The 144,179-nt window shown below is 41.2% G+C and overlaps 4 protein-coding genes across 7 annotated transcripts in view; 2 read left to right on the top strand and 2 right to left on the bottom strand.

Moving 5' to 3' along the window:
• The window catches only part of plxna3 (plexin A3), a 143,415-nt gene extending 143,171 nt beyond the window's left edge, over nucleotides 1-244 (top strand). For all 3 annotated transcript variants that reach the window (XM_085393779.1, XM_085393780.1, XM_085393781.1), the window contains exon 38: nucleotides 1-244. This exon is cut by the window's left edge and continues 6,351 nt beyond it. The gene's annotated coding sequence lies outside the window, so the exon portion shown is untranslated.
• Nucleotides 245-40,918: 40,674 nt separating this feature from the next.
• Nucleotides 40,919-69,841, top strand: bcap31 (B cell receptor associated protein 31). Its single transcript, XM_085393275.1, has 8 exons — nucleotides 40,919-41,062; nucleotides 44,501-44,600; nucleotides 46,792-46,892; nucleotides 47,795-47,939; nucleotides 57,863-57,998; nucleotides 68,141-68,267; nucleotides 68,397-68,497; nucleotides 68,960-69,841. Exons 2-8 carry the CDS (start codon nucleotides 44,509-44,511, stop codon nucleotides 68,984-68,986), a joined length of 729 nt encoding a protein of 242 aa, XP_085249401.1. The 5' UTR covers nucleotides 40,919-41,062; nucleotides 44,501-44,508; the 3' UTR covers nucleotides 68,987-69,841.
• An 11,767-nt stretch (nucleotides 69,842-81,608) lies between these two features.
• On the bottom strand, nucleotides 81,609-121,624 carry slc6a8 (solute carrier family 6 member 8). Its single transcript, XM_085394171.1, has 13 exons — nucleotides 119,997-121,624; nucleotides 105,384-105,515; nucleotides 102,101-102,371; nucleotides 101,244-101,376; nucleotides 92,161-92,295; nucleotides 91,577-91,680; nucleotides 91,250-91,374; nucleotides 87,603-87,715; nucleotides 87,134-87,271; nucleotides 86,815-86,917; nucleotides 86,384-86,484; nucleotides 85,850-86,020; nucleotides 81,609-84,573 (listed from the first exon to the last, which is right to left on the bottom strand). Exons 1-13 carry the CDS (start codon nucleotides 120,352-120,354, stop codon nucleotides 84,439-84,441), a joined length of 2,019 nt encoding a protein of 672 aa, XP_085250297.1. The 5' UTR covers nucleotides 120,355-121,624; the 3' UTR covers nucleotides 81,609-84,438.
• Nucleotides 121,625-129,779: 8,155 nt separating this feature from the next.
• slc35a2 (solute carrier family 35 member 2) lies at nucleotides 129,780-142,292 on the bottom strand. 2 transcript variants are annotated; one of them, XM_085393458.1, is made up of 6 exons: nucleotides 141,887-142,292; nucleotides 139,987-140,169; nucleotides 139,159-139,310; nucleotides 138,594-138,716; nucleotides 137,676-138,259; nucleotides 129,780-131,588 (listed from the first exon to the last, which is right to left on the bottom strand). In XM_085393458.1, exons 1-6 carry the CDS (start codon nucleotides 141,948-141,950, stop codon nucleotides 131,561-131,563), a joined length of 1,134 nt encoding a protein of 377 aa, XP_085249584.1. In that variant the 5' UTR covers nucleotides 141,951-142,292; the 3' UTR covers nucleotides 129,780-131,560. The 2 variants fall into 2 exon arrangements, with proteins under 2 accessions (XP_085249584.1, XP_085249583.1); XM_085393457.1 differs by lacking the exon at nucleotides 129,780-131,588 and adding an exon at nucleotides 135,656-137,090 and having other exon boundaries at nucleotides 141,887-142,287.
• Between the last annotated feature and the right edge of the window lie 1,887 nt (nucleotides 142,293-144,179).

The following is a 144,179-nucleotide window of genomic DNA, read 5'->3' as shown; positions in this document are numbered from 1 at the left end:
TTGATCAGAATCGCCCATCAGACTCACTTCACTCACATGGCGAACCGTCTGACGAGTTGTTGAATCGTTCGACTCCTTACCAGACGATGTTCTTAAGGAGTTTTAAAAGCAAAGAAGGGGTTGGGGAAAGACATCAGCAGGGAAATGGAGCTCTCCCACTGAAGATCAATTGACAAAAATACATTTAGTATAATGGTGTTGTTCTTATTTTTGACAGAAAATAAACAAGTTGATTTAATGTTTATCATTTTGTATTTTTTCTTAGGAATCTCTTATTTGAAACTAGTTGCTCCATTCATCGTATTCTTACTGTACACTAATCCCCCATTGGTTAAAAAATGGATTTTTCTATTTTTCTGTTATATTTCCATCCATTGTGTTATTTCGAAGAATTGGATTTGAAATCAGTGCTAGAAACTACAAAAATGTCCCCTTCAAACCTAATGAAGAGTTTATCGTCCATCTGTAATGGAATCAATACCCAATGAAGAGTTCGACATATTTATCAGATTCTTTGGAAACAATCAGGTGACCACGGAGAACAAATCCACTTTCATATTATGTATTGTTTATCATTTAGATGAATCTGACCATAATTCTTAACTTTCTGGGAAATTTCTTAACCAACAATTTATCATTAATGGTATCTTAAGATGCAAGTCACATTGTAAAGCTTTCATTGAATTCCTGTGGGAAAAAAATCCATTTTATACTAATGGTAGATTAAACTCAATGGTATAACTGCCATTAATAATCTGCGGGAGGTTCAGTAATCAGCAGCAGAAGTAGGTCAGAGAGTTTCCCTACAGAAAACTTGCACTGACCTCCCATTGGAAATCAATGGGAGCTGGCTGACCCCACCTCATTAGGCCCCTCCCACCCCTGCAGACTCCAGACAGACAGTTGGGTGACTGACAGACGAGTTGAGCCAACAGCGGATCCCAGCGGGCTTCATTGTACCATAGCAACAGCGAATCACTGGACTCCCCTCTGAGCTCAAACGGGGGGGTCAGATGTCTTTATTGTACCATAATATGATTATTATTACTACAGTTATAATTATTATTAATATTCTGAGCGGAGGCTTCTTGGTTGCTGTGCCATCAGGATCCACAGCATTCAAATAAATTTTATCTATAAGCACTTTCAGAATATAGTCCTGGATTTTAAACACACAGTCCAAAAGTCCTGGTCTGGGTCCCTGAACCACCAGTCGAGAAGCGCCGCTCACACTGGATCTTGTGTCTTAGTTCAGGATCTGATTGTTCATTCAGGCGGTGTTTGGGGTGCTGCGAGCGTTGGATCATGAGGCTTCACCAAGCAAACTTTGATAAATCCCTGTCATTATTTATTAGGAAGCTGACGGTGAATCTAGTTTATGAATCACGGCCGGATGCCACATATTATTATGACTAAAATTTGGTAGAGCTGCAATTTTTGAAGTTCAATAGCAGCTGTCTCATGATAATTATAAAAAGATATAATCAAAAATGCAAGATGTTTATTGTACAGGGCATGGCTGTCAGCATGACTGTAGATGTCATGTATAGCTCTTTTTTAGATATATAATAAATATATAACCTAAAAAAACAGGTGACCATGCGCGACAGTCCAAAAATCACATTATTTCATTAGTAATTACACATAAATGTAAGATTTAAACATTTTACTTTTACAAAATAAAAACATTCCCTTTTAAAAACCATCTGCCACAAACAAATTAATACTTTTTGTCCTCCACCATTATACTCATTTTTTTCAGTTTTGGCTGGAAATAACCTGTCACAAAAACCAATGATAGGCTTCTTTCAGTATTTATGTGTTATGTTTTTAGATTTTCACAAACTGTCACAACTTTCAAGCAATCCTGAACTTTTCTGCTAATTTCTTACATGTTTACAACATTCAGATTAACTGCTAATTGAGGCACCTAAAACTTTACTGTACAACTAAACGCCGTGTCAGTCGTGTGCTGAGGGAAACGTATTTGTCCAATGAAATTGCGATTGCAATATCTTCTCACTTAGTTTGCTGTTTTTTATAGCTTGAAGTTCCTGTTTTGGTCCATTGTGTGGTTAGGTTTAGAATAGGATCATGGTTTGGGTTTAATCCTGTCACGATGTTAAGCGCATTAAAAATGTCTCCATTTCTAAATTACCCAAATAACTGCCCAGTCAGTAACTGTAGAGCTCATGAAACCCAGTGAGGGCTTCTGCTTGGAGGTGGCTTAAAGCAAAATCCAAGTTGTAGTGCGAGAAATCTAAAAAATGTAGTAAGAAGGATAGTTTGATGTCGTCTTTGTTGTGAAAATTAAAAGAACAAACAAAAGGATTTATCATGTTGCCTTATCAGCATTTATCACCTGTTCATATTATTTCCAGCCTCAACAAACCTTCTGGTCAATCATTCCAGACCAGTTTCCTTTAGAAATGTTTTCCCATCAAACACAAAGAAAATGGTATTGAAAGTATCCACACACAGTCTCGGTTGTAGCTTGACTGAAGTGAGGAGATGAATTATTTCAAATGCAGGGATAAAATCCTGCAATGCAATTTTCAGAATAAATGAATAAAAACAGAAAAATAGAAGATATGAAACCAAATGTAACAAAACACACAAAATACTATAATATAAACATATCTCTTCAGCAGGTCTTTACATTTTCTCATAACCAGCTGACCTTCTTTTCATATGCAACACAAAGAATGTGTGAAACTACGAAACCCACCATCGAAGCCTCCTGATCTGCCGCCAGCAGCTCTGCAGCGCTGCCGTTCATCTCTCTGCCTGGAAAAACAGTTTTTGTTCTGTTTGAAAACTAAAAACGCAGAAATACATGTCGCCTTGATGCAGCGCTTTCCAGGATGTATTCAGGGCCCATTTTTTGAGACCATTTGCCATTGCCTTGTTTTTATTTGTCATTTTTGCTGAATTAAAATGTAATGATGACGATGATGATGAATCTTCATGTAATAGCCTGTGTCAGTTTTTATATCATTGCCATTGCCTTCTGCTGAGTTTGTATATTTGTGTGATTTCACTAAAGTGTAATGGAAAAGTTGAACTGAAGTTTGGTGTTTCTTCTGGTTCTGCTCGGGGGGACGGAGTGTATATAGTGTGGAAACATCAAAAACAACGTCCAAATCCATAAAGTAGTGACAGAAACGGCGTTCAGTTTCTGTGAAGGTACAGTCACATTTGTGTCGGTGCCAGTTCCTCACACATCAGACAATTTTCTGCTCATTTGTGAGATGACTCCAGGGTCACTCTCCCGCTGTGTCGGCGTCAACCCATCAAATACTGGCAAGGGTACAGGCTAATTAATGGAGAACAATGATCCAGGCTTTGCGGTGCTTATCAGCAGCAAGAAAAGAGTCGTTATCGCAGGTTTTCATTATCAGGAAACACTCTTGATTAAAATCCGCCCGAGGCCGAGAGAGGGAATGAGAGAGATGGAGGGACGGAAAGAGAGCTGACAGCTTTGTCCAGTGATTTCATGAGATTTGAAAAGGTCAGCTTTGAGAAACAAACAGAATCAAGGAGAAGAAATTACAGCTTGGTTATTGATTATTGTTGTTTGTTGAAGAGCAAAAAGAGATTTATCTTTACGAGAGCCCTCGTTGATCAAACATATTCCCCAGCAGTAGTGAAGAGAGAGCTGAGCCAGAAAGCAAGCTTTTAATTTCATTTAGTTGTGCCCAGGAGCTCCGGGAAGTGACCGACAAAGCTCGCAGATACAAGTACCCAAAATTAGTTTCCTCCATAGGGTGGCTTGGGTCAAACAGATAGGCTGAGGAGCTCAGACATCCAGGGGGAATTCGGAGTGCGGTTGCTGCTCCTTTGTGTCGAAAGAAGCCAGATGAGGTGGTTCAGGCATCTAATCAGGATGCCTCCTGAGCACTTCCCCTTGGAGGTTTTCCCAACTCAGAGGAAACCCTTTGGTAGATGCAGGAGTCCCTGCCAAGAATATATATCTTATCTCTGAGGGAGCACCTCAGAAGAAATTAAAGTTGCAGAAACACTTAGTAGTATATACAAAAGCTTAGTTGATTGACTGATATAATTTGACTTGTGGCATCTGGATTCCAACAGGAGGAACTGGAAAACAATGCTGGAGAAAAGGATGCCCTGCTTTGCCAGAACCAACTTTGGGTAAGCTTTGGATGGATGTTCCTAACTGGATTCTTTCCTGCACCATAAAACAGAGTCTAAACTCTCATTTCCTTGGTATATAAAAGTATTTGTTATAAGAGGACAAAGGTATTTAAACATTAAGTAGTCTCCATTTAAGAAGTGACGTGAACAAGCAAATCAGGGAGTCAGAATGTACCTGAAAAATCTTAAAAAGCCCTGAATTCTGTTTGTTAAGGGACTTTGAAGTTATCACAGAAGTTCCTTGAGAAAGCACTGAGGGCCATTAACTTTTGATGCTTCGTCTCATGAACGTGGCCCGAGGACTTTATCTCTCAGGGTTGCTGCCCCTCACGTTCTCATGAATACCCATTCCCTCTCCAGGAATGAGAAAATGTTTAACTTCTGACTGTGACAAAGTGGAGAAGCAGTTGTAATTCTCTCCATTTGTCCCATATGTGTTTACCTTTTTTTTGCACATTGTACACATTCTGTTTCTATGTATTTGCTATGATTTGCTATTTGTCAAGTAACATTGCTTCACTCACTATCCCGGGTTTGTTTGTGTAAGCGTTTTGTTGCCGGCAAATCAAACATTCTGCAAATTAAGACAAATACTAAGTTATGTTTCTTTATACTTTATTATGTTACAGATTAAGTCATTTGTTCATACTTACTCTGTTTGTCTTTTCAGTCATCATGAGTGTGGGGAAACGCCCGCTTGGCATTTCCTCATTTTAAAGTCCTGATCATGTCACACATGACATCATCAGGTCAAACCATGTGGAGGGGTTTCTTTTTCCAGAGAGATGCTTCCTTTTGTTTGTGTTAATGTTTAAAGGGATTTGTTGAATGTTTTTCCTTTTGTTAATACTGCCATTTAGTTGTGTAAATGTGCATATTAGAAGTGTGTAGAGGTTTTGTGTTTTTAGATAACCTGAGTAGAGTTTTAGATCCCTCAGTTGAGTGAGTGGTACTGGCTGGGCAATTGGAGGGAAATTGATGGCCCTATTTAAAGCCAGTCTCTACCAGATGCAGGAGAGAGGAGAGGTGAGCTGTGTCACCAGAGCCATGTTATGTTGAGTTTTGTTAAATGAATTGATTTGGGGAAAGTTTTGTTAAGTTATACATTAAATTAAGTTCACTGCAAATAAATTGCTCACCTTGGAAACCCAAAATGTCTGCATAGTCTGCTTCCCTACCACCTTCCTTGACGTTCGAGTGTGACTACTTCACACTGACACAAAAGTACATTTGGACTCAGTCTAAGAGGATAAAATAACCACTCATTTAAAGATCCAACTCTGTTATGATTTCATGAATTTGTTCAACAAAATACAACTGGGGGTTGGAGGGCTGTGATAGCAAGTACATTTTACACTTTGTTAGGAACTGAATTGGTAACGCTTATGTTTTCGTGGCCAGCTATTATATTCCTTTAAAGTCTCCATTATGTCCAGGGTCAGATTTGCTGGAGGCAATAAGGGGATTTCCCTGTGGTCTACATAGCTTTGCCTCTGCCTCTGGTTATTTTTATCCCTTAATTTTGCCCCCTACAGTATCCCTTTCACCAAGTGACTTTTAGTGCTGAAACCTTAAACAGACTGCAGTGTAAACTATGAAGAAAAGCAACATCAATTATGGTCTTTTGACCAAAAGCCTGCTGTCTATCTCTGTAAATGGACCGAGGGTGGCCTTCTTTGCTGTCTGCAGATTTGTAGAGAGAAGTAACACACTTCAACTGATCGCCGAAAGCAATGGTAGGAACGCAGAAAAAAAGGCAGTCATAAAAGTAAACGGTCCTTTTATTTTGACAAGTAAAGATGAAAAACTATTCACAGATCTGGACTATCACTAATGTCCTACACAATTTCTTTCCTCATCTATTTGGGTGAAAGCATGTTGTGCTGCTGCATCTTGAACTTACTTTAGATTAAATATTGAAGATGGCTCGCATGACCAAATGACACTAAGTGAAAGATGGATTCAATTCTGCAATGATGAAATAGCTTTTATCCTTTTGCATTATGCATGACTGCATCCCCTGTGTACATGCAAAGGAAACATCAGACTGAGAATATATATTTAATGTTATATATAGATATATAGATATAGACAGAGAGAGATAAAGTTCTGTAAATGCAGTGTTAAGTTCCAGACTTAATGTATTTGAAATTACTCTATAAACTTTGCATAGATATGGATTATTTTCATGAATGAAAGACATTTCATCCCATACCGGGTTTTAATTTTCAGAAATGTATCCTGATTATTTCAAGTCTGGACAAACTGTGCATGCAGTGATTCCAGTTCAACACTTTATTCATATTTATTTTATTTATTCTTGGAGTTCATTTTAGGTCCTGCTGATACATGCACTTCTAATTTTGGAAACGTAACTTTTTCTGTGTTTTGACCTTTATAGACGTTGTACACGGTGAGGGTTAGGGTCATAATCCCATCTGTTAATCCCTGATAATCTCATTTGCTTTTCCACTGTCATGTGGACAGGTTTTTTTTTATATGAAAACAGGAAATACTTGCTTTAAAAGAAATACTCTGTACTTGTTGACAGATAAATAAAACTCACTACTTTTGTCCCCATAAATCTACACTCAGTAACAAGATTATTATTATTATTTCTAATATTTGTTTTAGTTGCTTTTTTTAAGGGTTTTTTTGTAGTGGGTGGACAAGCAGAAGGCCATACAATTGTGCTACTGCCAAAATCTTAGGCCATGACAGTATATGGGGTCAAAAAAGTCTTAAATCTCTTAACCCTCTCAAGGCAGGCGTTGCCGATTTGCAACAGTTAAAAACTAACAACCTGATTACCCCACATACATATTTTATGAGGTTTTTTTTTTACTCAGAAGTACCACTGCAGGACTTGGTTGTGCATTAGCAACAAAAACTTTAATTTGAGCCTGAGAGGATTAAATTTAACTTTGTAAACCTGCTTCCCATAGATCGCGATGATCTATGGGAATATAACAGTAAATACTAAATACTGAATATTATTGTGCATCATGTAGGATCGACATGTGCTTTGAGGTAGGACCCAAAAAGGGTGTAGTTTGAGGGTGTGATCACCCGTGTGTACACCTGTGAGCATGGACGCGCTTGTATTTAAAAGGTTCCTTCATGTAATGATCTGCTAGAGGGTGTGGGGGGGCCACAGCCCCGTCCTCCTGGGCATGAAGCAGGTATGGAGGAGATCAAAACTCCAGACATCCAGAGGCCCCCAGAACACAAGAGACCAAGGAAGACCAACAGAGGGGCAGCCGCTCCACTATCCCAGGAAGAGCTGAGGAGAGTCCCAGATGAGGGCTCACTCAGCAGCCGCGGAGCAGAAGCCAGGGGGGTTGCAGTGCCCGTGAGCTCCGCCGGCAGCCAGCTGTGCCAGAGTGACCGAGCCCCAGGCCGAGAGGCCGAGGGCACCCCACCTCCGAAGGGGCCCGAGCGAGCCCCAGGCTCCAGGCCCCGATAAGCAGTCACCAAGGAGTGAGCCGGTGTGTACCTGGACGCCCATCCCCGGACACAAAGAACCACCAACGCACCGATGTCTGAGGGAGTTCGCCACTGGCAAGGGAAGTGGTGGTAGGGGGAGATAGGCCTCCATACCTTGGAGGGCCTGAGATGTCCCCAGAGAGGTGGCGTCTGATACCCGACCTGACATATAGACACAGACATACAGGCACACACAGATACAAACATCCATTCCCACCCTCATGCTCTCATATGCAATTATTCAACATTCAACCAACGTGGAGACAGACATAAATAGACGCTGTACACACGATCACACTCCTCAAGTGTACTCTAAGCCCCAGGTCTAGGTACCCTTGCTCCTGGAGGGGGAAACTGCACCCAGACCCAGGTAGTGTTACCCTCTTCCCTGGGGTGGAGTGAAGCAGACTGCCCCGACTCCGCAGCAGCAGGGAGGCCCCACATTCCAGACCCCAATTGGACAGCCAACTCCTCCTCCCAGCCTCTCTGCCCCACCAGGCAACAGAGAACGGGGGGGTGTGAAGACTCCAAACCTCCCTCCACCCGCTCATTGTAGTGTTGATGCATGTGTGTTCTAAGGTGCATTTAAAACCCAGGAGGGCATGGAGCTACCTGCCAGAGAGCAGCAGGTAAGCACATAGCCCCTCCTTTGACCCTGATTTTTACAATTAAGTCTTTTTGTAAACTGCAAACTTACATCAATCACTTGCCTCTGCCAGTGACTGTGAGACTGATCGCTCCAGTGTTTTCATACCAGGTAGGCGGGGCCAAATGTCAGCCTCTGTCAGGACTTCAGGCTTGTTATCATGACAAGCTGCAGTGGAGAAACAAATGAGCTTCAATAAAGCTTTGATTTGATTAAAGCTCAGTGTGTGTGTGTGTGTTTGTAAAGCCCTGAGTCAGATTGTGCTGCCAGTTAAGCAGCTGCTCAGTCAGCATCTACAGGTGTCTCACACTCACACACACACACACACACACACACACACACACACACACACACACACACACACACACACACACACACACACACACACACACACACACACGTTGGTGCATATGTCTTTGTGAGAACCCTTGTTGACATAATGCATTCTTGGGTCCCCTGGTATTCCAAAATAAAAGTGTCTTTACATTAAAAACTGTTGTCTGACAATATCCATGCATGTCAACTTTTTCCTAACCACATCTTAAACACACACACACACAAAACAACTCACGTTCAAGTCTGTTAACTTTGAAAACTGTCCTTACTTTTTCTTTTTTTAAACAAATGTTCCCCTTTTTAAAAATGTCCTCTCGTTTACAGACGTCTCCTGTAACCACATATGTCCCCACAATGTCGTAAACTCCCATTGGTCCTCAGAAAGATAGTTGCACAAGCACATACACACCCACAGGGAGCCACTCTCCCAAATTAACCGTTAATCATAAATGGTAAAAAAACGTGCTGAGTCATGAGTTTCCCCTCTTCTTCTGCTGCTCCAAGCCTTGCACACACACACACACACACACACACACACACACACACACACACACACACACACACACACACACACACACACAGAGCATTGGTGGTCTAAGTAATCATTTCTTCCGTCAGTGTGTTTTCTTTTTCTGCTGATGTTTGTGGGAGTCCGCAGACGTTTAGATCAAAAAGTTGTATTGTGCAGCTTTTTTCCCTGATATATCGTGTGATTAAATTGTTGTATTTATTTTTTATTTCTTCCCGTCTGTGTAACATTCCAATATTCGTTTCTTTCCACAGAAGGACCACACGGATTGTGCTTGTTGTATGCAGTGCTGGGTAAGATGTCTGATCCACTACTGCGGATGTTCATGTTTAACGTGAAGCAGCTCAAAGTTTATTTCAAACAGGCTAAAATCACCAAGCTTACATTCATAATGCACAATCCACAAACCATTTAACAGTAAGAAAGTGGACTCATTCTGCCAAATGTTTGAAAGGAAGTTCTTCCATTTAAAGTGAAGCGCTTACTCGGACATTACAGTACCATCTGATCATTGGTGTTCACCTAACTAAAGACGAACATAGCTATCATCACATTACATATTGGTTTGTGAAATCCTTTTTTGAAGCCTTAAGATGCATGTTTTCGCCATCGCCATCAATGTGTTTTGAAAATGGGCACAATAAGAAAGGGGCGGGTCTGAGTGTGAAACTGCACCCACACTCAGCGTTGATATTCCTCCTTTCTGATACTTAGAATGACCAAACTGTTTATAGACTGGGAGGTGAAGGTGCTCCAGGTGGGATTGAGAGACATCATTCATAATTGTGTTGAAAATTTTCTTAAATTATTAGCTGCAAAAAACTGAAAAACCTAATGAAATAACAGCATGGTTTTTAAAATGTTTTTTGGGGTTTTTTTTTATCTGATGCATGTGTAATCTCAATCTCGTGTAATTGCTTATTACTAGGGTAGCACGGTGGTGTGGTGATTAGCTGTTGCCTCAAAGCCAGAAGGTCCTGTGTTTGATTTCACCACTTGGTGATGATAGCTGTGATAGGCTGTAGCCCCCCGCTCCCCCGACAAGGATAAACAGAAGAGAATGGGTGGCTAGATGGCCAAAATTACTCAAATAAGTCAAAAACAGACATAAAATTACTTCCAAAAGATTTTTTTAAAGTGCCTGAAAAGAAAGGGAACTAAACTGGAGCAGTGAATGTCACGTACTGGAAGGAGAGATGTTTCTTAGAACTAATTTACCAGCTGACTATTCGACAAAACAGAAAACAATCACATATAAGTTAAGTATTAGCCAAAAACTATGTTGTGTGTATTTTTAATTCAGTTGAATTCCAATTAATTTTTATATTGCACCAAATCCCAACAACAGTTGCCTCAAAGCACTTTAATTTTTAAGGTAAAGACCCTACAATAATATAGAGAAAACCCCAACAATCAAACAACCCCCTATTAGCAAGCACTTGGCGACAGTGGGAAGGAAAAACGCCCTTTTAACAGAAAGAACCCCCTGGCAGAATGAGGCTCAGGGACCAGCAGACATCTGCCATGACCGTTTGGGGTGAAGAGAGGAAGACAAAACACACATATCTGCATCTACGTATCTCGTCAAACAGTTGCACACATTCCTAATTGGAAGCAAAACTGTTAACAGTGTCAGGCTCAACAAGAAATAATCACCTTGAGGTGACAGTTGTTATGATTTAGTGCTATATAAATAACAGATAATTAAATGAAATTGAATTGGAGCTTATGACCATACCATCTCCACGCCTGATCTCGCCTGGTTATTACTTGAATGGAGACCATCTGGGAATACCAGGTGCTGTATACAGCACAGTGGAGCAGTGGCTAGCTTCGTTGGTTAGCTGGGTTCATATCCACCATTTGTCTGGGAACTTTCTGTGTTTTCCCCTGTGCCTGCTTCGGTTCACTCCAGGTACTCTGGCTTCCTCCCACTGTACAATTATAAAATCTTCGTAAGTGTGAATGTTAGCATAAATTATTGTCTCTCTGTGTTAGACCTGTGCCAGGCTGGCGACCTGCCCAGGGTGTACCCCGCCTTTCGCCTTATTGTAGATGGTTTAGGCTCCAGTCCCCAAAACAGACTGGCAGCTGCCACTAGTTGGAACCCTGCCTGGTGGCTGGTGACACCTTAGGGCAGCGGTCCCCAACCCCCGGGCCACGGACTGGTACTGGTCCGTGAGTCGTTTGGTACCGGGCCTCGAGAGTTGAGGCTTGGGTGTGAAGTTTATGGTTTTCAGGGGTTTTATCGTTAACTCTTTTCCGGTGTTGTAGTTTTGTGTCTTATTTTGAAAGAAATGTTTACACGTTACCATAGCAACCAGAGAGCATTAAGGAGCAGAGAGGAGGATGTTACTCTCAATGTTGTTCGCGCATTTCAGGAGGATGCTGCTAATAAAGTTAGACAATTAAACAGTGATTTTGCATTTATTATTATATTTACGTGTCATTTTATTTTGTTATACTTATCTGCAACACCTTAAAGGCCGGTCCGTGAAAATATTGTCTGACATTAAACCGGTCCATGGTGCAAAAGAGGTTGGGGACCGCTGCCTTAGGAGGCTTGGGAATCGAGAAGCGACCAAGGCGACAGGACCCCTTTGAAAGACGGACAGTACACTAGTAGCAACAAGGCAGGGCAGGAGACCAGCAACTGAGTTGGTCTTACATAATCTCCACCCAAGTCTTCATATGAACTCAGTTTAGCATTAGCTGCAGTAGTACCACCAGCTAGCAAAGCCAGCAGGCTATATTATTCTTTACAGTGTGTCATGTGCAGCAGACATTGTTGGGACTAATGTGTCATTAAGTAATGCGTTACAGTAACTACGTTATTATTGTGGTAACGAGCACGGTAAGTAGTTATTATGCCAAAATCAGGAACGCGTTAGTCGTTACTGGGATTTAGATAGGCTCGTTATTCGTTGCTTCGTGTGGTGGCTATCGCTGAGCTTCTACAGATTCAGTAACATTAGCAAGTGGTGGAGGCCAGCAGGTGGATGAGGGAAAGGGGAGGCAGGAGGAGGAGAGACCCGAAGCGGCCGCCGGTCCGAGTGTCAGGTGAACTGAACTTCAGGTAAGAAGTTATGACCTGCAGTCTCGTTTCGTAATATTTTCGTTTCGTATTGAGGTGAAAAGGAACACAGTTTGTGACTTCAGCTAGAATGAAAAAGACACAAAGCTGGATTTATTCTGCGTCTTTACGCTGCAGCTGCCTCTTCTCCTCTCATTGTCTCCCCTCCCTCTCCTGTTTCTACTTCAATCATGAAACTGATCAATGATCAGCTGATCGGCTTTTCTCTCTTGTTTGTTTATCGCCCACTTTGGGCCAGAAAGAGGAAACCAGTGGATGTCGCGCTAAACAGCAGCAGCACATTTAAGCTTGATCAGCTGTTGTTAGAATTTATTTAATATTAATTTCTAGTATCAGCTGATGTTTGCTGGAGCCACAGCTGTAAAGCTGCTGGTCATGATGTTGGTTTGGATATGTGGTGAGAGGGAAACATGAAGATGAAACCAGGAGATGTCCTTACTGAATCATCAGAGCTGTGATGGAGAAACAGGTTTACCTTTTAGGTGACATGAATGAGTTGAAGGGAAGTTATGAACTGTTTCTGAGAGACAAATAAAACCAGGATCCTTTTCTAAGTAGCTGACAGCTGGTAACTGTGCAGGGGCGGGTCTAGCAAAGTGTTGCCAGGGGGGCAGGTAGGACATTAACAGGGAAAGGGGGGCACAAAGAAATACTTTTCTTTCTTATTCTCATTTAAAATGTCTCACTTTTAATAAATAATTATCTGAATCTTACAACAAACGATAGATAGATTGATACATATATACCATCAGAACAGTGTACATCACTGTCACAACAGTGTTTGTTTTCATTCAAAGGCTTTATGATTTTTCCTATAATGGTGGCCGGTCAGTCAAAATGCCCGGGATGATTTTTTGTCCCAGTCCAGCCCTGTATGCAGCTCATCTGCAGTCTGGTGTTACCTACATCTTCCTATTCAGAAGGCAGAATTTCAGAGTTCTGGGTACAATGAAAGCACCACGACTGCAGTTTTTGTGTTGGATGTAAAAGCGCACATGACGCTGTGACGTAGGCTAGAATCATGGCGGCGGTCAACGACGGTCCAGGCGTGGGATTTCTCTCGTGGAAATATGCAAATTATCTTTTCCTTTCTATTGGTAGGTGGCACAGTGCACTGTGGCAAGTAAGCAAGAAGACTGGCAGTCTGGCTGAGTATCCAGTTACAGAGCAACACATTAACAAGAGAATTCTGAGTAAAACCAAAGTTACTTTGCCTAGTAACTAGTTACTTTGAAAGTAATGAGTAACTTGAAGTAACTGAGTTACTTTTGATAGAAGTAACTAGTAATGTAACTAAGTTACTATTTTAAAGTAACTTACCCAACACTGGCAGCAGACACACTCCAGGGCACCCATGAAATATCTCAAGACAAAGTAATTGTTGTGGGAAGATCTTGAATGAATGAATGAATATTTCTATGATTGGATAACTCTAATAAATGCGAGAGTTTTCATAAACCTGATAATTTCCCATCCAGGCTGTATTGTCTGCATCTTTGTCAGAACCTAACGAGCGTCATTGGTTCGTCTGTCTCTCACAGTTGAGGGAAATTCCTGGTTCATGTGCTCTGTTTGATCTCACAGATCATGTTAAAGTTAACAATCACAGTGGCTCATTAACTCTTAACGACTGAAGTCACAGCGCCGTCCTCTGCTGAGAATCTTCATAACATAATTGTTTCATCATGAGTGTGTCTGATGTCAGCAGGTCAGATCTGTTTCTGTTAATTACACTGAAGATTTTCTCCCCCAGCAGCTTTAATTAGGTCCAACATTTAGAAACGGATTTAACGGTATCAGCAGGAATTGTTGCTTGTGGCTCGATTCTTATTTTCCAACCTGATGATGAACTTTATGAGCTGAGCTGAAACTCTTCGGGCTGTTTTTTCTCCTCCTGTTTGCACCTCCTCCTCCTCCTCCTCTACTTTCTTCTTCCAGCAGCAAGCAGGTCAACTTTTCATAAGCATGCAAAAGTAACTGTATGTAAGGTCAAAACTGACTTAAGAAGCTGTATAATATATGAGTGTAACTAGTTTGTGTTTGAAAAAGGGCTCAAAGAAGATTTTAGCAATTGAAATCACTAAAATTGTGCATATTTCAGTAAGTTTATGTAGAAGTGAGAACCCTTTTCAACCTGATCTGACTGCCTGACATCCGCTTTATCTGTTTGTTGTGATTACTCTCCAAAAACGGCCAAAACACTAATCACAATTGTCTCTGTCACACTCCACAGATTTTCATTAGCTCTATTTCTGGATAGCTCACTGCTAAGCCGAGCTTTTTAGGGGTTTTTCTTAACGGTTTCCTGAACATCAATATTTAGATGAATCGCTGTTGGCCTGAAGATGGTCCAGGGGGAGATTACGCTCTGTTGATCTGGTTGGCAAAATAATTCAAAGGACACAGCATTACCAGCCTCATATTTTGAAAGGGCAGTGCGTTCGTATCCAAATACATATAATACTGCTTTGTCTGCTGCAGCTCTTCATTGCACGTGAGGTGTGCTTCAGTGTCGGCGTTCTGAGACTCAGGCCACCAGTATATTGACCACTGACAGGTTCAATGGTTGTCCATGAAGTGCAGGGAGAGATGGCAGCATACGTCTCAGGGTTAACAGTCAAGAGACCCTGAGTAGTGTTCGCAGCCTGTTGGCATGTTTTGTGTCACTTTAGCAAAGACAATTTAACCGTCACCGTAAAACTTAAAAAAAAAATATGCAGGATCAAGTCCTAAAATTAGAATTTTTGAGCTTGAATTCAGCAGGGTTTAGTTTTTTAAATGGGGCTTTGGTTTGATGCCTGGAACAAGACATGTGGTTAAAACAAGCTTTAATGTAACAATATGAAAAATGCAGTTAAATGCCAAATATTTTTTTTTTTATGTGTCCCAGAAAACTTGTTTCCTGGAAGACTATAGTCTTTCTCATCACAGCACACAGTGGGTTATTGATAGTGACACCGGAGTACTGTGAAGTACTTTTATTTGTTCATAGCCTAAAGTTTTAGCATTTTATTGTCACCCAGTTGTGTTCATGTTTTTTTTTTTTCAAAAACTGGCATTAGTTTGTAGATTGTGTAAAAATGACAAAAGAAAGAAAACAGCCTTTTTAAAATGATGTAAACTAAGCTCTCCTCTTATGTTTGAGGGCTGCGTATTCTCTCAAGCATTTAAGCCCTTGTGTGATGATTCAGATCCAGTTAATATTCATGCAGCGTGGAGAGAGGGACCTTTGCTGGTTATTCTCTGAAGGACTTTTACAAGCTTTTCCTTATAAAAGTAAACATAATCTGCTGACCTTTGTACAAGTCTGATACAGACTAACATTAGGGTCATGTGTCGTGTTTACAGCTTTATTTGACGTGCTGCGGGGCATCCTCGACACAATGGTGCAACAGTATTACCTCAGCTGATTCTCATTTGGCCAACTCACAACTTAAATACAAGAATCACACGGTCATCACCAAATCAATACATTGATTTCTCACATCTAAGATGTTTGTTTCCCACACTCATGCGCACATGGTATCTCTAATGGCCGATCCAGGTCACAGGAGTCATTCAGGCCTTTCACTGGAGCAGGGTCCCTTCACTACCAGACATCAATATAATCAATGACTCAAAGCATAAAAACATTGAACAGCTGCTGCAAACTGACAGCGAACAGAGATTAAAGTCAGGTCACGTCAATATGGATTTATTTAGGCTAATCTCAGAAATTCCAAGTATGTACACCGAGGGGGTTAAACCTTTTGACCACATCTTGTTGGAATAAACATTCACTTTATTGCTAATCGACTGACGAGGCATTAGTTTGCTCATTTTTTATAATCAAAAAACATCACCTTCCTTTTTTTATAGCTCAATACGATATTTGAGAACATGCAGTGTAATTTAATTTATTTCTGTTCAGGCTGTCTTATGTTGTCAAGGCACATGACATTGTAGTATAAAACCATAGACCCTAACAATCAGATGAGCAGCACTTGGCACCCGTGGGGAGATCTCCAACAGAACGTGGCTCGGGAGGGGTAGCCATCTGCTGCGACCAGTTGGAGGAGGAGACGGAAGAGAGAAAAAAGGGGGAGCTTGAAGAGACCATGATCAACAAACAGCAGAAAATGCAGTAAATGCTGATGATTTGCAGGAGCACCATGTAAAGAGATCGAGAGTGAAAAGAGCTGAAGGAATGAAAAACCTCAAGTCAAGTCAGGTGGCATTTATCGTCATTTCAGCCATCTGCAGTGGAACAGGAGACAACGTTCCTCCGAGGCCCTGGTGCTATGTATCACATATAACAGACGAACACACGACTACGTGAAGTGCAATTTGTAAACATTGCACAAAACAAGACAAGACAGCGCAACACTAGACAGAACAGGACGATACAGACAGCAGACTCCCAGCAGTCTGAGCCAATAGCATCATATTATAGGATGAGTCACCATCACCTGATCCAGCATTAACTATACACTTTATCAAAAAGTAAGTTTTAAGCCTAACCTTAAAAGTAGAGATAGTGTCTGTATCCTGAATTCAAACTGGGAGCTGGTTCCCAGTTTGAAAGCTGAAGGCTCTGCCTCCCATTCTACTTTTAAATACTCTAGAGACAACAAGTAAACCTGCAGTCTGAGAGCCAAGGGTTTCATATGAAATAGATATGGGTTAACACTGTGAGGTCTTTAAAGTATAATGGGGACAGTTTAATTAAAAACCTTGTATGTAAAAAAGAGGATTTTTAAAATTCAGTTCTTGATTTAACAGGATGCCAGTTAGAGAAGGTGATATGGGAGAAATATGATCAGCTGAAGTCTTTAGGGAAACCTTTAAGAACAATAATGATAATAAGGACTCAAAGTCCAGTCCAGCCAGAGGTAACAAACACATAAAGAAGTTTTTAATCCTTAACAACACTGCACAGACGCTATCGAGACATTTAAAAATCTAAAAATAGAACTATACTGTTTAAGCTAGAGCGCTTTAGAGTCCTATTCAATCTGAGCCATCGCACAAAAACCTCCCACGAATCATGAAGTTCTTCAGTATTTGGACAACCTTTATGTCTATCTGATTGATTTCTTCTTGCAGTCAGAAGAGCCGCCTTGTTGTAATAATAATAATAAATTCAGGTTTAAGAAACTTCCCTTATAATATATAAAGTCAGCGTTTAGTGCTAACAGTAAATTGATCTAAAAGCCATTGCTTTATGTTGAGGTGCAAAATGTGCTGACCAAAACTGATGCACTTTCTGACCGGCTCTGACTTTTGTGTGTGTGTGTGTGTGTGTGTGTGTGTGTGTGTGTGTGTGTGTGTGTGTGTGTGTGTGTGTGTGTGTGTGTGTGTGTGTGTGTGTATTCCTGCACATTCAATCTGAGTGGGTCTGAGTTCATTATGATCGATATCAGTCAAAATATTCAAATACTTCTGGACCAAAACTGCAAAATAAGTCGGTTTGCAAAGTGAGTCCATCTGCAATGTTTGGACCCATGAGAACCTCTGAAAGCGACGGGCCCAGTCAGAGTGAAGGGAGTGGTCTGTGTGAATTATTAATAAATGATGGTCGTCATGGGAGGGCCCATTAACAACACATTTTAGAGGGACGGAAGAAAAACACACACAGAGTCTTCAGACAGATAACGCTCTCTCTCTCTGTCTCTATTGAATTCTGATATCTACGTTTCTTTGCTGTGTGTTTTGGGTCTGTGTGTTTTCCTGCTGATAAAACTTCTGGTTTCAAACTTTGTGTCTGATTAGGAAACTTCTTAAGACTCTTCTTTCTCGGTTACTTCTATTGTTCCTTGGATTTGGAGGAGAATGTATAGGCAGTACAAGATTTAAATAAATCTCTCTGTTTTTCTGTCAGTCCCTTCCTTATCACTATAAACAGACATCTGCACATAAATATTCAGAATCTGCACGACAAGATTTTCGGTAGCAGAAAGTTTCTGGTGTCTAGTGTGAATTCTATTGACCAATCACATCTGAGCACTCCTTGTTTAAATGCAGGTAAACAGTCCTTGTGAAGAGTCTCAGAGTAATATTCTTAGGCATAATGTAATGTTAAAGGCGCTGATTATTACGAATCAATTATTGATAGATGTCTGATAAGCTTTTTAAAATATATCTACATTTGCATTTCAATTCAAATGTATTTACACAGCGCCAAATCACAACAACAGTCGTCTCAAGGCGCTTTATATTGTAAATTAGACCCTACAATAATACATACAAAGAAAAACCCAACAATCATATGACCCCCTATGAACAAGCACTTTGGCGACAGTGGGAAGGAAAACTCCCTTTTAACGGGAAGAAACCTTCGTCAGAACCAGGCTCAGGGAGGGGCGGGGCCATCTGCTGCAACCAGTTGGGGTGAGAGAAGGAAGACAGAATAAAAGAAATGCTGTGGACAATGACTGGCAGAGGTGGGACCAAGTCATTGTTTTGCAAGTCTCAAGTAAGTCTCAAGTCTTTATCCTCAAGTCTCAAGTCAAGTCTCAAGTAATGTCAGGCAAGTCCGAGTCGAGTCTCAAGTCACTGGTGTAAAAGTCCGAGTCAAGTCACAAGTCTGAAACTTTGAATTTCAAGTCCTTTTGAGTCTTTAAAAACCCCCGAAAAAAAGCATGTTGCAGTTATGCTAAATGTAAATATTAGACCATGTAATTTTAAAATCTGTGTTTTTCTCAACACATGACAAAATAGTGAACTTAGAAAATATACACAAATTGTGAAATTGCACCTCTTTAAAATGCAGCTCAATTAAACCTAGCTCCAAGAATAATTTTCACCGACAGTTCTGAGATAAGCTGCATGTTATTCTTGGATGCGGTTGTAGGACCGGCTTTAAAATCGCATGACAAAAATATCATACATATTAAAAAAAACTGTATCACCAACGTAGCCTGGACAACATTTGCTAGTTAGATGAAGTCAGCTATCTCATCGTAGCATATTTATATGCATATTTATAATTATACGGTTCTTGGAGTGAGTGCACACACTCATGAAGTTTAGTAACTTCAGGTCACTGCAACAAGCCCAGGTACAGTTTACCGACGGATGGGTGCAGGACCTTGAAACGCACCGTGTAGAACGAAAGACCATCGTACGTATCATAAGTTTACCAGTCTCACAAATCGTCGTCATAAATACACATTCGTTAACCGTTTATTAATATAACCTTTGAGCTCAACGGTAATTAATTAGTAGTGGAAATAATTTCTGGTAGCATCACAGAAATGTAGCAGTGACAATAATACTGTATGCTGTAATCGTACTGGGCAATTAGTGATACAAAAACCTGTTTTATCCTGTGAATAAAAGTATATGTTTTTGTCAATGTACCATAATAACAGAGGCGAAACGCAATATTGTGTCAGGACAATTCACTATTTATGCACAATAAATAAAGGAGCATAGCGCCACAATTTCTGTTCAGCGCCAGACTTGCTTGTAACCTATATCACCAATTATGTTATGAAAATGACGTATTAACTACTAAAAAACACTGACCTTCGTGTAAATGCTTGGAGCAGACTAACATGTGAGCTGGAGGGTTCTGGGACGTTATATTTGATCTTTGAATGGCTGCAATCCAGGCCATCCGTCGCGTCTTTGTTACTTCGGAAACATGGCTCGAACAATTTCTCTTCAACGTCGTAATCCGATAACAACCGATCTCTTTACCCGTCGGCTTCCCGTGGCTGTCATGCGACCGGCTATTGCAGTTAATAACACAACAGCTTCTTGACATTTTTGTGTTTCTTTTTATCGCTGTGTGACTGATTTCAATTGAAAGCCTGCGTGCGCTAGTACCTCTTGCCACGAGTTCCCAGAATCCTTTGCGGTTTTACCCCTGAATGACATCACATTTTCAATCTCTATATAATATGCATGTTAAGTTTTATATTTGGGGTGAAATATCAAGTCTTTTCAAGTAAACCGGTTCAAGTCCAATTCAAGTCCCAAGTCATTGGTGTAAAAGTCCAAGTCAAGTCACAAGTCTTAGAACATTTTTTCAAGTCAAGTCTAAAGTCATAAAATTAATGACTCGAGTCTGACTCGAGTCCAAGTCATGTGACTCGAGTCCACACCTCTGATGACTGGTACGGGGAACAGGAGGTCTGCCCTGGCTACCCCACATGCCCCGAAATATCAGTCCAAGAAGATAAGCAACTTGCCAACAGGTTCCCAGACCGATAACTACCTAACATTTGGCTTAGAAACCAATTTTATAACAATAGTGACAGGCCCGTTGAGTCATCTCAAGATATGATATGATATGACATCAGTGTAAGTGTTGTATAATAATACTGTGTTAGTAACAGTACTCTTGGTATTGAATTTACTGTTACCAATCAGGGTATTATCAGAGGTACTGATTGCCTCCCCAGTAACAGACTAGAATAATCTCTCCATCCTTGGTGAGGACGTAGAGGAAGCAGTTAAATCGCTTGGGGAAATCAGTAGGAGTGGAAAATATACCCGCAGGATTAATAAATAAAGGAGGAGATTAGAGAATAACTAACACCATGGACACAATCCCTAATCATTATTCTACCCAAGAAACGTAACTTACACCTCTGGAAAACTGTCCTACCATCAGTCTGATTAGTCAGCCAAGTTAAGGTAACGCTAAAGATACTGCTAAAGCAGGTTTCAGAGCATGCTATGTCCTACCAAACAAATCTAACTGAGGCCGCTATGGAAGAAACACCTCGAACAACTTCTGCAGAAATAGAAGAAAACAAAACAGGAATCCAAAATATAAAGTGCAGGAACTTAAATGATAAAAACCTAAATAGAACCAAAACACAGGATCAGGAAAAAATGAAAATTACTATGAATTCAAACCGTTCTTATAAAATAGTAACAAAAAATCTATTTATTCAAGTACATGAACAGGAGTTGTGACATTTATTCCATGTCAAGCATGAATTTGTGATTTCATTAGGAATTGAGAAGTATTAACCAGAAGTATTAACCAGAAGTGCATATTTCATCCAGAGAAAGCAGGGAGGCTTCTGCAGAAAATAAAGCTTTAAAAATGTGATCTTTGTATTTTATCCAATTTTTCCTAATTGCAACCAGGTTGCCACATTAGTTTTACCATGCATACCATATGTCAGTCAACTCACTCTCATTGGTAGTTGCTTCAATGACTTGGCTTAAAGTTAAGAGAAGTTTAACTTGGGAGTCACTCTGTTCAAGTTATTTCAATGACAGCTGCTTGAAGTCACAAAGGGTCATCAACCCTTTATGGTCTCTGGTTGCCACGTTGCTATTTCCTGTCTTGAAGCACCGTAATACTTGGTACTGAACATTTACATGTTGGGAAAGACACCTCAATCTTTGTAGGTCAAACTGAAACACATCCCTGATGTGTTTCAGACATTAGTTCACACGTCGATGAACTGAGAGTACCCATGACCACCGCACAAAATTTGGCATCAACACATTAAAGAGGTGCAATTGTACACACCTGTGCACAGTTCAAATTTAGATCACACATGAAAAGTTTGCTCCCACTTATACCTTCTTCCAGTCACGTTGTGACTCATATCTGAATTTGGATGCATGGTTACACTCTTTGCATCGTCTGCACGTTTTAAAGGTAACTGTTGATGTTTACTCACTTTGGATGAGCTGATCTGACGTCCATACAACAGGAAAGAGAGTTGGCCAGGGATTATACTGCACTGAACCTTCTCTCCCCCTGAGCTGACGTTAATGAGGCTCTGAGTGTTTGTTGTTGAGATGAAAATACCCACAATCCCTCAGGAGAAAATTAACCACCTCCCTTCAGAGATTCAACCAAAAAAAACTGTGGGAAGCCGTTCACTGCAGAAGAATGTAATTTTTAATTATTATCCTCATCATTTAATGACTTTATTACTTTCTTATTTACAGTTTTTGATTTTTGTTTGAATGTAACAGACGCAGACGAATCCCACGTGGACTGGACTACTCTCTGAGCTTCTCAAAAACTAATAATATGCCCTCTCCAGAGAATAGACCAAATCGAGATGTGTTGTTCATCACTGATTTTTTTAGGTCGGAATCCACACATCCCTAAAGAACTCAAATAATGAATAAGTCATAGTCATAGTCATCCAGACATTAGACACTAACCAGAATTATCAATTCCTCTGAAACGCCTTTGGAGTGCATATTTAATTTAGCCTGTTTCCAGGTGATAGGCATGTCCCACTGGCCCAGTTTATTTACAGTTGATGTCTCTAATAGGAACTGGCAACAGTTGCCATGGAGCAGCGAATCAAAAGTGTCTGCTCTCCAGAGACAAAGCCAGACCAAAATATGCACACCTCCCTGAGGAAGCCTGAGTCCACCAGTGAATATTGTTTAGTTACAGACTAATCCCTGGGCAGACAGAGTTTGATCACTTAGCTTCATGATGTCAGCGCTAACATGTTGTTTAAGAAATAATAAATCCGTCTTAATCTGTGCTCTAGAGCTAAAACAGGGGTGCATTCTCTGATCTAGATTTCATTTAAGGATAGACTAACCAGGATTTAATCAGGGTTTAAATGGTTAGTTTTACAGCTAAATCCAGAACTACTTAAATATTTCTGCAATAATAGAATTCAAACTCAAGCTTGCCATGTTACTGGCATGCACATCCAACGCATTTTTGTGGAAAATCAATCTTCAAAAATACTCAAAAAAAAAGTTGCCATCAGGCCATAGCGAGCTGGTCCGGATGTTTCCAAACAATTCCCAGGAGACGGCAGCAGCAGGGAGAATTTCATGGTTTGATCCACGAGTTTAAACAGCTGCTTTTGTAGATCTTTCAGGATGTCAGTGGGGCAGTTTGGGCTCTTGTTGGCAGAGTAGGGCCCACACGTGAGAAGGCAGAGAAACCATTTCAGACTGCTGACTGACCCACGGCAGCCTCTAGCTGAGTGTCTGAGGTAAAATAGTATTATTTTACTATTTGCATATCATTAAGTATTTGGTACCTGTACGCGATTTGTGTAACGAGTGTGCCTGTTGCCAAATGCAGTGATCTGATTGGTCAGATCTGATTTTTTGGTTCAGAAAAATTGAGCTTGGTTTTTAAAAAAGTAAATACCACAAATTCATCCAATGAAATTACACGGTTGTGAGGACAGGTGTATTAAGAATAGCTTGGTCCGAAAAATATTTTTAATGCATGAAATATTTGCACATCTGATGTGTAAAGGCCTTAACTCAGGAGTCATTTTTATCTGAAATGTTACAATACATGATTATTATATAATATAAATACTCTGATCCAGTAATAATCTATTTTAAATATATACTCATATATATTTTTGTAGTACTGTAAATCAGCTTATGTTCAGTGTGTTTAAACTGCCATCTTACTTACTGCCTGAATACTGTAATCCAGGACTAATTCACAGCCTAAGTGCTAAATCCAAGAACTAAATTCTCTAATAAAGGATTTGCTCTAATCCTGCTGAATTAAAATGCTGAAACATAGAACAAACTTACAGCATAATCGCTCTGATCCAGGATTATCTTCGTCCCCAGGACTCTAATAGTTCTCTAGTCTTGAACTACTTGAAAGATAAATCACTCAAAGTCTGAATACTCTTAATACCCAAACCCAGGATGTCAAAGCAGGATTAATCCAGAACCTAGCTATTATAATCCTGGATTCTTTTAGTATTAATGACCTTTCACAAATCCATACCTAATAAACAGCATAAATATCTAAACAAGTTTTAAAAAGGTCCTATTCATTATGTCTGACAGGTGTATGATGGGAAATGAAGTACCTTCTATCTGCTCAACTCTTCACCCTCTCTATCTCCTTTCATTTTCCACTTTCTACTAATCAATTGACTTATTATTATTGATATCTGTAATAAAGGGAGTAAAAGAAACACACACACACACACACACACACACACACACACACACACACACACACACAGAGTCCGGTCTTTAAAGCTCCAGCCAATTAGCTAATGGCTCGTTAAAGATGGCGTCCATTAGAGCTACTAATCAATCAGTTAAGCAGAGCAGATGAGGATTTAATTGATCTGCTTCAACTTTCCTGACCACATGATGCAGTCGCCACGGCAACCACATGGGACAAAAATGATAATGAGGCTGAGTCAGCACGACTGTGTGTGTGTGCATATAACACACGCTTTGTTATATAAATTATGTGTAGATATTAACTGTTGAGGACAGGTTAATGTCTCTTTTCCAGGAGAGGTTCACTTTGTTTAATGGAGACATGAAAGGACTGCTAAAAGGCTTTAGTAGACACTGGTCCAGGAGTCTGGGGGCATTCGGTCTCTGTTTCTAGTTTTAGTTTAACACTGGATAGGAATTTATGAGCTATGCTGCAAAAACAAACACTAATGCTAAATGTGACCATAAATACCCATGAAACAGAGAAATCACTGGAAAAATAGCTGCACAAATACCACAAAATTATAAACAGTTAGTTCAAAATGCAAAATTACTAAAATGGAAACTAGTGAAAATGTTGCTTTGAAGAGGGAAAGTCTTGATGCATGCTCAATCATCCAGGAAATCCCAGAAGGTTGATTCTGTTCATCTGGACGTTTTCAGTGGGAGGAACATTTCATCACTCGTCCAAGTGACTTCTTCAGTCTCAGCTGACTGCAGGTTTCCCAACCTTATAAACAGTACATTTGCACAATAACTGACACTAGCACCACTGAATGAACAATGGGCTGGGAGGTCAGGTCCTTGATCATTAATATGCAAATTGAAAAGGGAAACTTACTCCCAAGAGACACAAAAATACTACAAAGATTATATTAATTTGAAAGATAAATGTTTGCCACAGAGAAATACAAAAAGAACAAAAAGTTTCTATGAAAATACATAAAATTACTCCAAAAAAGACTAAAAGATGCTACAAGGAGACATAAAATTACTGCAAAAATGGAAAAAGGTTTCTATAAAGAGATTCAAAATTCCTCCAAAAACACAGTTTGCATGTTCTCCCCTGTTTCCTGGGTTCTCTCCGGGTACTCTGGCTTCCTCCCACAGTCCAAACACATTAGTGTTAGTGGGGTTAGGTTAACTGATAAGCCCTGCGTCAAATTGGTGACCTGTCCAGGGTGCACCGGGCCTCTCTGCGGTAGCAGGGATGGGCTCCAGTCCCTGTGACCCTGACAAGGATAAGTGGAAGAGAATGGATGGCCAAAATTACTCCAACAAGTCAAAAACAGACACAAAATTACTCAGAAAATTTTTTTTTTTAAGTTCCTGAAAAGAAAGGGACACAAAATTAGAATAAAAAGGTTTAAAAAATGTGCCATAAAGAGAGAAAAATTACTACAAATACACAAACCTTCCACAAAGAGACAGCAAATTAGTAGGAAAAGTTAGTTGTTTTTAAAGTTTCTACAAAGTGAGAGAACATTAGTGTAAACAGATATAAAACAGACAGTGTCTACAGGGTCTGGACAGGACAACATGGCTAAGTTTGGATAGCGCTTTACTTTAGCATTCTGCCCCGTCACACTGAAGCCTGGACCCCAGATATCTTCACAGTGGCAGTATGCTGTTTTCAGCATCAGTGAGCTGTAGTTTTATCAGCACAGACAGCAACAATACAACAATACAACACAGCCACACAATGAGAGCAACCACATGTGGAGGATGGGTTTGTGTGTACGTGTGCTTTGACTCTGGGACTGCTGCCCATGAAGTCTCATTAATTTCATGGCAACAGGCCCACTGGACTACAGACAGAGAGCTAAACCTTCTGCTGAGGAAGCTGTGTTCAAACACCAGCAGACAAAACTGTTCCACTGTGCTTCTCTGGTGCTGGCTGCTTCCACGGTGTTTGTTGGTTTTTGTAAGGACCCGTTTTACACCAGGTTTTTCCCCAGCCATCATTTTTTTAAAGTCCGCTTTTTTTCTTTTTTCTATACACAAATCCCGTGTTCAGAGCCAAACTGGGCACCAACCAAAGAACGTCACAATAGATATATATTTTTAGGAGCACACAGAAGTGATTCAAGAACATGTCTAAAATGTTCTCAAAGTGAAACCAGACCTGTCAAAAAAGTGCACAGTCACAGCTGTTTATATGCTGCTGCAAAATTGGTATCGTTGTTTGTTTTTGCTTTATTTTCTGTCAAATATAAACTGTTGCAGTGCTGGATATTAATATGAAACATGAACAAAGTTGCAGTGGCAATAATAAGATCATCTCAGGCACACAGCTGTAGCTGTGAGCGCAGACGTCTTTGTTTGCAAGCAGCAGCCAATCAAAAGAAAACTGGCTTAAAAGGGGAGGAACTAAAATTGTTTTTTCAGACTGAGGCGCTGCACCAAGGCCCAACATCTGCAAATCATGAAAAGCTACTCTAATGGAAATCCAATGAGAATATAAGGAGAAAAAAGTGAATCCGAGTATTTTGTAGAGTTGGTTACTCCAGGGTCTTCAACTGTGTGTTTCATTTTACGTCATAATTCAGACTTCAGAGTTATCACTGAGCCATGACTGCACCAAGGACTAAGTAATGTGACACTAGCCACAAAATCGTAGCAAGCCTTAAAATGCAGGGGTAAAAAGGGCAGACCTGCTAATATACGATGCTAATAGCAGACTAATAAAAACATTAATTTCACTCACCAAAACTGAAACATGGACGTCTTAGGCAATCAAACCACACAGTAAATCATTTTATTTGTCAATTAATTTAATTTAATTGTGCAAAAAACACCAGCTGCCTGTGTCTGCATGTCCAGATATCTCCAGATGCGTGACTTTAAAAAAAATCACCCACCATAAAAACAACAATGAAAAAAACGTCACAAACATGTTATGAAGGTACTTTTTGTAAGTATGCTATACAAATTAAACCAGGATGTTTTCAGGTCGGTGGTCATCTCTGTAGTAAGAAATATGAAGCTGATTTGATTGGTTGGTTTGAGCTCCTCCAGTGTATGACTCCATTCTGTCCAAAACCTCTCAGTTAAAAGCCAACGTATTAGCAATGTCTTACTGGTGGGGAAGAAGATTCCAGATTATTCAAAAATTGTTCTACTTGCACATTCTTCCACTCACCAAAACTGAAGCACAACCTTCCTGTACCTAACGAGCTTTAATATTAATGAGATAATTCCATTAAAAATGCTCCAAAAGGCACCATAAACATGTTGGACAGCTTTACCAGCTACAGCTGCCTGTGACGGGATACCTGCCAATGGATGTGGCCACAACCTGAAATATATTCAGCCGTCCTTGTTTTAAAAAAGAAGAATCTTTCTAAATCTGTGTGTACCAGCAGGTGTCACCAACACTGAACCCTCTGATGCTTCAGTCAAATCTGGACACGTATGACTGAGCTCATGTTGTGTCTGAGCTTGAGAGGTGACATCATGGTGGTGGTGAGGTCATACAGTAGATATTACTGATGGCGGCAGTCACTGTGCCAACATAGAATATTCTATTACAGGGTGTGTGCGTGTCCACTCAGCTCTCTCATCTTTAATAGATGCCATCTCTTCCACTCGAAGAGTTCCTGCCGTCTCGCCTCCATCAGACACATCTGAGGACTCTAACCTGAAACGCTGCTTTCGTGAAATTTAAAAACATCTCTGAGGATTATTGTGTTTGTTGTTCAGTTCTGTGATCCTGAAGCTTTCACAGGGAATGTTGATGCCATTTCTCATTCGGTTTTAGTTAACTGAATATGAGTCATTCAAACACGAGCTTCTTCCTCAGCACTGTTGCCGTACAGTAAGAGGTTCGAGGGTTCGATATCGTTACCTTCACGTTCTCTGTGTGTCTGCGTAGGGTTCCCCTAAAAGCTTCATCAAAGACATGGTAGCATAATTCTCAAAGCATTAACTGTATGTGGGCTTTTATTTTGAAGATTTGCTGGAGTCTGTGTTTTGTTCCTGTGTCTGACTTTCTGGGTTCCTCGGCTGCTTCTGCACAGCTTATGCAAAACATAATCCCACCACTATTTTAAGGAACAAGGAGTGCAGAGCTGCTTCTGAAACGTGCTGTGAAGCATGTGCTGGAAATGCAGGCGTGCATATTGAGTGGGTGCAGTCAACTCTGGAACACGTCACAAGTGCACCGGATATATTCCTGTGGGTACAACTCTCTGTTTCTATTTATGACGCTTAGTCACACAGACCTAGAGACTAGTCGGCAACCCTCTGACAACCTCCGGTTGCTAAGGTAAAACGTAGATTCCAGTTGATTGCTGGAGGTTGTTGCCTGTCGTTTTTTTTTTTGCCAAAACCAACGTGTTTCAAAAGCTAAAACTTTTATTTTGAAGGAGAACAGTCTTCCTTTTCACTTTGTATCACACTCCTCACAGTTTCTCGACTGCTAAGTGAGTATTTGCAGTCACATGTTGTGACTGGTTTGTGGCCATATCCCAATGGTTTGGTCCCATCGGGGAAAATCTCCCAATAGCCTGAACGTCATTTTGCCCTTTTCTGACTGCTTAACGTGACCAGTGATGATACACAGTCAATGGACGTCTCAGAATTTATTTATATCACGCCAACTAAAGAGAATACACTCTCGAGCCAGTTTTATTGTGAGGTAAAGATCCGAAATTATTACAGAGAGAACTCCAATGATCAAATGTTCCCATATGAGCAGTGCTTGGGAGAGCTGAGGAGAAAGAACGCTCTTTGAAGAGGAAGAGGCGTTTTGGGAGACCCGGGCTCTGAACTCATCCAGCTGGGGGGTGAGGGGAAAGAGACGAGATGAAAAGATGGGGCATAAAGAGACTGAAATCAATCAAACTGGGGGCTGGTTCCAGAGAAGAGGGGCCCAATAGCTGAAGGCTCTGCCTCCCATTCTACAGGGTGGGCCATTTATATGGATACACCGTAATAACATGGGAATGGTTGGTGATATTAAAGTCCTGTTTGTGGCACATTAGTATATGTGAGGGGGCAAACTCCTCAAGATGGGTGGTGACCATGGTGGCCATTTAGAAGTCGGCCATCTTGGATACAACTTTTGTTTTTTCAATAGGAAGAGGGCCATGTGACACATCAAACTTATTGGTAATGTCACAAGAAAAACAATGGTGTGTTTGGTTTCAACGTAACTTTATTCTTTAATGAGTTATTTACAAGTTTCTCTTTGTTCACAGCCATTGACATGTCGAAGAGGTTAACACGTGAGGAGCGGATCGAAATTGTGTTGATATCTGGTGAACGCAGTAACCGGGTCATTGCAGCAGATTTCAATGCAAGACACCCTACGAGACCACCCACCTCCCATGCTACAGTCAGCAAACTGCTTGCTAAGTTTCGTGAAACTGGTTCAGTGTTGGATTTGCCAAAATGTGGACGCAAGAAAACTCACTAATGAAGAAACATCAGTGGCTGTCCTAGCTTCATTCAGCAAGAGCCCACAGCGTAGCACTCGCCGCATGTCACTGGAGAGTGGCATTAGTCGAACATCCCTTTGGCGGATATTAGCTAATCACAAATGGCACCCTTACAAACTTCAGCTACTGCAGCATCTCAACGAGGATGACCCAGATCGGCGCACAGAATTTGCAGAATGGGCAAAACAAAAGTTGGAACAGGGCCCTCAGTTCATGCAGAAGATTTTGTTCAGTGATGAGGCAAACTTTTATGTGAATGGTGAAGTTAACAAACAAAACCACCGCTATTGGTCTGAAACTAACCCACATTGGATGGATCCCTCCAAGGCTGTTGGAACAACAAAAGTGATGGTTTGGTGTGGTATATGGGGTACAACGATAGTGGGTCCATTCTTCATCAATGGAAACCTCAAGGCCACTGGATATTTGAAATTGCTACATGATGATGTGTTTCCCTCTTTGTGCACTGAAGCTGGCACGTTCCCTGAGTTTTTCCAGCAAGATGGTGCACCACCACATTATGGGTGCCAGGTCCGAGCATTCCTAGATGAACAGTTTCCTGGAAAGTGGATTGGTCGTCGTGGGCCAGTTGAATGGCCCCCAAGGTCTCCCGATCTGACCCCCTTAGACTTTTATCTTAAGGGTCATCTGAAGGCAAATGCCTATGGTGTGAAGATCCGAGATGTGCAGCAGCTGAAACTACGGATACTGGATGCCTGTGCTGGCATTTCTCCTGCGGTGTTGCTATCAGTGTGTGAAGAGTGGGAGAAGAGGGTTGCATTGACAATCCAACACAATGGGCAGCACATTGAACACATTTTATAAGTGGTCAGAAACTTGTAAATAACTCATGAAAGAATAAAGTTACGTTGAAACCAAGCACACCATTGTTGTTCTTGTGACATTACCAATAAGTTTGATGTGTCACATGGCCCTCTTCCTATTGAAAAAACAAAAGTTGTATCCAAGATGGCCGACTTCTAAATGGCCACCATGGTCACCACCCATCTTGAGGAGTTTGCCCCCTCACATATACTAATGTGCCACAAACAGGACTTTAATATCACCAACCATTCCCATGTTATTACGGTGTATCCATATAAATGGCCCACACTGTACTTTTAGAAACTCTAGGAAGCACAAGTGAGCCTGCAGCCTGAGTGGGAAGTGCTGTGTTGTGATTATACTGTGAGGTCTTTAAGATACGATGGGGCCTGGTCACTCGGGGCTTGTTGAGGCTCTGGACAGGAGCAGCTAGTTCACAGGAAAACAAGATCATTCGGCTCTTTGTGTTGCCCCGGAGCCACCTGTCAGCTTACAAAGAATCTTTCCTGTCAGATTTTGCTCCTGTAAATCAAAAACAGACTTGAGTCTAATCGGGTTTACAGCGAATGGCTGAACAGAGCGTCAGTTAACCACAGACCCAATTTAATTCCGTTATGGAAGCTAATAATGTGAGTGAAGTCATCCATAACAGCCGGGAGTGATATTTCTCAGATGTCTCTAGTGATGTTGAGGTCATTTATTGTTTTGTTTTTTTTAATATTTTTTATTTATTTTATTTTGCTGTGTTATAAGTGAACACCCTTCTCTGTGTCTGACGTATTGTGACTTTTATTGTGAAATCCCAGAGAGGCTGCAAATAGTCCTAATGAGCCGCAGAGGTTAAACCACCTGGCAACAGCCGGGAAGCTTTTGCATCATTTATGATAGGTTCTGAGCTGGTCACATGATGCTACGTGTCATATTTAATGAATGAAGTCTGGCCATCATATTAAATCTTCACGTTTACAGCAGAAGGAACTCAGTCTAAAGTGTTCTTATATGGCCAGCTGTCTCGTGACCGCTTCTTCTTTTGAAATATAAATGAAAGGCATTAACACCTGAGCACCAGAAGGATGCTCGGGTTTGCCTTTTTCCTTCTTATAGCTTGAAAACAAAGATTATCTGGCATTTGATGAAAAGTTCACAAAATGATTTCTAACAATGTCGGGAAGATTAAACAAAATGTACCAAGAAAAGTCTTTAAAACCCTCAAAGGTACCGTCAGTTATTATATAGAAAAAAAATGTTGCTCTCATTAATGTACATTGATTAGAGTGTAGTTACATCTTCCAAAAAAACTGATATGTTCTTATAAACTTAGGCCTTGGCACCAGTTTGTGGAAGTCGCCATGCTGAGCCGCCATCTTGAATACAGTGGCTGTAACGGGCTTCGCCCTTCCACCTAATCGCATTCATGTATGTAGTACACCGTATAAGTTACTTTTATCACAAAGAGCTCTTTTAATTTATAAATAAAAGTGTAACATTTGGACATTAGAATTTTACCTACCGTATTTTCACGACCATAAGGCGCACTTAAAAGTCTTAGATTTTCTTCAAAAAGTACGGCGCGCCCTATAGCGCAGTGCGCCCTGTGTGTTGTAATGAGGACGTAGTAGAGAACAACGTGAGAACGCTAAAGGGTGAAGTGTGGCGGAGTTGGAGGAAAGACTCGAGCGGTGGATCATCGAGCAAAGAACGAGCGGGAGAAGCGTTTCGACGGTCACCATTCGGCTAAAAGCAGTTTCACTTTCACTTTTTATGAAACGGTGCCATTTTTCCATCAGGACCGGGACTACGGTAGCGCAGCAACTTCCAGCAGATTATAAGGAAAAGCTGGCCATCTTCCACTCCTACTGCAGCAAACACATCGGCGACAAAAACATCCAGCCCAGCCACATCACTAACATGGACGAGGTCCCGCTCACTTTTGACATCCCGGTGAGTCACACTGTGGAGAAGAAGGGGACCAGCACGGTAGCGATACGCACAACGGGGTATGAAAGGTCGTCTTTTACTGTTGTGCTTGGCTGCGATGCTAATGGACAGAAACTGCCGCCTATGGTGATTTTTAAGCGAAAGACTTTGCCTAAAGAGAAGTTTCCAGCAGGAATCATCATTAAGGCAAATGAAAAGGGCTGGATGGATGAGGAAATGATGAAAGACTGGCTGAGGGAGGTGTATGTAAGGAGACCAGGTGGTTTTTTCCACGCATCACCATCACTCTTAATCTGTGACTCTATGCGTGCCCATCTCACAGCCGATGTGAAAAAACTAGTGAAACAAATGAACTGTGAGCTTGCTGTCATTCCGGGAGGCCTGACGAAGGAACTCCAACCGCTGGACATCGGTGTGAACCGCCCGTTCAAAGTAAGGCTGCGAGCGGCCTGGGAGCGATGGATGACCGATGGAGACCACAGTTTCACCAAGAGTGGAAGGCAGCGCCGGGCGAGTTACGCCACAATTTGCCAATGGATTGTAGATGCTTGGGCTAACATGTCTGCTGGCACTGTTGTTCGAGCTTTCGCAAAAGCCGGCATCATTTCCGAGGAGCCGCACGGCACGGAAAGTGACTCTGACAGTGAAGAAAGTGAACCTGGCATGTTTGATGGAGATTTAGCGCAGCTGTTCAATTCAGACACAGAGGATGAGGACTTCGATGGGTTTGATTGATGATACAAATGTGAGTACCAAACTTTGTTTTGCTCCTGCTTTATTTTTAAATATGCACACTTGTATGCTTGTGTGTTGTTGATGATGACGATTACCGGTAATAGAAATGTGAGTAAGGTACCGAACTCAGGTTTGCTCCCGCTTTATTTTTAAATACGCATACGGTACTTATATGCGCCCTATGATCCAGTGCGCCTTATGTGTGTGTTAAATACAGTAATGGCACACATAACTGAGACTGCGCCTTTTAGTACAGTGCGTCTTATGGTCGTGAAAATACGGTAATTTTGCTTTTTTATGAAGCCAGCAGGACAACGGCAGGATTCTCCGTGAGGTCTCCAGTCTGGTTATAAGATCCATGATCCATTATCCATAAGCCAAAGTCCTGTACACGAAAACCAGGAATGAGAATTGTAAAACATTTTGCATATAAAGGAATATATTACACGTAAGGGTCAAAGGTCATACTCAGCCAGTCAGTGCTGTTCCTTCACCTGTCACAGCAGTATAATCATCCGTCTTCTCCTGTTAATCTGGAACATAAGGAGTTAATCTGTGACTCACAGCATCTCATTCATAACCGAGACCATCAAAGACTTTTCTTCATCCTGTAATCCCTCGCTGTTACTAATCCCTGTCTTCTCCGCTCTTCTCCATCTTCCTTTATTTCCAGTTTTCATCATTTATTCCTTTTCTGCGGGATCCTTAATCTGCTTCTCGCTCCGTTCACATCGCCATATTCTCTCTCTCTCTCCTCGCTCTGCGTTGGCTTCTTTCGTCTTCTGTATTTTTATACCCCTCATTTCTGTGCGTCTCCATTTCCTTTATCTCATCTCAGAGTACTGAAAGTAACAAACCATCAGGCTTTCAGAAAATGATCACAAAATTATTTGGGAGATGCTGGTTTGGACTGACATGTTTTCCCTGATGAAACCCACCTGCTTCTCTTGTCTTCCTGTCAGCAGTTGGTCTGCATCTCCACATGTACAGTAACTCTTTCTAATAGCGATGGCTCATTTCCCCGTAGTCCTTCTGCAGAGCAGCAGGATTCACACAGGGAGAGCTAACCGTTCCTGACGTGCTGTTTGTGGTTGTTTCGTGCTTTTGTGGCATGTTGAATTATATTTTGTTTTGCGAGTTTGTGGTAAGCAAACGACTGAAAAATGAAGCCAAAGCTTCAATGCCAAAAACCTGCAGCTCCTCTAATGGCCACTAGAGGCTCTCTGGAAAGTGAATCAGCCATGAAACTACCTGCTGTAGAAATCACTTTTGGTCTCTTACTACTAACAGATTTGCAGGGATTTCCTTTAATAAGTATCTGAGTTTTTTTAAGGCTTAATGTTTCTGGCGTTGTTGACGGGTGTACCTACACTGCTTCACCTCCACTGACTTCAGTCACTGAACCTTTCCTCTTTGTGCTGTTTCTCCCTTTTGGAGAATTTTTTTTATCAAATTATCTGACGAATTATGTGACTTGATGTAGGGTTCGAGAAGTCTGTGCTTCAGTTTTGGTGATAAAAGTCTTGTATTTTATTAGTCTGTTGCTCAGCCCTGATTGGCAGATATCTATACAGTTTAGTTTATGGAAGCTGCTCTCCGTAGCAGAGCCAAACTATTTACTTATTTATGTATTTGATTTGCATATGGCTGTAGGCCAAATATTCTTGGTGTTTTTTCTTGCTCCTATGTGCAAAGCAGGGCTGAATTCTATAAGCAGAGGACATATATGAGGTTGTATGATATATTATCTGATTAAACAAAAATCTGGAATCTTTTTGCTGAAAGCTAGTTGCAGTCTGAGCAGGCTGTTGTGCCCATGTGTAAAAATGCTTCTGCAAAATAAAGAAATAAAAATGTGTGGTAGCTGCTGTGCCACACATTGAGCCATGGTCTTGGGGAGGTAGGCTGTTGTTTCTCTCTCTGTGTAGCTCTGGGCACTTTCATGTCTGGCACCAGCTTTGAGTGGGTCAGCTCTGCGTTCACCCCCCACACACCTGCAAGTTGTTTCCAATTGTGTGGCTGTGTATTTAGGAGCCAGCTCTGGTGATGGATCTCCACCTGATCATTATTTCCACCATGGGCAATTTGGCTCCGTTCTTCATCCTCGTTTCCCCAAAGTTGCTTGTCGCCTCCTCTGCAGAGCTTCGTACCCAAAGACTCACTCTTACCTGTTCTATCTCAGTCGCAGATTCTGTCAGCAGTTTCGTTGTATCCCTGTGGAAAACTTTCCTGTCACTGGAGACTCACCTGTCCACCCACTGTCCACCACCCGCACCAGAAGACTCTGTCAGCCTTTTTGCAAATACCCCTATTATCGTATCTCTGCAAAGTAAGGCTAACAAACACACTAATCAAAGCAGCCATTCATACTTCTCCACTTACCTGTACTGACTCCCTTCCTCTCCCTCCACAGACCCTCTCAGACCTGCGGTGCTGTCTTTTGTTCCTGCCTGCTCCAGTCCCTGTTATTTACTTCACTCATGTAAACACTGTAAACCTGCTTTTCACTGTCTGAGTCTGCTTCCTGGGATTATTTAAAAAAGGGCAATCATGACAATCAGGATGTTTGTATGTTTTACCTGTCAGTCCAACCAAACACAATATAAACCATTACAGAGAAATCTGAGGGGGATTTCTGAGAATCTAAAAACGCCTAAAGAGCATCTGAAACTTGGCTCACTGTGTCCGTAACATGAATGATCATGGAGTCTGTTCAGTGCTCTGATAGCAAAGATGAGCAGAGGTACCGGTCGTGTCAGCACTGTGGACCGAGCCGTTATTGGAGTTGTAAAGTTGTGTTTAAATCATAATTTGGGGCGAAACTTTTATATTTTTTGAAGCACTGGCCTCTGAAAATAAAGTTATTTCTTTGTCCCTCTCATTTCACTATGGGCTTCCAAATAAATGCCTGGATTTGTTCCAAGATGGCTGCCTAGCTGTGAGACTTGCTTCCAGCAGGACTTTGCTCTGGCTCCAACAGACCAACATGGCTGAGGCCAGAAGGCGAATGTTGAGGCTTCAAAATGTGGAGCCCAGAAACCAGTGGGGCCATCATGTGTGGTTACATCATTATCTCCATCTTTATCTTTCTGATCATTTTCTAGAATATCTTCTCCTCCTTTCATCCTTTCACGCCCTCTCGTCTTATTTGCTACTTTCCTTTTCCTTCATCCTTCTCTCCTGTCCAGAGTCCATTTTTTCTTCCTCCTCTTGCCTATATTTCACTAATCGTTTTATCCATGCAGCATGACTCTCACTCTCTCTCTCTCTCTCATGCACACACACATGCACACAGCAGAAGGACACATTACCCCCTGTATGAACCGACTCAGCTCTGCCAGGATCAGGGGGGCTGCACAGTGCTGATAACACTCTCTCTCTCTGGAGACTTCAGCCGTCTCTGGTTTCATGTTGCGGCCGATCGATGAGTCTGAAGAATATTTCTGTCAGAACGCACGAAGACTTAAAGACAGAACCAACAATGAGATGGCGAATACGATGAAGCATGCACAGCAGTTAGACGTGATGTGTGTCGAGACGGAGGCCGAAGCCTGAAAGACCTCAGAGGATCAGAGTCTGCTTCACGTCTGCTGGTGTCAGTTTATCAAACACGATCCAGCATCGTGGGAAGTGCTGCCAGCGCCCCCTGCAGGCTGAAGGCTTCAGCTCATCTGAAACTGGACACATCTCGGTCCCTTCAGCTGAACCTCACTCTGCTTTTTTTCATATAAGCATTGTTCCAGATTATCTTCAACTGCTTTCTTAATATTGTTTCCATTTCATGCGTCATGCTGAGAGTCACAAAGAGAAAAAATGGTGTAAGCTCCCCTACAGTCTGCAAAAAACATAGCTTTTCACAAGTGTTTGTGTTGTTCTGTAAAATATATAAGTAGCAAGGTCCTAAATCTGTTAAAGTTTAGACAACATTAGTATCTGAAACAGTAAATCATGTCAGCGGTGATGCAGGGTTAACAGTTTGGATAGGTTGTTGCTATAGTGTGACTGAGATGACAGGACTTAAATACCAAAGTACCTGTTCAGCTCCTGCAGCCACGGTTGGACCCGAGTGCAGACACAGACCACAGGAAGAGCTAAAAGGTTTATTAACAACATAGAGATTTTGCTGTAAAGATCATTTCAGGGCTCCTCTCAGAAGTGGAGAAGGGAGGGCTGCAAATTTAACAGGTGAGTGAGCAGGAAGCAGGTAAGTGATCTGGTTTTGAATGAAAGTCCAATTAATTCCAAACAGGTGCTGAGACAGTGCAACTGAGCTGTGAGAGAGCACACCAATAGCTTCTTGGAAAAGGAGACAAGCTGAATACCAAGAAACTAGACCAAGAGGAAGAACTAAGTGAGCCTGATGTAACCGCTGAGACGGCTGTATGATCAGGTAAAGCTGGAGACGACTAGTGCTGCAGATGATCGGCAGATGTGTATCAATGAATTGCACAGCACCATGCGGAGACTGGCCCTCTCAGCGATCTCCATCATCAGGCCGGAGACTTTATTGCAATTTATAGTTTGTGCAGTTCACCTGGTAACAACCCTAACAGGGTTTAAGGTTAGGCTTTGCTTTTGCTTTAGCAACATGCTAAACAGGCTAATAACCTTTAAATTAAAGAAGAAGAAGAAGAAGAAGAAGAAGAAGAAGAAGAAGAAGAAGAAGAAGAAGAAGAAGCCATCTTTCATTTTTCCATTTCGTGTTCAAAACAGGACAAGACTCTTACCTCTATCTAAAAGTTATGCCCTTTACATTTTTACATAATATGGTGCCATTTTGGAGCATTTCAAATTGCTTTACATCAATACAACCATTAGATCCCATATTTTAATAATATTCATTGATTAACACCACAGTTACAACATAAACTGCTAAAATTCACTATAAAGGGGTAAAAGGGGGCTGATATGGATGGCTGAATGATCAATACCCCCCACTCCTATGGTGCATGAGTTCAGCAAAGGTCCTCACAAAGATATAAGCACAAACCTTTGTGTGTGTGTTCACTATAATGACTTATAAATCTGTCCATCGCTCATCCGCTCGCTTTAGCCACTTTTACGATACTGCACTTTCAGTCGGGTTTCAATTGGCTGTTTAGAAAAAGCCATCATCCAATGAAGCATGCTGCTGCCTCTGTGTGTTTCTACTCCACCCGACAACTGGAGGAAACCTTTTAAAGAGTTTAATGTGTGATTTAATGTGGGGTGAGGAGTAGAAGTAGGGAGGGGGAAGAAAACCAGAGCGAGAAGAAGAAGAAGAGAGAGTGGTGGAAAATTCTAAAAACAGACAGAGAGGGAGATAAACAGTCTTTATGAGCGCTGACATTTTTATGAAGCAGAGTGAGTGTGTGTGCATGTGGTCTTGTTTTTCTGTTTTTATGGAGTCTGAGATCGTGTGTGTGTGTGTGTGTGTGTGTGTGTGTGTGTGTGTGTGTGTGTGTGTGTGTGTGTGTGTGTGTGTGCGCGCGCGCACGCACTCTGCTGCCCTCAACAGCTACTGGCTGGTACAGCAGCAGAGGTACTTTTTGTAAATTCCTGTTTAAAAATAAATAATAATTTCAAACATCAACAGAATGTAACAACCAGTTAATATCATTTCATGTCCCAAAAGATCTGAATATGAATTAAAAACAGGCCCATGCTAGCTTTTATGCAATACCAATGTGTACCACAAGAGGGCGCAGCAAGTCAATGTAATCATTATTTAATTAGTGAATTGAGCACATCTTCATTTATAATGTGGACCTGGCAAAGACAAAGCTGCTCAAACAAGTCACACATCCACTAGAAAAAATTACAAAAACTACATAATTACGTCAAATCTTAGTGCAGCATATGCAGAAACATGTACAAAAAATGTCTAGCAAGGTTTATATGCTGTTGTTTTTTTTATTTTATTTATTATTTGTTAAGACAAGATAAGATAACTCTTTATTGTCATTGCACAGTCATACATAGTACAATGGTACAATGAAATTGGAAAACTGTCCCACGTCGGCAATACATACAACACAACATGACACGACACAACATGACACCGTAACTTAACTTAGTGTCCTGGGTGTGTACAGTCCCATACAAAGCTGCGTGCCCTCTTGAGACAGCGAGTGTTGTACAGGTCCTTCAAAGATGGAAGAGGATGTCCGGTGATTTTTTGGGCCATATTAATGACCCTCTGAAGTGCAAAGGTGAAAAAAATCGAATATATAAACAAAATTAAGAAAAATTCCTTCCTTTTCTGGGACTGATCTTTTAATTGACTGAAGTTAAAAACATGGCCTGTGGTCTGACTAATCAATATTTTAAAATCCTTTTGATAATCACGGATACAGCGTCCTCCAGGTTAAAGAGGAGAGGGACCACATAGGTTATTAGAGTCCATTTTTTCCTTTGGTATGGGTAATATGCACCTCTGTAAAGGCACCATTAATGCTGAATGTTAGTAAAATAACAAAAAACCAAAATGCGTGTTCCAAACTGGCCCAACTGTCCTCCAGACACAATGAAGACATTTATTACATTATGAAATATGTCTGTGAAGGTTCTCAGTCATCCAGGTCATCGTGGTCAAAGGAGCTTGCAAAGAAAAGCGTCTGGACTTCTTTAAGTTACTTGAAGACGTTTCACCTCTCATCCGAGAAGCTTCTTCCCACTAGGTTTATATCTGGGACTCTCCACCATTTGACCTTAGAACTGAAGAAGCTTCTCGGATGAGAGGTGAAACGTCTTCAAGTAACTTAAAGAAGTCCAGACGCTTTTCTTTGCATTATGAAATATGACAAAATGTTAAGCAGCTGTAATATCCCAACCATTTAAACCATTGTGATGACCTAAAGATCATGTTAGAATAAAAACAAAAACCCCAAAACAAAACAATAAAGTCCAGTATTTTCAAAGGTGTAATATTGTCTTTTAATGATTTCCAAATTATTCCATCCTATTTTTAGTTTTTTTTAGCTGTAATTTAAGTCAGCTGTAATTTTTTTTAAGTCAGCTGACTAAAGATCAGTAAGGATTATGAGAAAACATTTTTGCCATGGGACCCTCGGTTCATGCAGGTCTTTATCCAGTCACAGGCCAATGAAAAAAAACAAACAATTAATGTGAATCTGATATACTTCAGACATAGTTGTTTGCATTTATATTATTTAAATAAATATTTTTTAAAATACAAGTTCCACATGTAAATAATTACCTGTGGAAATAGAACAACAGAGCAGGCTCTTGTCCTTGTTTTGAAACAGGCCTGATTTTAATGGACAGTGTCTCCCTCTGTTGGATAGACTAAGGAACTACTAATTAAATGAGCGTTTAATCTGTATACTACATATTTTATATGTATATCGTATCTGATACAAATAAAATGTAACATGCTACAAAACATGGTGGTCTAAATTTAAGTTAATTTTTTTTCAGAGATTAAAATCTCATGCGCAGAGACTACACGCATATCGTAGTATTTCATTAATTCGTGGCTTATGTGCATACACCTCCAACAATATGTTGTTATGAGGGTCATGTGTACCAAACAATAAAATAAAAATTTACACAATAATTGGTGAATTTAAAAAACATTCAAATTAATTGAAATGCAATTAATTATCACGTTAAAAAGCAATGTAAGCTACTAAAGGAATTAACTGGAATTATCGCATGGTATTTTTCATTCAACAAAAGATGTAATATCACGTGAGGTACAAAAAGATAATAATTATAAATTCATTCAATGATTACTATAGAACAATAAAGTGACGCAACGATAGGTCACGTGCCTCCGCTCTTCCGGCTCCGTGTCCAATCATATTTCAAGATGAGCTGGCACTAAAATACCCGGAAGTGTTTACAGCAGGAGGCTAAACTAGCAGCTAACAGCAGAGTCAGTGGAGAATTGAAGCTCCTGGAAGTGCAGTGCGGACGCATCTCCTAGCCTGTGTGCGGTGCTTGTTAAGGTGAGTCCCACCTGTTCACTAACAATCAGCACCCCGATTCTTTCCAGCTTACCGAGGCTAACTGCTCCTAGCAGCAACCAACAGTTAGCTTCAGCGAGTGGCGCGAAATAAGTGACTTGTTTTTGGAAACAAGCGCTTGGAATAGATGTGAATTTGAAACAGAATGCTCGGTTTTCCAGAAAATAGACTGAACCTTCAGTAATAACCTGGGTAATTCTAAAAGAAAACGTAACTAGTAAGGGGAAACTAGCTAGCATGCTAGTTCGCTAATGTAAAAAAACAAAACAAATTTAATTACTTCCCAGCACATAGTTCATTTTATGGACTTTAGTTCCAGCAGATACATAGACCTGCAAATTTATCTGCTCACTGGAGAGTCTGCAAATTGGGAAGATGTGAAATGAGTGCTGGTAGGAGAGTAAAGTTTTTAGGTCAGACAGCTGAGAGTGTCGCAGCTGGTAAAATGTACTGCCAGTGAATCTTTGTGGGTTGGTTTGTTGGCTGAAGTGAGCTGTAACAGGGAGCACAGTGTTGTGGGATCGATGAGGGGCGTTATCAGTGTTTTAATGTGTAAGGAGGCGTGATGCTGCGCTGTGTTTCTGCAGTTTTTGCGGAGCCGCAATGACACAGCTGTTCTGAGCTGCCATATCTGAAGCAAAGCAAACCCCTCACGAGTGCTCACACTGCACACAGCCAAAGAAAACACTCAAATGCTTTATTCAGATTTTGTTTTAGCTTTTGTCTTTTTCACTTATTGTTGTCAGGGATCGTCTACAAAGACGTCAATCTCAGAATAAGGAGAAGCCTCCGGCCTCCACCCATCGGGTTGCTCTAAAGTGGGCTGTGTTGCTTTTCAGTTTTGTGGAAGAAGTAAATGAGTTTATTAGATTTAATCCTAAAACAGGATTAGGAGTGCATTTTTAGAAAAATGTCATTAAGCTTAGCTGAAAGAAGCCATACACTGAAAATCCACTTTCATGGGGTTGTAACATTTTTTATAAAGTATGATCTGTGAAAATCTGGCTTCCACAACATCAGCAACATGACAGTTACCCATTTACATTTTTTCTTTTTTTAAATTTCATGCCGAACTATGTGAAAGTCTTGAGCCACTCCTCGCTTCTTTTTCTTTAGTTTCCAAAGAGTCAGACTTTTTCAAAGTGGTGTTAAAGTAATAGTTTTCCAATCTTTCAAATGTTTTTCTTTGGATGTTTGTTCTGCCTTTTCACTCATTTTCAGTCCAGTCCATGCTCCATTTTCAAATAATTTTATTTTGGCTTTCTAACCTGTGAACTATTCATTATAAAAAGGCACCTAATTCAAGGGATGAGCCAGTGTTGTGGCTACACGTGGCTGACAGTTCAGTTTTATTTTATTTATATAGTGCCAAATAACAAAAACTGTTGCCTTAAGGTGCTTTATATTGTAAAATACAGACCCTACAATAATACAAGAAAACAGAGGAAACCCCAAAAATCAAATGACAAGGTGCAGTGTGTCCTTAAAAAAATGTGAGGAAACTGGGCAAAGTGTCGTGCCTAAAAAGCTACCGGTATGTCTACCAGGTGAATTCAGAAATGGTCTCAATGAAAGGCTGGTTGTCAAGAAGCCATTCTTCAGGAAGGGAAACTGGGAGAAAGGTCAGAGGCAGATTACACAAGAACTCCTATGGAGCAATGGATCCAGATATGAATTTTTTTTTTGTCTGGAGGTTGGGAGAGCAGTACAACAGTGAGTGTCTACAGCCAGCTGTTAGACACAGTGGAGACTGTCATAGTTTGGAGCGTTTCAGCCAGCAGTGTGTGGTTCACCACTGGATTCATTTTTCAGTAAGACAAAGATCTCAAACACACCATCAATACAATAAAATGCATCTAAAAGTAAAAATAAAATAGATGTCAGTTACTGACATCTACACAGGCAATCACAAGAGACTCCACCCATTCCTGGGTCTCACCTGTTTGGCCTGCCGCCCTCAGGGTGAGGCTACAGGTCTATCCAGACTCAGGAACAGTTTCTTTCCACAAGCCATCATACTGAGCACAGATACACACATGCCCCACCTCAAAACACACACCTCTCTCATGCATACAACGCATACACACAACAACATGCATATTAGCACCCTTGCACATCTGTATAAACGTTTTGCATTTATGTTGTTTGTATTTTTATATTTGTTTCTATTGTTATTTGTTCTGAATTTAATGATTGACTCACAGGTGTGAATGTGAGTGCGAGTGGTTGTCTGTCTCTGTGTGTTTGCGATGGATGGATCTATTCTAAATGCTGCTCACAGGAAGTTGCTTCTGTATTTGTTGAATGTCTGATGTTTAATGACAATAAAGGGATTTGGATTCTGATTGGCCTCCCTGGAAAGCAAACTTTAACATTATTGAAGTCTGAGATCATCTTTATAGAGCGTGGAACAAACGGCAAGGCAAGTTTATTTATATAGCGCAATTCAACAGCAAGGTGATTCAAAGTGCTTTACAGAGACATTAAAAAACAGAAACAAAAAGCATGATTTAAAATGGAGAAAAAAAAGGAAGGAACAGTAGATAAAATCAGTAGTTAAATGTAAGTTTTGAAATTTAAGCTTAAAAGTAAAACACTGTGGATTTGGTGCTTTATTCAAATGCAGCTGAGAACAGGTGAGTCTTCAACCGGGATTTAAATAAACTGAGTGTTTCAGCTGATCTGAGGCTTTCTGGAAGTTTGTTCCCAGAAACCAGCTAACATCCAGAACAGAGCTTTGAATTTCCTTGAGTCATTCCTGAAGACCTGAATGACAAGAAAGCTGACTAGAGTTTAGGCTGTGTTCAATAATAAAGGCAGTTACAGCAAATATTGACTTTCAAGCTAATACAAATGTTTTTTTTGCCTTAATATACTTATGTTTGCATGTGTTTTGTATCTATAGTATTTCCAATTTTCCTAGTAAATTATAAAGAAAGACGGTTGGCTTCACACTTTTCGCCGGTACTGCTGCAAACCAGGAGGAGCTAAAATGCAATAGGTGCTAAGCAGAGGTGCTGTGAAACTGCCACTTTCAGTTTAACTGTTGGATTTAAAGTTTTGTTAGGGTCTGAGTTTTACGTGACAGAGCACACTGTTCCTGCCTCGGTCAGTTGGGTAGTTTGTGTGACTGGTATGTTATCACGTTAATTCTCAATCTGATGAAATGAATATGTTAAACATCAGAGCAGCACATCAGCCAGAGGCAGCCAGAGCACTGATGGATGAAAGTGTCTGATAACTGGGTGGATTAAAGTCATACAGTTTGTTCTAATGTGCACTAACTGCTGTACGTTGTGAATGGCAATAAAGTAGTTATTCTGTTCTTCTGCTTATTGAGAACGATTAACTGTAGATGTCATGATCAAGTGCCATGTGATGGTGTTTTTGACATGTGAACCTGCTGTGTTTCCTGTTCAGAAGTCAGGATGAGTCTGCAGTGGACTGCGGTGGCCACCTTCCTCTACGCTGAGGTCTTCTTAGTTCTGCTGCTCTGCATTCCCTTCATCTCACCCAAGAGGTGGGTAACACCTGACTCACACACACCTGTCTTGGCATCAGGCTTTTTCCAGCTCAAATCTGATAGCGTTACCTTGGCTTAAGATATCTGCCAGTACAAACTACTGCCTGGAAAGGTCAGTAGTTTGTAGTAAACTAGCAGCTGGAAAGAAATGACTTTCAATCCATTTCACTTTTAAATGAGAGAGATTATCGTCTAAGCTGTCAGTCAGCTGGGTTTGACCGCAGTTTAGTCAATAAAAACATTTGCAAACATACAAACAAGGTGTTGGTGCACCAGTGTGGAATATCTCCAAACTGTTGACACTTTTTTGTTCCACCGAGTTTATGCTTGCCGTCGTTTGAGTTGATGTATCAGCTGGAGCTCAGAGTGCCACTTTACAGAGAGGGAAAGGTGATAAGGCTGTGGTGATTTCACAGATGCACATGACACAACCAGTAATGTCGGCTCATTGTTGCCGAGCTTTTGGGCTGGTAGGGGACCAGTTTTGATGCATGCATCCCTACACCGATCCTTTTGTAGTTTAGTACACCTTGAAAACAAAACAAAGTATCACAATCACAAGAAAGTACCTCTATAGAAATCAGACATTTTAACAACCCTGCTGATGGATGTGTCTTTCATGGGAAAAATTACAGACAATTAGACAATTCTGGATATTGAATGTTTTCTCTGCCTTGCTGAAAACTTCCCCAATCATGGATTTTCGATACTGTCACACGACAAACAGACGGCGAGATAAATCTTGGCCCATCTGGGTTTAAAGCAGCCAATGCAAAGCATTTACAACATTGTGTCCGTGTGCTGTTGGCTCCATGAGAGGAAGCTTTGGCCGTTAATTTTTAGCTGGAGAAGCGTGAAGCTCGCTGATGGAAGCAGCAGAGTTCAGTTTGTCCTCAAACAGAGCAGCTCTGTGTGACTGTGATCACATTAAAAGACCTCCTGACTGCCGAATGATGAGCTCTGATTAACTCTGCACACACGGCACAGCGCTGATACGAGCTGAAATCCAACAAAGAAAAAAGTCAATAAAAGTAGAGAAGTTTTAGTGCTAGACCTCATAGAGGAGTTTTTAAATTATTTTATCTAACTAGATATCAAGAATTAAAAATAGCCTTTGTTTTGTTATTTTCATATGTGAAAGAAAGTTTATCATTTTTATCTGATTGACTGTTTGTAGCAATGGTGTAACCTAACATGGATAAATGCAATAACATGACCTCTGCCTATGTAGGCTTTGAGCAACAGTTGCGTTTGTTGGATGGTACATTAACCCAGAAACAACAAGGATAAGTAATATTGTTGTCCCTTTTAGTCAGTTTCACACCGCAATATCATTGTTCTTGATTCATGACTCCACAGATGGAAGCAGGAAAACAACAACTCAACTTACTTTACAGTTTTGTTGCTAACCATAATTACAATTTAATAAAACAAGGTGTCGACATGTTTTTTGTTTGTTTTTTAGACAACAAAAATAAAAATAAAACAAAATGAAATTGTACTTAAACTGTGTAAAATGAAAATGTGCAATTTTATATAATAGCAACGTGGTTATTCAGACTGAAACTTTGGTGTATCCAACTCCCTCATATGGAAAAAAACCCCCAAAACTGAAACTGTTAAAAGTTCTAAAAGTACTAAGAACTGACTCTAGAAAATGGCTCAAACTAAAGCAAATTAAAAAATAAATATAAAACTGTACTAACTATATTCTTAATAACCAGCTTCCTGCAGAGGTCACTGCACAGTTGAGCTCATGTCTGTTTTTGTTTGGCCCCTAGAGGGGGCTAGAGCTCCAGGCTTAGTTGCTGTGTTGTAAAACATTAAGATCACCATTCATTCGTCCATCCTTTCTCTTCTGCTCTCTTCCTTTTTTTTTCCATCACTTCAAGCGTGCTAGGATCACTTTTGGCTCCCAAAAGATGCGATAAGATGGATTTTAATTATCCCAGAAGTTCAGTTCCTGTCCTGCAGAACCAGTAGTGTCCAACAGAACATTTAAAAATTAAATAATGGCTTCATAAAATAACAAAAAACTCATTCAGATTACTCCAAACAAAGAGTAAAAAAATAAACAAAGAAAAGAAAAGTGACTCTAATGTCTCTATAATGTAAAAATGTATAAAAGTGAACTTCTTGAAGTTGCCGACTGATTTGTGTTTTATTCTCCTGGTTGTTGTTTTTTTAGGTGGAACAGCATTTTCAAATCTCGCATCATAAAGGCCATCACTCTCTATGGAAACACCGCCTTCATGGTGGCCATCGCCATCCTCGTCTTTCTGCTCATCGGTACGTCTGCAGTGCTTTTGTTGATTGGTTGGGAGGTGGCCTTTAGCCAAAGTGTAGTCGATATTCTGCATTCTTCCAGTCTGTGGAGGACGCTGCTGTAGCTCCATTTCAATCAAGTTTGATGAAGCACGGGTAAACAACGGCACCATCAGTTCCTTACTTTGTAATAACAGCGTGTTCAGAGTCCAGCTGATGAAATGTTGCCAAACTCTTTATCAAAGGAGTGTTAGGCAGAAATAATGTGTGGCTTTTATAACATTTAAAACTAAATTAAAGTTCGGCATCAGTCTGTGATTTTGTAAAGCATCAAAGTAACTGCAAAATTTTCCCAGATACATAACATCTGTCGTAGTTGGATCACAGGGATCGCAGATCACAGGGATTCGAGATGTTTCCATCTAAACATAGAAGCTACTCATTTGGTTGTGCAGAAAGACAGCTTTATTTTTTCATATGCTTAAATGTTGTTTAGGAAGTACAACTGTAATTACATGTTGTATTGTGACAGTATATCCAGTACTTCTCTGCTCAGTAGCCACATTTATCCGCCCAGGTTTACCACACATCGTGATTTGAACTAGCTTCTAACATAAACCAGGTTTTTCCTGCCAACGGCCTCACAGAGAGTTTACTTAGAGCAAGAGGTTTTCTACTAATAATAATTATTTTAAGCAGTTGTTTAAGTTCGGATTTTAAAAACATCAACCATTAACAGTTCAGTACCTGTGCCAGAAATCAGTTCTGTTGTGTGCGTGTGTGGTAGGACAGTGTTTGCTCCCAGTAAGCACCGACTTTGTACCTCAGCCAGCAGGGAAGCAGCAGAGCTACAGTGCAGCTACAAAATAAGTTTACTGTGAATTAAAGATGCAGAAAGGTGACGTTTCCGTGTGTTTCCTGTACAGATGCTTTCCGTGAGGTGAGGAAGTACAGTGTGACGGAGAAGGTGGATCTGGCAAACCACCCGACAGCCATCGAGCACATCCACATGAAGCTGTTCAGAGCACAGAGGAACGAGTACATTGCTGGCTTCGCCCTGCTGCTCTGCCTGTAAGACACACACACACCCCTCACCTCAAGCTGTTTAAGTTTTAGGATCAGCCACAGTAGCCTCACTTCACTGGAAAGACTTTAAACCAAGGATACAGCTGTTAGCTTTTGTGCTAGCAATCGGATAGTTGCTCAGAGAACGACCTAAACGGTCGAACTAGATCGGCTTCATAGATCGGCACATCGCCACTAATATCTGATCGAACTTTCTGGATCAGGATGGGAACGATACATGATGCTGCCTCGTGCATCTGGACTACTCGACCTCATGGAGTCTAAATTCTGTTTGTGTGTCATTATAGCCAGACCGACTCTCCTCCATGGGCTGTCGTTACAGATCTGAGCTCTGTGGGTTTTCCGGTGGGTTTTTTGTTTAGTTTTTTTCGATTTCAATCACAAAAAAGGTGGTTTCATCTTCTTTGCCCTCCCACTTCCACTTAAGAGTCTCTTTATAAAGGGAAGGGTAAGATAAGGTGCTGTAAACTAGTTCCTAGGCAGTGTCCCATCCAGGTAGTAACCAGGCCGAGCTCTGCTTAGACTCAGAGATCACAAAAGATCAGCTGTGCTCAGGGTTTTTAAAGAAGGTGCAACATTTCTGAACTGCGGCAATTTTTAAAATTAAAGACACGGTCTTCTTATTCCTTGTTTTTTGTTAGATCATTAAAAAAGTATTAATTAAATTAAAACATATTTCAAAAATAGATCCAAAATAAAACAAACAATGCAAATAAGCGCACTAAGTTTTAAAAGAGGCAAAGAGCTGCCTGATCCTGTGCTAAAATTGTCACAATACAGAAGTCTGTTTGTGTTGTTGGACACATGGCCACTTTTTGTGTTACAGACTTTGACTCTGTTGTAATTCAGCAGTAATAGTTTTGGTGTCTGTAGCACGTATGTTGTCCACATTCTCCACCAAAGTCTGTCATCCTGCTGTAAAAGAAACCAGAGCAGTGAAACCAGTAACTTTTTCTACACCCCTTCGCCATCCTGTTAACCATTTATCCAATTAAGTGTCGCATGGGGGTGAAACTAGTGGTTTTTAATGCCTAAATCTAACAGTTTCAACACAATTAAAATCAGGAGCTGAAGTGTAAAATTGTTTCCAGCTGTGTGAGCGGTGAAATCATTCACCACAAACTCCGAAAAGAACTGCAAATTAAGAGATTTAATGCCATGAAGATTCCTCAGACTAGGGCTGGGCGATATGACCCAAAATTCATATCTCGATATTTTTTAGCTGGGTGGCGATATAAGATATATATCTCGATTTTTTTTTTTTTTTTAAGCCATAAAGTAAGAACAAAAAGAGAGTTCTTAGTCAAAGCTGTGTCCCAGATGTCACACAGGCACTTTTATTAACATACAGCACAGATGTACATGAAAAATTACTCAAAATTAAATTATGAGCATTCATTAAATAATAATGCTCCATAAATAAAAGAAAACAAGGTTGTTTTGTGCTAAACAAAGAGCTCACAATTGTGCAGTCAAAATGTAAACTAAAAGACGCTGAGCGTAATAACAAAGACAGACAGATTTCACAGCTGCTCTGTTCCCAAGTTTTACTGTGTGACTGACAGCCTGGAGTTTGAAATCCACTTCATAACCACGTCTCTTACAGGTGCCATTTATGGTCCTTATACACACACAATACGGTAATATTACGTTGATGCACAGTACGTATCACTCCGCGAAGCTCCTCGGTAGCCGTAATGCGCCGACAATCTATCAAGCGGTGCAGCTCCGTAGCTTACCAAAGTCGTACTAAAACATTTTTTGACAGATTGCTGAGCGCCGTGTACCACATAAAATCGGTTCGCGGCCATCAAGCACAACCAGAATTCATACATAAGGCGCGCTATCAACTTTTGAGAGAATGAAAGGATTTTAGGGTTAGCGCTGTTAGCTCGTTAGCGCGGTTAGCTCGTTAGCATGTTTAGCTCGTTAGCACGTTGACGCCGTCCAGCCCCACGCATGGGGCGATGCGCAGTAACTCGTTAACGGAGATTTGCCGTGTCCGTCTTGTCGCTGCCTGCACGTGAAGCGATGGGGTAGGAGGGGGAGTTGTCTTCAGTGAAGGCGAGGCGGAGTAACGTTGCGTAGAGACAAAAGTGGACGAAAGAGAGGCAAACTTGCGGCTCCACAACTATAATTATAACGTAACATAGACTATATCGATATAAAGGATATTGTCACATCTTATATCTCGTATAAAAATATATCGATATGTTTTAAAAACTCGATATATCGCCCAGCTCTACCTCAGACTCTTGTTGAGTTTCCTCCATTTTTGACACAGAGTGGATGCTGCACTGTAAGAGTGTTATTAGTAAGCCTTCATCATTGTTGGGACGACTTTATAGCCGACTTTCCCTTAATTAAGGCTGATTGCTTGGGAGTGCTGAATCAGTCGAAGCCTCCACAGGAGCATGCAAACAGAGCGAAAGGGTTGTCGGTGCACTGAGGAGTGAGGAGACAACCACATAGGACCAGCGTGCAGCTGAACTTCTCTCTGAACTTCTGTCCTAAAGCGAGCTTGCAGTGGGATACTCAGTCGCACCAGAATAGACCCAACAGGCCGACTGATCTAAACTCAGAGGAATTTAAAGTCGGGCGGAAAGAATGAGCAGCTGACCGTGTGTGTGTCTGTCAGTGTGTGTTTCCACTGTACAGTGTAAATCCCCATCCAGATTGGACAGAGACCTCACAGGTGCGAAGCAGCCTGATTGGCTGACCCACTCAGAGTCAGACGTGACTGAGTACAACTAACCTCAGACTTCAGCAACATGGCATGTTGTTACTGGTCTGACGGCTTGTTGTTGGGTTGAAAATCCATAAAGTTACCAGTGAAGTCCATCAAAGAAGAAGGCTTGTTTCATTCGCCATCCTCACATACTGACTTAAGAAGTCAGTATGTGAGGATGGCGAAATCTATAAATAGATTTCCCTTTTTACAGCAGGAAAAACTGAAATTACCCATTCCTTCATTCCTGAGGTGAAATCCTCAGATCCATTGTCTTAGATCATTTCTGATATCGTGTCTTATTTGGGACAGGGTGAGGAGGGAGGTGTATGATCTGCTGTGACCCCTAAAAGGAACAGCTGGAAGTAGTATTTACTTTTTGTATGTATCACAGTTATTGTCAATACCTGAAATTTGTCTCCCGTGTTCATCAGAAAGTTGCAAAACAAAGTGTGACTTGGAGACCAGCCTGTCTGAATCCTGAGTTTTCACAGTATTTGAATGCATAAAAAGCCTGATCTGAATGCACTGATCTTACACTAAGACTACGTCTTTTTACGGGAGGGTAAAATACAGCAAGCTCTCAAATCAACACCCTGTAGATAATTTGAGAGATTTATATTAGTTTTGCAGCTTTACTTGAACCTTAGAGGGTCTTACTTACGACGCAGCAGTTGGTGAAATTTATGACATTTGCATGCGTATTTTATTGATAACAATTATTTGCTGACGGTTCAGTTTGAGTTGCTGCTGCTACAGTCAGCTGGCTTCTCGTGAGTGTTGTGTGAGATTTTATTTTGAATCTTTCTAAATATTTAGTTGAGCAGTCAGTGGTCATGTGACCCTGACGGATCTTGGTTGACCTACAGCTGGTGGGTCTAAGTGAAAATAAATCAGGACAGATCAGTTTGGTGAAGTTTTGATTGCAGAGTTGTTCTGTGCCCCCTGGTCGCCTGCAGGGGGCAGCAGCACGTCCTTCTTGTTGCTGCTCTTCTGGGGTACTTTTTGGTGTGCAGCAGCTGCTGCTCTGTGACTCACTGTGGCAGCGTAGCATGTGATGCGACAGCTGCTGTAAAGCAGATGCCAGGAGGAAGATTAGACCGTGCCCTCCGCTGCCAGGCCGCTGTGATTGGGAACTCCAGCTCAAGAATTTCCAGCCTGAGCCAAGAAGAAGACTGTGGAAAGGCTGAAGCTCTGGCAGCTGCCTGGTCAGATTATTTCAGGCCTGTGAAGTAACTGACAGCCGTATTTGGAACAGACAGTCGCTCCTCCTAGAGACACTTGAGATGGAGAAATCTCTTTTATTCCTCGTGTAAACTACTCCACTTTTGGTCACCTTGAAGCAGTTTACACACCGATCCAAACAGGCTGCTGTGGTGTTGCAGAAGATAAATCAGACTTACAACCTGATGTATCTATTAAACCGCTAAAGACACCAAACTTAAACCTAGCTATACACACACACCCTCCTGCTGCAACAAATATGGCATCCAGCGACATGTGTGGAATAATCCACCGCTGTTCCTGACTAATGCACTGTTTTTTCGACATTTTCCGTGTTGTTATAGTAAACATTCAAGGCTGGGGAAAAAGCAGTGAGGGAATTTTAAACCATGAACAGTGATGTTGCTAAAACAATCACTTGGTGCCTTTGCAGAAGTAAAACATTGCTTATTAACTACTTAAGAAGTAATGTATCATCCTGCGTGTTCGAATACCTTTACAATACTCTGCACCATCCGCTGAGCTGTGGTGTTATTAACAGTTAACATATTTTTCAGCCTTACTTATGCTAACACAGCAGCACAGATCAATAAGGAGAACATACTTCTAGGTGTGGCTTTTCAGGCAAATTTTGTTTTCTCTCGTTGTTACAGTAGTGCATATTTGCCTCACCATAAATGCCCAGAGTCACCCAGTGTGATTAATCTTGAGCAAAACAAAGACTCTTTGGTCTAAGTGAATGTGTCCCGCTGAGTCTCTCACCTTGGTCCCCTTTCAGCACCATGTGATCAGGCTGTTGGTCTCCATTTGGCTACTTTTCAGATCTCCTCTATGAATCTGTCAGAAACCAACTGTTGCCCTTGCACAGACAGCCTTTGTGGTTGAAATCACCTGCTAGTTTTGAGTGTAATTCTCTACCAGATGACCTCTCCAGCTCCTCTTCAGCTGTTCTGTCCCCAGTTAATTGTATTTCATTTGAATTCTGTTGAAAAGTCAAGAAAATTCTTGTTGTAAATACTGCGGATTTAAAAGATCATTAAGCCCCAGTGTGTTAGATTAATAACTGAAATTACAAAATTTAGCACAATAATAATAATAGTAGGGCTGCCACGATTAGTCGACTAGTCGTGATTATCAAAATCGTCTGACTGATTTAATAGTTGATGTGTCGTTTGAAGTTTGGTAAGATCCCAAAAGACGCAGGAATAAGTAGCAGGATTTAAGAGTGTAATAACGGACTGAAACAGAAGATGGCAGCACTGCATGTACAAGGATGCCAGCTGCCGTTAAACCCCGAAGAAGAAGAAGCAGCTGTGTCCCAGAATTCATAGCGCGGCCCAGCTCAGTTTCCAACAATGGCGGCAGCTAGTTAGTTTTAATATTACTCTTATTATTCTTTCTGGGTCACAAAATAAACGTTCAACATATTTTCAGGCGAGAATGTAGCTGTGTAAACCTCAAATATCGGCTCAGTTTATCAGGACACCACATATTTTCAAAAGCGCTCCGACGTTTTCGGAGACGTCTGTTACCCACTAGCTCGATAGCGAGCCGGGGGCTAGGTCACTAGAGCCGTGAGAACACCGGACTCCCGGCAAATCATTTTCAAACCCACCGCCGTCTTTCGCTACTCAGGTTAAATATATATAAGTCACTTAGATAACTTAAAAGTGTTATTGTTTGGTTTTTTTCAGTATTTTATTTGTTCCTGAGTAAATCGGCTGAGTTTATTAAACTCCACCGAAACAATCTGCACATTTAATTAAAATTTAATAAACTACCATCTAGAGCAGGGCGATATGGCCAAAAATATTTATCACGATATATATTTGAAAATTTGCGATAACGATATAAATGGTAAATGGTAAATGGCCTGTATTTATATAGCGCTTTACTAGTCCCTAAGGACCCCAAAGCGCTTTACATATCCAATCATCCACCCATTCACACACACATTCACACACTGGTGATGGCAAGCTACATTGTAGCCACAGCCACCCTGGGGCGCACTGACATATAACTGACGATATAATTGATGCGAGACAAAATACAACTCCACAACATTACTAGCGCAAAAAGACAACCTTTCATTTATTTTCACTTAAACAAGAAGCTGGTTTTTATGTACATTAAAGCTTTATAAAAATGTAACAGTGCAAATGCAAATTCCTTGCTGAAAGTTTAACCAAAAATCATTTCCAGTAGAAATGGGCTGACATATACTGAGCATAACCATGTATAATATCCACTGAAGTTAAAAAGAGGTGCTTTGCAACATTAAACTGCAGTGTGCAGTACGCATTTTTCGGACCATAAGGTGCACGGGATTATAAGGCACATTAAGCGAAACAAAGCAGTCAGATAAATCAAACTTGATTAAACTCATTCTTCTTGCTTCCTCCAATTCTGTACCATTGATTCATTAATGTTGAATTCTCTGGCAGCTGCTCTATTCCCATGTTGTTGCAGTATATTAATGACTAACCTCGTATTGTGGATGGATTATCTCAGTTGTTCTCCTGACTGAAGTTTGGTCCGTTTACAGCATCCTGCCATGCGACTGCATTTGTCTCTAACTATCAGGAACCTTAACGTTAACTTTTATAAGTGGAAAAGTGTTAGTGTTCGTCCTCCAGCTTCACTGTTTATGTTATGCTAACATAGCTGTGTCGCTAGCGATCACATAGCACATCATTATATACCAGCTAGCCCAACTTCAGTAACCTTACAAACGTCATTGCTGTTTAGTTTCCTGTCTTCATTTATGTTGGAAGTGATAGCAGAGCTGTACGTTTGATTTTTTTCAGAAATCTCTCAGTCAGAACATGCTATATCATGCTTAGGTAACTAGCGAAACTAGCGAGCTAACTTCCGCTAGCTTCCTGCTAACTTCTAACTCCGTTAAATGTAATAAATTTTGTTTTCATGGATGCCTGGAAGTTAAACTTCATAGTTACACCTGGTAAAGCAGCAATGCTGATCGTTTTATTAAAGATGAAAGAATTTAGACAGTTTTTAACTCTCAGTGATGCTGCAGTGTTGTTTGACCTGAACGATACGGAGTTTAGGACCCAGATTACTCCCAGATTTAAGAGCATCTTAGTCCGACAATAACGACGGCCGCTTGCATGTTCTGCAAAAAAAATGTGCTTTGTCGTGTATCTGAAGGACAAACACCAAACCAGTTCCACATCACTGAAGTTGCACCATTTTTACAAACCAATTCTGGTTCATCTGTTTCACTCAACAATCAGCCATGTGCGTATGAAAACAAAGGCACTGCGCATGCGCGTTTTACTCATATTCTATCGCGATATTTCATTTTCCTATCGTTGCCTAACATTATACCGGTATTACCGTGAACGGTATAATATGGCCCAGCCCTACTACCATCTTGTCTTTATTTTTAGTTAGCACTAGGGCTGCCACGATTTGTCGACTAGTTACGATTACGTCGACTATCAAAATCGTCGACGACTGATTTAATAGTCGACGCGTCGTTTGAAGCTTTGTAAGATCACAAAAGACGCAGGAATAAGTAGCAGGATTTAAGAGTGTAATAAAGGACTGAAACAGAAGATGGCAGCACTGCATGTACAAGGATGCCAGCTGCCGTTAAACCCCGAAGAAGAAGAAGCAGCTGTGTCCCAGAATTCATAGCGCGGCCCAGCTTAGTTTCCAACAATGGCGGCAGCTAGTTAGTTTTAATATTACTCTTATTATTCTTTCTGGGTCACAAAATAAACGTTCAACATATTTTCAGGCGAGAATGTAGCTGTGTAAACCTCAAATATCGGCTCAGTTTATCAGGACACCACATATTTTCAAAAGCGCTCCGACGTTTTCGGAGACGTCTGTTACCCACTAGCTCGATAGCGAGCCGGGGGCTAGGTCACTAGCGCGGTGAGAACACCGGACTCCCGGCAAATTGTTTTCAAACCCACCGCTGTCTTTCGCTACTCAGGTTAAACATATGAGTCACTTAGATAAATTAAAAATGTTGTTTGGCTTTTTTTTTTTTTTTTAGTATTTTATTTGTTCCTGAGTAAATCGGTTTGGCTGAGATTAAAGTTATAGTTTTTACACAGCTGAATAAACGTCAAGCAGACAGCTGATTATCAGAAGTGTGAGATGCTGGAGAATATACTCCGGTGTCCTGTTATATTTTAGATAGCAAGGAGTTTATTAAACTTCACCGAAACAATCTGCAAATTTCATTAAAATTTAATAAACTATCATCTTGTCTTTATTTTTAGTTAGCACCTTAAAAGCTTAAAGCTGTAAGCTAATGATAGTTATATAAGAGCAGATGCTGCTGGTGCAATAAGCTGTAGTTTTACGTACAATGGATGATGATCTGATTAGTCAACTAATCGCAAAAATAATCAGTGACTAGTCGACTATCAAAATAATCGTTTGTGGCAGCCCTAAATAATAGTGAGACTGTTTTTTGGGCATAATCGATCAGAGTGAATGTGTATTGGGTCACTTTTGCAGCTCACAGAAACTGGTCAGTGTGTATTTGACATTTTGTCAGCGCTGTGTGTTGCTGGGGAAGTTTTACACCCTGAAAATAGCTGCAGGTTGAGTGTGAGTCAAACTGCACAGACAGAACCTGCTGGTTTCTGCTGTTTGTCAGAATGTTCCTGAATGCATCACCAATGAGATATTTACAACTGGCACATGGCTTCAGCCTCACATGATGGGGAACCAGCAGCCACGAGGTAACTGCTCACCGAGGTGGTAAATTTACCCCCAGCAAGCTTCACATCTGCAGGTTTTTTACAGAGTGAAGTCAGCTTCAAATTTCAGCGTCCTGTTACTCATCTCTGCAGGAGAAGCCTGATTTTACATTCCTGTGTTTAATGTTTCATTCAAATAGGTTATTCATAACAAAAACACTGAAACTAGGCAAACTGTTGTGAAGACTTAAAAAAAATGAATTAAAAGCAAAAGTAGAAAATACTATTTCAATTAAAATCAAATGCTAAACTGTCTGCTTGTTAACCTACTGTATGTGCACTAAAAGCATCTCAATACGTGTCATTTTGTCCACAACCAAAGATGGAGCAGGTGGGGATCTTTTCACATCAAAAGTCTCAGAGTCTGGAGTCTGATGTGAGCTGAGAGGAAACGCACGGTTCATACTTTCATTTTATTTTTCTGTCTGATAACTATGTTGGCAGAAGTGCTCTGAAACTTTCCAGCCCGCTCAGAATAAACTCTGGACTACTCCTTTAATCCAAAGCTGCAGCTCAGTGATTCTCTCCCACAACTTACATGAATGGGGGCAGATATTCAGTGTACCCGCCCGCCCTCCACCCACAGTGAGCTACAATTACATCACCGCCTGTCGACGCCACACACAGCACGAACGCCTCACACAGCACGCGGGGAAATGTCAGGGGTCACAGTGTGTTACTATACATGTATCCATGCGTGAAGCGACTCCTGACTTTGTGATGTCATAATCCCGGACCTCTTTACTGGGAACATGGTGATCCTGATCTGATGATTTCAAAATCTCTTTACTGCGTTGTTGCTTCTGTTCAGAAGCTGCGGTCAGATGACCTCATGCATGGTTTACTATTCCTCTTTAAAAGATACCTGCAGATATACTAGGCAACTCTGTTTTTAAGTAATTCAGCATTTATGTAATTTTTCTGTGGAAAATATAAATGAACCCCTGGAATCTGCTGCCCCTCTTTACCAGGAATATCTTGTGGTAGATGTTTTGTAAAACAGATCACTAGTTTTGGATACTCGATGGCTGGAATTCACAAAATTCAAAGCTCGTTCATTTGGAAGATATTTAATGGTTCTCCTGTGGGTACTGCCCACTCTCCAGGATGTTTACTGATGAGTTTCAGGTGATGCTGAAACGTTTATCAAATTAAAGGAGGCTGATAAGCAGTCTGTTTAGTGTGATCACATACTGATGTTTTGTCTGTTGCAGGTTGCTGCGTCGCCTGGCCACTCTGCTCTCCCAGCAGGCTTCACTCATGGCCTCCAACGAAGCCTTCAAGAAGCAGGCGGAGGGCGCCAGCAATGCCGCCAAGAAATACATGGAGGACAACGAGATGTTGCAAGAGGTGAAAAAAACACGCACACAGAGTTTTGAGCTTTTCAAGTTCTGCTGGTAGAAAACCAGTCGTCAGAGGTCATGGGTCACACTGCCGTAGGGATGGGTATCGTTTAGGTTTTATCCGATACCGGTGCCAAACTGGTACTTTTGAAACGGTGCCGGTGCTTAAACTGTGCTCAAACCGGTACTTAAAGAATGGAGAACACAAAATTGGTCCAAAAACCTCTCATGTTCAGCTGGTTTTTTTGTAAAAAGATAACAATGTTAGCCTTTTCTGCAGCTATGGGGCATATATGGTATCACTCTTGGCTGGAAGCAGTGCTTAAACAATGGAAAAAACACAAACTTTGTCCAAAACCTCTCATGTTTAACTGTTTTCCACTTTTTCTTTGGTCATTTTAGCCTTTTTGGCCAGGGTGAAGGGAGTATCTGCCATCAAACAAGAAGACAGCCGCATGTAACTACGACGGTGTTTGCTAGTTCACCTTACATGCATTAATGTAATAACGTGGTTAGCCTACTCAACGTAAATTACACCGTCGCCAGGTGTTTCATCAGATTCGAGGTGTTACCTCCTTTGACAGTATCACAGTATCAGCTTAAAGCACTTGTTGCTGCTGAGTTTGCATCTTTTGCTATGAAGTACAGCCAGACTTTGACCGCTTCGCCTTGGGCGTTTTTAATCTGTAGCTCTGCTCTAAAAGAACGTACGTACCTGGGCCCGCCTACTATCCTCGGAAACGTAAAATGATTGGCTAGAATCTAAAGTGTATCACAGCTCAGGGGAAAAAAAGCACCGAAATGTGCGCTGCTTTTCGGTCTGGTTACTACCGTTTATGTCAGACCCGGTGCCATCATGGCACCGGATACCGGTACCCATCCCTACACTGCCGTCATGGTGATATTTGGTAAAAATGGTTCTGTTCTGTGGTTGAGGATTGGCTGTTTCTGGAAGAGATGTCTTTCATAATAAAACTCCATCCAGCTTCACTGTTCTGCAGAAACTCCAGACTGGAAGAAGCGGATTCCCAAGTTTCAGTCCTGAGTTTTGGAAGAACAGACACAGCATGCCAGGCACATTTTATAGAGCAAGATACTCTAAAAGCAACTACAACAATTAAAAAATTTTGGGTGCCGCTCAGAGACGGGAAAAGGCAGTATTTTTAGGTCTGTGTGATTGAGAGGCAGACCCCACAGGAGCCATAACTTAATAAAAATGACTCCTGGGTTTCTTGAAGTGGTTGCGGTGGAGCATTTTTGTGCAGGAGACTGTTTGCTTCTCTTCTTTGGAGTTTAAACTTTGTCTTGTGAGCCAGTTATTGTTTTATACGGCTGAGAAGCTGCAGTTTGGCTTATCTCAGCTGCTTTTCCATTTTCCATCCCAGCCCTGACAGTTAAATTTTATCCTGCATGTTAGTTTCAATGTGTTCTTGCTCTAGTGCATCCTCTTTGTGCTGATTTCTCTAGTTGCACTCCTGTTTGATGCAAACACCACATGCTCATGACTGGAAGCGTCATCCTTCATCTGGAAATTGATTCAGCACATTCAGAGTTCAGTTTGAGTCACCACGCCGATTTGTACAAGGCACCAAATCTCTTTGCTTTTCTGCACCAGCATGGCAGATTTTGTGCTGTAAATCTCAGAAATGAGCCCTGAATTTTTTGTTTTCTCCTTCCTGCTTCACAATAAGGCAACACGTATCCCTGCAGGCATTATGGGATTTATTTCCTGCTAGTGTGTCCTTAGGCCTCTCGGGCCACAACCTCAGTGGATGTAACATTACAAGGCGAACTCCCAACTCTTGAGCCACGATCGCCCCGGGATACAGGTTCTCTCAGTAAAACATCAGCTGCTGGCTTTCAGTTTCCTCTCTAGAGAAAGTGTAAAGAGCTCAGAGTAGATCTGCTGCTCCTTGGTCACCTGACAAGGATGCCTACTAGAGCAGGGCGATATGGCCAAAAATATTTATCACGATATATATTTGAAAATTTGCGATAACGATATAACTGACGATATAATTGATGCGAGACAAAATACAACTCCACAACATTACTAGCGCAAAAAGACAACCTTTCATTTATTTTCACTTAAACAAGAAGCTGGTTTTTATGTACATTAAAACTTTATAAAAATGTAACAGTGCAAATGCAAATTCCTTGCTGAAAGTTTAACCAAAAGGCATTTCCAGTAGAAATGGGCTGACATATCCTGAGCATAACCATGTATAATATCCACTGAAGTTAAAAAGAGGTGCTTTGCAACATTAAACTGCAGTGTGCAGTACGTATTTTTCGGACCATAAGGTGCACGGGATTATAAGGCACATTAAGCGAAACAAGGCAGTCAGATAAATCAAACTTTATTAAACTCATTCTTCTTGCTTCCTCCACTTCTGTACCATTGATTCATTAATGTTGAATTCTCTGGCAGCTGCTCTATTCCCATGTTGTTGCAGTATATTAATGACTAACCTCGTATTGTGGATGGATTATCTCAGTTGTTATGGATTATCTCAGTTGTTCTCCTGACTGAAGTTTGGTCCGTTTACAGCATCCTGCCATGCGATTGCATTTGTCTCTAACTATCAGGCACGTTAACTTTTATAAGTGGAAAAGTGTTAGTGTTCGTCCTCCAGCTTCACTGTTTATGTCATGCTAACATAGCTGTGTTGCTAGCGATCACGTAGCACATCATTATATAGCAGCTAGCCCAACTTCAGTAACCCTACAAACGTCACTGCTGTTTAGTTTCCCGTCTTCATTTATGTTGGAAGTGATAGCAGAGCTGTACGTTTTAATTTATTCAGAAATCTCTCAGTCAGAACATGCTATATCATGCTTGGGTAACTAGCGAAACTAGCGAGCTAACTTCCGCTAGCTTCCTGCTAACTTCTAACTCCGTTAAATGTAATAAATTTTGTTTTCATGGATGCCTGGAAGTTAAACTTCATAGTTACACCTGGTAAAGCAGCAATGCTGATCGTTTTATTAAAGATGAAAGAATTTAGACAGTTTTTAACGCTCAGTGATGCTGCAGTGTTCGTTTGACCTGAAGGTACGGAGTTTAGGACCCAGATTACTCCCAGATTTAAGAGCATCTTAGTCCGACAAATACGACAATAACGACGGCCGCTTGCATGTTCTGCAAAAAAATGTGCTTTGTCGTGTATCTGACGGACAAACGCCAAACCAGTTCCACATCACTGAAGTTGCACCATTTTTACAAACCAATTCTGGTTCATTTGTTTCACTCAACAATCGGCCATGTGCGTATGAAAACAAAGGCACTGCGCATGCGCGTTTTACTCCCATTCTATCGCGATATTTCATTTTCCTATCGTTGCCTAACATTATACCGGTATTACCGTGAACGGTATAATATGGCCCAGCCCTAATGCCTACTAAGTGAGGCATTTTAGGCGTGTTCAGCCGGAGGTGGCCCAGGACAAGCTGGAAGGCTCTGTGCCCCGACCCCAGAACAGCTGAGGTTATCGAAGTCTTTGCTAAAACTGCTGCTAAGACAGAAATGCTGACCCTGAAAATGTTTTTAGCATTTTTGCAGTGTCTCTTTTCTATCAGATGTTTATTTTTGATCACACGTTTAGTTTGAGATGTAGTTACAAGACAGGAACACTAGAGGGTGCTCAGCTAACAGTAACTGTGGTCCCTTCTACTGTTCAGTTAGTGCAGGGGTGCGGGGACTCCAGGCCTCAAGTTCTGATGTCCTGCAGGTTTTAGATGTGTCCTTGATCCAACACAGCTGATTTAAATGGCTAAATGACCTCCTCAACATGTCTTGAAGTTCTCCAGAAGCCTGGTAATGAACTAATCATTTGATTCTGGTGTGTTGACCTGGGGTGAGATCTAAAACCTTGAGGCCTGGACTTCCCCCACCCCTGAGTTAGCTGCTCACTGCAGCTTCACTTGCAGATTAACTAGCATGTAGTAGGTCTGCAGCACAGACGCTGTAGATGTTGTTTGTTAAAGAGAAATGTGCCGCTCACTGAGTGTCCTGCTTGAGTCATGATGATACACAGTAGAGCTGACTAATAACAAAAAATGTTAATCACTAACATTGAATTTGACTCGTGTTAGTTTAATAAGATGTAACCAAGTTAAAGTTGTAGCTGTTAAGCATTTAAAGCAAAGGGTAAACCAGCTGTCTGGTTAAAGTGGTATATTCACATCGTTTTAATTCTTGAAAAGTCTTTGAAAGACTAAATCTGAGTTTTGAAATAGTGGAGTGGTGCAGGGTTAGGTTTAGACAGGAGTTTGTTAGTTCTGGACAGATAGGGGTGCTAGCTCACTTTGTGCATTATTAAATTGAATCCCATCCTGGTTCGCTATCACAGTAGCCGGTTCTAATAGGTTTTCTGGCAGAAACCTCAATGATTGATAATAAGAGTTTATCAGGTGCTGTTCGCGCTTATACTGTGTTGTGCTTCGTATTCCCCCCCGCACGCACGCACGCGCACACACACACACACACACACACACACAATCCATGTTTGACATTGTTTCATTGACCGTGTCCCAAGGTGAGGAACGGACAAACTGTCCATCCAAAGCAACGTTCCCGAGGTTGAAACTTTGGCAGTGTGTAAACTGTGGTAAAGGGTCCTGACGTTATTTCATCAAACCCCACTTCATCTCTGGGTTTGGTTTCCATGAATGTGTTTACACGTTCGACATTTCAGGAATATTTGGCGGCAGCGGGGATTTTTCTCAGTGACTCAACAAGGATTTTATAAACTCCCTTGAATGTTTCCCAACAACACGCTGATTGATCTCATCAACCAGAGAGGCAAAGTTCAGCTTTCTGGCAGCTGTGCAATAGGTAATAGTAAAATAAGAGAAAATGCATATTTTAAGATTTTTTTAAAAAGTATTCCAGTGTAAATTATTGAGTTTTTAAATATATGACGTGGGCTGAGAATTGCCCTCATTGAGCATAAATGTTCTTTATGGCAATGACTGCAGTTCCGTAAATAACCACTCGAGGCAGGCTGTAGAAGTAAGTCAGTCCTCCCCATACAGCCCTATATTAAAGTGTCCAGCTTTACAGCAGAAACAGAGAAGTGCTGCAGACGCAGTTTTGGCCAAAGGGGACAGGTTTCTTCTTTCATAACTCTGTCTGTTTGTTTGTTTGTTTTAAATAAACCGTCATGTTGGAAGTGGTGAAACTGCTGTGATTGACACAAGCAGCTGTAAGCCTCCCTTCTGCTAATTGCAGTCAGAGTGTTGATGTTGAAGTGGTCCCGTCTTTTGTCTTTTATGCCTTCTTTCTCAGTGACTGTGATCAGAAAGTGTCAGATGCTCGTCGGAGTGAAAACTAATTCATCTCATTTTCATTTCCAAAGTGTACTGTTGTAATGGGCTTAGGGAAGTCATTGATAATGTTAAAAACAATAAGACAGCAGTGATATTTAAAAATGATATGTTATACTTTGATTCTGGCCTTTTTTTTTTAAATCTTAAACTCATCTAAGAGTCAGTAATACAAAAAAGTTTAAATGAATCGGTGACAACACTAATAAGTAAAAACTTGATGTTTTGCTCCAAGGAGTCTTCTCTTAAGACCCAGCGTGTGTGTGTGTGTGTGTGTGTGTGTGTGTGTGTGTGTGTGTGTGTGTAGCCCCAAAGGTCAAACGTACACGTGGAGTTACAGGAAGACGCAAGTGGTCGTGCAGCACTCACTGATTTGTCAGGGTGGAGTCACTTTACTGCAAACACAGTTACACAGGTCACAGTTTACACTGAGGGAGGTGTGTGTGTGTGTGTGTGCCTGTTTAGATGTCTTTGTGAGGACTGAAAACTGTAATGTTGCGTTACTTGTGGGGACCAACGTTCACTTATGAGGACAAAAGTGCCCGGCATTTTTGAAACTCAATGTGGCTTTAGTGACAGGGTTACAATTAGGTTATGGTTAGGTAGGTCAGGCTAAGGGTTAGGTTTAGGTTGGTGGTTAGGGTAAGCGACTAAGGAAAGAATCAATGAGATGTCCTCACTAAGATATCAAAACAAGAGTGTGTGTGTGTGTGTGTGTGTGTGTGTGTGTTACTGTAAAGGCCAGTAAGATGATCCTGGGCACCTGCTCTGCTCCATGTAATTACGCAGAGGGACTTCTAACTACTAACTAATGTCGAAATTGCAGATCTGAGATCATTTATTTGCTCTGTAAGATCTTTTTTTTCCCTGTGGGTCCATGAAGCAGGCAGGATTTTCTTTAAAAAAAGAAACCTATTTTGAGTTATTTTGTCTTTGGTTTGGTGTAGACAAAGAATTAACTCAGCAAAGAGTTCAAGGTCGGTGTTTATCAAACACGAGAGGAAGAAATTGCCAAAAGTCCTCAGAGCGTTGCATTCCTGCTTTTGTTTGTAGCAGCAGATTAAAAGCTTTTATCCTTTCCCACTGACAGAATTTTTTAGAGGGAGTCCTGAGCTGAGAGGAGCTGCAGGAGGTCACATTCTTGTAGAGATAATCTATGAGGGCAAAGCCTGGCACAGAGACACAGAGGAGGGCTGTAGCACACTCCTGCCAGCAGCCTCAATGTTAATGTGCTGTACCCGAATACAGGAGAGAAAGGGCTGTTCCCACAGGCAGTGAGTGAAAGAATAAGCAACAAGCTGATTAGCTGCCAATACATGTAGCTGTCGATGTGTCACAGCCGCCCCGAAAAACATTCAAAGCGCTTCTTTGGGCGCTGGTGCCTGCTGCTGTGTTCGCTGTCAGAGTGATCCCACACTGCTTCAATAATGTTGAAGTTCAGGCTCTGGGGAGGCCAGTCCCTGCCTGATGGTGTTGTGTGTTTTTTTTTAATATCCCTATGCTTTGTTTGGGATCATTGTGAGGCTGAAAAATGAAGATTTGCCATTCAGAGACTTGCAGACGCTCACTGTTGCACCCCTCTCCTCTGTACATATTGATGAGCAAAAATGTAAAATGTGACTCCTTACTCCATAAGATGTGTTTTTGCTGACTCTCAGTTCAGTGCTTGTGTAATTTGGAGTACCTCTCCCTTCTCTCCTGGTTTCCCCTTTCCTAAGAACAGCTTCCTGAAAGCGTCCATCTACTGAGACAGTTTCAGATGAGGAGGTTTTTTTCTGTTTCTTTAAGACTTCCAGCTCCTCTCCATCTGCTCTGTATAGTTCAGTGTCTTTTAGGTTTGTCGCTTCTTATTTTGTCCTCTACTTTTTTACGGTTTTCACATTGATATTTATTTATTCATTGTAAGGACACAAATGAATGAAAAAAGCCAATTTCCTGAGACCATAATGTGAAAGGTCTTGAGAAAGCCAGGAGAGCTTTGCCTAATAGCACTTTAAAATATTACAAGATCGTCTGTCTCCTTTGAAGCAGATTATAAAGAAATGGGGAGGTGGCTCAAGACTTCTGGAAAACACTGTATTTCCTTACAGTGGTGTTGTGACATAAAGCTCTGCTGGACAGATACAGCACTGTTTGACCCTAAACTTACTCAAGCTGTGTCATGTCAATGACTCAAAAATACTTACTAGCAAAATTACAAGAGAGGAAATTAATTTAATTGAAGGGCACAAAATAAATCAGTTCAATTAGATTTATAATAGCATCAAATCAGTTGTCTCAAAGCGCTTTATACTGTAAGGTCAAGACCCTACAATAATTATAATAATAACAATAATAATGATACAGTTGGAATTTTTTCAAAAGTGTATTTTTAAAACTAAAATGTTTTGTCACAGCTAGTTTAGTTCACTGTAATAACCTTGTTAACCTCCTATAATGCTTGCCTTTTTATTTTTACATCTGTTTCTACATTTTAAAAAAGCTGCTCGTGTTTCACTTTTACTGTAAATTTATGGTTTGTGACTCGACCGCTCGCTGCTCTGTGATCTTTGGTGCGTCGGTCTGATGACATCGTGCCATCGGGTTCAGTTCAGAGCAGTGAAACCAGGGTTTATGGCCTCGTCAGTTAAAGGACTAAAGCTCAGCAGCTGTTTAACTCCGTCACACTGAGCGAACACGCCAATGCGTCGGTCTGACAAACTTATTGATGCTCTGAATATTTCTCAATTAGGTTCTGTCTGTTTCCAGCTTACAGCGAGTCACAGGAAGATTTTCCACAGTCTGCTTTAAAAAAAAGAAAAAAAAGAAAAGAAATTACAAAACTGATCGAATGAATTATGAAATGAAATAAATCCAGTAATCCTCATGACTCCAGTTCCTTCCTCAGCAGAAATGGAAACTGAAGATGTCACCACCACTTTGGTCACACACACACACAGTGATGGTTTCATAATGCAGCGTGAATCAAATTTGAAAATGTTTAAACGAGCACGAACGCTGATTTTCCTCACGTCACCCTGCATGAATTATTGTTCTTGAGTAGTTTGGAGTAGGGCTGGGCGATATGGCCTAAAATCCATATCACGGTATAATTTGAAGCATGTGCAGTAACGATATATATCGCAATATATTCTTTTCTTCTGTATAACGTATTTTCCACACTACAAGGCACACTTAAAATCCTTTAATTTTCTCAAAAATCGACAGTGTGCCTTATGTAGGAATCTGGTTGTGCTTACTGACCTCGAACCGATTTTATGTAGTACACGGTGCACAGAAATCTATCAAAAAATATTTAGTACAACTTTGGTAAGCTATGAAGGCGCACCGCTTGATGGATTGCCGGAGCGTTACGGCTACCATAGTCAGGAGGCTTGTGGAGTAATCCAAAACTCCGTCCGCTTCAGGTCCCAAAGTCAAACGAACTCTGCGGCATCACTGAGAGTTAAAAACGGTCTAAATTCTTTCATCTTTAATAAAATGATCAGCGTTGCTGTTTTACCAGGTGTAACTATGAAGTTTAACACCCAGGCATCCGTGAAAACAGAATTTATTAAATTTAACAGAGTTAGAAGTTAGCAGGAAGTTAGCTCGCTAGTTTCCACCTAAACATGATATAGCATGTTCTGACTGAGAGATTTCTGAAAAAAATTAAAACGTACAGCTCTGCTATCACTTCCAACATAAATGAAGACAGAAAACTAAACAGCAGTGACGTTTGCAGGGTTACTGAAGTTGTACTAGCTGGTATATAATGATGTGCTACGTGATTGCTAGCAACACAGCTACGTTAGCATAACATTAGCACAGTGAAGCTGAAGGATGAACGCTAACTTTTTCCCACGCGATAAAAGTTAACGTGAGGGTCTCTGGTGGTCAAGGACAAATGCAATCGCATAGCAGGATGCTATACACGGACCAAACTTCAGTCAGGAGAACAACTGAGATAATCCATCCACAATACGAGGTTAGTCATTCATATACTGCAACAACATGGGAATAGAGCAGCTGCGAGAAAATTCAGCATTAATGAATCAATGGTATGGATGTGGAGGAAGCGCAGTTTTTGCTTTCCCCGTATTCCAGAACTGCTTTGCCTCTTTGCTATTACTGTCGCCGGCATGATTTGCAGATGATGTTGTTTTTATCCGCCGCAGCTTGATGACACCATCAACTCATGGTAGAGCGGTATAGTCAAAATCTCTACCGTTGGCCAAATTTATATCGTTTCTACCATATATGGTTTATACCGCCCACCCCTAGTTTGGAGGAAATGCAGTTTGCTGCAGACGAGTCGTTAAGATTTCAGCTGCTGTTATTTGTTTTGTTTTTTGTTGGCAGTGTTAAATTAAGTCAACGTCTGGCTCATAAGAGTCAAGCGCCACTTTCTAACGAACTCCAAATTCACTTGTTCTCCCAAAATCTCCGTTAGTCAGCATTTCAGAAGTTTTTAAAGTGGTCAAGAATCTGTGGTCAGCCCTTAAATGCAGGCTGCGAAGTAGGAAACACAAAATATGTGTCACTGCCAAAACCTTCAGCCATGACCGAGCTCCTGATGAATGAAAAGGTCAGGTATGGACCAATGAGCACAGTTGTGGTATAAAGCAGTGGTGCACAGCCGGTGTGTTGCTGTAACGGTTCTCTGGACTCAAACTGGGTCAAAAGTTTGGAGTTATCTGTGTCAAACGGAAAGATTTCAAATATGCATTAGGCTTCTTTCAGCTCTCTGGAGACTTTCAGATCTGCACCAGAATTTAAATGGCAAACATCTGGCAGATCTTAAAGGGCTCCTTTTTTAAAAAATATTGTTTGTTTTTCTAGAAACTGCGTGAGGCTGGTCTTGAGCTGCCGGAGGCTGGGAAGAAAGGACCAGGACCACAGGAGGAGAACAAGACTCTGAAGGAGGAGGTGAAGAGCCTGAAGGAGGAGCTGGAAGCCACCAAGAAAGGTAAGGTGGAGGAAACGCAGTCAGTAGGTAAAATCCACAAGAGATGAGGAGGAGAAGAAGTTAAAGGAGGAAGACTGAGACAGAGAAGATGAGATCTGAGTGAAAATGAGAAATCTGTTTGTTTCACAGCTCTGCAGAAGTCGGACAACGACGTTCGTGCCATGAAGAAACAGTCCGCGAACCTGACGGTGGAGTACGACAGACTGCTGGAAGAGCACAGCAAACTCCTGGTAACACACACACACACTAAAATCTCCAAAACAAGAATTTAAAAAAGAGGCAAAAGCATGCAGGAACCAAGGCACAGAGCCCCCTGACGGCCCTCGTTTAGAGTCATTGCTTAAACATGCATTCACTTCTATTATCCACCAGGGGGCGATACCTGAGGTTGCAAAAGAGAGGTTTCTGGTCCTGTAGAGGTTAATGGGAGAGATGGCCCTTCGCGCTGACCTCTGTTAACATTTACTGATGAGTTGATGAGCTCAGTCACTCACTGGAGGCCATAAATAAAATACTTAGTCCTCTTTTCTTTAACGTTGGTCTGAAAACGAGGATTATCCAGGATACACTGAGCGGAGGGCACAGCGATATTTAGCGTGTGTGTGAGATCAGTTACAGTTACAGCAGCTCATGACATGGTTTGGCTGCATGTTGTCATGGCGATCAGCTGTTTTTATGTATTTTATCCGCAGGCGAAGAGCGACAAGAAATCAGACTGAGGAGGACATCGACGGTTCCCGGCTTCTTTCATCTTCATCACCGTCCTCAGTAAACTGTCTGCTGCCTCTGCTTCCACCTCCGCGATGTGATGTCACCGACTTTTGGGCCAGCTGACATCACCAATGGCTGCGATTGGTTAATCAGACTGTCTGAGCTCCAACATAAGAATGTCGGTTTACTGTCAGACTTCCTGTGTCACTGTTTACACCTCTGAAGTGTTTCTGTTTTTCTCTCTTCTGTCCACTTTGCTGTTTAAAGGCCAGCTTTGGGGTTCTGTTGTCCTTTAAACAGCTGACCTTTTCCTTCACTTTCCATAAACTGTTTTCTTCTGAGGACATTCCCTGATTAACATTTTTGGAGCAAAGTAAATCCAAACAATGAATCCTGTTCCCTGCAGGAAAAGATCATCTTCATTCCAAAATAAAAGCATTTAGTCCTCTCTGCACATTCTGGTTTAAAACATGCTTAAAAAAGTCCAAAGGATGTCTGTGCCGTCAGATTTCCTTCTTTCTTAAACTGTAATTTCCATCGAGACTCTTGTGAATATGAATGTTTGGAACTGCAGCAAAGATCACTTATTACGAGCAAAACAAGACTCCGGCGTCTCCCCTGGTTTCTTCTTCTGGTTTGCCTGAACTCTGCCTGAACTCTGCCTGAACTCTTCGTCACTGTTAGCCGTGTGCTGAACACACACTTTAAATTTTGGAGCTGTTTGATGCTCCACTTTCGGTTATTCATTACAAAATGTTAAGAAAAGAAAAGGCACCCGTGTCTGTTCTGCTTGTGTGGTGTGATCAGATTTTTGTTGTGTCTTTAATGACGTGTCACAATAAACATGAATGATTTCAACAACAGTAAGACCCCGTGTGGTGCAAAAGGGTTTGATATGTCAGGTTTTTATAGGCTTAAAAAAAGGAAATTAGTGATAGGAGGAGGGCTGATGATCAGCTGATCATGAAACCATTTTTTTTTCTTTGCTTGAAGGAAAAAGTGCGTTTATCTTTGAGGATGGATCAGAGTCGCCACCTTATCCCTCTTTAAAAACACGAGCAGGTTTTTTTCTGAAAAGGTTTAATCATCATTTTTCTTGTTTATGTGGAACTTCTGGTTTCTTGGCTTTTGTTGGGGGAAAGTGGACGCAGCTTTCACCTCAGTTTACCGTTTGGCTGTGGGTCGATTTCTGATCGTTCTCATGTACGAGCGTCACTTCACGACTTTACTCGGGTTTTGTTTTTGCGTTTTAATTCTCATGAGGTTTATTCTGCAATTAATGGCACTTTTTAAAATCACATTTTTGATATTTTAATGCATTATTTTGTTCTTTCATCTCATTTTGCCACATTTCCACTTGGACTATTTTGAAGCCTTTTCTCCTTTAACCGCAATTAAAGTGCGTTTAGTCTCCAAATCTCAAAGGCTGCGTGTCTGAGTGACGTCACAGAAGGAAAAATATTTTCTGTTTGAATTCAACCATATTGTGACCGCTCTGTTGACATGGGTTAAGGAGCGATCCCCTAAATATTAATATGTAAAACAAACTGTTCGTGGTGATGGATGAAAGTGTTTTATTTAATCACCTACAATTTATCTGGAGTTTTTCTTTTTACAGTAATTTTTTTTTTTTCTTCTGTTAAACCCACAATGAACAAAATGTTCTTTAATTTCTTATGAAAGCTTCTGTCGTCTATTTTATGAGTGAGGCTAACTTTTTTTTTTTTTTTTTTCCTCCATTTGAAGAAGAATTTGAACTTTATGGCCGTATACTTTAATATCATTAACATAGAATCACTCGTGGGTTTTTTGATGCAGTGAAACGTTTCACTCTATCTTTCCTGTAAAAAATAGAATAAATTGTTTCTCCCAATGGAAAAAATCAAATTCAGGATCTTAGTAAAATGGAAAACGTCAAAACTTTCTCATTCTGATTCTAAAGGAGTCGGAGGTTTTTCAGAAGCAAATAAAATTTGAGGAATGTTTCCTGGAAGTGATCTGGAAGCAGACCCTGTAAGTTGAAGCGTTACCACCTCAATCAGTGGTTTAAGATCTGCTGCATGTGTTTGTTCTGTTTCAGTCACAACCTTCAATAAACTGACAGAAACTCCGACAGCCCTTCATCAGGACGATTATATTCAGATCAAACTTTGTGTCGATTCTTTTTCTTTCTCGTGGCTAAACTTGGTGTCGCATCTTCACCTCCTCTTCACACTTAAAAAGGCAGCTGTTGGTCTAAATGGGCGTTTGGCATTAGAAACTGGTTTGAGCCGCACGGCCGAGCCTTCCCACCGTCCCGCTGGCTCATCTTTCTCCATAGATTATCCAGTATTTCTTGTCAGCTGCTTCCTGGAAGTTCAGACTGTGTTTGAGCCGTTCAGGCCTCAGTGAATATTTATAATGATCAACAGACCTGCTGCTTTCATGGCCACAGTGCATGCAGTACAGCAGAGGATTTGAAAGAAAATCTGATGTCCTGCTGGTTGAAGATCTGGTGTGTTTCGTTAAATATCATCTGATTGAATCTCCTTTAACATGGACTGTAGCCTGCTTTACTTTTCTTAGATGTTTCTTAAACACATCACATGACCACAGGAGGACAACAAGACTGATCACAGTCATAAAGTTACAGTTTGGAAACGAGGACAGCTATAAGGATATTCTGCCATAAGTCTAAACCAAAGACTAAGTGAAAAACTGATCGGAGTAAAAACATTTTCTTAAAAGTTTGTGTCTGTTTCAGGGTTTAGGTTTGATGGGATAGAATTAGGTTCAGCGTACAGGACTTGGCACGCAGTTGTGGTTGAAAGTAGAGTTAAGAAACTTAATGTGAACAAATGTCCTCAAAGATTTGGGCTTCTCCTCAGACACACAGGATTTTGCCTCATAACACTGACACAATAACTGACAGATGGCCATACGGTGATCTGTTAAATACGAGTGGAATACTGGACTTTTTGGGCCGAGCCTCTGACCATCCATCCGTCTTCTTAACCGCTCGGTGTCTACTTGAAACCTTTTTTTTGTAATGGACTGAGAAACGTTGTGGGGTCTCTGTGAAAAAGTTCGAGAACCTAAATGAACCTAATAAGTGTGTATTTTGGACTGAGAGGTGAAACCTGAGTACCAGGACCCTAATACAAACAAATATACTACCAAAAGTTTATTTTCATGAATATTTAAATTGTACATTCTTCCTGAAGGCATCAAAACTGAACGAACACATGCAAAAGTACGGAGCAAACAAAATAAATCCTAAATAAGTCTTAATATGTTTTATATTATAGATTCCTGAAAGTAGCCGCCCTTTGTTTTGTTACCAGCGCTGCAAACCCTTGAACGTCTCTCAGTCAGCTTCATGATGAAGTCACCTGAGATGGTTTCACTTCACATCTGTGCTTTGTGCCTCATTTGTGGTATTTCTTGCCTTCTTAATGAGGTTGAGACCATCAGCAGTGCAAAAGTCCGGTTGGCAGACAGCTGACAGCCCTGTTTGACAACTGTTAGAATTCAAGAACTGAAGTTCAGTCGGTCCAGGAAAATTCTTAAAACTTTGAATGAAGCGCAGTTTATGACCTCAGACACTAACTGAACTGAACTGAATAAAACATTTAGTCCTTTTTTTCTATGCTGGTCTCCAGGATCAACACATTATTGAGTGGAGGGCACACCGACTTAAAGGTATATTTAGCAGCTGCTCGACACGTGTGTGTGTGTGTGTGTGTGTGTGTGTGTGTGTGTGTGTGTGTGTGTGTGTGAGAGAGAGAGATCAGTTACAGTCAGGCTGAGCTTCTAAAAGCGTTTTCAGATATTTGATTTGACACTTGAAGCTCAACAGATGCAAAGTGTAATTTTATATTCACACAGGTCACCAGTTGCACTCTGTTGGCAGATTGAATTACAGATGTGGCGCACAATATCTGAGTAAGAAGAGCTCTGTGATGATCTGGAATAAATTTGGATAACAAAAGGAAAATAGATCAAAATTTGTCCGAGTGGTGTTTTTCACCCCCAAGTCGAACCAGTTTAACGCCGTGTCCCTTGTGAGAGTAAATGGATGACACAGTTTGGCTGCAATTTACTGAAGCAATCAGCTTCAATAAGCTTAAATAAAATAATTACACACAAAAAAACATCTTCAAATCAGTGAAGTCATTAGAAGTAGACCATGATTGATTTTAATGGATCATTGAGGCAAGCGTACGTACACCCAGAGTTTTAATATTTTAATAATGTTTTAATATTCCATTACCTTACCTAAACAATTTAGAGGTCTGCTTCTCAAACTCTTTCTGAAAATCCTGATTTTAAATCTGATTATGATTGGAGTGGCCGTCATGGATCGGCTCGAGATAGTTTAAAATATATCAAGCATCCAAAGCAATTGACAGTGCATGAGAGTGGGGAAGAAGAGAGCACAGACAGGGTGGAGTAGGTGGAGACAAGTGTCTGGAGCAATTTGTTACAGAAGGGTGGCAGCAAGAGTGGAGCAGAGGTTTACAAGGTGGTAGAGAGACCTGCTGTGATAAATGGTTTGGACATAGTGCACTGACAAAAAGACATGACGTCGAGCAAGAGGAGGGACAGGGCAGGAGGAAAAGAGGAAGACCGCAAACATTATGCATGGATGTAGTGAAGAAGAGCATGCAGAGCAGCCAAAACAAGTCCTTCTGCAAACTTTTATTTTCCCCACAGAAGTCGGATTCATTGAACTTCATTCATTCTTAATTCTATATTTACTCTCCCCACCTGTGGGGGCTGTATGACCCTCAGTTTAAAGACCTCTAGTGTAATAAATAAAACCTATTTTATGTGGGAAATTGTCGAAAATGGAAGATTTCACAACATGATATGCACTACCAGAAAGTGAGAGACTATGGAGCACAATGGGAGAAGAAGGAGACTTACAGGTGAGCTGTTCAGCACTGAAATGGGCCAATAACCAAACTCAGTACATAAAGCAGGGGTGGGCAACTCCAGGCCTCAAGTGCCGGTGTCCTGCAGGTTTTAGATCTCACCCTGGGTCAACACATCTGAATCAAATGTCCAGTCCATTAGCGGGCCCTGGAGAACTTCAAGACCTGTCGAGGAGGTAATTTAGCCTTTAAATCAGCTGTGTTGGATCAAGGACACATCTAAAACCTGCAGGGCACCGGCCCTTGAGGCCTGGAGTTCCCTCACCCCTGACATAAAACCATATCTCCCCTCCTCCATGTGGTGACAGCAGATGGTTTGGTCCAGCTCCGCCCTCTGCCTCCTGTTTTGTTCACCTGGAGCAGCACACAGGTAATGAAGTTTAGTGTAAACCAAATGTGACGCACTGAAATACTGTCTAGTTCTTAACTGTTTTTTAAATTGTGTGCTCATGGATAAAGCCAAGGACATTTCAGTGCACGAGAGTGGCTTCAGTGTATAAGCAACAACCTGCAGGGCTGAAAGATTAAGCTAGCATACAAGTACTCAAAGCTGAAGTTCCTCTAGTTACCACTTGAAGCTGCCTCCATTGGAGTTAATAGAGACAGACTCTTATTTTAAAATATATAAATTTAGAGATGAAAATAACATGTTTACATCCAGGTGCAAATGTTTCTTCTTTTAAACTGTTTTTGTTGTTCTTGTTTTTTTCTGGCTTATTTCTCCCATCATAGCAATTGTATAATGGGCTAGTTTTCTTAATAACTTATCCATATGGGTAATGTTAAGGTTTAAAGTTATAGTTTGGAACTGAACCCCTTCACTGTGCTGGTACTTTCTGCATCATTTTTATGGAATAATCTCACATACTGCCCAACAAGTCTGCCTCCCAGCGCTGCTGAGTGAAATGCTGCTACTTAGTTTGACTAATCTGGTGCTTAGTATGGTGGATGTGGTTTGCTAACAAATTATTCAGAACTCTTGTCTAAATATGATCACTCTAAAAAATAAAATGGTAGCTGCCAAATTGCAAATGTTTAGGCTTCAAAATGCAAAGTTTAGAAGTCAGTAGGTGACATAAAAATGGGAATTTCCACAGTCTGTGCTACATCAAATACAAACTAGGGCTGCCACGATTAGTCGACTAGTCACAATTACGTCGACTATCAAAATCGTCGACGACTGTTTTAATAGTCGACGCGTCGTTTGAAGCTTTGTAAGATCACAAAAGACGCAGGAATAAGTAGCAGGATTTAAGAGTGTAATAACGGACTGAAACAGAAGATGGCAGCACTGCATGTACAAGGATGCCAGCTGCCGTTAAACCCCGAAGAAGAAGCTGTGTCCCAGAATTCATAGCGCAGCCCAGCTCAGTTTCCAACAATGGCGGCAGCTAGTTAGTTTGAATATTACTCTTATTATTCTTTCTGGGTCACATAATAAACGTTTAACATATTTTCAGGCGAGAATGTAGCTGTGTAAACCTCAAATATCTGCTCAGTTTATCAGGACACCACATATTTTCAAAAGCGCTCCGACGTTTTCGGAGACGTCTGTTACCCACTAGCTCGATAGCTAGCCGGGGGCTAGGCTCACTAGAGCCGTGAGAACACCGGACTCCCGGCAAATCGTTTTCAAACCCACCGCCGTCTTTCGCTACTCAGGTTAAACATGATATATGAGTCACTTAGATAACTTACAAATGTTATTGTTTGGCTTTTTTCAATATTTTATTTGTTCCTGAGTAAATTGGTTTGGCTGAGATTAAAGTTATAGTTTTTACACAGCTGAATAAACGTCATGACAAGCAGACAGCTTGTGTGAAGAAGTGTGAGATGCTTGAGAATATACTCTGGTGTCCTGTTATATTTTAGATAGCAAAGAGTTTATTAAACTTCACTGAAACAATCAGCAAATTTTATTAAAATTTAATAAACAATCATCTTGTCTTTATTTTTAGTTAGCACATACCTGAAACACTTAAAGCTGTAAGCTAATGATAGTTATATAAGAGCAGATGCTGCTGGTGCAATAAGCTGTACGTTTTGTCCGATGGATGCATGATCTGATTAGTCGACTAATCGCAAAATTAATCGGTGATTAGTCGACTATCAAAATAATCGTTTGTGGCAGCCCTACTACAAACAACCCCATCTACAGATAGATGCTACAGATATTTTATAAATTTGTAATTTAACTGTCTTAGATAGACTTGTGCATAAAGACTTGGGTGTCATCTGCAGAGTGAAGGAACTGTATGTTGTGTTTGGCTGTATTATAATTGTCAACAATTTTTCAGAAGACATCTACTTCCAAGATAACATTATTCTTTTTTTGAAGAGCTGAATCCAAAAATATAACATTGAAAATAGCCGATTCCAAACTATTTAATGTTTAGATGAGTTTTAGTCATAAATGATAAGCTTCTTGTCTTCTCACCTTTTAATTGTCGTTTGATATGTCACCTTTTTTGTAATTATTCATAAAAAGAATGTCATTATAGAGTAGACATCTTATAAAATATTAAATTATGAGAATTATTCCCTCTCAAAGGCTGCCAGGAAAGTCAAGGTGTGTGAGGGTAGGATGTTGCGACAAAGCATCAGTTTCAGCATTTACCCAGAATATTATACATGCAGATATGTTGGTTTCATCACTTGGCTACGTGTCTGTGTATGGATGAGAAGACATCAATCCATCCGATTTATGCCACATATTCCCAAGTCCGTCCAGTGATCTCTCAAGAACAGTACTTTCAAAAGCTTGTTGTGGAAGAAAAATAAAAACATTACCTGTGGTGTATTTTTACATGCTTTAAAAAGGATACTAACAAGGTCACATATGAGGTCAGAAGGTTGAAAAGTTATCATTTGTTAATTGTTATAGTAAAATTAATACAATCATAATTTCATTAAAGTTGAATGAGTTATTTAAGAAGACTGGCCATCTAAAATTAGCATCTAATCTTTTCTAAAATTCAGGCGTTATGATGTATATGAAGACATTTTCCCACTTTAAGTTAAAAACTTTCACTTTCAGCACTGAAATAGCAGCATCCCATTAAAACTGGAGCCAACTAATAGATTAAAGCATCAGTTTCAGTGCCACAGTCACCAATGTTTGACTACATAAGGGGCAGAAGCATTCTGGCTGTAGAGCAGTGTTGTGTGAGGGAAGTGTGATGGTGAAAAAGTATTGGCCCCAGCAAAGAACCTTGTGGAACTCTATCATTAACTTTTGTTTGTCTTTATGTAAACAAATGAAATGTTCTCCTCTTGGTCACAGAGAGACGTCCATTGACTGAATCAGTCTGTTTTTTGCTTTAGGTTCCTGAAAATCTGAGTCTGTGATTGACAAAATAATAAAGTGTGAATAAAAGAAGTGAAGTTTTATTAATGTGAACGTTAAACCAGTGGGATGTAACCAGTTAATAACTCTCCTTCAGTGGACCTTATATACTCCAATAACCACACAGATAGATCAGCTGTTTGTTGTGACATTAGTTTTATTGCTGTTAGTTTACTGGGTGGTGAATGAGCACAGTGATCACAGCAGCTGGCAGCATGGAGACCCTCGCAGGGGTCAAAGGTCGATGAAACACAGGTGACACTGACAGGGCTCAAAGTTAACTCTTTAACATTGACTCTGCAAAATTTTTGGCTGGTGACTCGTTAACATGAAGCCCCCGAGTTACGTTATTATCATTAGCACGACTACTAGTTACTTCGTTAAGCTACTTAATCAAGAGTCTGCTCTACAGTTATGTATGGAGGACTGTGGTTTACACAAATCACAAAGACACAGTTACAACACTGAGGGCACCATGTAGCTGTGTCTGAGCTGGGACAGAGGCAGGACCTGCTGGCTGAAGTCTTTCCTGTCTGTTGCGTGTACACGTTCACTCAGAATCTGTTATGTTACAGTGAATGGGTTCAGTTAATGAGATGATGTTTAGCTACGGTACTTTTGCCTGACTGTGATTGGATGGTTGTTTGGTTTTGTACTTTGCCTTCAGTGGAAGCTACTGTGACAGTCATTTCACTCACTTGACTTCCAATTTTAGCTTGATCTTGTGTACACGTCAGTGTTTTTATTGAACCCTTAATTGATTTCAGCAGGTTTTAATTGTCAGGGGTCTCTGTCTCTGTTTCCAACCCAAACTTGATGACATTTCCCAGGGGAGGAGAGCGCCTCCTGCTGGTTCCACTGCTGCAAAAATCCCACCTGAGGTTAGCTTCCCAAAAAAATATTTCACACGGTGATATTTTTGGTTGTTTTTCCACAGCACCAGTTATTTGCTTTTCCCAGAAAACCTTCCTGTTCCGTCAAGAAACGAAACCTTAATGCATCATCTCGTTTCTTTGCGTGTTCCCTTTTAGGCTTCCGTAGTTCTGGTTTATTTGGATGTTAAATATTTTGGCAACTTATTGGCTGTAAAATAACCGCTAAACATTCTGCTAACATCTCTGCTGTGAGTGTTATCTACTTTATATGGGTCTGAGAACAGCAGGAGGATTCTGGGAAATAAACGCTCTCCACTGAAGGAAACCAGCTGAGCGAAGTATCATTTATCAAAAACCTGAAGTGACCAATCGGACAGTCAGAGCAACATGGACAAGTTCAGGGATAAAATTTAAATGTAAAAAAAGCATCCGTTCTGTTCTCTTTCATAAGATTTTAAAAGTTTTAACTTTATTGAATTAAAATATAAAACTTAAAAACTGAACATAAGAGCCTTTTCTGCTCTGCTAGTTGTTCCATCACCAAGTTTCAGGTGTGATTTCTGTCGTCCTTAATGCTACGTTTCTGATTTAATTTTTACAACTGCAAATTAGCATTAAAAATTTCGGCACAAAAAAAGATCTCAAAAAATTTAACTATGGATACATTCTGGATGTGCATTTCAAAATGCTGCATAAAAGTAATTTGCTAAAGATTTTCACATTCTGAGTACAACACATCGATGTTTGACTTATTTTTACTTTATTTTAGTTCTTACTCTTTAAAAATCAGTTTTTGTTTGTTTGTTTTTTATTTTTAAATACTTGTCTGAAAATGAAAATAACAGGCAGGCATTAAAAAGTTTGATATGTAAAAGGTCAGTTACATCAGTTACTGTTTATTTAAAAAAATAGTAAAGTGTGGCTTCAGTCCAGATGAGACCAGAACATTTCTCACTGTGAGAATCCAGATTGGGTCATTTTTGTTGTCTGAATGTCTGATTGTTCGTCCAGAAACACGCAGGCTGAAGCACAACCGTTTGCATAGCATGTTCAGTTCACACCATCACCTGTGACATCACTCACTTCAGCCTGAGTGAGGAAAACTAAAAAGAGCCACCTCCCTGCACCTGTGCAGGTGTGTTTTACAGCATCCAGCCTGGCCGTTTCCAGTCACAGTTTTGGATTAATGACTCTGTCACAACATGTGTTTTGGCAGAAGAGCACACAAACTGACATGAAACAACATTGATTTTGTAACACACATGTTCATTTTCTTAAATGGCTGTAGATTCTTTTTGTTTTTTCACACTCTGACCCACCCAGGCTCCAGTCCGGAAACAAGACGAGAACACTACAATACAACTTTTAAAAAAATCAAACATTGAACATTAAACTGTGAGTTTGATTGGTTATTGCTGCAAGCTTAGTTTTACTAATGAAATAGTTATCAGTGACATTAGTTACTGATAACTTAGTGAGTCATCTGTACATTTTAAAAATTAGAAACTTTTTGTCTTTGATCCATTCTTGAATTAGTTGTGTACAATAACTGAAAGAAGGGTTTGTATTGAAGTATTTTTGAGCTGATGACTTTTGTTTTGGCTCCTAGAAGACGTCCCAGCACACCGCAGCAGAACGCTGCACAAAAGGCATCCTCGCTTTAGATTCTCATTTAAATATGAAAAGTTTGATCGACAGATGAATCCTAAACATTCTGGGAACTGGCTCATCTGAGCTCTGCACTCTTTCCCTTAAACCCGATTTAAGGTGGTTTTCTCTTTGAGAATTGTAAGAGAGTCTTTTGTGTATTTGGGTAGTAACTGTAAAAGTTCCAACCACAACAAGCTCCTCATGAGCAGGATTCCTCTTCTTTCTCTAATTTAAAACCCTTCTTTATTTTTCTCTTATACATTATTTTTTGTTCCCTTATTTTTGATTTGTTCACGTTTTTCTCAGCGAGAAGCACAATTATTTTCAGGTCACTGACTCTGAAGAAAACGGGAAGATTCTCAGGCTAACTATGGGCTTTTTCTTAAAACATCAAACTTTTAATATAGATTTACATCAGAGGTATTGATATAATTGAATGGTAGAAGTCATGCCAAATCCAAAGAATTGTGTTTTTGAAGCATTTTTTTTATGCAGATGATGTTTGACTTTACAGCCCAAATACTGTTTTTAAGTCCCTTTGGTTGGTCTTCATAATTAGGTTTCCATTTGGTCTGAAAATGACTGAGTTTGTCTTGTTTGTGTCCATTATGCTATGTTGACTTCTTACTTTGCATAAACCAAACATGATAGAGGGCGACTGTTATCATTGTTGTAAAGGATGCAGGTTTTTGAACTCAACCATTTCATCCGACTCGTTTATTTGACTGGATTAAAAACCTCCATCCGTTCTGACTGAACAGGGCTTTAAGCCAGAGATTAAATACAGAAACCAGATTTGTGTCTGTTTTGCTGATTCTGCTAATGCTGTTCTTCACGTTCTTGGGTATCTGGCTGTAATTAAGGTCTTAAACTAACCGGTGGAGTATCTTAGTGTTTGTTTTGTTTATCTTTTCAGCTGCACGCATGTTGGCATTGTCACTCCAGGCCTGACCACCTCACTATACTGAGACAGTGAGTGGCAGGAGCTTCCTAATTACTTCAAATGGCAGTTACAGCAATTATCAGCAAATTTACTTTAAAGGATTGTTTGTCATACTTTTCTATCAAACTCAAGTAATGACGTGAGAGCCGTGGGGGGGTCGTTGGGAGAACACTGATATTGATTTAAAACCCAAAGAATAAAAATCATCTAAAGCTAAAACTCTTCAAACACTTGAGCACTTTGAACATTAGAAGTCAGTAAAAGAGAGAACCCAACAATTCCCTTTTGAAGTTTGCTCAGATCCACACGAAACCTCGACAGTCTTCATATCACTGCATCGCAGCAAGCCCGCCGGAATAATAGCCCCGCCCTACGCTGGTTGTTCACGTTAGCTAGTCATACACCTGGTCAAAGGCCTCGCAGTATCAGTGTGTATCAGCAACATTAAATTTAAAAAAAAATTCAACATAAAAATCCCCAGTTTAAGTTGTTTTAAAGCATGACTTTTTGTTTTCATTGGTGTCGGAGAACTGTAAAGGTTCCCACAATCCCCTCCTGCTACCAGCCGGTACTGCTGACAAAACTTTGCATAAAAAGCCAAAAGAAATTTGCTTTGAAAGTCTGAATGAGGAGTGAGGTAGCCTGAAGCTCGAGGTACCGCTTTGCTTGTGCTTGCCAGCTAAACGTGAACAATCAGCCAGAAATCATCATCATCATCATCGCAATTATATACTGCATCAAATATAGATAACACACAAAGATATTCAATATATATATATTTGTCATATTGTATGTATCAGCAAAATAAAAGCCTCCATAAAATAAATCTGATTCATCTTACAATATGTAAAACAAAACGCGATTTCTAACACGATTCTTTTTTTTAAAGTGCTAGCAACATTATTTCTTTTTTTTTTTCTTTTTTTTTTTTTACAGTAATGTGCAAATGTAGGTAATTTTCGCATATTTGACATTCTAATTGTTATAGTTCCCCATGATGGGTGGATGGTGAGGGGTTACTAGGAGACAGAGTTATAGACACGCCCCCGCAGACTGCTGATTGGTTTGATATAAACCAGAGCCATACACAGGACGTCCTGTAGGGCTCTGGGTTTGGCTAGTCAACCGTTCAGGCTCTAGAGTTAAGACAACAATGTAAGGCAATGCTTGGCACCACACTGAGTCCTCCGGCTCTCATCTCTCCACCAGCTGACCGGACGGCAGGTGAACACGGACTCGGTTTTAAAGTCAAATCAGGTCTTTTTCTGGTCTCCAGACTAAAGGTGCATTTTGGGTCCACTAAGCAAATCAGTGGAAGTCCTGTTGATAGTTTTTGTAGCTAATTTTGAGGTTCATATTTCACTTCAGCAATTTTTCTTAAATTTAAACACTGTTTGAAGTGTGTCAGTACTTTAGTGTCTGCTCATCTGTGTGGGGCTTTTTTGTGCAGACGATTTGCACAGGGTTCACACATTTCCAACGTTATAAAATCATTAACACTAGAAATTAGCCCCGTGCTATTTTTCAGTTAAAGAAAAAAAAAAGGTGTAGCACCCAGCTAAATCATATTTATCAGTTTAAGCAATACAAATGACCCCTTACTGTCATTTTCTGCTGTTAATTTTACACAAATATTTAATTGTGTACAGTTACATAACTTTGTCTACGACTGACAGTGTGTGAGTGATTTCTTGTTTTAGTTTATTTTGCAGTCTAACTTCATGAATGTGAGTTAGTGTTACTCAGTCGATGCATTGTGTAAGGAAGAGCACCGATGTACTTATATTACCATTTTATTGATGCTAGTTTTCTTATTTCAATTCAGAAAGTATTTTATTCAAACCAATCTCACATCAATATTTCTTTTTCTTGAGGAATCTTAGAAACCTGTTAAATGTTTTGTGATAGATTCTAATATTGGACCTCTTGGTGGTTTTACGTTCAGAGCAGTCACTAGAGTGTGAATGTCTAATTTCCATTACTGTGCGGAGACGAGGTTAACCACATACAGAGGCAGCGTTGCTTTTTGTGAGGAGCTACACCCAAAGGGAGGCCCTTAAAACAAATGGCTAGAATGATATGAACTCTGATCACACAGGAAAAGTTTAGGCGTATGAAACTGAGAATGTGAGATGGAAGGTGCCACCATCAGTGGTTCAGTAGGAAGAAGTGAGGTTTGGATGGAGGACTGCAGCATCGATGAGACAGAGACGAGGCAGAGAGAAGAGCTAACAGGTTGATTTTGGCAGCCTGGAGTCCTGGTCTAGGATCAGCCCTGCAGGGCGGGCAGCGCCCCATTTGGCACTTCAGTCAACCTGGGGGACACTGAACGAAGCCCAACCTCTGACCTGATTCGCACACAGGCCTGAACCTCCTCACAGGGAGGTCAGACACATGACAGGGAAGGGTTAAAGGTCAGATCCAGTGAGATTTCAGTCTAGTTTCAAATCAGTTTCAACAGCTGACGGCATCTGTGTGTTTGCATCTGGTTGGGGTTAAAAGCTCTGAGGAGATTTTACTGATCTTATTAATTGTTTTTGATTGGATTCAATTTAAAGCCCTTGTTATAACTCTGACTGAAGTCTCTCTGGACATTTCCCTCTGAGATCAGATCTGTTGTTGCAGATCAGAGGTCAGCGGTCAGAGAAGCACGACACTGCTCAGGAGCCAGGACTGTTCTGGGATCAGTAGTAAAAAGCTGGTGATTTGTAGTATTTAGCTTCAGCAGAGCTGCACCGATATATTGAAACGTTCAAAAGGAATCAGGGCATCAGTTTGAGTTTTAGGATTTGGGCCTCAACAATCAAAGTGCTCAAAGGGTGTCTGAGGGTGTTTTCAGGACTCCGAGCACAGTCTGGCTTCCTGGACCGCTGGTTTGCTTGATAACAGGAGGTTGAACTTTTTACTCTCCAGTCCCGGAGATCGTTCAACCCGATAGTTCTGGTTCTCGGTTGATCTTTTCTTCCATTTTTATGTTTGATGACAGGACTGCGTCTCAGACTATTTCCTGTCATTTATTAAATCCTGTTGCAAAGCAAATGACCTCTGTTAATTTTCTGGGGGTCAGTCAGTCTGTCTGTCTACAACTCTGTCTGTGTGAATAAACCGCCATTTTTTAAAATAAAAATCAGTGAGCACAAGTCCCTTTAACATTTAATGAGATGATTGTATGTAATGGCAGTTTATTAGTTAACGTTTCATCCCACCCACCCAGAGAGAAGAGCATTGATACTACCGATCATCGGTGATGGAGGAAAACTGACCTCTGACTTCGACCTCGACAGCAGACACTCTTTTGTTTTGTATTTTTAGAGAACACAAAATGATTCTGCCTTTAGTGAAAACTTTAGATTACCCTTATTTAGCATTTTATCCACATTCATGGAGAGTATTTCTTTTTCCCGGTTGTTCGTGGTTGTTGGAATTATGAAGCTTTCTGAAGGAGCTGTGTCACTCCTCTTCTGTTTTGTTCTTTTCTAGGTATTAAAAAAAAAAACTTTAGCGTTGGTTATTTTGGTGACATGAAGAGACCAACTGATCAATAGGTCCAAGGAGACCCATCAATCAATTAATCGAAGGGCAAAGGCAATCAATCAGTCCACAAATCTAATCAATCACTTCGAGTCCTTTCTGAGGCCTCTGTATGGGTTGGAGGTAAAGCTGAAGGTCGAGTGTGGTGCTGTCGGTTGTCTGGTCGGAGGTGGATGGATGGACGGGGATGGAGTCCTGCCTACATGACACTCTCGAAGATTATGACTTTGTTGTCATCGATGCCAGGCGACATGGAGCTCAAGGACTTGATATCCGGGGCCATGTACTCCAAGTGATGGGCTCCCCACACCGGAGTGGTCAGGTGGGCCCAACGCTGCAAGACATCAACAAACACGTGGTCACACAGATTGCAAGTCATGTGATCTGGAGGAATCGCTTGGTTTGATTAAAGCTTTTCCTGTTTAGAAGTTAGACATGCTGACCTGGACTGTGCAAACTAAATTATCTCCATTTCAAAGCAAATACTTTTTGTGTCTCTAGACGTATACCCAACAAAATTTCCTTAGTGAGGCCTCGGTCACAAAAATATGTCTTGCTATCCTCCAACTGGTTGCAAGAGGTTGCAGTCTGTCACTAGGTCTCAAAGACAATACTGTTCCTAAAACATCCTTGTGATTGCTTTGATCACTAGCTGATGGCCATGGTCACCTAAAATTAGCATGGAAGATGACAACTTATCTGTCAAGGAGAACTAGTGGCAGCCAGCACCTCAGGGGAGCAACCGGTAGTTTGGTGATTTTCTCCAACCAATCCACCACCTAACCTTCTATGTGCCCCTCTGTTACACTCATAAGTCAAGTTAACCCATTTCAGCAGAGGTGTAGGTGCTAGCTAGAAAGCTCGATGTTTCCAGACTTTCTACAACAGCACCAGTCCAACTGTACTCGCTCTCCCCTCTCCATCGAACTTAACCTGTCACTTCCAGATCCTTGAGCTTATCATGATGCATGTTTATTGACTTATTTGTATTTAATACAGCTGCGTTAAAGTTAATTGTTCTGCAAAACTGTAGCAGGTGATTAACTGTAAAATAAAAATTCTTAGCCAAAGTTGGTTCAACAAGCTTAGAAACCAGAACGTTCAGAGAAGAAAAGTTTAATTAATTCATCTGTAATGTTGCATGTGTTTTATTATTCATTTAAGGTATATTTCCCAGAATTTGAAGGGTAACATGTGTCACCACGTGTGCTTATGTTACAACAACGACTCTATATAAAGTTGGGCAGCGTGATGTGATATCTTAGAAATGACCTCTGCTGTCACTCAATAGGAGTGTTTGCATTAGTTTAAGTCACATGTTCTGCTCTTCATACCGAGCTACGAGCGCTGGGACATACATTACAGTTACATAAAACCTTATTTTAAACCAAATTTCAGGTAGACTGAGGTTTGCCTTTTACATTTTTACCTTATAAAATCTAAATGTAAAACTTTTTGTGGTCTCGGCTAATTTTGTTATCTGGATAGTAACTACATCAGTTTTAGGTCAATTTAAAGTCTGCATGTGAGGTAAGTCTGTACCTATGCTTTTTAAATACATTCATAACCCTTTGTTTCAGCGTGCACGTCCAGGGTGAGCTGGCGCTTACCTCTTTGAAGGTTCCCTTGGCTCTAAAGAGTTTGTAGAGAAGGCTGACAGGAATGCACAGCATGGAGGACAGAGCCAGACACCAGCCGATCACCTCGCCCCACCATGGGTACACGTACACATTGTTGTAGGTCAGGGGCTTATAGTTCACCAGGTGGAACAGAAAGATACCCTACGGGAAGAAAGGGGAGATTAAAGAGGAAGATTGGCACATATTTGGCATCATTTACATGATTTGTGGTGTTGATACTGTGAGATTTCATTATGTTGTCACAGCAGAACTGATGAATAATGTTGGTCTATGCCTGTTAGTTTTAATATGATTCTGCTGTATGCTCAAGAGACAGCAAAAGGTAAATATAAGTGTATAATCAATATAAATCTTTTCTGAATTTGTTCCTCTACAATAATCAAAAATGTACGTATGCGCTCAGCTCTTAATAAACTGGTATTAGTGCCTGATAGCCTGGAGGAAAACTGGTGTGTGTGGTTGTGGGTTTCTATTTCTGGATGGGATAGTGTTGTTCAGTCTTACTATGCAGACACATGGAGTTATAAAAGACCAGCACCACTTCATCCAGGGGAAAGGCCGGTAGCCGATCATACGAGCCACATCATCCATGAAGCGGTCAGCACCTGCAGTTCATTAATCAGCAAGTCAAAGACAGGAAGATGCTGAGGATTCTTCCCCACTCACATCATAAAACACTAGAAATTCTCCATGATTGTATTCACACTATGACAAAGCTTAATAGTCTTTTGTTGCCATATTATTCTGTGATATTGTATTTTATATTAGCTTGTGACAAAAAACACGTTGACCCGTGACCTCTAATATCACATCATCTGAGATGATTTTCAGACCTATTTTGAGATGGGTTACCTCACTGACAAACTTCACAAAGGCTCTATTTACAATCACGTTGCTATGAAGCACTACACTGTGTGTTTGTGTTTATTACATACCGTAGACCCAGGCAACTACTATGCATTCCCAGAATGCTTGCCACAACAGAGTCATCCCACTGGCCGAATAGTAGTCAAACAATTGGAAGACGTACATCCCTCCCTGCAGAGACAGAGGAACAGACGGCTCAGTGAACAGTGTCGATTTAGTAAACCAGTTCATCAGCTGAAGTGTTTCTTGTTCTCTCATAAGCTCCTTCACACGTTATGCGTTTTCATTTTTGTTACTACGAGCTAGTAAGAAAAGACAGTTTATTTAAAAATGGTATAAATCATCAAAAATTTAAATTTTTGAGGGAAAAGTCTTTGTTCATCCAACCTGTGTCACCATGGAGAGGTCAATAATGAAGCAGAGTAAACAGCATATCGCCACAGCAATCTCCCTTTTGTAGCGATGATAATGCTTTCCAGGAAACAGATCCAGAATCCCGGTAACAAAACCCTCCACCCCGACAAACTGCAGGGACAGACATGGAGAAAGACATACAGTGTCTTCAGTGTCTCTTTGCTGAACAGAAGTGGAGGAATAAAGCTGAATACAAGTAAAATATTGAAAACCAGTTAAAATTTCTCTCCAATCATTTGCTTCTGTGGTGTCCCCCAAGGCTCTGCATTAGGACCACTGATCTATTAAACATTTACCAAAATCCTGCGGGAAATATCATAAATTCAGTTTATAACCACATGACACCCATATTTATAGATATTTATATTTCCATGTTACTCCTGCAAACTTATTGAGAAAATGCGCAGCTGATTAAAGGTATGATACAGAGTGTGTTGGTCACCTGACTGTCCAGTCCGAGCAGCAGCAGCATGAAGAAGAAGAGCGCCGCCCACAGCGGGGCCACCGGCATCAGACTGACTGCCTTTGGATATGCAATGAAGGCCAGACCTGGACCTGAAACACACACAAACACAGGCATTAGAGACTTCACAGGATTTTAACATGCGGCTCAAGGTTTGGCTCATACAGCATGTTTTTCCAACATGTGCACAGAAGATGTAATGTGTGCAGAATTTAAAGCTGCAGCTCATTTTCTGGCTCTACAGTATAAATATTAAAAGAAAAGAGTCATAAATATGAAATTGGTTGGCTAAGCGTTTGACCATGATGTCATTGTTAGTATCCACGATCAAGGTTGACTTGACCATATCACGTACTGTATCACATGAAAGGGCGCGGAGAGACCTGTACAACACCCATTTTATTTTTTCAACACAACACTCTGCGATGTCACAATGAAGCAATAACAGGCTGACGTCATCATGCTGTAACAGAAACATCATAAAACATCCAGCTTTGAAAGTAGGTTGTTCTACTTTAAATGCTTGTTTGTCCTGATTATGAAAAAGTCTCATCTGCTCAGCTATGGTCAGCTTCAAATACCACAAAATAAATTTGCTGATATGCAGAAAGATTAAAGGTGCAGGACAAATATTTACAGCAGGACAAATCACGGCGTGTTTCATCAGGCAGCACAGAAATATGCACTGGAGAGCTGTCGCATGCGAGGTGAAAGGCCTCGCTTAAATAATCCGACAGTTAATACTGCACACACACACACACACACACACACACACACACACACTGATGCTAATACTTTAAACCAGTATAGACGTGTCAGATTGGATTCAGTAAATTGGATTTACTTTTGTTCTTTTTACAGCAAGATTAAATAAAAAGATTCCTGTCCTCACACACAGACACACACACACACACACACACACACACACACAGACACACACACACACACACACACAGACACACACACACACACACACACACACACACGCGCACACACACCATTCCTGAGAGGTACACGAAAATATTTTCAGGCAGATGAAATGAGAACATGATGAAGACTTTAGTGACTCATTAATGCACATCTCATTATAGTCACACATGAGAGGAACACAGCGATCCAGCTTCTGTTTTGTTTTAGTTTATTTGTTTGTTTTACATTAAAGAATAACTTTATTCGATTGATTGGTTTGAATGTTGTTCTTCTGAATGTTATTTAATCTTTTACTTATAAAGCAGTTTTATTTCTGTATGACCGAGCTCCTTTCTGTTGTACAAGCTTCACCTTATTGAGCCTTTTTATTAAACGTTATTATATTACTTTTATTGAGCTATTATAGCTTATTGAAGCTAGTTTCTTACAGGGTGTGTTGACTGATTTGGCATCCCAGTTTTTCTGATAAACAGTGCATGATAATTTGGGATAAAGTGTATATATAATCTTAACTTGTACTTTACCATTAGAGCAACTAGATAAAATAAGATGCTTTTAATGCCACACCTTGGACGAGGCTTTGTTGTAGTGTTGTTGGTTTAACCTCTGAGGCTTGAAAATTTATGAATGAGAAATTGAAATACAATAAAACTCATTTTGATTATTACCAGCCCAGATTTTTAAAAATCTCCATAATAATATCGATCACGCTGCTTTCACCTGACCAAAGTCATAAATAAGAGGGTCGATAACAACCATAAATCAGTGAGTCAGCAACGCTGATGTTATTGAACCTTAAATGAACCTAAATATTCTCAACTGCTCATAAATCTGAACAACAGAAATGAAGCGGACTGAAAGATTGAGCACCTCCAAGTCTCAGAGTATGATTGTCAGAAAAGGGTGGAGTTACTGCTCCAAGTGGGAGAGTTGAAATAGGCTGACACGGTGTCTATCAGATGGCTCGGGAACACTTCAGTATCCCTCCAGAAGAGCTGGAGATCTGGGCATCAGATGGATGGACGGAAAAATGATCAGTTTTAGTTTAACAGTGTTACAGCTCAGCCTCTTGAACACATCAACAGCATCAAACTGAAAATCCTCGTCGCTTTGTTCTTGAGTTATTGCAGTTTTCAGAATTCTTGGCCCTTTATCATAAACTGTATATTTATCACAACCACGCCTCCACCAGGACTGTTGCTCTTTATCTGGGGGCTGAAGAGGCCAGGTATAAATAGCCAAAGAACTGTCATGTGACTATTCTCACCTGGCTGTAAACATTAGCTCTGTGGTTACATAAAGTCTTCATTAAGTTTGAATGAAAAGCTTTGATCCGAACAGCCGCTCAGAGCTGCAGCCTTCTGTGGACAAGCTAAATATAACGGTGTGTTTGTGATGCCACGTCACGTGATGCTTAGCTATTAATACACACACTGCTGGCTGGAGTCTGACACGTGCGCACACACACACGCACACACACACAGGTTCATTCAGGTCTTCATTACAGTGCAGTGAATCCTTCTGTAATCATTATTTTTATAACCACCATTTGAAATCGTCGAGGCTACACAATTATCAGCTGACCTCATGTGACCTGACGCTTTTTCCCCTTCCTGTTTTTCCTAGAATCTGGATTGTGATTGGCTCTTAAAACAAGGATTATCAAAGCTGGAACATGCACCACAGTGGATGCAAGCGCTGCTTCTATATGAATGTATCGCACATCCAAAAGTGTGAGACAGAGAGTAAAGATTTGGATATTTTTTTTGTATTTTAATGCATCGTTACAGTGAAACTCTCTTGGTCTCGTTTCTCCTCCCGAGAAGTGATACAGAGATGCTGCTCATCCTCCGTCTTTACAACTAACAATCTGACTTCCAGCATAACAGTTACCCTCGTTATGCTGGAAAACCACAGTGGGGTGGCAGCAGCTCAGGTGGTAGAGCTGGTCACCTACTCACTGGAAGGTTGGTGGTTCGATCCCCGGCTCCTCCAATCTACGTGCCAAATATCCTTGGGCAAGATACTAACCCCATGTTGCTCTCTGATGCACTCCATCGGAGTGTGAATGTGAGTGAATGTTAGATAGAAGCACTAAAAAAACCTTAGATAAAGTGCTTGTGTGACTGCAGGAGTTGTATAAAGCGCTTTGAGTGCTCAGTGAGTAGAAAAGCACTATGTAAGAACCAGTCCAGTTACCATCTATATTTAAAGCTCAGTATGATGCATTTTTGTTAAACCAGCCTCAGAGGCTTTGGGGTCGAAATAGGAGAGCACCACCAACGACACCGTTTGTTTAGATGATCTGATTTTTTTATCTCATATTTCGTGTATAATGTTACTATGTTCTATGTTTATATTGAACATGGTTCAAATAGCACTGTGCACTTATGTAAAAGTAATCCCCATGAGCTCAAAGCTCAGGTTTCAGCCTGCTCTTATTTCTTTCTGCGCAGCATGGACACCAGTACTCAGTGCTGCCCCTCTGTAGGCTTCTGGAAGTTTGCCAATCAGATGGATGTTAGCTTTTTGAGAGCGTTTATAGGGAGGAGCTAAAACAGCAGATGAACTGAAGGTCTACTGAAGGGCAGCGTATTAAAATAATCATTTACACTGTGAATCGTGTAAAATAGAGCCCAAGAATAAATAAGTGCATTGGAGGAAATTATTAGAACAGGTCCGGTGTGAGTAAATACCTGATTCAGCAACCTGCGATATGTCGACTCCCTGCTCCGCAGCCATGAAGCCAAGAATAGAAAACACCACAAAGCCAGCGAAGAAACTTGTCCCGCTGTTTATGAGCGCCAAGATGAAGGCATCTCTGTGAGGAAGAGGAGAGGAAACAAGGCGTTTAAGGTCACGATCAGGTTTAAGGTGGAGTAAATTTAAAGATTCACAGGGTTTAGATATGATGACTGAGGTTGAAGGAGTTGGTGAAGTGTGTGTGTGTGTGTGTGTGTGTGTGTGTGTGTGTGTGTGTGTGTGTGTGTGTGTGTGTGTGTGTGTGTGTGTGTGTGTCGTACTTGTAGCAGTCATTGTTAAAGCGGTTGTAGCTGCCTAAAGCGGTCAGAGCACCAAGGCCGATGGCGTAGGAGAAGAAGATCTGAGTGCCAGCATCTATCCACACCTGTGGAGTCACATGGGTTTGATGTTTGATGCAAACATTTAATGACAAACGCTGCAGCATCTTGGATGCTCAAGCCATAAAAAACAACAGCCAGCCCGACAGCCTAAAACTGGATTTAAACCTCCCACTCGTGCACTTTCAGGTGCTTCACCCACCCCAACAGAGGAGCGAAGTAACGAAGTACAAATACTGCAGGTATCTGTACTTTGAGTATTTCTTTTTTACGCCACTTTGTTACTTTTATGTTTTAACACAAATATCTCGGTTTTCTACTCCCTACATTAGGTTTAAAACTTCTACCTAAACAACCTAAAGACAATCCTGCTGGTGTATTCACCATGAACGCACATGACAAAAACTAAAATTCATAATTTTATAATGAAGACCCTTTAATGTCAGAAGGAGAGGCCCAGTGATTCAAACTGCCCCATGCAATGACAAAGTCTGCCTGTAAGTGAGATTTCAGGATGATGAACTGACCTGAGCCTCCTCCAGTTTGGACCAGTTGGGTTTGATGTAGTACATGATGCCATCGTAGGCTCCGGGCAGGGTCACCCCTCTGACCAGCAGGATGATGAGGACCACGTAGGGAAAGGTGGCCGTGAAGTACACAATCTGAAACACAACCATACTATCATAAAACACACACTTCTTTCACTGAATCCATCAGTCTGTCAAAGCTTCAACTAGAAACTCTTTGTCTGTTTTTAATCACCTGCCTGTGAAACAAGCAGGTTAGACTGTCTCATTGTTCACCTGCAGATAAATGCACAGTGAACTTTCGTGCGTTTGACGGTTTTATGTTTGCAGAATTGGAGTAACACAAATTCATTTACCTAATCAAAATCAGGTAAGTGAATTTGTGTTACATAGGGGGAATGAAGAAGAAGGGGTTTTGTTTCCTGACCTAAAAATCTCCAGGGGGTTTCTGCCATTAAAAAAAAAAATCCATGAGAATCAGGTAACGAAAACAAATGAGAGGAAAGCAAAATGAACCTGATCTGAGACCTGCTGAGACAGAACACACACACGGAGGAATGTGGCATTTCAGCACCACGGAGAGCGCCGGGTCCCAGTTAGGGTCGAGTGTCAGTGCAATCACAGCGGAGCACCTTCTCAGGTTGACGCACACTCACAGTGTGAAGCTCAGGTCGTTCGGTTCAGTGTGTTAAGGAATAAGAAAAAACATTTCAGTCGTCTGTTTGAAACGTTTCTCAAAGCGATTCATATTTTTAAAGCTCGCACATGACCTTTTGATCTTCTGCTTATTCAGCCATTTCTGGCATATTATTCTCATTTTCATTGCATTCGTTCATCACGGGGAGTTCTTTTAATCCTGATACTTTTATGTAAACTGATATAAATTTGATCGCACTGATAAATCAACAGATCTCTGTATATGCAGCATGATTAATGCCAGGATCTGTAGGCCGGTTTGCTAACGAGTCGTCTCACTTTGGGTCTTTTAAAGAAGCCTGTTCATCCGACAGTCACGTGACACTAAAGAGAGAAATCTCTGGATGTAAGGACAAGGGTGTAACAGAAACATGTTCATAGTAACAAAGACAAAACATGCATGTAGCCACCGCGCCATCACCCAGGGGTCTGTTTGTGGCTCCACATATCCAAGACTCCACTTCAGCTTTAATCCCACTGCGATCTTATTTTCTGGGGCCGAAGGTGACTGTGGGCATTTCTCACTATCAAATACTCCGAGGTCACACTTCAGTCAAGCACGTAATCATGTCAGAACTCGTCTCTACTGTCTGCTCTGCCTGTTTACTTTACTGTAAACAAGATTAATATCTACAATGAAAAAGTCGAACATTACGCCCAATTAAATGTGGGTTTTTAAAATTAATTCAAACGAATGTTTCCTTTAAGAGCAGACATCTTGCCTTTGTGACTGGATTGGCTGTCTGTCTCTCTCTCTTTTCTCTCTGTGTGTCTCAGGCTGTCTCGCCCTGCTCTGACCTGATGCTCAGCTTTCAGCCTCCTGCTGAAGACAAACAGCAGATAATGTTTCTGGTGGTACTGAGAGCCCTGCGAACGCGGCTTGACTTGCCATGAGACTAAAAACACAAACACACACAGACTCTTACATAAGAGATACCGTATGTGTGTGTAAACTACCCCATGAATGGAGCTCGACGTTTAGGTCACACCGTGTGAACCTGTGTCCCAAAACTAACATGTTAGGATTTGGTTTTGAGTGTTTTTCACATTTAAGGGACCAAAACAAACTTTCCTCTCTTCACCGTGTAAGAAATGAACTGTCACAGCCTGGTTGCAGCGTGACCAAACAATAAGACTCAGAGTACAAGCGTGAAAACAGCTTCCTCTGGAAAGCATCAGCGCTCTTACTTCTTCATGTATCTCCTTGCTAGCAGACATCCCAGGCTCTAGTTCTGCAGGCAGCTCTTTAGTGTATTTACCCCCCATCATAACTGAATCAGCACTATCACCATGTCTCGCTGGCAGCTGCCTACCTCAACATAGAGAAAACGTTAACTTTGGACCCGCCTGCTCTTCTTTCCTCAGATTTTTACTCACATCACATGGTCTACGGTTGCTACGTCACTACTACTCTCATCCTGTGTGGATGATCTTTCATTCATGAGGTGCTCAAAGTAGAGCCGCTGCTAGTTTGGGAACCCCACCCTAAAGAGTTGGAGGAGGTCTGGGTATCTCTGCAACCTGACCCGGATCACGGCAGAACATTTCTATCTATAATTAAATAAAAACCAACAGGAAGTTCCTGCAGAGTCCAGCCTGCAGACTTAAAAGCCCTTTCACTGAACATCTTCTACATTCACTTCATCAAACTGCTGTGAAGACACAGCTGACCCAGATAATATGAGGACACGGGGTTCATGAATGCAACACAGAAACAAGCTGCTGGATTCGTCTCTATTCAGGTGAGCACAGAGGTTTCTACTGCACATGCTCAGTCTGATAAGTGAAGCTGTTTTTGATTGGGTCATTTTGGCAACACCCTAAACTGAAGCAGTGAAAACAAGAAAAAAAAAAGAGAAGAAAAAGCCATTTATCTGATCCTGGGAACGTGTGTGTCGAGGGTGTGCGAGTGTGTGTTTACAGATGTGTGTCAGAGGTTAATGCGGTTTACGTGCTCTAGTTTTGCAGCAGCTTAGTGCGATTTCCTTTTCAAAATGGAGTAATAACAAAACTGATGTGTGTTTGCTTGTTATGACGACCTTTAACTCGACAGCAACACTGCGTTCCAGCTTTTCAGAAACACTCCTACACTGTTAGATGTTCTTCCCATTAATCATGCTTTTAACACCACCTAACAGCAGCTGGTTAGTTTTCAAAGAGCATGATTCACTTCCCTTTGTTCTCTGGGTCAAAAAGTCTGCGAGCACATAAAAGGTCTGTCACATTTTTATGTAAACACGGAAATAAATGAAAATATCCAGAAACAAAAGAAGTCCTGATCTCTGTTTCCAGGTAATCAATGAAATAAGTCTGAGCCCTTCCACTGAAGCAGCGCTCAGATAACACCCGTGCCCTGCGTTTAAAGCAGAACTAAGAGAAAGTGTCACAAGTCTGACTGTTATTCAGAGAAAAGAGGAACTTTTGTTGTTGGACTGAAAGTTAGTAAAAGGGTGGTGCACAAAGTTCTCAAACCCTGGATCCAAAGCAGAGCTGTAACACAACTAAAAGCTTCGGAGAACTGCGTAAAAACCAAAGCTTGCTGGCTCGTTTGGGCTTTCCTGCACACCTGAACTCTAAAAAACTCCTGACATCACAAGAAGCTCCTTGGAGCCAGATACTGTGTATAGCCACTGTGACACCACCCATTGGTTCTGGATTCTGCATTTGAACGGCAAGCACAGATGTTTTTGCTGCACAGCCAGCCAAGAGATGATTCCATTAAAAATGCTTCAAAAGGCTCCAACAGCACAAACACAGCAGAGAAGCCAGGAGGTGGAGATGGATCATATCAGATGCCAGCTTCCTGTTTTTAGCACATCAGACACACTTTACCTCTAAATCACAACACAGTCCAAATGAATCAGCTGTAGAATATCGCCTGCGGTTTCCTGCGCTTGCAGAAGTAGTTTTATTTTGTTGTCAGATCGTGCAAGGACAACATGATTAGAGCTGGTACTGTTCGTGCAGCTCTAATACTGCTGACATTAAAGGAAAAAGGGGGTGGAGCAAACAGCGGGATATCCTGAAATTCTTCCAGATCTGTCAAAGACTTAACGGTCAGCTGGCGTTTTCAGCAGGAAGTAAATATTTTGGGATTAAAGCGAAACAAATAGAAAACAGCAGAGTTTTCAGTGTTGATCTCAGACTTTTTAACACCATGAAGTTTTATTTTAAAACATACAAAGAAAATATTAAAAACCTTTTAAGGTGAAAAAGTTCTATTTGTGGGTTCCAGTTAAACCCATCCTGTATCCTGATGGTTTTTCTGTTATTTGTCCTGTTAACATCAGACATCAAGAGATTCACAATTTTACTGTAAGAGATTAACAAAAAACAGCATTTGCATATCTTCTGTAAGACTTTAAGTTCTTCCTTTAACTTATGTGCATTAAAAATCAGATCCTTGGTGCTCAAAATAAATTTTGGATGGTTTGCTAGGACCAATTCTGTTTACATTATACATGCTTCCCTTAGGCAGCATCATTAGAAGACATAGCATACATTTTCACTGCTATGCAGATGACACCCAGCTCTGTCTGTCCATGAAGCCAGATAACACACACCAATTAGTTAAACTGCAGGAATGTCTTATAAAGACATAAAGACCTGGATGGCCGCTAACTTTCTGCTTCTTAATTCAGATAAAACTGAGGTTATTGTACTCGGCCCTGAAAAGCCTAGAAATATGGTATCTAAGCAGATTCTTACTCTGGATGGCATTACCTCGGCCTCCAGTAACACTGTGAGGAACCTTGGAGTCATTTTTGACCAGGACATGTCCTTCAACGCACATATTAAACAAATATGTAAGACTGCGTTCTTCCATTTGCGCAACATCTCTAAAATTAGAAATATCCTGTCTTTGAGTGACGCTGAAAAACTAGTTCATGCATTTATTACTTCCAGGCTGGACGACTGTAATTCATTATTATCAGGAAGTCCTAAAAACTCCCTGAAAAGCCTTCAGCTGATCCAAAATGCTGCAGCAAGAGTCCTGACAGGGACTAGAAAGAGAGAGCAGATTCCCTTCATTGGCTCCCTGTTAAATCTGGAATTCAAAATCCTGCTCCTCACATACAAGGTCTTAAATAATCAGGCCCCATCTTATCTTAATGACCTTGTAGTACCATATCACCCTATCAGAGCACTTCGCTCTCGCTCTGCAGGCCTACTTGTTGTTCCTAGAGTATTTAAAAGTAGAATGGGAGGCAGAGCCTTCAGTTTTCAGGCCCCTCTTCTGTGGAACCAGCTTCCAGTTTGGATTCAGGAGACAGACACTATCTCTACTTTCAAGATTAGGCTTCAAACTTTCCTTTTTGCTAAAGCATATAGTTAGGGCTGGACCAGGTGACCCTGAATCCTCCCTTAGTTATGCTGCAATAGACGTAGGCTGCCGGGGGATTCCCATGATGCATTGAGTTTTTCCTTTCCAGTCACCTTTCTCACTCACTATGTATTAACAGACCTCTTTGCTGAATCACACTTGTTATTAATCTCTGTCTCTCTTCCACAGCATGTCTTTATCCTGTCTTCCTTCTCTCACCCCAACCAATCACAGCAGATGGCCCCGCCCCTCCCTGAGCCTGGTTCTGCTGGAGGTTTCTTCCTGTTAAAAGGGAGTTTTTCCTTCCCACTGTCGCCAAAGTGCTTGCTCATAGGGGTTCATATGATTGTTGGGTTTTTCTCTGTATCTATGAAGCGCCTTGAGGCGACTTATGTTGTGATTTGGCGCTATATAAATAAAATTGAATTGAATTGAATTTGTTATGTACTCTAAGTTATCAGCTCCTTGAATACCTCTTATCTGCCGTCCCATGGAGAGAAGACACTTTGTGTACCTGTGCTTGTACTTCAAAAGTGTCCTATCATCCTTTCCAATTAATGATAAATGGAGAGCAGTCCAGATAATGGTGAGAATCTGAAGAGGTTATGTACTCAAGTGCATATAAAATCTACTTGAAGTCGTCACTATCATGACCTTGAAGCTGGTGCTTGGGAATACGTTGTCATTGCTGAGATGCCACCTGGGTAAAAGTCACTGAATCTATGTCACCTTTCCTGCTTATCTGGAGAGACATTTGTTCATCTTTCAAAGTAGAAACACTCATTTCTCATTCCCATTATTCCCGTTTAGTTTACCATCAGGTCCACCATGAATTAAAGTCATTAAAACTCATTAGCCTCCTTGTTTATGAAAGAGACAGCCTGCTGGTGATGCAGGAATGATAACAGCCATTCAAAGGGCTGCTCTGTTTCTAAACTTTATGAGTATGTATCATAAAGTTCTGTCTGTGCATCAGCGGTGGTGTTTTGGGATAAATGGCAGTCATGCACTCAGGCTTTCAAATATTTATTCTCATCTATTCTCATTTAATATTATTCCTGCCAAGTCGGCACACGAACAGGCGTGACTCACTCCTCTGTGCTCATTTGTGTTTGTCTGCTTCCAGCGTCAGAGGCTCTGATGTCAGGCTGCTTCTGTTTGGCAGCTGTTTGCCTCAATGTTACATTTAGTTTTATTTTATGAGAAGTGCACTTTTATACACCAGAGGTCTTTCAGAAGGATTTCTGCCCATGTTCAAAACATTGTGCACAGTCATAGAATAACAGGTCCTCTGTAATCTTTAGGAAACCACAGTCATGAATCTCAGTGCAAACCAGAAGGCTGGGTAACATTTCCCTCAGGAGACACTAGCAAACTAGCTACTCTTTCTTCTCTTTGCCCTAATATTGGATTTCCTCCTTTCTGGCATCTTCATCATTTGGTACACTCGACCAAAAGAGACGACACATCATCCTACTGCTGACCAAACAACCAGATCCAGGGTCAAAAGAAAATCAAAGCCACCAAAAATGCAGTTCCTCTCATGGCCACTTGAGGCAGACTCCAGCAGTGCTGAAATATCTAACCTTACAGTAAAAATAAACATGTTTACAGCCTACTCTTTCAAAGGTTCATTTATTTGTAATAACTTAACATGGATAATTGGATTAGGGGCGTGGCCACTCTGAAGGGTGTTCCCCCGCAGCCGTGGCTAATAAGATCCTCTGGGCCTCTAACTGGTAACAGTGAGCTGTGTTACTGTTAGGTGTTTATGCACGTTTAGTAGTTTTCCCTCATGTAGAAAACTTTCTACGTGGTTGGGGGCTTCACCAACTCCAGCACAGTTTCTTTGTCCTTCTCTCTTTCTGTTCCTGTCTCGTCTTTATTTTTGTCCAGACCTTAAAGGCAAAGGCCCCACCTTACTCTCTTTTTAAAGGTGCTGTTTAACCCTCATAATGTGCTCCCGATTTCCTTGCACCTGTGGTCCTCAGGGGTCAAAAATGTCCCCACTTCATTTGAGTGTTTTTTAAAATATAAAGTATAAATTGTCAATCAATTCAGTGTTACACCTTAGTTTTACTTAAGACCAACACATTAACACAAAATCTAGCCTACATTATACATTTTAGGGCCACCAGACCTTGTTTACATAAAGTACACTCTGTTTTTTTTCCAAGCGAAAATAAAACAAGAAAATGAAATCTTTAATTGTTTAGATCATTTTGACTATCTGAATAACTACAGAGTTCTGTGTGTTGAACTTTAGTGAGAATGGTTTTTTTGAACCATTTAAAATTTTTAAATGAAGTTTGTGTGATTTCATAGCTAAATCATCTGTATGGTTATCAGTGATGCAGAGAGAGCTTGGTGCTCCTGCGCTGCTGATCTGGGTCGAATTCCAGGACAGATTTTTTATGTCCCCGTTTGTCCCCGAGTGGAGTTTTCCTACAGTACAGGAAAGGGGGTCATTCGCTCTCCGAGTGGCTCTCAGTCACGTCCCACTGCAGTCAGCTGCCCTCCTACCAGACAACCAATCACATGCCGCCACCTCACACACCCCCACACTCTCCTCCCCACCACCACTACCTCTAGGGTAGTCATAGCAACTCTTAGCCTGCCATCTGACGGCACCGTGTACAGTCTCGTCATCACAATCCGATGACACACACACGTCGTTTGAAGGTTGTAGTTTTAAAGGAACAGTCCCGTATTTTTTCCACCTTCGTCACAGTGTGATGTGGTAATGACATTTTAACTCAGGATGGTCAGTTAGTTTCAGGGAACAAAGTTTCACACATATTGTCTTAGTTAGTGCTTCCTGTTGTCATCCATGTCCCCTAAGTCTTCTCTGTTCGACTTCTTTTTGTAAAGAATTATTCAAACAGTGGCTTTTTAAAGTCAGACAAGATCTCCGTATCTTCAGTTTTATTGCAAATTTTAAAAAAAAAAAATCTATGAGAATGACTCAATCTGACCTTTAAGGAGAGAGGACACTCTTTTGAAGATGCTAAATTGTTTTAATTTAAAACTGGGAAGATGGTTTGAGGAGTAAAGAGGGGCATCTATGTCCACTGTGAAGGACAAGTGATGAGCAAAGATGGCGGCTTATTAAACAAACCATGAGCCATCTACAGCGAGTCTGAGCACTTTTCCCCGGTGACAGGGATAAATACTGGGAGTCTCCATCAGCTGTTAGTCAAACATCACGAGCCAAAGAGGAGTCCAGCTACTTTCTCTTCAAGCACTCAAGATCGAGTCTATTTCCTGATCGTGAAGCAAACAAATCACCATAGCGACTAAAATGACTGCAAGGGTTCATAAAGGACATTAAACATGTTCCCTTTCTTCCTGCAGCACTTTCTACTTTATGTTTATCATAGCCGTTTCATTTCATCGTCCAACTTACCAGCTTGGCGGCAGGAAACGTTCTGATGATTAAAAATGTCACAACAAGCTGACTCGGTCACTCGAAGGTTAAACTGGAACACATTTTTAACGTTTACTTGTTCGACACGTTTCAGTTTGTGTGTCCTTCGTGGGACTTTTCTGTTTATTCTTAACTGTGTAAACTTTTCCTGGGACACCGACCGGAGTTGTTTAAGTTTTGTGGGTTTTTTAAATTTGTTATTGTGATTTTATTCTGACGTCTTGACTTTGATTCATTGTCAGTTGTGTTAGTTTCCAGAGTGGGTTTGCTCATTTCAGTTCACTTTTGTGCTGAGCAAACATGTTTAGTGTTAGTCTCTTTGGGTGGTATATAAAAGTATTGTAGGGTGTGTTTGATGGGTGCAGAATTTAAACAATTCAGACAAGACAACAATCGATGTGAGACATCGAAGATGCACCAAAGCCTCTTCAGGCTGGATGTGGGGTTTTTTCACATCTAGTTATGATTTTTAATTGGTTTTGGTTCGTTATAATAATCTGGACACAGACTCATTCACATGCAGATGTTCTGATCTGATCCTCAGTTAATAATAATAATATTAATATGTTATATAACAGGGAAGGTGACAAAGTGCTAGACACAGGTTGGGACTCCATTTAAAAAACAACGTTTTACCTTCCCGGTGGATTTGACTCCCTTCCAGACGCAGAAGTAAACCAGAACCCAGACAGCCATCAGACACAAAATGAGCTCCCAGTTCATCTTCCCCGGTTCGTCCAGACCAGACGAGATGTTCAACACTTTGTTTCTGCGCAGAGAAGATCACAAAGAGCCCAGCGTCAGAGTCACAGAGCAGATCTGTGCTTTCCACGGGAGCAAAAGACAGCTGGCGGAAAACACTGTGCAGATGTTAAAAAAAAGACTAAAGGGGGCCTATTTTCTCACACACACACACACACACACACACACACACACACACACACACACACTGCACTCTATATTTGGCTGAGAGCAGCAGCGCTTCCTACAACATTCACAGTCTTTTAACATCATCGCCCCCTCATTCCTCAGAGCCGGCGCGCTGCTGACTGACTCGAAACTGAAAATCTAACGAGCTCAGTCATCTGACAAACATCTCTTCACCTCATTAGCTGCTCTGTTGTGTTAATAAGGTGCCAGGACGACACAGCCTCACCACGAACAGGAGCACATGTGAGCCTTCATCATGATCGAAGAGCTGAAAATAGCTCCAGTGGCCATTAAAGGAGCTGCAAGCTTCACAAGCTGCACATCACATCTGTGAGCGTCTCATTCTCACCTATAACTACAGGACACGTCTGCTGTTATTTTCTCTGTCATCACATTCACACCAACAATGTGTTAGTCCATCTCTAATTCTTAGCTCCCTGCTTAGTCTGTGGCTCTCAGCTGCATTCAGCCATTATAACACGTCACAAATACTTCTGTGAATTTTATATAAAACAAACCTCAGTAATAGGAAATAGTTGGAAACATTCAGATTTAAAACTCACTCCCAGAACTCGATGATGGGCGATCGCGCGTCGGCCAGGTCGGCGCAGGTCATGTTGCTGCTGCCGATGGTGATGTTGGCAAAGCTGGCGTTTTTGCAGTCTTGGTGATGGAAGATCTCGATGCAGCTGGGCGTGTTCCACTCGTTGTTGCAGGAGGACCACGGGAGCGTGGCGGTGAAGGACTTGATCAGGTAGTAGAAGCCCCAGGCCAGCACCATGATGTAGTAGGTGTTACAGAAAAACACAATCACCATGGAGGCATAACCCAGACCTGCAGAGGACGAGAGCACAGGGAGAGTTTAGCAGGTGGAAAACAACACGTTTATTAACAGAAAGAGATGAAAGCATAAGCTCATTAAAGCTCTTTGTTTCTATTTGTGCTGACTGGGGTCATTAAAGTCTAGTCACCATTTACAGCTTCTTTTTTTCTTGCTGGTGTATGATGCATAAAGATGCTCACTCATACTTTCTCCTGGTTAATCAAAGAAAATGTGTCATTTTGCAACAGATCCTCACAAAACTGTTTTGGTTGTTTCTTCTGTAAATGCAACAAAGATATTTTCCTAATCTTCTCTGACACTGCAGGGCACTGAGAGCTAGCCTGCAACTGCATGCATGCACTTCACTGAAACATGTGTTATGATGTTGAACTATCCATCCATCCTCTTTTGCTTATCCTCATCAGGGTCGTGTGGGAGGCTAGCCCAGCTACCACAGACTGAGGGGCAGGCTACTGGACAAGTCGCCAATCTGACGCAGGCCTGGCTTATTAAATTCTCTTATCTTTTATACTTTGTAGTTTTTGTGTGACTATTCTGACACACTGTTAAACACTGTTGGTCTTCAGCCTGTATAAACCATCCGACTGCTGCTATACATAAAGTATACAAAGACTGAAGCACACAACAGAACATTTTTGTTTCTATTCTTGTACATTTGATGACTTTCATTGCACAATAAATAATTATTTCATAGAGACTCGAGCTTCTGTTTGTACAAACATTTCTGAGTTTATGCGTGTCAGTAAAATCCAGACTGCACTGTGAATTAAATGAACTCTATCTATTAAACTGAACACAAGCTGAAGGTGGCCCACATCCCAGCACCACGTGTTTTCTTTCTGACGACCAACAATAAACTGAACCACATCCAACACACATGTAACGGTCTAACCTGAAAAACCCACAGTTTCTGTGTGAGGACAAAATCTGATCACACGGGATTTTTCAGTGACTACATACAAACAACAGCAACGTTTTTGCCATTTTTGCTAAAATTACTGCCAAACTGTGCTGAATGATTTTGGGAAATCGAATTTACAGCATGATATTAGTCAGTTTTTTAGGAAAATATGAGGAAAAATACAAAAATTAATCCCATGATAGCCTCTTAACCCAGAGGTGGGGAACTCCAGGCCTCAAGGGCTGGTGTCCTGCAGGTTTAACACCCTGGGTCAACACACCTCATTCAAATGATTAGTTCATTACAGGCTTCTGGAGAACTTCAAGACATGTTGAGGAGGTCATTTAGCCATTTAAATCAGCTGTGTTGGATCAAGGACACATCTAAACCCTGCAGGACATCAGAACTTGAGGCCTGGAGTTCCCTCGCCCCTGGGTTAACAGTAAAGAAATTTAATCTACAGAAAATTATAGAGGACATTGAAAAACAAATGCTAATGTAAAAAATGACAGGTTTGAAAGTAGAGAGAAATGTTTCCAAATCTTCTTGAACTCACAAAGACATAAAAGGCTGAAGTACTCAACCTTTAGGCAGATCAGACGCTGCTCATCTTTTCATTTAATTCAATTCAATTTTATTTATATAGCGCCAAATCACAACATAAGTCGCCTCAAGGCGCTTCATAAAGACTACATAAAGAAATTAGAAGAAAAGGGCTTCAGGCAGAGCTGCAGAATAAACGTGTTTATATCAAATATTGACTTTTCATGTGTTTCCATGCATGTTTGGACATCTGTCTGCTACTATTTGAATGTATTTATTTTATTTTATTTAAGGTCCATCCTTGTATTTTCTAATATATAAAACTAAATCTGCCTGTGATTGGCTCGTTCTTTGCTCTGCTACATGCATCCTCATGCTCCTCCTGCTGCTCCATATTTAGCTCCATTCCTGCTGAGACTCTCAGAACAGATGAATGAGCTGTTGGTGTTGACTGTTGGTGTTGCTCCCTGTAACTGTATCAGACTGAATGAATGTGAAGGCGGAGCTCTGTCAATACTGCACTAAAGGTCAAAGGGAGGCCGGTGTAGTAAAGTTAGCTACTGATAGAGCCGAAGAGTCATGTGGTCCCCTGTAAAGATCAGCCCTCTGAAAAATGCAGTGTGCAAGCGTTATTAAGTGGTACAAGACGTGCATTATTATTGAGTGTGTGTGTGTGTGTGTGTGTGTGTGTGTGTGTGTGTGTGTGTGTGTGTGTGTGTGTGTGTGTGTGTGTGTGTGTGTGTGTGTGTGTGTGCGCACGTGCAGTTTTCCAGACGGGTGTGGAGTCACGTACAGCAGATCTCAGATTACCACCTGCAGATAAACCTCCACAGAAAGCTGAATGTGCGCTCACAGACTGACGTGTCAGACTCACCCGCTCATAAGGATCGGCCAACAACATTTCTACTGACCTAAATCTGACGACACGGTGCCTTTATTCAGTCTTTGAATGTAAAATTCTTAAATATCTTTGGTCTGTTTGTAAAGCCTGACGACAGGTTTGCACTTGAAGCCAACAGAATCTGCAGCGGCACACCCAGGACTTTTTTTTCCCCAGTGGGGGATTTTAGGAATAACGAAATCTTCAGAAATTAAAAACAGGGAAGGAAAACTTATGAGATGCTTGTGATTGTGAACAATCGAACCATGACTGTATTTATGCTCTGTCCTTTGATCTATGACAGACATTCTGGTTTTCAAACATTTCTGTAAATTTAGGTCCAACTCATCTCCTTCGTTTGGATTTTAAGGCTTCTGCAGCTGCATATCTCATTATTATTCACTGAAAAGCATGACAATGCAGTGATTAGCAGTGGAATTTATAATCTGATAAAATCTTATAATGGTAATAAAAAAAAACAAAAAACACACACACACACATTGATACACAGCAAGAAAACTTCCCATGATCAGATTAATGGGCCAAATATTCCAAAGGCTACGCTGCAGAGGTGGAATTATAAAATTTCACTTAAAAAAAAAAAGTAAAAGTAGTTAAAGTCCTACTAAAGTGTTTTGTTTTGGTAAATGTAAAGTCCCACTTTGTGGCGTACTGCACCTTTAAACAGCGGCGCGATGTTCCAGACGTTGATGCTTCCCGCTTTCATGAACTGACCGAGAGAGATCTCCAGGAAGAAGATGGGGATTCCTCCAACGAACACAATCAGCAGGTAGGGGATCAGAAACACACCTGTGGGAGACAGAGTCATCGGTGATGACGTGTTCAGGGACGTTCAGACATCTGAAAACTCTAACCGTTCTGTTACTGTTGCACAAGAAAATCTTCTTCAAAATCAAGAGTTTTCTCACAGCATGTAGATGCGCTGCTTATTATATAGTTTCAGTTTTCCTGTTCATGAAATTTCAGCAAAAACCTGCAGTTCTTCTAACAGCCACCTGAATGGGTCAGTACGAGTCTTCTTGAAACCCTCACAGTGGAAGCATGTTTACAGCCTCACACACAGTTTCAGCCTGCGTTACATCTGCACAGTGGATGATTTTTTTTAATAACTCAAAGACTTTTGTGATGTTTGCCTTATTGAGCCATTTTATTCCATAGAGCCGTTCGGTTTTGTCATAATCACCTTTTCCCTTCTATATTTTTATTTTTATTTCTGGAGTTGCTTTATTAAATTATTGCTTTCTGCTTAATTGGACTTTCTTTTATGGAATTTTAAACATATTTAACCTTTTGATTTTGTCGCACTGGATTTTATTTAACTGAGATATAAAAAAACTAAAGCGAATTAGAGTAACTTGTGTTTAGAGCTGTTGAGATAGATAAACTATCTTGTTTGATTATTTCACAAGTTTCTGACCTAAAATAAAGACTATGACTATTCAGTCATAAATAATTTGTTTCTACTTGAGATTCTCCAAATGTTAATGTTTTAACAAAAAAGGCAATAATCTTCTTTAAAGTTATTTTGAATCAATCAATAAATCTTCATTTCTGCATGTTAGGCTCAGCTGCATGTCTATAATCATAAAATCAAACAAAATTATTTTGCTTCTCAAACATTTTAACGACTAAATCTTTCATTTGTTTTCTTTTGAGCAGAAATCGGCTCCTGTATGATGTTTTAATGTGACTGAATGAAGTGTAACATGAACCGTACATGTTAGAATCACATTTTAATGCTTTGGCAGTGATGAATTATTGATGGATCTAAAGAAACAGTGAATGAATGAGTTTCCTCTCCTTCACTCTGAACTGCAGCGAGAGACATGAATGAACAATTATGCTTCCTCTTCACTCTCTCGCTCCGACTTTGGTATTTTAATTGGCGTGATGGTGGATCCACACACACACACACACACACACACACACACACACACACACACACACACACACACACAAATATATATACAAACACAAACAGCAAGGGGTAACTGGGTCACACTGTCACCAGGAACTGGTATGAATGGAATCAAACTGGCATGACACTGGAGGGGTGAGAGAGAGAGAGCAGGGGGCAGAGAGGGGGGTGCTGTGTGCCAGCAGTTACATAACAGCGGCTGCCATTACGCTCTCAGCTCTTACACAAGGAGAAAGAGGGGTGGCCACTATCATCATATCATAACTGCAATGTTAAGGGAACAGCTCAGTGGTACTTTATTATGTTTACAACCAGTGTAGATGCTTTCTCCCACAGCAGCACTCTGATGGCAGCCACAACATTAAGTTTTTCCATTATTTTTCACATGAAATTGAACCCACAACATTAAACATTATTCAGATGTTTTTCCTGTCATAACAGTGTTCAATATACATGTGGTTAAAGTTTTAAACAAAGAGGAGGGTAAAATAAACTCCCTGTGAGTCACAAGATCAGTTTTATGTGGAGGTTTTAGTACTGTGCAAAGGTAGCTCGAGTAGCACGTGCACCTTGAGCTGATTTAGCTAGATCAGGCACAGCTGCAAGCTTCTTTGCAACCCACTTTCACCCCAGCTACACCTGTTATGTTGCATCTGATGTAATCAACGTGCATGGAAGTGTGGGAGATTTCAATATTGATCTTCCTTTGACTTTACTTGCAGAGTGAAATAATAAAGATGCACAGTAAAGAGCAGTGAGGGAAAGCTATGGTTATTGATTATTTATTTATAGCAGTTTTCCCTTCAGAGAAATCACGGATGTTTGAAGGTTCTCAGTCATCCGGGTCATGGTTGTCTAAGGAGCTTGAAAGAAAATGACTGGACTTCTTTAAATTTCATGAAGATTAAATCTTAATCCTTAATCTTGGATTTTAACAGTTTTGTTGTTTAAGTTAAATAAACAAGTCGCGTTGTCTAGCTGTTTTGCACAAAAACATATTGATTTCAGATTCTCCACCCATCAATCCTTCAATCGTCTTCATAAAACAAAAAATATTAGTAAATATTGAACATTCAAGTTCATAGTAAACTCTTTCAGTTTGCCGTCTCTCTATGAAGAGATCTGAAGTGCCACCTAACTGTACGACCTTGATCAACTGTTCTGTCCAGGGTGTGCAAGTCTTTTAATCAGACCAGCCATCTTTTAAAGCAAAGCACGGCCACTGATTCGGTTTTTACGGTAGAGCTTGCTATAAGCCAGAACAGGAGCAGGTAATGTGAGGTAGTGAGGAATTAACCTGGGCTGACTGCACCGTGCTCAGCTGCTACAGTTACATCATTCCAGGTCATGTCACTTAAAATGTAACCTGCCTGTACAGCTGTGAGACAAACATGAGAAAACCCTGCCTGAATAAACACACCTCAGGTCATTATATTTCAACATTAAAACCTTCATTATAAAAGAAAAATCATAAAAATGCAATTGTGGATTTAGCCTGATTGAATACCTGCTCATTAAAACAACAAATATTTGAGTTGAGGTCATCTTTAAATAATAATAATAATAATGCTCTAGATCGTTAAAAAGCTGTAATCATTGTGTCCATTCAGAGAATAATGCCCGTATGCTTCGTACACACACATACAGTGGGGCAAAAAAGTATTTAGTCAGCCACCGATTGTGCAAGTTCCCCCACCTAAAATGATGACAGAGGTCAGTAATTTGCACCAGAGGTACACTTCAACTGTGAGAGACAGAATGTGAAAAAAAAAAATCCATGAATTCACATGGTAGGATTTGTAAAGAATTTATTCGTAAATTAGGGTGGAAAATAAGTATTTGGTCACCTCAAACAAGGAAAATCTCTGGCTCTCACAGACCTGTAACGTCTTCTGTAAGAAGCTTTTCTGTCACCCACTCGTTACCTGTATGAATGGCACCTGTTTGAACTCATCATCTGTATAAAAGACACCTGTCCACAGCCTCAAACAGTCAGACTCCAAACTCCGCCATGGCCAAGACCAAAGAGCTTTCGAAGGACACCAGGAAAAGTATTGTAGACCTGCACCAGACTGGGAAGAGTGAATCTACAACAGGCAAGCAGCTTGGTGTGAAAAAAATCAACTGTGGGAGCAATCATCAGAAAATGGAAGACATACAAGACCACTGATAATCTCCCTCGATCTGGGGCTCCACGCAAGATCTCATCCCGTGGGGTCACAATGATCATGAGAACGGTGAGCAAAGATCCCAGAACCACACGGGGGGACCTGGTGAATGACCTGCAGAGAGCTGGGACCAAAGTAACAAAGGTCACCATCAGTAACACACTACAACGGCAGGGAATCAAATCCCGCAGTGCCAGACGTGTTCCGCTGCTGAAGCCAGTGCATGTCCAGGCCCGTCTGAAGTTTGCCAGAGAGCACATGGATGATACAGCAGAGGATTGGGAGAATGTCATGTGGTCAGATGAAACCAAAGTAGAACTTTTTGGTATAAACTCAACTCGTTGTGTTTGGAGGAAGGAGAATACTGAGTTGCATCCCAAGAACACCATACCTACTGTGAAGCATGGGGGTGGAAACATCATGCTATGGGGCTGTTTTTCTGCCAAGGGGACAGGACGACTGATCCGTGTTAAGGACAGAATGAATGGGGCCATGTATCGTGAGATTTTGAGCCAAAACCTCCTTCCATCAGTGAGAACTTTGAAGATGAAACGAGGCTGGGTCTTCCAACATGACAATGATCCAAAACACACCGCCCGGGCAACAAAGGAGTGGCTCCATAAGAAGCATTTGAAAGTCCTGGAGTGGCCTAGCCAGTCTCCAGACCTCAACCCCATAGAAAATCTGTGGCGGGAGTTGAAAGTCCGTGTTGCTCGGCGACAGCCCCAAAACATCACTGCTCTCGAGAAGATCTGCATGGAGGAATGGGCCAAAATACCAGCTACTGTGTGTGCAAACCTGGTAAAGACCTATAGTAAACGTTTGACCTCTGTTATTGCCAACAAAGGTTATGTTACAAAGTATTGAGTTGTATTTTTGTTATTGACCAAATACTTATTTTCCACCCTGATTTACGAATAAATTCTTTACAAATCCTACCATGTGGATTCATGGATTTTTTTTTCACATTCTGTCTCTCACAGTTGACGTGTACCTCTGGTGCAAATTACTGACCTCTGTCATCATTTTAGGTGGGGGAACTTGCACAATCGGTGGCTGACTAAATACTTTTTTGCCCCACTGTATGTGTTATTCTATCACTGTGAGGACCCTGGCTTACACCATGCATAGCTAGTATTCTAATCTATAGCCTAAAAATAGGTTTGAACCCTCAAACAGCTCAACTAAATGTTGAGCTTACATATTTAAAACTGTATATCCACAGATGTCCACACAAATGTCCTCCGGAAAACAAAGTCACAGTATCCATCATTCCCTAAAAATGTCTGTACTTTTAAAAGCTGTTCACAATGTTGACAAATGTCCTCGCAGTATCTAAATCTACATGTCTACAAGATTTGTCCAATTTTCACCAATGTCCTCACAATAATTGGAAAAAAAATGCTCACAATAGCTTAAACTTGATCCCCACTATTAAAAAATATCTATCACTATCCAACAAGGCCTTTGATGTAAGGCCTTTTCCAAAGATGCCCTCACTTTCTAAAACTGTCCACTGTGCTGACAAATATCTTCATTATCCAAAACCGTCCACATTTTTCACAAATGTCCTCATAATATCTAAAACCTCCACTGGTCCTCACAATGACACACAAACAGGTGCACACCACCAGCTCTCAGAGTGAGGCTGCTTCACATGCAGCTCACATCACCGCTGATGACGTATGAGACGCACGACAGGTTGAATGACGCCAACCTGATGAATGACGCAAGCCCGAGTGAATCAACGTGGGTTAGCGAAGGCCTGCTGCCGCTCATAGTCAAACACTGTTCTGTTGTGTTAGCCAAGGTTAGCTTAGCATGAAAACACACAAGCTGCTAGTGAGTCATGACTGCAGAGAGAGAGAGGATGGAGGAAGGGGGAGGGTCGGCTATGCCAGCAGCTCGCTAAAAATTCCCCCCCCACACACACACACACACACACACGGTCAGAGCTAAGTGGTGTAATGCTGTTAGCTCATCAGTAATTCAGTGTTAATGGGATTACAGAGTACTATAGCCTCATCACAGTCAGCTGCACTGAAACACACCAACTTAACTTTGCATTAAGCAATGTGATAATAAGATGCTTCATTTCAATTTTAAAGTTCCAGGCGTTTGACGGCTCCAAAACATTTTTACAGATTGTTTGTACTCTATTGGCCAAAACTCAGATTACGCATTAAAAAAAATTATTTTGAAGGAAGACTGAATACAGTTTGCAGGAGATGTGCAGTCAGATCAAAGCGAAAAAGCTTTTTGAGAAAATACCATTAGAAGAAAATTAAATGTATTATTTGAACAATTATCAGCATTGAGCAGCTCGGTCGGTTTAGTAGATCCAGCTAGCGAAAGTAAAGTTATTCTAAAACAACAGTTCGATTTTAAATCATCTTCTATGGAGATTCTGATTTTCAAATTGAGTTAGAGCTGCCGCAGATAAATCCCGATCAAAGTAAGCTGGGCCGAGTTTGTCTGTCAGGTCATTTAGTTAGCTGACAATGAACCGCCGGTCAGTGAGAATCGATTTTTCAGACTATTAGCATCAGAGATGGTGGAAGTCGCCAGCAATGCATAAACTAACCAATCTGACAAGATTCAAGAGTCCTACTGACGAGATTCTTCAGTCCAGCCTTCTACCACTGATGAGATTCTGTTGTCTAATCTTTGGCTAATGACAAGATTCAAGAGTCCAGCTTTTGACTACTGATTAGATTGTACAATCTTGCCTTTGACCTCTCTGTATCTAGAATATAATTCTAGAATCTTATTTTACCTTGACATTTAGCCAAACTGATGATAACCCACAGCAGACACACACATGCACAAAACTGTAGCTACACATGGAAACACATTACCAAAATGTTAGAGGCAGACATTATGTTATGTCGTTGGGAAAACATCAAAGAAATGTGTAAAGTTTGTATAAATGCTTATTGCTCGTTGCATGAAAGTCACATGTTGTGTTAAAAAAATACATATTAGCTTTTGTGCAGTTGTTTGCAGTTCAATCAATTACCAAGATTTCAGGATGATTACATGAGTAACCACAGGACTGACAGTTAAAAGGTCCAACGTGAAAAAGGGCATAATATCACCCTGTGCTGTGGTAGCGTCACCTAACGTGTCCCACACGTGGTCAGTTCAGAGTTGAAAGTAAGTCAGAAACAAATAGAGCCACAGCTGCAGTTACCTCGCTAAGCTGCAGCGCTACAGTTAGCTAGCTAAGCTGGTTAATCCGAGGTAAGTCAGTGGGCTAAGCACTGACGTGCTGAGGGACTGACAGACTGATAACAGGGCTAATGACAGAGCAGGAGATTCGTCATTGCCCTGATAACTTCCAATTCGTATCTGAATGAATTGTGCAGGTCTATGTGTCTCTACTGTTCACTAACACACCTGAGAAAAAACACTCCAACACTCTTAATCTGTGGTTGTCTGCTGCTATGTTGACCTTTTAGACAAACATTTAAACTTCCATCCATCCAGCTTGTCCAGGGTTTCCCAGGCCAGCCGAGAGATATAATCGCTCCGGTGTGTCCTGGGTCTGCCTGGGGGCCTCCTCTCGGTGGGATATGCCCGGAAAACCTCACCCAGGAGGCGCCCAGGAGGCAGCCTCGTCTTCAGCTTGGTCTGCTCAAGCAGCTCACTGTAACATTTCCATTAGTGATGTGGACCATCTCCTCTTATCTGCCATGTATGAGAAAGGGCAACTGTGTGAAAGCAGCTTAAGTATCATCCAAATCGGCCTCATTACAGGTTTATGAACTGTTATTCAATCTGCCAACTCACCGATAAAAGGTCAATTATTGTGTGAGTGCAGATATTATGTTTGCTACTTAAATAAGGCTCAGTAACACGAGAGGTGGGAGTGACTATAGCAGGCTAAAATCAAATAGAGATAAGCCTAAATTCAACTGATTTTCCAAACTGCAAACACCAACTGATCAAATATTTTTATTTCTGACATACATGAAACATTTCAGTGAAACATCAGTGCCGACGTTTGGTTTGTCAATAGAAACATCCTGAACACGTCTGGTAAAAATGTTTTGGGTCTCTTTCACAACTGTGACATTTCTTATTATTATAGATTTTGTTTGGAGGTTAAACTAGTTAATACAAAAAGAGGGAAAGATATAGATTATTATTAAATAATTGCACATGACTTAGTGAAAGTATATAATATACATGCTCACATGGAAACAGTTCATTAAAATAGGAATATAGATTTTATCCTTGTAGTACCTGGTCCAAGTATCATTAATTAGCTCAAAATTCTCTATAGCTGATATCAAACATACAAACCTCCAGCTAATTGACTCATCAGTCACTTTGATTGCATAAAACTACACACACAGTGAGATAACAGGTTCCTGTCTACTTGCCAGGAGCCTCAGTGACATCACACAAACACTAGCTGCCAAATTCTAACCTCAGCTCGGCTGAAATTAGACTCGCCCACATTAACTGAGCAGAGAGAAAGATCCATAACATGACTCAACGAACAGCTGAAGGCCGTAAAAAAATAAGAAAAATATTGTAGAAATCAAATACCAAACAATTCTGTGTCTAAATCGAGGTTTATATGAGTTTCATAAAAAAAATTATAAAAAGTCCTCATCACTGATGGAAGTAATTTCTGTACTGGACCATCAAGACCACGTTGAGCCTTTGGAACATCCTGAAGAAATGTTCAGGATGTTCAGGATTACTACTTCTTTCAGGAAACTCTGACTTGCACGTTTCAGGACTTCAAAGAAGATCATCCTAAAAGTCCCTCCATCTGCAACCACTTCAAAAGTGAACATGAACATTTTAACTATTCTATTCAATACAGTTTTGTTTATAAAGCTTAATCAAGCTTAGTTGTAAAGACTCTACAATAGCACGGAGAAATCATCAACAATCATATGACACCCTATGAGCAAGCACTTAGTGACAGTAGGAAGGAAGAACTCCCTTTTAACAGGAAGAAACCTCCGGCAGAACGAGGGAGGGGCGGTCATCTGCCGTGGGGGTGAGACAAAGGACACATTGTGGAAGAGAGCCAGAGATTATTCATAATAACTATTGATTAAATACAGAGAGGTGTATAAATGTATAAACACACAGAGACTGAAGAAGAAACACCCAGTGCATCATGGGAATCCCCCAGCAGCCTACACCTATAGCAGCATAACTAAGGGAGGACTCAGGGTCACCTGGTCCAGCCCTAACTATATGCTTTAGCAAAAAGGAAAGTTTGAAGTCTAATCTTAAAAGTAGAGATAGTGTCTGTCTCCTGAATCCAGGAGAGGAGAGGAGAGGAGAGGAGGAGCAAGCTCTGTCAACAGGATTAAAAGATTACAGGCCACTCCTGTTAATCTCAGGTCCACGTGGTGAGAGGGATGATGATGTCACATTTGGCAGGGAAACACACCCGCACACAAAATCTGTATCCAACGTTGACTTCCGACCCTGACACCTCACCAAAAAAAACGTTCCCATGGAGACATGAAGCAGAGCAGGAACAATCACTTCTGATCAGATCAATCAGACTGCTTGACTACAGAGCAGATCAATACTGCAGTAACTGGAGAATGGTCAAATAAACAGCTGACCTCCCTGTTTCCAAACAAGCTTAATTATGCAGTTTGTTTATTATTCCAGGGTCTTTTCCAGCATTTGATATGTTGTTTATTTATCAGATATACAGAGTTTAAATGATTAGCAAATAATTGCATTTTGCAGGACCCTTGGAAAACCTAAATGTTCCAGAAAAATCTTTCTTAGGTTCTAGTATAATCTCAACCAACCTTGCAAATGCTCCCAGGACCACCAAAAACCACAGCAGCACCATTGGAGGCCTTTGGTTGAACCCTGGGAGAATTTCTAGGACTTATGGAGTCTCAAATCAACAGCACCCTTAGAAAACCATCAAGAACTCCTGCAACATTTTCACTGACCTTTCCAGGTCTTCTGCCTTCAACTCAATGTCCTTCTAAAATTAAAACACTGAAATGTCTCGTATAACATCCGCAGCATCCTCCTCAATGATCTGTGGAAGCTAGAAGTCATTCTTTGAAAGATCCCAATGGTACCCTGGAACACCTTCAAGGACCCTTGGCACATTTTCACTGACCTTTGGTAAGTCTTTAGGCACTCGGAGAATGCCCTCAAGGATCCCGGTACCCTCTTCTTAACCCTTTCAATTCTACAGAAAGAATTAGAGAAAGGGGATTCATAATATTCATCACCAAACTGAACCTTGAAATGATCCACTTCTCATGCACACAAACGTTCACAAACAACAGCTTGGACAAAATGTCCTCGCTGAGAATATTTTAAACTACAGCCGGTCCTCTCAAAGACAGAAGAGGCGCACACAGACGGACGAGCGATCTGAAGGACAGAACTGATCTGTGAAGATGAAACTGAGCTGCAGGTCATTTTATAATCACTGAAGCAGAGAATGATAGTGTGTGTGTGTGTGTGTGTGTGTGTGTGTGTGTGTGTGTGTGTGTGTGTCTCCTTGGTAGGGTGACTGCAGCATGAACACGCTCTGCAGGATAATAAATCTAAGTGACTTGGATTTATTGGACAACGAAGACAGAAAGGACAGAAAAGGATAGAGGACAGAGGGAATGAGGGAAGGACACAAAGGAGTGAAAGGAAGGATGTAAAACACAACATTTACTCAGATAAAAGTAGAAAGTAGCCTGTAAAACATTTTTATTTAACATATAGAAACTTTCCCTTACTGATAATGGAGGAAACTGCCATTTGTCCCTTTTTGTCTAACTCGATGACCGTTCATCTGATCCACTTTAAACTAGGCAGGTTTCTCTCTGGGGACGAGGGTGAGCTCACTACCATATTTGAGGTCGTTCGGATGAGGAGTTTTCTCATTTTTGCTAAAAGTTTCTCATGTGACCGTTATCTGTACTAGAAATTCTATTTAATGCTTTGCCAAGTCTCTTAACATCCAAGATTCACCTCATTTCACCTTCAGTCATCTTAAACTGACCTAACTCTAGCTAACCTCAACCCTCAACAACAAGATCTTGAAGCAGTGTTTTTAAAAAAAACCAAAGGCTGGCCGAACAATTGTTTTATAAAATTTTGTCTGTCTGATATAAAAATTAAACACGTATCTCACAAAGATATTTGGGAATATTTAATTCATAACGTGTGTGTTAGCTTCCTGGATGAGCGATTCTGCAGGTTCTGCACATCAGCGAGTGTCTTTTTAGCCGACCTCTTTTTGAAACAGGAACTTTGCGTTTGTCTGCATGTGACACGTTTATGGGTCGTCCGGATACTGTAGCTACAAAAACCTGGCCTTAGTCTACAGCTTAGTCTACGCAACAGCAAATCGAGACGAGATCAGTTATGAATATTTAACCTTCTTCCTCAGAACAGCTTTAAAAGAATAAAGCGGAAAAATTGATAAAACAGCTACAGACCAGACTGTAAAGCTGAATGAATAATTTAACCAGATACTGTTAAAGATTAACAGGAGGAATAAACAGCAACAAATATTTTAAACAAAAAAAGGAGAGCTACACATGTTTGCAGGGAGTGTCACGCACTAACACAAAATACTGCATGTGCGCATTTTCCCATAGACAAGTTACAATAATGAGCGATTCGGCTGATTGATCGTGAATATGCAATAACATTACAAGACCGTCCGGTTTACAGAAACGACACAAGAGCACTAAGAGAGCGTGAATGGCGAGGGCCGATGTCAGCATCGGTAAAATGGAAATCTAGTGTAGCACGTTAATCTTTTTGTGTCTTATAATGGTGTATACCCTTGTGTGTCCTCGGGTCAAAAATGACCCCAGGTGTATGGCAAACAAGTGTATGGGAATCCCGAGGACACTACAAGGATTAAAAAAATAATCCGATCAAAGAAAGCGTTTATGCCGATCAATGGCTGATGTATTGATTTAAAGTGTCGAGATGATCCAATAGAAACTAAAGCTGTTTCCTAATTCATGTGAACCATGAAACTTTATTTTATTATTATTACCTATTTGATTGAAGCAGAATTGGCTAAAATCCTTCTATAAACTGTAAAAACTTGACATTTTATTGTCTGTTCATGCAGTGTGGGATGTTTGCAAAATCGCCTCCCGAGGTCTTGTTGTGAAGTTTGAAGATGATCCATAAAACATTATGGGTAATATAAAGTTTTATGTTGGCCTTGACCAGATTTACACCCAAATTAAATCTGCTCGAGCTGTTATTGATAGCTCATAGAAAATTTAACCGTGATATCTTGAAAACTGTGGATGTTAGACTGTGAACGAACAAACGAGCAGACAGAAGTGATTGCATGGCCCCTCCCTTCTTGTGGAGAAAACAACCTTTAGGAAAATCAGGTCTTTACAGTTTTCAAGATTCGGCTTCAACACTGATCACATGTCCGCCTGATGGGGACGTCTCAGAGGTGCAACATGTGCATAAAGTGCTGATTGCACATCTTAAATCAGAGTCAGCGACTAAACACAGGAATGATGTGTTCAGACCAAACGCGATGGAGCGTGTGTGCAGTGCGTTTACCTCGTGTTCTGATATGAAATGCTACACCGTGATTTGCATGCAAGTTACAATAATCAGCTGAAGGTGCACAAAGTCACCAGGTTTACACACAGAGTCAAACAAACTAAATGTGGAGACGTCATCTGAAATTTTAATGCATCCTACAAAATAAACCGTCTATGGAGGTGACAGGTTTGGCTTTTTGTGTTTTCTTAGGACAAATGAATGTAATTTATCTTTCTCTGCTGACTTGCTGAACAACATTTGGTTTTGTGGCCTTTTTGACAGTCTTCTTAGACTCGCACATTACCTTTTTAAGCTATTGTTTGCCATTTTCTCTCGTTTCCTGATTGCAAAAGTCAGAAGAAAGAAAGTTAGCCTAAAAGGGAGAGGAGCTAAACCAGGGAGTGTGACAAGGACCAGTATAAGGCAAAGAAGGATGATTTTGAGCAGTGAGTCACACAAAGCTACTCTAGCAGTTAAAATGTTAAAATGAGCTGGAAATAAAAACCTAACAGGTCCTGCTTAGAGTGTCTCTGGAATGCTTTTTTTCATTAACAATCATGTTACTAATTAACCTAATCAGCTCTGAGATGTTCTACCTGGTGTTTTTAATCATTACACAGCTTTTACAGTCTTCTGTTGAACCCTGTGGTTTCCATTAAACAGTTGTTAACACACAGTCGTCTCTCAAAGACGAAGGCAATAACTGAGGCTGCTGACAAGGCTGAAAAAGCGCCAGAATGATCCTTTAACTTTGGTTTCAGATGTGAAGCAGGTGACCTTTACAGAGTCACATGACGACGGTCTGCAATGTGAGAGCTGAACTTCTTCTCTTCGCTCTCTGTGATTTAAGCCTGACCTCCTCCTCTTCCTCCTCCTCTCTGCGAACATTCAGACCTTTCCCGTCTCTCCTCCTCTCCGTCCAGCTCAGACTGGTCGACTGTGTGAACGAGACCTTTGCAGGTGACAGGATCCAACTTTTTTCTCCTTTCTTTCTCTGCTGCTAAAGTTCAGCTTTGACAGAACAAACAGAGGTGATGAATCCACCTGCTGACACCTCCTCTACTCCCAAAAAACCTTCATTTGAATTAAATAGTTTTTAATTAAACTGGGAGAAAAACGCCTAAAACCACATCTGTAAGTGTCCAACGAGCCCAAAAGAATTCAGTTTGGAGTGACTTAAAAATAAAGTAATCAATTTATAAATCTATGATCAAACAAAACAGAAAACGAAGCTTTACAAACGTTTTTGTGACTTTATTGATATACGTTTAGATTATTGATTAATGCGTCTAAAATTTGAGGATTTGCTGAATTTTAAAGCGCCTGAGCTCAAAGCAACTAGATTTCTTTTAAGATTATCGACAGACAGTCCTGGTATTTAAATACCAGTGCAGATGTGTAACTGTAACCACCACTGGATGTGAGGCTTGGAGATTCCTGGGTTTATCCATGTTTTTGAATCATTTCTCCTGTGATGCTAATTCCTTTCTTTTGAAATAAAGTTCCTTTGAATATAAGTCTTGCTTTCCTACATTTCACTGAGTCTCTTCAAACTGGAGAGAAGGTGACAACGTGCACGCAGGCGTCCATGCCCAGCCTCACGTTTACAATGTACCCTGCAGCAGCGTGCAGGAGCATCAGGCTCAATAAAAGTCAGTTAACTCGAGACACTCACACTCACACACACACACAGTTGTATTATATATGGTAAAAGGCATCACGTGCAGTAACAGTATCTCCCTCTATGCCTGCTGTGGTTCTTTTCTCACACACACACGTTACTGTGCTGGAAGCTGATCGGCTGAACCTGCTGCTGTCACTCTGATCAATAACACACATGTCGCTGCCACCATCCAAACACATGCAGCCAATTATGTCACTGAGAAACCGAGTCCAAGCCTCTCTACAGCAAACCACGCCCCCTGGTATTTTAGCTCCTCCCCCATCAGCTACAAATTTAATTATTCAGTAAAATAATCTGAGATTCAAACAGCTGGTTTGACTGACATAAGGAAAAGTTCGGAAAGGAAAAGTTTATTTTTGATGTTTTTCAGCTCCAGCGCCACGCCACAGTTAGACTGAACTTCCTGTTCTGTCCTGGACTCACCTGAAGGTGAACTGAAACCTACACTGACCTGTGAGGAGGATAAAATTCTGGATGTTCTCTGACATCAGCACAAACACAGAGGAGGAGTCATTTTGGGGAGTGGGATAATGCTGGCCCACCTCATTTCTAAAGTGAAAAGACTTTAAAGCTTTCATTTTTCTCTTAAGCTATTATTTATCTTCTTTGTACAGCTTCAAACATGCAGCATGTGTGTTTTAATCCCTAAAAAATGTCTGGTGGTGTCCAGCCTTCGAATGTGAACTTTTAAAAGTGGAAAATCTTCACACCCATGTACACAAACGTGAAGCTGTGGAAAAGATCTGCTTATAAAATTAAAATAAGCATTCCCGTTCACATCCAAGAGCACGAAAACTGGACAGTTTGTATCCACAAGCACAAATCTAAGAATCTGTGCTTGTGGATACCAGTAAAAAAGTGTCTGTCTCACTGGTTGTCTCACAGCAATCTTGCAGAAACCATTAGGTAAAGTGAGGATGTGCACATGCCCCGTACAGGTGTGTGTGTGTGGTGCATCTCACCTCCTCCGTTCTTGTAGCACAGGTAGGGGAACCGCCACACGTTTCCGAGTCCTACAGCAAAGCCCACGCAGGACATGATGAAGTCCATCTGTCGCGTCCAGGTTTCCCGCTCCTGGTAACCAGGCCCAGCTCCGTTGACCACACCACCTTTTTTGTCCTGTCCAACACAAGCAGTGCCCACCACTCCACCAGCGACGCCTGTCCCCGCCACTGTCAGCGGGACGAGGCTGCCATTAGCGGCCGCAGGGGCATAACCACTGCCACCGCCCCCATTAGAGAGAGTTATGGGGCTCTTTTTGGTCTCCTCCAGGAGAACCAGAGAGCAGGAGGAGGCTGGAAGAGCCTGCTTCTCCATCATTCACAGAATGGGAACCAGTCAGGAAGTGCTCCAAATATTCAGCCTCTGTATCCCCTTTAATTCCTGCAGGTTTTGTCTGCAATATCTCTTATTTCTGTTCAGGTGTTTCCCCACAGTTCCCACTCAGGCTAGCAGTCAGACCAGTAGGAATAGTCAGCAATGGTTCCCACTTAGAATCCCTTTATTTTCTTCAGATTTCAGTCTTTTTAAATCACTCCTAAACCCAGACACCAGTTAGATACCAGAAGGAATAATCAGCTGTAATTCCCACTTTAGAGTGTTTTAATTCCTGCAGATTATAATCCTTAAAGTCAGTTTCTCAGTCCAAAAAGCACTCAGATACCAGTCAGCAAAGGCTGGGTGGTGTTTTCCCTTTAATTTGGCTTTTTGTATTTTTAGAAGTCCCCAAAACTCAAGTCCAAGCAACCAGTCAGGTACCACATAAACCAGTAAAACACCAGTCCCCCTCAGCGTGCTGTTATTTTGAAGGTTTTGTCTCTTTAAAGACTGAGTTATTCTTCTCCTTTTAGTCTCACAGTCTCAGTTTTCCACACCTCGTGTTCACCTCCTCTCAGACTCCCACTAAACCAGCCAGCTGCCAGTTACAGACCAACAGTCACTCAGAGACAGCGGGTCAGGACCTTTATCCTCGGCCCCTCTCACTCTTCCTCACTCACAACCAGAAGAAACGTGATTCTTCCTCTGTGCCGCCGAGGATCCAGACTGTGGTCTTTTATTTATGACGCCAACTCTTTTTCAGATGATTTAATAATGTTTTTATTTTATTTTTATTTTTTTTAAAAAAGGAGGTCACAAATCCAGAAAGTCTATTGTTTAAAAAAATGGGGGGGGGGTTCTCGAATTACAGGGGTTTAATTTGAAAAATAAAATAAGAATAGAAATAAAAGAAAGGGAATTACACCGACGATCGGACAGCGACCTCAAAAACAATCCACGAAACACTTGAATGTGAGTCTGAAGAATCGCATGGGAACAGAGAGTCACGGAGGAGACGGCGGCCTGCTGGAAGACAGAGAGGACGGCGGAACCGAGAACAGTCCTATTATTCCCCTAAAAAATAATCAAAAAAGAAAAAAGAACCGGAGCTGCTCACGACTTCAGTCCCGGCGGCGACGCAGACTGTGGAGGAATTGCAGCAGCAGCTCCATCCGAGGAGGAAGAGCGCGTCCGGACCGAGGAGAGTGCGTCCCGCTGCGCAGAGCTGTCAGAGATCCCGGCGGAGTCGGTATTTAAAGTCTGTCAGTCCGTCAGGGACCAGCGGCTTTAAAAGGAGAAGCTGCCGCTCTGTGTGACGTCACGACAAATACCACGCCCCCCGATTGCCATTCCTCCCCTCTCCATCTCTACCTCCCTCTCTCTCTGACTTTCCTCCTTGTCCCCTCGCTCTTCTCCCCCTGTGCCCTCTCTCCTTTCCTCCTTCCTTCCTTTCCTCTTATCCTCCCCCTCTCTTTCACTTCTCCTTCTTTTTAACTCCTTTCTTCCCTTCATATCTTTCTCACCTCTTCTCTTCCTTCCCCGTCGCTTTTTCTCCCTCTTCTATTTACCCTCTGTGTCTCGCATCATTTTAACCATGTAACCGTGTTCCTGGAGGAGTCTCTCAGATTAATTCACATCCCAGACGCCACATTTCTCGTGAAGATTGAGTGATCTGTGGCTTAACCTGAAGCTGTCAGCACCAAACCTGCAGCTGGAAAAAGCTTCAGGGAGGAGAAACTAGTGCAAAGGCTTGAAGTTCTCCTGCATGACCGAACCACATCCCATCAATATAATTCACTCACTATAAACACAAGTATGGAAAACTGAATTAGTGACCTACGTTTTTAATATTAAAAAGATAACTGCTTTTAGAAAATAATTATTTTGAGCAAATGTTTCTCACTGGTTAGGACATGATGACCAACCTTTAGTAGATGACCAACAGTCATTTATGGGGATAAAATGCATTTTGAGGCTCAAAAAGTGGTTTAATGTCAGGGTTACAATTAGGTTAAGTTTAGGAGGGTTAGAATTAGGCATTCATTTTCATTGGAAAACTGTGCTACTGTTAGCCCAAAACAAAGGAAGAGGAAAGGGGGAAGTCATGTTAGAAGGCAGTGAGAGAGAAGAAAGGGTGGTGGAGGAGATCTAAATCTAAGGACTATGAGTGGTATAAGAGAGGAAGAAGGTGCACCCAGGTGTAGTATATCTTATGCAGAGTGTGCGGTCTGAAAGTGATAGGAGACTGTAAGGTGGTGGCATCTGTAGTCAAAGTTCTTGAGGCTGAGATGGTTCAGACATGTGCAGAGGGGGAGAGTGGAGACACACAGGACAGTATCTGTATCTGCAGACTCGACCTTAAATATCGATGTAGCCACTATTGCTGTCTCTGCATTTTGAAGCCTCAACATTAGCATTTTAGCTTTGACAGTGTCAGATTTACAGCCTGACGCTTGAGCGTCGGCTTGTTTTTAGCACACGTTTTCACATGTGGACAGGTGACAATTTAACGGAAAACCCTCAGCCTGTTAGGATCCGAGTGAGCTTCTGGTGTTTCTCCGCTGCCTGCCGGTGTTTACCTGTGTCAGCCTTCTCAGTTCCTCACCTTACCTTACTCACCTGACATCACTGAGGCACTTTAGGAGACCAGCACTGCCATCATTTCTCCACCAGTCAGTCAGCTCCCTCATGGTGATAACTAGGCCTCAGCGCTTCTTGTGCTCTCGCTTATGCTTTGCACCACCGCTTTGCTCACCTGCAGCTTAATTACCTGGACGCTGGTCATATTGGCAAGATTCTCCTCACGTCTCTGCGGTCTAATCCTCGGATTCAAAACTACATACCATTTTCCCCCGCCTGTGGATCATCAGGAAGATAAGGCTGGCACCTCATTCACCCACTCACCTTTCAGACACTCATTTAGTTCTCCTCCCCAAGGCTTCATGACCTCTACCTCCACCAGTGAGCCCCCGAGATCAATATTCCTCTCACCTCCTGGTATTCACTCCTTCCTCCCAAGTCTAACTACACTCGCCCTCTGTTTGAGTGCCTTCATTGCTATCTTTGTGTTTATTATAAACTTGTAAATCACTGTTTCTGTTTGGTGTCTTTGCTTGGGTCCACTCCTATGTACTGGCCTCTGGGCCCCTTTGACAGATCTGACTTTTACAGTGAGGGTATCTGGTGGCTCAGTTACACTGTGGGGGAGGTGTGGGGCATTTTCCAGGTATGCTGTGGCACAGACATAGGACCTCTGGGGGTGTCCTGTGGCATCTGGCATTGTAATGCTGGCAGTAGATCCTTTGGAAGGGGTCTCAAAGGTAGTGTTCCTGCAGTAACTCAACAGACCACCAGGGGGCTGCAGAGCCCCAATAAAAGTTTAGAGGCACAGAAGGTGAATAAATACATCTGAGGAGAGGGAAGGGTAAACTTGTAAGAAACACTTCAGAAATTTCATCATGTGGCAGGAGTGCGCAGGCAGTTCCTGGAGTTTGAAGGAACTGACACCACCGACTCACCCCCACGCTTGCATGACATAAATCTAACAGAACACCTCCGGGACATTATGTTTCATTCCAACACTGCCAGGCTGCAAATGTTATATTTGTACTTTATCTGTCCTGAACGTCTTGCATCTGCCCCTGCCACTAATAATAAAAATACTAAAACGCTAAAAGTAAACTGAAAAGAAAAGAAACACTCTGGAATGTAACTGCAACTAAACCCAACTCAAAGTTAAAAATGTAACAGCTTTGGTCCCAACCAACTTTTCATTCATTAAAACTGTACAAGCTGAGATCAAAATCTCAGGAAATAAACGGGAACTGGGATGTGCACTGCTGCGTGCGGATCGAGAGGAGCGGATTGTTTGTTCATTCGTTTGTTTTATGTAAAAGAAAAAAAAACGCTGGATGGAAAATATTAGCTCCACCACGAACAGGTGATAAATAAGTGCTTTCTCATTTTACTTCAGAGTGAGAAGCTCTGAAGCTGAACTTGGAGCTTCTGAGCAGCTCCAGCATGTTTTCCTGTGGATGCTTGTGATTCAGAGAAACGGCGCCGCCTGTTAGTGGTCTGAACAGCTCTGACTAACACTTGAAACCGTGTGAGGTTGCTGTGAAAAACACCTGATGTTGTGAAAGAACTTGGTGAAACCCTGAGGAGAAATGAACGACGTCATAGCTGTCAGAAAGTGACAGACTGGAGACCAACAGCTGGGTTTTCTGAGGAAGACCCTGAAGCATCCTTCATGAGAGGAAATGAGAGGAGACCATCACGCTGTTCAGGACACGACCTTCTGACTTGAAACTTCAGTGGCAGGCTGTTCTATGTGATATACTTGGACACTTAATTAGGCACACCTTGCTGGTACCGGCTTGACCCCCTTTTCTCTTCACATCTACAATCATTCGCACAGATTCCACAAGGTGTTGCTTCTCTGTCCATTTCACCTCTCACAAACACGTGAAATGGACTCGTATTTTCCACTGGTGGTTCACGAGAAGAACAGGAGGTGAAGGACCTACGATTAGTATTTGTAGTCCATCCAGTTTCTGCAGCAGATCCAAGTTAACAGGATCCATCGTCACCCCAGTCTCGTTCTTCAGCACTAAGCTTCTAACTTCTTATTAAGTCCCTTTAACCGCAACTGTGCTGTAGTTTCAGGTAAAAACGAGGTGAGAGAGGCCTCAACTTGAACGTGATGCAATTTTTATTTCAAAGCACCGTTTATCCTCAGGCTACGTGAGCAGGACTGTGACATCTGTAACTTACTGATTGATGAGGTTAAAATACTGAGGAGACGCTACAGGAAACAACTTGAAGCTGAGTTTAATCAAATATCTGCTCTGAACTTAAGAGAGGGTTCTCTGAGGAACCTCTAACGGCTCTGTTTAGAGGAAAAGTTTCTGTAGGAATCGTATAAAAACTTTTTCTAGAAGATCACTGCGGGCCTGCGTTACACTTTATTTTATTTTTTAACACGTTGTGTACTTCTAGCTGGGTATAATGTAACATGCACTCACCAGCCACTTTTTCCAAGGTGCTGGAAACATTGATTGTGATCCACATTGACATGATAGCGTCACACAGATGCTGCAGATTTATCAGCTGCACATTTCTGGTGTGAATCTCCTGCTCCTGCACGTACCAAAGGTAAGAGAATCAGGTGCCTAATAAATAAAAAGACAATAAAAGAAACAGTTAAAAATCCATTTTAACCACGAAAAAAAAAAGGTTTTAACAGCTTTTCACAAGACTGCAATGAACACCCAGAAAGCACTTTGATCTGAGCTGATCCTGCTTGAAGCAGGCGCCACAGTTACACAGTTACATATTCACTTGGCAAGCGAAAGGTGAGTAAAGCCGTTCAGGGTAAAACATGTGGTGACCACTTGTCAGGAGGCCAAAGGTGAGCAAATATCCTGCTGGAAGCAGCCATCAGAAGATGGGTACACCGTGGTCATGAAAACAGTAACAACATCTATCACTACCAATAATTATGTCAGAAATTCAGTGCAATTCCAAACGAACCAGAGCCAGAGGCAGGTTGGAGCTTCTGACCCAGGATGTTTTTCTGTGGACACTTGCGTTTCAGAGAAACAGCCTCAGCCTGTTGGCCTCTGAAAGGCCCTGACTAATACTTAAACTCTGTGAAGTAGCTGTGACAAAAATTCAGTGTTGTGAAAGAACTCTGAAACCCGAGGAGAAAGGAACCGTCAGCAAGTGACAGGCTGGACACGAGCAGTCAGTTTTTCTGAGGAAGGATTCTAACAAACTGGCACGACCCTGAAGTAGGGGAGAGCGATATAAACGATATACCATAGAAACGACCAGTGTTGCCAACTCCTCAGTAAGGAAAATTGCTATTGGCTGTCATAAAAGTCGCTAAATGACGTCATCGCCTAATTTGCATAATTGGTCATGCTAATATAATTGTAACCTACGTTGTTGGAGAGAGAAATAACATCGTGGAAGAGACTTAAAGTGAGTAAAAAACGTCCTAAATGCATTTAGAGTTTATTTAGAACTACAAATTAAATTTCTTTTATTATCTTTTATTTCCTCCTTTAGCGGAGGACAGACTGGAGTATCCTCTATGAAAGGAGAAGAGATGAGATTATCACCCTGTTCGTGCCATAATCTTCACTTTTTCACCTGCAGTCGTGACAAGGACGCTGATAAAAAGCAAAACTAGAGAACAATCAGCCAGGAGGGCAGCAAAGAGCAGCGGTTTGTGTCCATCCTACAAGACTGTCATCTCTTCTTCAGTGTATCTGATGTCACCAAAGCAGGTTGATTCATGATTTCTTCCTTTTTTGAAATAAAAAATTACCACCTTGGATTCTTTTTCCACTGGTCGTCTCTTCCAGGACCTCAGAGTAGCTTTTTGTAGTCAGGACTTTGTAGTTTAAGTTCAGTGCTGTCTCATTCTCTTTGTCTCACTTCTTATTTTCAACACAGCCCAATGCTTGAATGAAACCCTGATGGGTGACATTTTCTCATTAATAACTCTGGCATTATGTAAGGGAATTTGACTAAACTTTGCCAGGAACTATAGGAACTATACGCCTCCACACGTGGAAGAGGCCCAGCTCATCACCAATCCTGATAAACATAAACTGTAACTTTTCTGTGGTTTCAAAGAACAAAGGAGGTGGGAGAGGCTTTCCTGGGAAGGTGTTGCAACTTTTAATCAAAATCTTAGAAATATGGTATCTAAGCAGATTCTTACTCTGGATGGCATTACCTTGGCCTCCAGTAACACTGTGAGGAACCTTGGAGTCATTTTTGACCAGGACATGTCCTTCAATGCACATATTAAACACATATGTAAGACTGCGTTCTTCCATTTGCGCAACATCTCTAAAGTTAGAAATATCCTGTCTCAGAGTGACGCTGAAAAACTAGTTCATGCATTTATTCCTTCCAGGCTGGACGACTGTAATTCATTATTATCAGGAAGTCCTAAAAACTCCCTGAAAAGCCTTCAGCTAATCCAAAATGCTGCAGCAAGAGTCCTGACAGGGACTAGAAAGAGAGAGCAGATTTCTCCTGTATTGGCTTCCCTTCACTGGCTTCCTGTTAAATCCAGAATTCAAAATCCTGCTCCTCACATACAAGGTCTTAAATAATCAGGCCCCATCTTATCTTAATGACCTTGTAGTACCATATCACCCTATCAGAGCACTTCGCTCTCGCTCTGCAGGCCTACTTGTTGTTCCTAGAGTATTTAAAAGTAGAATGGGAGGCAGAGCCTTCAGTTTTCAGGCCCCTCTTCTGTGGAACCAGCTTCCAGTTTGGATTCAGGAGACAGACACTATCTCTACTTTCAAGATTAGGCTTCAAACTTTCCTTTTTGCTAAAGCATATAGTTAGGGCTGGACCAGGTGACCCTGAATCCTCCCTTAGTTATGCTGCAATAGACGTAGGCTGCCGGGGGATTCCCATGATGCATTGAGTTTTTCTTCTTCAGTCATCTTTCTCACTCAACATGTATTAACAGACCTCTCTGCATTGAATCATATCTGTTGTTAATCTCTGTCTCTCTTCCACAGCATGTCTTTCATCCTGTCTTCCTTCTCTCACCCCAACCGGTTGCAGCAGATGGCCCCGCCCCTCCCTGAGCCTGGTTCTGCTGGAGGTTTCTTCCTGTTAAAAGTGAGTTTTTCCTTCCCACTGTTGCCAAAGTGCTGCTCATAGGGAGTCATATGATTGTTGGGTTTTTCTCTGTATGTATTATTGTAGTGTCCACCTTACAAAATAAAGCGCCTTGAGGCCACTGTCATTGTGATTTGGCGCTGTATAATTAAAATTGAATTGCATTAAAAGTGTTACAACCCGGCTCAAAAGCCACAACATAAAAAAAAAAAAAAAAAAAAAAAAAAAGATGAATACCAGAGTGTTAGTAGGAAGAGGTTTTTTCTTAAAATGGAATAGTAGGTTGGCTAAAATGACTGGAGCCACCAAGGCAAAGACAAGTGAGCTCTCTGGAAGCTTGCCTCAGGTGTGCCTGACTAGGTGTGGCCAATTAGCACCAGCTGAAAACATTGAGGAGATTAGGGGCGGCAGAGGGACGTAACAAAAGCATTTGACAACATTAATAATTAAATATTATGATGTCTTGATACAGCTAAGTAAGTAAATTCCCAAAAGTTGATTCTGTTCATCTGGACGTAGCGTTTTGAACGATGGTTTCATGTTGTTTACACCAAATTTTCGCCCAAACATCCAAATGTTGGAGCAGAAATCGGCTCCTCGGAGCAGAAAATGTTTTTCCAGTTTTTAGCTCCCAGTGTGGTCTTCTGCTGCTGCAGCGCATCTGCTTCATGTTTGACAAGATCTGGGCTTAGAGATGCTCTGCTCCTTCGTTCCAGCGAAGAGAAGAGCATTCTGACAACGACGACCTCATTTGAAAACAGATGATGAACAGCATAAGATGTCTGAAGATAAATATGCATCGCTTCAACATTTTTTTCTTGTTGTTATATTTGAATAAAAATGACACAGGATATTTTGTCAATCAAGTCAGTCAACTTGCTGTGATCTTAAAAAAAATACCCTTTTTACCAGGAACTGTTTTTATGTAAAACATTTAAATTAACTGCTTTATATGATCCCCCAGGTGGTCTTGGCTACCACAGGACACAAACTGTGGCTTGTCCTAATACCCGGATTTTATAACGCTTCCCACAGATTCAGCCACAGTCCGGATGAGAAGGCAGCTCTGTTCGATTTGTTTAAGTTTCCATTTGTGATAAAAATCTGGATTCATGTTGCAGTGAGGAGCTGAATCTCCAAAGGTCATCATCCTCCTTCCCTTTCAAAAAACGTCCTCTGTCGCCCCTCGGTGGCTCTGAGACAAATTACATGTCAAACTCCAGCTATTACATTTCAGCAGTAAGAAGTCTAAATTTACACTATAATGAGCAAATCTGGGCTGATTAAGTTTTGTTAAGCTCAAGTTTCTGTTTCTCATAAACAGAGAAATATACTAGCTGGTAAATCTGTAAATGTGCACAGCCTCAGATCTTTAAATCAATCAATCAAGATGAGCATCTTTGAGATGCCTTCATGAATACAGGAAATACAGAGGGTTTGTGAAACGGTGCAAACCACCGTTACACTCAAGAACAAACATCCCAGAAAAACATTTTAACGAGTCGGCACAGCTCTGGAAAAAAAATCTGTGGATGAATGAAATGAATGAAAACAAGGAAAGTACGGAGAATAAGAGACATGGCTCACGATCTGATCAAACCACTGCATCTCCAGGGTGGAGGCTTCGAGACTTTCCCAAATATTTCTGAGCCTCTAAAAAAAACACTGGGCCTGTCTATAAAACTGTGACCTTTAAAAACACATCATCGATTTTTTCTTGAATAAGAAATGAAAAGGCACTGAACGTTTTCATCAGTTTAATTTCACAAAGATTTTTTTTTAAACATTTCTCTGTCATATCTTAAAAAAATGGAAACATCAGTTAGTATGAAAACACTTCACAGAATTCAAACTAATGGCCTCAAGAGTTTCAGATCTCTCTCTAAGAGGACCTGTTCAGCTTATTTCCAGCTTTTATTCTGGAACTCTATCAGAGTAGCTTTGCATGATTCACATAAAATAATTCATCTTTGCATTACACTGCCCACTCAGCTCATTTTGTGTTTGAAAAACCCAAGAAGCTTGGTTTCTCCTGATTGGTCAACGTCAGGGAGCCTATTGAGAGGAAGGACTAAGAATGTGTGAGGTGCACTTCCTGTTAAAAAACGAAGTGTTGCGGCGTAGAGGACTTCGGCATGTGGCATTTGGATTTAAAATGACATGAAATAAGGAAAAAAGCAGAACAGGTCTCCTTTAACATCTCAGAAAAAAGAGAAATCTTTAAGGCACAGAGTCGAATACGATTACAACATGTCGAACTTTCAGTTGTTAAGCATAAAATACTGTCGCACGCTGAGGAGGAAACGCTGTAAACGGTCACTTAAAGGCACTTTTCGTAGAAATCCTCAGCAACATTCAATGAAAAGGAGTCAGAGAGGCGCTCTGTGCATGAACATCAGCGACTTCAAAAAGACGTTTGACGTGTTGATGACGTTCTCGCGGTTACCAGGAGTGTTTAGTGTTTCATGTTGGCATCTGATTTAAGAGAAATGGTTTTCTCTTCCATCTATGAGCTGCTTTTTTAACTCATCTTTCCTGTTTTATCAGACGATCACTGCGAGTCGGTGCAAACCGAGCGTACAGGAAACGTTTTTAGTTCTTATGCTTCGATCAGCTGAAACTTTCCAACGCATCCAAAAAACGATTCCTTTGGTCACGATCAAACAAACGTGGTCATTACAAACCATTCAGCTCCCCTCAGTACCCGAAGCCTGAATTAATCCCTAATCAGTCATTCAAGTATAACATTTTGTTTTATGTTGTTCCTTCATATCCTGTATCTTTGTGTTTTTTTATATAATATTTTATTCTAAAAGAACTTTGATGATTTTTCAAGTTAAAATAAACTAAATATTCAGTCATCAGTTTTGAAATCACCAATATTAAACTTATTCTTTATTAAATTTATATACTACAAAAAAATTGACTTAATAAAATACAAAAAATAAAAATTTGTCAGATTTAATGACAAATGATTTTATTTTGAAATGACATAGACCGCTTTATTTAAAAAATAAAGGTTTTTCTTTACAAAAAAAAAAAATTGTGTTAGTGTTTATTTAGTATTAGTATTTAATATTTTTGATTTAGTGTCATAATGTTCCCTTTAGATTTTTTTTAAATAGGTTTTTCTATATTTTTCTTTCCTGGAGGAAATGTTTTTGGGTTTGTTTGTTTTTTGACTTTACTTTTGAAATGAATTCATTTTGATTCAGTCCATCAACTCAGTTTTATTCTTTGGCTCCTGACATCTTTAAAAGGCTGAATAAAAAATATGGATGAGTGTCACAGCGTAACAACCCACAGGTGTGTTGTTCATTATCGGCTGTTGGAGTGTGCTTGTTGTGTTAAAGGCAAATAATCACCTAATGGTGCACACTGGAGTGTTTTCTTTATGAGAAGCAGCTGAAAACTATGAGAGGAATATTTGTGACTACAGTACTTTAGCTTTAGTGCAGCAGATGCAGGAGGAGTGCTGTGGTTCTGAGTGAAAGTGGGGGTACTCGGAAATGTGTGGATCTCAGCAGGCAGGTGGTGGCAGGGGTCCATCTCAGGATCCTTTCTCTTTACCTGGACACCTACAGAACAGATAGAAGAGGAGGAGGAGGAGGAGGAGGAGGAGGAGGAGGAGGAGGAGGAGGTGGTTAGATAAAGACATCACCCTGGCTGCTACAACACACGCTGAATGTTTCAAATCTTCTTTTCATTACATCACAGGGGCACTGCAGTATTTAAGCTTTACTCAATGAGGACTCGTGTTTGACCTTGTTTTCTGTTGAATGCTCACATTAAATCCCTGGATGCTCAATCATCCAGGTAAGTAAATCTCCAAAAGTTGATTCTGTTCATCTGGACGTAGCTCACAGACGCTACGTCCAGATGAACAGAATCAACTTTTGGAGATTCATATGAAATATGGTCAAAGTTTCTAGTAATTACATAAAAGTATATAAAAGAAATCTCTATGAGCCAAGAACTCGGGCTTCAAACTGTCGAACATCAACATGATCAACACGACCCGCTCAAGTTCAAACTGAGCATCAGAGTGAAGAAGAAAGGGGAAGTACATGACTCTGTGCCAGACCAGCTGATCTGAGTATTTCTAAGAATCTGATGATCTGCTGGATTTTCCCGCACAAACATCCCCCAGTCTGCCCGAGCACTGCTGCTGACCATCTCCATCCCTTTACGGCCACAGTGCTCCATCTTTAGATGGCTGCTTCCAGCGGGATCGCACACCATGTCAGAAAGATCAGACCATCTCAAAGTCGTTTCAACTACAAATGAGTTAGTTTTCTTTACATGTAACTTAGTCTCTGGGTCAGTGTACGTAAAACTAATTACAGGTAAAATAAGTTACAGTTACACAACAGTACTGTTACAGGTGGCTTTAACCATAAGCGTTTAAAAAACCGTCACTTATCTGCCTACAGTCGGTGTTTTTAGCGCTACCGGAAAAAATCATTTTACTGAAGGACGAACAAAATTCTTTAGCCTGTTAAAGTTTCGTGGATCTAACTAAACCTGAGGACCGATTCCCCCACATGTCCACATAAAGACAGTGATCACTTCTGAGAACTTTTATAACGTTATATTATGTATAAAAAATAAAGTTTTTTAAAAAAATGTAAGCTGTAAAAACCCTCAAAATATCCAAAAGTAATAAATTAGACAGATTTAAAATGTTCTTTTCACAATTTTACCAGGTTTTCATAAATTAAAAAAACAACTCAAAACTTATCACAAATATTTCTATATTAATATTTATGTTTAAATACAGTGTTGTTGGTTTAAACCAGCCTCTCATATTTTCCCTGCGCTCTGTTCTCTCTCTCTGACAGAGCTGGGTTACTTTATACAGAGGAGGATTTCCAGAAGACCGAACACTAATCGTTCTCCTAACTGGAGTATCGGGAGCACTGTTGGGAGAAAACTGGGAGAAAGAAGACTAAAGTCTCCATATTTGGAATAAAAGGCTGGAATATCACACCTTACCTGCCGACTCCCACAGAGGGTCAAAGACTTGTGAAGTCCAGACTTTTTTCCTCCATGATTGTATCTTCTAATTTCCCAGATTTTTCCCGAAGTTTTCCGAATACTGTCAGAAATCATCTCTCTCGAACCTGAGAGCAGACACTGTGTGTCGTTCACTATCACTGATCTTTAAATTAAGACAAACCGCACAGTTTTTAGTCCATGTCTTCATTTATATAAAACTTTTACCAAAGGAAGTATTTACAAATTCAGAGGCATTGATACAAATCAACAATCAAGTGCAAACAGATCAGAGATGAAACCAGCTCACACAGATTTCACACAAACTCAAACCAACAGGAAGAGGAAACTAAACCCGATCCTGCAGGCAGATCTCCACCGAGGACAAACCAACCTCGGGAAACAACCGCAGCAGGATCTGATCCGAGGATGTGGTTTAAAACCGCCAGCAGGAGGCGCTGCAGAGCGTCAGCGGAGAGAAAACCTGGAAACTGACTTTGGAGTATCTGCGTTTCAGCCTGTGCTGAAAAAAATCAAATAAAATGAATATGGATTTTCATGTAATTAAAGTGATATCAGCCTGTGTCAATATCATTTTCTATATAAAATTTATTTTATATAATTTGCAATATTTTAGTTTTTAATGTAGATAAAAAATAAGGTAAAGTAAACGTAAAGAGGAACAAACAAGTAATTTTTCTGTGAATCTGTAAGATGTGACAGGATTATTTTACAGAGCAGAAGTAGATGTTTATCACCGTTTCTACCTCGAGTGAATAAAGAAGAATCAATGTTGTCTTGTTATTCTAAAAAGGTGGAAAAAGCCACTGCAAGAGAGAAAATTGGGATTCAAGTTTATATTTTCACAAGAAAACATTGAAAAAAAAAAAAGATGTAAAGTTTATGATGTGATGTTTAATGAAAAATAAACATCCCATCATAATTCCTCTGATATAAATCAGCTGATATCTACATAAAGACATTTTAATGTCAGTTTGAGATTAAAATGATCATCTACAACGATCAATTCATAACATTTAATAAGTGCAGAAATGATCCTTTATTAGACGCACAGAACTCAAAGGACTCATTTTCACTAGAAATTTATGTCATTAAGAAGAGCTTAGAACAAAAAGCTTCTTCTGGCTGAAATCTGAAGCTTCCTGCTGGGTTTCCTCTTCCTTTCATTCACCACCACCCCAAAGATTCCCACATTAAATAAAAACAGCTTATATATTATTATGTATGATAGATATTAATTTCAGACTTCCAGAGAAAAAGTGTCAGCTGGAGGTTTTTTGTTTGCTTGTTTTACAAAAACTGAAAATAAACGTTTTTTTGTCCCTTCACAGTTTGATTTTGATAATCTCACACTGGAAACAGAAAAAGAGCCTTCAATCATCATGAGAAGAAATCGGAAAAATAATTAAAGTTCATTTTTATGCTTTGGGAGATGTGGCTTCGTGTTTGTGTCTCCGCGTTTCTCCGTCCTCAGGTCAGTTTCCCGTGAAATGATCGAGCTCCTAATATTCAGACTGTGAGCTACATTTATCCCACTTTAGGTTTAATTGAGGGGTTTTTTCTGACACAATAAAAACATCAGAGGTTCAGTTAGTGAACTTGTATTTGCGAGTTTGTCATCTTTACACATCAGTGGTTTATGTTTAACTGTATGTGAGGAGAACTGTAACTTCTTTAGTGTAAACTGGCAACATTTTCAAGAAAAATATTCCACTGGGGAAAAAAAACCTTTTTAAGTAAGAAGCTTTTACAGATCTGCTGCGAGGAACGCACAACAAATCCAAGACGTTAATGTGTGGCACTTTAACACCACACACACGAAGCCAGATTAATGTGCAGAGTGCACCTTCCCCTCAGGCAGGTTAGCATCCACAGGCCTGCCAAACGTCTCATTTGGTTATACGTGTTTACTCTGACACAACCGAGCGTGACAGAACCACGCATGCTAGCATCCGTCTCTCTTTCCCCTTTGTATCCACTTCCTGCTGCACAGAGAGAGCAATGGGGCGCTGCTGCAGCCCAAACTGGTGGTGGGTGGTGTTAACATGACTCCGCTGCCGACTCATGAGAGCAGCAACTTTCAATCATCTCCATCCATAACCACATCCCACTGCATACATGTATAGTGTGTTGTGGAGCCTGAAACAGTTATAGTGAATAGCGCTTCATATAAGCATCAGTAACAGTTCTTGCAGTTTGTCACGAGCTGCAGTTACAAGAGCCTGAAGTGCAGACCATCTCACTTCACACGGAAACTTATGCTAAGCTGCTTAATCAACAAGATTTTAGTAGAATTTATTAGTAGATTTATATTTTCAATAATAACCTGTAAACTGCTTTAAATGAAATGTAGTTCAGTAAATGCTGTGCCTGTATAAAGACTTTAAAGATGGAGCAGCTAGCTTTCCTTCCAGCTCCTTCTTAATTTAGAGCTTTTTCTTTTCTCCACACAGATGTTTTGATGGCTAATGTAATTGGCTGATAACGGAGAGTGTTAACGGACCGATCAGTCCAATCGAGGGCTCAAACAAGCCAGCGTGAAGAGACGGGGTTACGTCAAGTGCTGGCAGGATTTAAATGAACAACAACAGAGGCAAACTGCTACACGGCAACGGTGGTGGATGTGAGGAAAAACAAAACTTGCTGTAATCACAGAATCTTAACCTGCTGCAGAGATCAGGAGACCAAAACGACTCAACCTCTCCTCCCAAAGCTGAACGACGTAAACACCGAGAAGCAGCTCAGACACACACACAAAGATAAAAAACCCACAACCGCCTCGACATGATCGAGACAAACAGGAGCAGAAAAAACATTCAGGACGCCACCGCAGGACGCCTACTTCAACAAGACGCCTGCGGCAGGACATTTTGGCGAAAACAAACAAACATCACGTTATGATCGTAGTTTAAAGGTGCTCCAATCAACGAGCACATTCCCCGCCGACACGGGAGCTGCAGATAAAGCAAAGCCTCCCGGACAGTCCCGTAACTGTACACCGCAAACTTTACACCAACACAGTCGTATGGCTTCTGTACAGATGAGGAGAAAAGGCACCAACACAAACAGTCCCTCAGCGGAGACGCACCCGGAGGAGCAACGATTTACCCCGGAGGTTTTCACTGTGCAGCCGAGAAAAGGAAAGGGCGGTAATTTGTGCAATTTGGGAATTAAAGACAAAAAAGGAAGCAGGTTTTAACAAAAGCAGAGAGTTATTTAGGGTTTTAGTCTTCATTACTATGATTTCTCCACATATTTAGCTTTTTTAGTCAACACACGATTACAAATGAGCCAAAAGCTCATTACAGCCCAGATAAATGACTTTAGTTCATTTCTGATTATTGCAGAACAATAAAATAAGACTAAATAACTTTCAACTTTCAAAACGTTGAATTTTTAATGTACCTTTTGATTGAATTTAATTAAATGTTGTAGTTTTGTCTTCCTTGCATTTCATAATGACACTTTTATCACTTTATCTTTCTCAATTTTAACTTTCCGATTCTGCTTCCATTTCTGTGACTTTTATTTACAAATGCTGCGTTTTTATTTTAAATTGTTGTGATTTTCACTGAACTTCCTTTAGGTTAAAAATGTGTATTGAATTTTAAAAGTTCTTACATCACTTCAAGCTACTTTGTACATTTTGTATACAAACATGTAAATTACTTATTCAAAGTTACACTTCGGGCTCCCATAGAAACCGTCCCTTTTTCCTGTTTTAAGGTGGAATTTAAACAGGACACTTTAAATGTACGGGGGCTGCACAGTGAAAACTTTCCATCAGACTACGGTTGCCGTTGTCCTCCACCAGCAACAACAATAATCAACATATGATCGATATTCAGCGTAAGGCGATTCTCTTTTCATTTACTAAAGAGTTTTAAGGCAGAGCTGGCGAGACGCCGCGGAGGAGAAAACAGACTGAGGGTGGTGAGGGTTTCTGACACTCTGCGGCTCCTTCCTCATCCTCCTCCTCCTCCTCTTCCTCTTGCTGCCGTTGTGCTTTGAGCAGTTAGGTTGTGATGTGGACAGCAGAGGGAGGAGACACGCCTCCCTGAGCTCTGAGGAGGAGAGAGGAGAGATTAGTGATTAGGAGGAAAAAGCAGGATAGAAGAGAGGGAGAGAGGGGTAAAAACCCAAACCTTCCTCACCCTCTCATCCTCCAAAAAGGAGGACGATACAGGAGGGAGCAGCTCTCCTCTGCATCACAATGCATGTGGTTTAGTTTTTAGGTCTGAGGAGGCCATCTTCTCCTCCTTTACATTACTGGAGGAGGAGAAAGGAAGCAAGGAGGTCTGTGTTTTTTGTTCAGGGGTGCAGAGAAAGGAGAAGGAAGGGGGAGAAGAAAGCGCAGTATCCTATAGTCCAGATGAGGCGAGGAGGTTAGGAGGTGAAGGAAAGAAGGAGGCCAGGAGGGAAGGCTGAGCTCAGGAGGAGGTGTGGAAAAGGCGAGCAGGACGTCAGGAGGAGGATGACTCGGGAGGCCATCAGAGGGGTGAGGAAGCAGGTGAGTGAGCAGCAGATGAACCTCTTTCTTTCTGATAGATGCCCAGTTTGACCTTTGACCCCGCCAAGAGCACACAGGAAGTGAGATGCCCGAAAGAGAGAGAGCAGAGAGAAACAGGAATCACTTCACCAGCACTGACTTTGGCAGAAACGCCTCCATCTCTGCGTCTATGTCCGTCTTCTCGGACGTGGAAGATGAGGAGGAGGAGGAGCTTGCGGACGCCGAGCCGGCAGGCGCTTTGGGGAGGCTGTACATGTAGACTGCACCGATGACAAGCCCCGCCCCTGCAGTGAAGAGTACGTCCACATGGAAGCCGAACAGGTAGATGGACGTCACCGTGGAGACGATGATGGAGAAGGAGGTGGCGAAGCCCTTGAGGATGTTGTCGGCGTACTTCACCACCAGGGCCACCAGCAGCCCACCGAACGCCTGGTTGAAGATGACGCACCATACCATGCTGGTGTACCCAAACAGGAAGCCACGCTCGGCAACGGCGGCGCCATCATTCCACCACAGTCCCAGCAGGCCGAGCACCATGCCAAAGATTCCCAGCTGCACATTCCTCACCCACACGGAGGCGGAGCTGCCCTTCAGGATCTTCTCAAAGTATACGCCGGCAAATCCCGACGACAAGCAGCTGATCACCACGGCAACCAAGCCCACGGTGTAGTTCTGAGTGGAGGTGTCCTTCACCGACGCCTCTTTGTTGCCCTCCTGCTGCACCTGCAGAGAGATGATCAATGCGTCAGCGTTCGAGCCGGGCTTCATGTTTACGGGGAACATCGTCCCTGAAAGGTTCCCACACAATTACGACTGAAGAGCTTAACTACGCCCATCCCTGTTTATTCACCTCCCACCGCATTTTTCTGCCCCCTCTGCCACCTCACCTACGCCACAAACGCAGCAGCTCATTTCAGCATTAAAAGTTGGAGCCACAGAAACCGCAGAGACGCTTACTCTTAAACCTCTCTGTGAACTGTGGCTACACAAAGCAGCCGCCTGATTTGTTAACTTAAATTTCAGGGCTTCTGGGGAACGGCAGGTGGCGGTAGCTCACCTGCACGATGGCGACGCCGGCAAACAGCAGCAGCAGAGAAATCCACTGAACTCTGGACAGAGACTTCCTGAGCATGAGCACGCTGAACAGAGCCGTGGTGAGGATCTTCAGCTGGTAGGTCACCTGAGGGACGGAAAGGAAGTCACCATTTAACTGTGTTTAATCGAATGTACACAGATCTGAAGCATTTATTAAATCTCAGTGTCTGTAAGTCTGTGCATTAAAAGTTTTACAAGTTATTAAAGAACTTGGCAGCTCAAGATAATAACGTGTAAAGAAAATTGCTCCTAAAATATCTGAAAAATGCCAAAAATATGAACAGTATAAAATAAAATTAGTATTAGAAGTTTCATTCCTGTTGAAATATTGATTATGTCCTACTAGAATCAAATGACAGAACAGATCCAGAACACCGTTATTGGTTTGATTAAACCTTTCAGTTTATAAAAAGATGCCAAATGTTTCGGTCAATCGACAAACCCGTTAATCACCCGGCTGTTTCGATAAGAACAGACATGCAGAGACGAGGCGGGTTCGAGCGCCTTCTCTGTGAACGCGGTCTGACCTGGAAGGTGGCGGCCGGCAGGTTGGAGATGGCCACGTACTGCAGGTTGTTCTGCAGAGTGTAGATGAGAGAAGGAACGGCGAGCTTCAGAGTGTCTTTGTACTGAACCACGATGACGTCGATCAGGAAGTACACCGTCTCCTTCACGTTTACTGCAGAGAGAAAGGGGCGGAGCTAAAGGCTGGTTTTGTGCCTGCTGATCTTTGATCGTAGCCTCCAAAGCAGCTCAGGTCTATGATCACAGCAATAAAAAGTAAGCCATGCTCGAGTAAGTAGCCCAAAATTGAGGGATGGGGTGCTGCCCCCTAGTGTTAGGAGGCTGCTTTGCATCTTATACCCAAACTGGGGTTAAACATAATGAAATGTAAATAATTGCCCTTGTTAGTTTTTAAATAGAAATACTAGTTTTTTGGAGTATTTATTTAGCATGAATAATTAGAACAGGAGGAAGCTGCTGCTTTGTTGGTCAGGGCTGTTTTAACTCCACCCAAATCAAATCACTATTTGAATTTAAAGCCGTCCCTCACTGCTACAAGCAAAGAATATTCCTGTAATTAACCAAGTAACTCATTTTCATATCATCTCCTAAAATAAATTAATTCTTTTGTCTATCAAACACTGCAAAGAGAAGCTCGGCATGTACAGTTCAGGAATAAAATGTCTTAAGTTCCTTAAGATGATTAATCAATTATATCTTTTTAAGTATTTTTGATCAGTTAATCAATTGATGCAGTTTTTTCAAACAAGAACAGCTACAAAAGCCTGCGAGGCTACAACTAACTCTTCTAACTCCACAGCCAAGAAAGCAGCTCAGTAGGATTTACTCACGTCTCTTCTGCAGTAGGATGATGACCAGACACGTCAGGACCTTCAGGACCTCCGCCATCACCACGGCCGACGTGGTGAAGAAGCGGTCGCCTGGCAACGTGCGGACGTACCGGATGCTGAGGATGAGCGATGCATTCTGGACCACGAGGACAGCCAGGCTGATGTACTTCAACCGTCTGTTAACTACAGGACAAGAGCTCACCATAAGGCTCACCACAGTTTTCATACGAGGAAGAGATTTTACAAAAGAGCAGCAAAGTCTAGGTGCTCCGCTTTAGGATGACGTGACTGCATCAGGGGTATTTTGTGGGCCACAAAGAAACCAAACAGAACTTGAGTGGACCGAACAAATGAAATGAACTAATAAACCATTAAATAAAATAAGCGTGGTATATCACCATGGCAACATATGCTGCAGGCCTAACACGATGCATGTTTAGCATCCACAGGCCACGATGCGGCTGACTGATTGGCTTACCATTAATGGAAAATTAAACCTCAGTGCAAAGTTTTTAATCCATCAGTAATACACTCACTTGATTCTCAGGAGCAGCTTTCTTATCTTTTACTTCCATCTGAAAGCAACTTTAACACTGTACTGTAGGGGTGTCAAACATGCAGCATGGGGGCCAAAACCGGCCCATCAAATGGTCCAATGCGGTCCGTTAGATGGCCATGGGAAACAGCCGAGGAGGAAGGCAGCATCACCTTCACCTTGTTGAGGGACACTGAAGGAAAGTGGTGGTGTTGGTGGTGCAGGACTCGACAGTGTGAGCTTTCACTCATGTCTGCACGCCCAGCAGGCTTCGTTACCAAGAGCACAGGTTTTTTTTTTTTTTTATTAAGCACATGTTGCTAATACCCCTGTTTACATTCATACCTGACTTAATTCTTCATGGCATAGACTCAACAAGAGCATCACACAGCTGTTTGCTTTTCTGTGTATGCAGTAATGAATATGTCAGCTTCATGCAGACCGGTAAAACCACAGGGGCCCAGTGGGAACATACGTCTGTTGTGGAAGTATGGAACAGTAGACCAGTTTTTCCTCCTTGGAACTTCTTCTGGTGGCTGTTTGCATGCTGTGTCTATTTCTTGTCCTAATGTATGTGAAGCCACTCAGGTGTGCCAAAGGTGTGACGTTTGTCAACATTTTTAAACAATTCGGAGCCGTTTAACAGCTAGAACGGGTTCTCTGCTATTCCAAGGGTGTGTCTGGAAGTTTCTACCTGAGTGCACCTGGCTCTGAGGTCTCCGTGGCTGGCCCGGCCTGCGAGGCCATGCACGCACACACACACGCGCACACACTAAGGGGGAGGGGGGTGAGCACAATGGAGTGTGTGTTCTCTGCAGAGGTGTGCCGTGTGTGTGTGTGTGTGTGTGTGTGTAAACCACAAACTCCGCTGGACTCAAAGTCCACGTCACCAGCCGTCGCTCACTAACACACCTTCACACTGCACCTTGATCATGGCAGTGTGTTAGCGTTAGCAGCCAGGCAAGAGCCCATTAACAGACACGGACTAGTTAGCTGCTGAGTTAGCCGCTACCTGCTGAGGCTGCTGTTTTTCACTCGTTTAAAATCACCTAAAGTTTTATTTAATAAACACCTGACTATCGCCATTAGCTAGCTAGCACACAGTTTAATCTTTCTGGTTAACTAGTTTCAAGTCGTCGTTAAGTCTGTTTACTCTGGTTGGCTTAGCAGGTAGTTAGCTTGCTTCCACCACTCTGCTAAAACAGACCGAGAAACTTTATTATATTTAATTTATGTTAAGTTCAATTTCATTGTTTTAAACTCTCCATCCCTCCGAGTCTTATTCACCCACTGACCCAGGCTCGGAGCCGTGAGGGCCGTGTGAAGTTATCCCAGCTCTCGGCTCTCCCTCCGAGGACTGCTCACCTTCACTCTGACCGCGGGTCGCTGTCTTCTCCTCTCCCGTCTTGCTGAGGTCCCCCACGGCCATGCTGCGCTCCCTGTGCTGCCCTGCGAACCGAGCCCTTACACCGCTGCCTGCTCGGCTAACACTCCGTTAGCCCACCAGCTAGCCCCGCTCTCAGTTTAGACCCCACCGGAGCTCCCGTTCCGCGACGTACTGCGCGGCCTAAAGCGCCGGGGCCGTCCGACAAATACTGGGCTGGAGGAGAGAGGAGGCTGCGGAGGAACAACCGGAGGACCCACCGGGATCATCAGGAGGAGAAAAATACTTCGTGTAATATGTGAGGTGTCCAGGAACTGAAGAGACTACAGCTGCAGAGACAGGAGCGGCGAGCAGGAGGTCTCACGCTGTGGGAGAAAACGGGGCGCGGGAAGGGAGGACCACAAACTGCCCGACACCAGGAGCTCCAGAGAAACTGTCAGAGTGAGACATCCTTCTCTCCTCCTCTACCAACAGACGAACAATCCTCCAGGTTTAGCAGGGAGCATTCCTATTGGCTGCTGGTGGGACCTCGCCTGTCAGATGGTTTGAGTGTTCAGCGCCACCTCCTGGTCAAACATGGAGGAGACGTTTATCCAATGAACGAACACACATACGGGTAAAGATTACCTTTATGAACTGCAGTCTGCTGTTTTGGATTTTAATTTACTGTATGATTTTTAAAATAAAAACTAAAATGACTTTATTTATTTAATAAGAAACCTGATCAATCAAAAAACAGTTAAACTGTTAGATTCGATTCGATTCGATTCGGGTGGGTTCCTCCTGGAAATTCAGTTTCCAGTAGCAAAGCACCGAAAGAAGTTGCATGTTACAGATACATTAAGGGGAATGAGAGTAAGGATATAAGCATAAATACACCATATATACACATATATAGATACAGAATATACAATATGGATAAATAGGATTGCTCATTTGAGTGAGTATATTGCACAGTGATTATTGCACAGTCAAATATAAGAAAAACAGACAAAACAAAAAACAAATATTGCAAATATTGCACAGTGTAGAAAAGCACCTACAACTCAGTTGTTCCCGCCCTCCCTTGTCCTGTTTCTCCTCCCTCTCCCCTCCAGTGAGGAGTTAAACAGTCTGATGGCGTGTGGGACAAAGGAATTTTTAAGTCTGTTGGTTTTTGACTTTGGGAGAAAATTTTGTTAATCAAATAATTTCCTCTCTGCTTCTTTATTCTGCTGGTACTCCAACAAAAACATCATGTTTGATTAATTCTTCATGTTTTCTTTGTATCTGCTTCCTGTACCTTCAAACTGAGCATCAGAATGAGTAACACTGGTGATTCAACTGACTTTGAATGTGGCATAGTTGCCAGATGGGCTACTGCTGAGATTTTACCGCACACCCATCTCCAGGGTTTATAGAAAAGAAAATATCCAGGTGAAACGACTCGTTGATGTCAGAGGTCAGAGGGAAAAGGCCAGACTGCTTTGAGGTGAAGGCAAAAGTAGCTCAAATAACTACTTGTTACAAGCATGGTATGCAGAAGAGCATCTGTGAGGGTAGAGCACGGTGAACCTTGAAGTGCACGAGCTACAGCAGCTCTATTGTTGCTGTATTGTTTAGATGTTAGAGTCAGAATTTGGCCTAAACTGCATGAAAGCATCTATCTTGCTTTGTATCAGTGCATCAGGCTGCTGGTGATGTAATGGTGTGGGAGATATTTTCTTGGCACTCTTTGGTCACGTAGGCCCAGCTGACCATTGTTTGCCTACCTGAGTAGTGACCACACTGTATCTGTCCTCTGATTGGTCCGTCAGGCAGGATAACACACTGTGTCATGAAGCTCAAATCATCTGAACATGACGATGAGTTCACTGTAACGAAACGGCCTCCACCGGCAGCAGATCTCAGTCCAACACAGCATCTTTGGGTTGTGGTGAAACAGGAGATTGTGCAGCTGACATATCCATGATTGCTTCTCATAATTATTCGATTTTTAATTACAATCAATCAATTTTAATTGATTTCATTGTAATCACGCACTGTTTTTATTTACATGGATTTGATTTTCTACATTAAAATGTAAAGTTTTATCTTTAATGTTAATCATTTCATTTTATTTTGGACGTTTTTGATTTGATAATTTAAAAATTTCCCTCTCACAGTTTTAATTCAGTAAATCCCAAATTTTGAATTTTCCTCTTATTAATTTAAATTTGTATTCAACAATTATATCATTAACAACTTTGTCTCAAAGGTTCTTACAGTTGCACTTGAGTTTGTTGACATTTCTGT

The sequence above is a fragment of the Rhamphochromis longiceps genome, linkage group LG20 (assembly GCF_057381845.1).
Source record: "Rhamphochromis longiceps isolate RC_006_pf linkage group LG20, R_longiceps_female_GT1.1, whole genome shotgun sequence".
NCBI classification, from domain to species: Eukaryota; Metazoa; Chordata; class Actinopteri; order Cichliformes; family Cichlidae; genus Rhamphochromis; species Rhamphochromis longiceps.
Note: the sequence above shows the minus strand (reverse complement) of the source record. Positions and strands in the feature narration are given on the sequence as shown.

Coding starts and splice junctions, on each gene's coding strand:
- bcap31 (XM_085393275.1), top strand. CDS start 44,509: ATGAGTCTGCAGTGGACTGCGGTGGCCACCTTCCTCTACGCTGAGGTC. Junction 44,601..46,791: donor CCCTTCATCTCACCCAAGAG/GTGGGTAACACC, acceptor TTGTTTTTTTAG/GTGGAACAGCATTTTCAAAT. Junction 46,893..47,794: donor CCTCGTCTTTCTGCTCATCG/GTACGTCTGCAG, acceptor TTTCCTGTACAG/ATGCTTTCCGTGAGGTGAGG.
- slc6a8 (XM_085394171.1), bottom strand. CDS start 120,354: ATGATGGAGAAGCAGGCTCTTCCAGCCTCCTCCTGCTCTCTGGTTCTC. Junction 101,377..102,100: donor CCCATCATCGAGTTCTGGGA/GTGAGTTTTAAA, acceptor TTCTCTGCGCAG/AAACAAAGTGTTGAACATCT. Junction 87,716..91,249: donor ATCGCAGGTTGCTGAATCAG/GTATTTACTCAC, acceptor TGTGTGTTTCAG/GTCCAGGTCTGGCCTTCATT.
- slc35a2 (XM_085393457.1), bottom strand. CDS start 141,950: ATGGCCGTGGGGGACCTCAGCAAGACGGGAGAGGAGAAGACAGCGACC. Junction 139,311..139,986: donor CATCCTACTGCAGAAGAGAC/GTGAGTAAATCC, acceptor TTCTCTCTGCAG/TAAACGTGAAGGAGACGGTG. Junction 138,717..139,158: donor TGCCGGCCGCCACCTTCCAG/GTCAGACCGCGT, acceptor TCCGTCCCTCAG/GTGACCTACCAGCTGAAGAT.